A 144,179-nucleotide genomic window follows, 5' to 3' on the forward strand; every position below is an offset into this window, starting at 1 on the left:
GCCTACATCTCCATTTTAAATACTAGGTTGGGGCTACATATGGATAAACAGGAAACCATATCTCTCTCAGATTTTTTCTCTCCTAGGTACAACACAGGCGGACAAACTGATGCACAGTCAGAGCGTAGCCAGTGTTGCCCACGTTGACTTGCACAGAAGGTACTTGCTGTCTGCCCTGCAAGAAACACCTGTAATTCTCCCAAAGACTTGTGCGCTACTGATACTATGGTTAAAGACATTATCAATTGTGTTGAGTCTGACTGACGCCCACAGCAGCCCTTATAGTGCCGTGCTTGTACTGGTATGATAACGCACCGGGGTTTGGCTACAGCTGAGCAGGGCTCGCACAGCACCCAGGCTGTCTCTGCAACATTCCTGCTCCCACCTCACCAGTAGGCTGGGGGTGGGCAAGATCTTTGGAGGGGACACAGCCAGGACAGCTGACCCAAGGTGACCAGTGGGATATTCCATACCATATGACGTCTGCTCAGGTATAAAAGCTAAGAGAAAGGAGGAGGAAGGGGGGGCATTTGTTATTTATGACATCTGTCTTCCAGAGCAACTGCTACATGTACCAAAGCCCTGCTTCCCGGGAAGTGGCCGAACATTGCCTGCTGATGGGAACTAGAGAAGAGCATCTTTTCTTTTCCTTTGCTTCTACCCACACGACTTCTGCTATTGTTTCATTAAACTGCCTTTATCTTGACCCACAAGTTTTTTTCCATCTTGTTTTCTCCCCTGCGATTCTGTTGAGGAGGGGAGTGATAGAGCAGCTTGATGGGCACCTGGTATCCAGCCAAGGTCAGCCCACCACACCGATATACAGACAGCTTCTCTTTCAGCACTTTGTGACTTTGCAGCTTGTAGTTTAAGGGCCCTTAGCGCAGCCTTCCTGTGGGGACAGACCAGATGAGAGAGCACAAAGCTGGGATGGAAATCCTTTGCTAGATGCCAACAAATAGCCAGGATTTGGTAGAAGATTTTTAATTTTTTTTACATTATATTTCGTCTGTATTGGCAGAAAAAGATTGTGGCTTTAACACCATCAAATGCGTGCAGGCACATTTACCTATAAACAGATCAGAAGGCTCAGCTAAATATTCCTTCCTTCCTTCCTAGATGAGGTTGGGATGCAGAGGCAAGACAAGCGGCTGGAACATGCTGTTAGGCTGAAGGTCTGCAGGAAAGAGCATTTTCTCTCTTTTTATCATCCCTATTTATCTGTTTTAATCTCGGAGACAGAACAAAACAATGTAAGTTTCACAGGCATCCCTAGCCTATCCTGCACTTGCTGCATGTTTCTCTTTAGCATACTGAATGATTTTACACATTCACATCCTAAAATATGTAGGGAACAGCTCCCTCCCCTGCAAAATAGAAGGCACTGCTGCAAGGCATAGCTTGTACCTATTCCTTACGTGTTAAAGGGAAAATAAGCCTGTTTAATTGGATTACAGTAAATTGCACTTGCTGATCCACTTGTACACTATTTCCTGTATTTAGAGCATGAAATTTTGAATTATAGTCAGACATCTAGGTTGTAAATTCGTTTACAAATATAGTAAGATTCTTCAAGAAACACAATAGAAACAGCTCGTTAAGGAAAATTTTTCCCTAAGAATAAACAAAATTTGCATTTCTCAGACTTCTCTTCTCTGATTGGAGGGCTTACACATTCTTCCAAATAAAAAGAAGGTAAAAGAAGCATCTGTTTCATAGTCAGCATGTAGACAGCATAATAGTGTAAGAATTCAAATACTGCGAGAACTGAAGATACTGGCTCTGTTCATCTATCATAATATCTTCTCTCAAAAACTATTTGGTATCCAAGGCTTTAAGAGCAATGTAAGGCTAGCATATACAGAGAGCAATTTTTTTCCTGAAAAAAACTCAAAAGCCAAACCCCCACACACACTTTCCTGCAAGATCAGGACTCGATGATTTAGAATTAATTTTCATGAATTCTAACACATCATGTGTTTGCAAGAAAATGCATGAAGTAGTTTAACAGATTATGCATCCTCTGTAAGAGTTATGGCCTAAGAAGTAAATTAATGGGTTTACCAGAGATGAGAAGTGTTTTAGGTAATATTTTCTCCTTGCATTTGCTTAACTGCTATTTGGAAATATCCGTACTAATTGGGACTCCTGGGTGCAACAGCAACACGAATAATAAACACAATGTAAGCATTGATCAAAGTCCCCCTCTTCCCCTAGTGCTAAGATTAAAAGTATAAAATTACAAGAAACACTAGAATGGAGGTAAAAAACCTGAAGTAATATCTACAATAATAAGTGTTGTTATCCAGCAAATTTGTAAAGGTATTTTAATGCTCAGCAAAAGATGCCAAGAAAGATTCAGATCAGCAGGTGAGAAGATGCTATTTCCAGAGATTTGCCAGTCAGAATACAGCAATTCTTTTTCTGTCTGTCCCTTTGGTCACAACATATTTCCCCATCTGTTTTTTTTAAGGTATATCTGATCTTGGACACTGGTTCTGATATTATTAAACATAGCATTAAGTGTCCCATTTCTCCTCCCACAGGCATTAGTTACACTATAACATCCCACAGCTAAATTCAGATCCCCAGTATGCAGTCTGGTATGGCCAAGAAAGTTTGTAAGGTTATTAGCAAAGCACTTACCTAAAACTACTCTAGTTCAGTTTTATTCTTGATCCAGGCTTAGTGCCTCATATTAGAGACCTTCCCGGAATGATGAAAACAAATGGGAAGACTATAATCTTGAGCATACTTCACTGATATCTAGGGAAGTTTTGCCATTAGCTTCAAATAACACCAGGAGTAAGATCTTAAACAGTCGGAGCCCTGGTGTAAATGGGCAAGTTGAGCTGTGTGGCATGAAAGCCTGCTCACGCCAGAAGCAAAATGGTCCCTTTCTGGTGCAGAGTGGGTGGAATGAGTGAGACACTTGGATTTTAAAACTTAACAAAGTTTATGTGTTGACCTTAGTTAAAATTGACATTATCTTGTAAGTTTACAACATCCTATGTATTTTGCAGGCCAACAGTTGTAGAACAGACTATTAACCTTAATAAATAACACCTACTGATGAGTCCATTGTTTTTACTCCCACTAACATATTTCTTTTGATTCCAAAAGCATGATTGTAAAGAGGCATTTCTTTAGAAATTTATACCTTGGCTCTCAAAACATCATCCTCAAGTTACACAAGTGGGAATTGAGTCTGCTTTATTGAAAACAGTTAATAAATGCCAATTTCAGACCCTTTTGCTTGATTTTCTAAAGAGAATCTTCACAGTGATTATATGCATCATTCTCAACATATGCTTAATAACAACTAATGTGCAACCCACTAGTACTAAAAAAGTAGATCCAATCATAACGCTATTTTAATAGAAGCCATTAAAACTGTCCGTCAAATAGGAATGACAATCATTTTCCAGCACGTGATCTGCAAAATATCAAGGCATGTTTAGAGCAAAAGCAAACTACTAAGCTTCTTTGTTTTGACCATGATATATGGCACAAGATTCCTTGTGAAATCCTCACTCTGCAATTTATGGAGAAGTTGGCAAAAGGAAACTGAATATTTTAAGAACAATAAAATGATGGCGATGAGCTAACTGGTTTCATCTCTATTCTCATTTCCATGAGAACTCGCTACTAGTCCGGGTGCAGGATACATCACTTTAGGTCTCCATCTGTCACTGCTGACATGTAACATTTTCTGACTTTTCTTTGCTTCCTGATGAATCGTCCCAGATGACAAAGATGCAATAGGAATTAAGATTGGATCACAGTAATTACCAAATTATTACTGGAATAAGAGAAGTAAACCTGGCAGAATTAGTGACGTGGAGCTCTTGATGCACTTTCCTTTGTTTCCTTTTTGTTTTTTCGTCCAGCAGGTGTTTTAAAACCTATAATTACTCTTTGGTGTTGTTGGTACTATTTTGGGCTGCACATCATATTTCTGGAGTCTAATTTGTTGGCCACAGTAAGGGGCATAATCCTACTGAGGTTGATTATGTTGTCCCAATTTCTTTCAAATGGCACTCTGGCCCACAGCTGAGGAAAGTATGTAAATATATAAACATATATATATAACTTGCAGTGCTGCATATCTGATCTTCCAAAGATATCCCTTTAGCAAAGACAAAATGGTGAGAATAGTTATTGACACAAGAAGCCAAACCCATTTTATAATACATAGGAAGGCCTTTTTTAAGAAGATTGAATGGGTGGATGCACATTTGGTTTAATTACTGTTGAATAAATACGTTATAGTCCTGTAATAATAATAATAATAACAGTAATATCTCGTTAAGAGTATTATCTTCTTTTATGTTAGAAGACCCAATGGTAAATTATAATGGAGTACGCTGAGACTTATGAGAAGCAGCTGAGGTCGCTCGATTTGCTCACCTTGGAGAATAGAGGGCTGAGGGGTGACCCCATGGCAGTCTACAGCTTCCTCAAGGGGGGCAGCAGAGCGGGAGCTGCCGATCTCCTCTCTCTGGTGACCAGTGATAGGACAGAGCAAATGGAATGAAGCTAAGTCAGAGGAAGTTCACATTGGACATTAGGAGAAGTTTTTTCACTGAGAGGGTGGTTGGCTGCTGGAAGAGGCTCCCCAGGGAAGCGGTCACAGCACCAAACCTGCCAGAGTTCAAGGAGTGTCTGAACAATGATCTTAGTCATATGGTTTAGTGTTAAATAGTCCTGCGAGGAGCAGGGAGTTGGACTCAATCCTTACGGGTCCCTTCTATCTTGAGATATTCTATGGTTCTATGATTGTAAGAAATTTGAGCTAAAGGAACAGTTGGTACACTCATCACAAAGTTAAAAGGGGAATTGTAAACTCTCAAACTTTTTCAGTTTTCCTCCAGATATAATTCCAAGACAATTTTAAGTCAATTAACTGTAAAAATCTGGTAAGATATAACCCTGTGTCTTCCATCTGACAAAAGCTGAGAAGGACTATAAGAAACAGTGCTGATCAATAATGTCCTTTGATGTTCTTTAGTGGTTTAGGGATGCGCTATGCCAGAGTTCGTATTTCTAATTAGTCAAGAATAGCCTGGAAGTAGGAACTCTTAAGCCATTAACTGTGGGCACAAATCCCACCAGGAGTTAAGCACTGGCAAGCTTTTGGTGAAATCCAGCCCTTCTTGAAATTGAAAGCAAAACACATCTATTGATTTCAGCAGCATCAACAATGTATTGACTCATCATTTACCAGTTCATCAACCATTTTGTCCTCGACCTGTTTGCTTTTCTCATCCTTGATGCATCCAGTGTGAAATTCAGTTCCCATTTCATGCTAGAAAGGTGGCGTGACCAGCTGTTTTTTCAATATATAAGAGAAAAACGTTGAGAGTTTCAACTGATGGCCTGAAACCATGGCTAAATTCATCTAGTATCTCCTGCAATGAGGTGGTGTGGCTGCGGTGGGTTAACACCAGCCCTGGCTGTGAAGAAGTCTACATTGTTTGTGGTCTTTGGAACTGAAAAAAAGTTAAAAGCAAAAGCAAATGGGTGACTTTAAGAATGGTGTCACCTCTGGTGCATTGACTGAGAAATCATTCCCTGTGACACTGCACAGACTAAGGACCTTGTTGTACTGGGAATAAAATGACTGGTGTGTCTGTGTCATGGCTGCATTCAACTAAAAGTTGTTGTCTTCTAGTTGCTGTTTATAGCAACATCCAGAAAGTCCCTACATTTTTCAAGGAAGAAGAGTGAAATGTGTTATAGATTTTTCACGGTCTTTACGCTAGGAAGAGTTATGTGCAACATTAAGCTTAAATTGATTTTCAGTGTTTAAGAACCAGCCTGAACAGTGGCTTTAATTAGTATTTGCAGTTATTTAAATAGCAATATTGAATGCCTGGGTTGCAACGGTTCCCATCTTGGTTAAGAATTATGTTTTCTTACGGAAACTCTTCCTGTGTTATATAAATTTGGGTTTATTATTTAAGCTGTGATAGTTTTGCCCAAGTACTCAGAAACAAACGATGAAAACAGAAGCTTAGCCACAGAAAAACCCATCTGCCATAAAACACATCTCATGGGAACCATAGATCTATATTTATAGAGGGTTTAAATGTGCCATGATCCTTTGTTAATAAACTTGGTCTTTGGGTGCCTTTTCTATCAGGTTTGTGTAAAGCAGGCAGAAAACTAGCCTCAGTGGTACCTGTGGATCATCAGAAAATTCAAACCCACTCTAGTTTAAAACACAACTTCTTTCTCCATTGTCTGTAAAGAAGGTATTTTGAGACAGAAAAACTGCTGAGATGGTGCCTGGGAGGGCTGCGGGTCTCTATATTCACTCAAGAAAACACTCCCAGAGGATCTGGCACATGTTAAATGAACCAGTTGAACCAGAGAAGACAGACACCTGTCTCACACTGCGTTTCACTCTTAGCCACTACTTTTACTTTTAGAAAATAATTGAACATGGCTATTACCTGCTTACTGCCTTTCAGAGTGGGGAAACAAGACAGATTTATAAATACTTATGACAGACTTCTCACCTAACCCTTCAGCTTCTGAGTACTCAGTTTCCATTAAAGGCATGTGAAGTACAGGAGTGACAGCACCTTGCAAATGCACGTGAGAAAGAGTGTTCAGGGGCCGGGTACAGAGGAATAACACCAGGGATGTCACATGATTTCCTTATGTTGTGCTTACATTTATTTTCTGAATGAGTCATAGTTAGATTTTTTTTTTTTTCCTCTCCACAAATCATTATGGAATTATAATTGTAGAAAAGTGTAATTTCAGCCTCTGTGCTTTGAGTGATGGTACTCTAATTTGCGATCACTTAATTAAGGTCTGACATGGCTCAGCTATTCTTTACACTTAGAGTGGCTGGCCATCTGGGCTTCACTAATAAATAAGCACTTTAATGGCTGAACTACTTAATAAACTTTCCGTGAGAGAAGAGGGAAATTAAGTCAGTTCTTTCATTATGAAAATATGCTGTGCCATCTAATTGTTCAAAAGCAGATGTCACTCAAATTCAGTTAAGCTGTTTAATGACCTGTGTGCTCTTTACTAACTTGACTGAAAGTTTGACACAGTTAAAGTAAATACAAATGGCTGATAAGATTTCAGCTTCTCACGTTTCTGCTTTTTGCCACTTCCCCAAAATATCCACTTCAATCTGTGGGGTTTTCTTACGATACATGACAAATTTGCACTGTCTGGTTTGAAATCAGGGTTTATGCAAAATGTTAACAAACATATTTTTCTTATTTTCCCTTCCAAATATGTCATTTTGGTCTCATAAAGAATGTGCAATCATGAATGTTGTTGGTTAGATAGGCAGTAAAGCTCCTAAACAAGCCCTCTGTTTAGTGATTTAGCTTTTTTTTGTTTGTTGTTAGTGACAGATTGGGAGAGATATTAAGGCTACTTTTTCTCTGTAAACAATTTTTCTTGATATGCCAAGGTTTAGAACATGTTACTGAAATCTATATATAAGTTCCTCCTGGATTATTAATAAAAATACATGCAATATTCACTGATGATTAAAATGTTATTCATCACTTCAGTTTTTATAATGTGCTTTCTTCTTCTCTGTTTCCCTCATCCTCCTGACTTTTAATTAGCTAATTATTGCTTAGTACTTATTACTTACAGAAAATTCAGAGTGGATTATCTCTGTTACAAACTTTAATCCACGCTGCAGGTTTCATGACCACATACGCATTGTGGGGCTCACCCAGTCTTTCGCAACAGAAACATGAGGTTGTGTTGATCAGACATAGGTCATCCTGGCTATGCAGTGGTGGAGACTTAATGACATTCTACACATGCTGTGCCTCCCACAGCAACATGTACATGCTAACTGATGCTGTGCTGCATAACTTAACCTGACAGTATTCACTGTCAAAATCCTTTTCTTGACCTTGCCATGGGCAGTAAGATACTTACAGTCAAAGCAAACACTGATGGGAAAGGTCTAGGCATAGCTAGTCCCCCCTGGAGATGGGAGAAGGACTAGATGGCCTTTTAAAATCTGATTTTCCACTGGAGCCTATACAAGCATCTATGTATTATAAGCAAATCAAGTTTTTCAGATGTGCTGATAATTCCAAAACAGTGACTTAAAAACAAATAGAAACACTAAAGTAAACCTTAAAGCAGATGCTGTGGATGGATAGCTTCCTGCCAAGGAGCAAGAAGCCTGTCCTGCAGACATTCATCTCAGCTCAAGGTTCTCCTGATTTCCAGACTCCATGATGGGAAGCAGATAACCTGAGAGCCCTGGAGGCCCAGAGCTATCCACATGGTGATGCAGCCCTAGAGCAATAGACCCTGAAAAACAAGACTCTTCAGCATCTGGTGCTGGGAGGCAGCTGACAAGCCTCCAGCTGAGCATTGTCTACATTCCGGCAGAAGGGTTTGAAAAGGATGCATTTTTGCAAAACATTTGCATTTAGACTTAGTTGTCATTTTTCATTTTACAAAGCAATTTTTACCCTGCTTTTGCAACACCACAGCTCACTTTTTTGTTGGGTCAACAACCCACAGCAGCACTTTCTTTGTCCAGTTCTCTATCCTTGTGGGATTAAAGGGCTACCCGGAAAGCACTGCTTCACCCTCCAATTCTTAAATGCGTTTGTGTGTTTCAAAACATAGCCAAAGGTACTCTTTGAGTGAGGGCTTTGCCACATGGATTTTGAGGCCACTGTAACTGTATATTTTTTTTTAACTGGCTGTAAACAGTTTGGACTGGAACTCATTTAATTTGTGCTTTCCCATGTTCAGGAGTCATCCATTTGTGTTAGGAAGTAGGTACATTTATTTCTCTATCAATGTGTTAAAAGCAAACTTGTAATTGTGAGGGATTTACAGTTCAGACATGGCTAAAACCTGTGACGTGGAAAATGTTTTAAGTTACTCTGGAGGAAAATACAGAATTTTTTTTTAATTTGGCAACATGAAAGAGCATAGCCAAACACAACTCGCTTGACAATGAAGTACCAGAGATTTGCTAGAAACCCTTCTGTACTGCTAGAAAATGCAACAAAATCAAAAGCAAGAAATCCAGTGGCTCCATCACTGTATAATATTTTCCTTCACCTTCTCACCTCTGTGGCTATGGCCATCAGCTGCAATTCACACGGTTTTTTGGAGGTTGAATCACAAGCACATAAAATAGAGTGTTCTCTTTTCCTCCTTCACCAGTGCTTTCTTTATTTCATACAGTTAATAGTTCAGTGAGCTTCTCTGACATTTGGCTAATACAATCCTACTAGATTATTCTAGGGCAGAAATGCTTCTTAAGAAAGTTGCTTTTCTTTCCTTGGTTCTGTTCTTCTTACGTGGACTCGTCTGGGTGAAATCTCACTCTGCCTGCTTTGGAGTTCAGTGTAACAAGGGTCTTTTCCTAGGGCAAGGGTACCCACATCTTAAAAAAAGATTACGTTTTCTGCACTAAGTGCTGTAATTATTCAGCACAGGAATCAGTATTTTGCTTGGGGTATTTTATAGGAAAAGGTAAATGTGTCCTGCCAGTGCTCAGAGCTGAATTAAATCTATGTTGGCATGCTTTCTGAGCTTTGTCTGATAATTCGGTGTACTGACATATTCCTGTGGCTTTTGTCCAGCTCAGAGTAAGGGTGGTGTATAGCCTGTGAAGCACTGTAAAACACTGTGTTTTTTCAGTCTGAAGAGAAAGGCTGACATTACCAAAGAAAATTATTTTTGAAAACCACTCTGAATAGAGACAATTCTGAAACTTGAACAGCTCTCCAAACTTCCTCCAATGCAACAGATTTTATGAACTAACTACGAATTAAAACAGAAAATAAGTACAAATACTTTGTGGTACACTACCCAAGGATTGCTCTGCCTCCTTGGTCTTTTTAGCTGCGGTTAAATGTCACTATATGCTCATCAGCATATCCAGTTTAAGAAGTTACCTCCACCATTTCTATTACTTATTCCCACTCCTTCTAAATTCTGGTAACTCAACTTTTTGTGTGACTGGTTCCACAGCTGCACTTGTAGAATAACATAAACTAAAGTTATCACTTTCTAACATTTCTTTTTAAGGAAATATTGGTTTAGGCCAAGACATTTAAAAATTATTTGGAGAGCTGCCATGTTCAAATCCAGAGGAGATTATAAACTTTTGGAGAAGGGATGAACACAGCTGGGTACAAATATAAATCTGGAGTGGATTTGCTGCAAATAAAATCATAGCTTGTGTGAAGAAAAAGATGCTTTCCCCTAATTAGTAATACACTGTCATTTAAAAATCAAAATTTCTCAGTTAAGCTCTTTCTTTATCAGGTTTTGATAAGTAAGAGCTGCCAAGCTCTTAATGGCCTCTGGAAGCAAGAAATAATCCAGCAGGTTCTGCTGATGAATGAACCCAAGACCTATTAAAAGATGAAACCTCTTTCTCTGCATATTGTCAGGAGAGCCCTACCTAAATAAGAATAGGTAAGAAAAAAAAAAAAAAAAAGTGTCACATTTTTCATTCAGCAGTGAAGGAAAGTGCACAGATTTTCTAAGTGTTATTTTGTCTTCACTGTGAAGCAAAGGAGAGGAGAAGAAGAGGTAGAAAGAAAGAAGATTCAATATGAAGAAGCTGGAAGTCAGACAACAAGGACTAGACTCAAATAACTTCAGCCCCTCAAGATTAGCCCTGTATAAACACTTGCACTCCCACAATCTCAACTCAAAACGATTCATGGGGGGTGCAGCACTTGCATCCAGCCAACGAGAACCAGGTTACATGTGACCTCCTGCTCTCCTAGTGCAGAACCAAAAGCATCCTGATCTCTGCTCTCTGGACTGTTTCTGGTTTTTACGTAACACTTGTCAATATAGATGTGTGCTCAGTGCTAAACTCCTTAGTGAATTCAGCTGTAAAATATTTGTGTTCCTGTCTGCAGGTCAACTTTGAATACAAATGTTTTCTCTGAAATACAATATCAGGATGCTGATGAGTCTCTAGCACAGCTTTGCTTTTGGCCTACAAAAGGAGTCTTTGTATTAGCCAAATTTTCTCTTTATGTTGGTGATGATTTTCAGAAGGCTTTTCTTCAGGTGTATTGTATTTATGTAAAGACATTGTAGAAATTAATTCAACAATGTCAGTGCTGAACCTCTTGCAAACATCTCTCATCATTAGGAGAAACACCTTAGCTGGTTATGATGTCATGAATGAGCAGCTGGGATGGTAGTGAAAGGTTTGCTGTAGGTTGAAACTTTGATTTTGAAAAGCAAAAACTTGATTTGATTTTGAAAAGTAAAACTTGAAGCTGTGTGTGTACTGGGACAGGACTTCAAGAGCACAGATGGCTTAGCAGGTAGCTGCTAAAGACATCGCAGGACATGGAGTTGCTGTGCAATAGCAAGGACAACGCAAGCAGAGTCTTTTCCTGCCTGGCATGCTCCATAATTTACATCCTTCTCACTATCCCAAATCTAAATAGATCAATAGATAGATAGATAGATGTTGATGCTTTCACTGGTGACAGCTTATACATGAGTTTAGAAACAACTGATAGAAGAGCAGAAGACAACAACTTAAAAAAACGTGCTGTTCCTCACACTCTTCCCTCTATATAAGTATGTCTGTAGCTGGGAAGCAAAAGCAGGATGAATATAAAGCAGCACAGGAATTGTTCCCTCAGCCTGCAGGGAGACAACCCAAAATAACAGTCCCAAGACATGTAAGCTGCACTCATTCTTCATTATGACAAGTTAATGAAAGCAATTTATGGTCATCCTCTTAATGACTTTACTGTTGATCAAATCACCTAAAAGGAGAATCCATGTTGTGAAAGTTTGCAAAGGAAGGCTTGGGAGCTTATGACCAGAGTAAAATGCAGGACTCCTCTTTTTGATGGCACCATGGACTTGATGGGGCTTAAGTGACTTATGAAGTTGCATCTTCTGAAAAAGTTGTATCTATGCAAAGCCTGCTGGTGTACAGGACCTTCCGCGGAGATACTAGAAAAAGCAGCAAGTGTTTTCAGGATCCAGTGGCAACATTTCAGGATGTTAGTGGTTGTGTCTGAGAGCAAACCAGCAAGCTGGATTCACAGTACTCAGATGAAATTTAGAGGGCTTAGCATCTAACATTAACTAAGCACTGTCAGCGTAGGATCCTTGAACCCAAGGATCCCACACTATCCTTCCCAGACTGGGGAGTGACTGCTACACTTCTACAAAACGAGTTCCCAGAGTGGAGCAGCATTTCAGAATGCAAACAGATAAACCAGGCACAAGGCAGCTCCACGGAGCTTGGTATTAAGCCTGGGCTGCCAGCTCCTCTTGCGTTCAGGTGCACCAATTCCATCCATGTTCTTGTTACAGATGAAGAAGCAATTTTAAATGAATTCCTGCAGGAGCCCTAAACCTATTCAATATATACACACAACCTCCTTTTCCTCAAAGAGGTAGAATGTAATGGATGACTTAGCTGTCAAAGGAGTAATTCTGTTAGAAGAATTTTTTCTGTGTACCATATCAACACATAATAAACTAAAAGGTTTGAGATTTAATAATTGTTTCCTATATTGGAAAGACTTGAACTCTAGCCTTTTGCCAATGAAATAAGTTTCAAAGTTCTTTTGCCTGTATCAGTGTAATACCTATACTTTCCCGTGATAGTTTTGGTAACTGTGCGACTTTAACAATCACGAAAACTTTTCTGTGTGTTCACCTAAAGTTTTGTTTTTAAGGCCAAATGTCTAATTCGCAATCAGCAGGAGCACTCTGAAGCCAACAGTAAATCTTTGCTATGAAGTGCAATACGTTTAAGTCTTCATTCCATTATCTAGAAAGAGTCATATAATGTGGAATCTGATTCACATAGTTCAGCCTATCTGTTCAACCTAACTGCTTTGAAATTGCCTTAATTACACAAGGGATGAATAAGGCTCGTTGAGTTTAAGAAAGCAATAAGAAGACTCATCTCCATATTTCTAAAGATGAAATGTTAAAGATAGCGATCACTCATCAGCATTCAAAGAAGAGCTATGTCAATCTCAACTCAAACTCCAAGAGTTCTGGCATAAAAAAAGTGTTCAACTGGCTCAAGAATGAAAACCAACACTGGATACATTAGCTGAATTTTCAAAAATTGACTCCTGCCTCCCTTGGATGTGCAAAAAAAATGATCATGAAGTTGTAAAGATCCAGTTCCTACCCGTTGCAGCACTCTCCAGACTATCAAGCTGCAACAAGGTCTTTTACCCTCTCTTACCAGCATACTCTTCATGCCAGTCCCTCTGCTGCCTTCTCTTAGTCTCACCTCATCCAGGGCATGTGTTCTGTCTTCTCTTGATTCTTCCTCAGCTGCTCTCTCTTCATTGACTCTCAACCACTTAACTTCACCAGCCACAGCTGCACCTTATCTACATCGGCCAACCCGCCGCCCCTGAAGCCAGCCCACAGTTCTATATGATCAATGCTAATTAACCCAGCTTCGTTCCTCTAACCTTACCTACTTTTCATACTCACACAGCATTATGCACAATATAAAGACTGGTGTATAATCTCAGAAGGCAGGAGCTTTTTTTTAATTTCTTTTAGAAGTATTGTAATACACTTTAATCAGACCTGGTTTTTCTGCATATACAATAGTTTTCCTGCTATAGTTTTAATACAGAGGGAAGATCTATTTCATACTTCGTGCATGATGCTCTGTTGCTTTGAACAAGCAAGGAGTTTGTTTCTTCAAACATTTGTGTTTCCTTATGTCCTGGTTTTGGCTGGAATAGGGTTAATTTTCTTGGTGGCTGGTGCAGTGCGGTGTTTTGGATATGGTATGGGAACAGTGCGGCTGGGGACTTTTTGGTTTCTCAGGCCCTGCCAGCGAGAGGGCTGGAGGGGCACAGGGCCTGGGACCGAACACAGTCAGGGCAGCTGACCCAGACTAGCCAAAGGGATATTCCATACCATGGGACAACATGCTCGGTATATAAACTGGGGAGGTTTGCTGGGACCCGCCGATCATTGCTTGGGCACTGGCTGGGCATCAGTCAGCAGGCGGTGAGCAGCTGTATTGTGCGTTACTTGTTTTCTTTTCGCCCTTCTTTTTGGATTTCATTCCTCTCCCCCTTCTCCCTCCTTTTCATTATAACTGTTACTGTTACCATTACTATTATTCTTTTATTTTATTTGAATTATTAAATTGTTCTTATCTCAACCCTTGAGTTTTGCATTCCTTTCTGATTGTCCTTCCCACCCCTCTGAGGGAGGGGGGAGTGAGAGCAGCTGCATGGCACTTAGTTACTGGCTGGGGTTAAACTAAGATACCTTAGGAAAAGAAATAACTCGCCAGCGTTTCAGAGCTCTGAATGAAAGCCTCTAACAAAGTCATTGAACAAAACCCTTGCCAGCTTTTCAAAAGACAAGCTGAACAGCTTCTCAGAAAAGTGCTTTTGAAAAACTAGTTGCTTTCTCAAGTGGGGGATGAGCAGTGTTTGGAACCTTGGCTTGTAGCAAAGCTAGGAAAGGAAACTAAATGTCTTGTATTTGGTGGACTTCAAATGGGAAGACACCCCTTCTAATAAAACGGGCACAATAACTGGCCTGTAGCAGCTATGCAAGTTTAATTGCACTGTTATCCTGACACCCTTTCTTTCACATCCCCCCCACTCATCTGTTTCATTTCTGTGTTGCATCCGATCATAAATGTGCACAATCATCTACAAGGACTGTCTCCATATGCCTGCCTGTGCGGGGGTACACACATGATTCCCAAATCTGGCTGTGGTCCCTGGCTTGACTGGCTTAAAAATTATGGTCTCAGCTAAGTTTGAAGTATGACCACAGCCAATTCAAATAGTGCTCTATCACTAGGCTGATGCAGGTAAAAAAAAAAAAAAAGGGGGGGGGGGGGGGAAGTAAAAATCTTACTTCCCAAATAGTATTGTATCTAACACATTTTTCTTTCACAGCTGTGATTGTTTACTTCAGATAGCAGCAGTCACTTCAGATACTGGGGAATAGCTTCACCTACCCGCTTGCTTTATTCAGCCATCCTGAATGAATATCTGTACTCGTACACCTTGAAGCTTCTTCAGTTTCACAATGCTCTTTGTATATCAAATGACTGCAAAAGATAATACCTGAATAAATGTGCTGAACTGTCCACACGAAAGGCACTGCCCCAAGAAATACTGCATAGGTTTTGACTTTGGATTTTGCCTAGGTGGACACATGGGTAGACAAATTTATGAGCCTATGGTACAACTTTCAAAACAAAAATGATGTCATATTCTTGTTGGACAGTACTGTAAAAGGCTTACTAGGACTGTGTCTGTGCTTGTCTCTTTTCTTCTCTAAAGACAATTTTCAGTCATCATCCTCAATTTAGGTACCTTTACAGTGGGTTTCCCTTTGAAAGCATCTTGATGTGACCAGAACAATAAGGGTAAAGAAGAAAAGCTTAAACATCCTCCAGATACATGCTGAAGAGATTCCCATTACAGAATAAAGGGATGAGTAAAAAGCTCATGCTAGAGGGTTTGTCATGAAGATCTTACATGGAAAGCATTTATATAACATCTGAAAATAAGAATAAAATTCAGATTAAGAGAATTCTGTGAATAATTTCCCAATTCCTTCTTTTAGAATCATAGAATCATTTAAGTTTGAAAAGACCCTTAAGCTCATCAAGTCCAACCATTAACCTAGCACTGCCAAGTCCACCACTAAACCGTGTCCCTAAGCACCACATCTACACCTCTGTTTACTACCTCCAGGGATAGTGATTCCACCACCTCCCTGGTCAGCCTCTTCCAATGCTTGACCACCCTTTTCCATGAAGACATTTCTCCTAATATCCAATCTAAACCTCCCCTCAATCAACTTGCAGCCATTTCCTCTTATCCTGTCACTTGTTACTTGGGAGAAGAGACCGATGCCCACCTCACCATAACCTCCTTTCAGGCAGTTGTAGAGAGCAGTAAGGTCTCTTCTCGGCCTCGTTTTGGTTTGGGTTTTTTTTTCTTTTTTTTTTTTTCCTCCAGGCTAAACAACCCCAGTTCCCTCAGCTGCTCCCCATAACACTTGTGCTCCAGACCCTTCCCCAGCCCCGTTGCCCTTCTCTGGACACGCTGCAGCCCCTCTGCTCCCTCTTGCAGTGAGGGGCCCAGAGCTGAACACAGGGTTTGAGGTGCGGCATCACCAGTGCTAAGTGTGGGGGGACGGTCACTGCCCTGGTCCTGCTGGCCACACTATCTCTGACACAAGCCCGGATGCTGTTGGCCTTCTGGGCCACCTGGGCACACTGCTGGCTCATGTTCAGCCAGCTGTCGACTGACATCCCCAGGTCCTTTTCCTCCAGTCAGCTTTCTAGCCTTTTCACACATATTAAGTGAAACAACACTTTCTTTCAGTAAGTACATACACCTCTGGGGGCTGCAGTAGTTCCAGTACCATTAACAGAAGAGATGTGTTAATCATTTGCTCAATTATTTGAAGCCCTTTCCATCCACTTGTTTGTCACTTAAACTAGATGAGTTAATGGATAATAGTACCACTGCCTGGAGCTCAGCTGGGTAGAAGTGGCAACAGCTTGTCTAATTTCTAAGGTGTTGATTTAGCCTTAAAAATATTGCTCTGGTTCTGCACTATACAAGACAGATGGGTTATTTGTACAATCAGGTCTTAAGTGTTAAATTCTTCTCTTAAAATGCCCGAGTCCTCCCTCTGTTGCCAACTACCATTTAAACTGTGTGCATCTAGTTCAGGGAAGGTTACACTCTTAAGTATTTAATTATGTTTTTCAGATAGCTGGGTACAGAAGGGTGGAAGGAATACTGCACATTTCTGTTCCACATTATTTCTGCTCTTAACTTGGGAAATTGAGCCATTTGTGGATCATAACCAAACTTATTTGTGTTTACCAAAACCTCACATCTCATCAAGAGGCTGGCTCTGCTCCATCAGTGAACAGATTCAAATTTTTGGATTAACAGCTTTTCACATTATTTATTATGCTGTCAATTTTTATGCTGTTGTCTTTAACTAGAATCAAGACATCTCAGCCATCAAGGGCAAGACATCAGTGTCTTAGTGTGCGTGAGCCTGATCCTGTGCCTGCAAAATCAGGCCTCATACGGTGTGTCCATGCCCCGGTGCTAGCGGTGGGGCTGGGGTGGCCTATGTGAGGGGTGGCCGGGGCTGCCCCAGGCTGGGCACAGCTGGTTCCAGCCGGTTCCAGCCCACCCGCCACAGGGCACCGCTGGGCACCGCGGCCATGGCGCCTCGGGGAGAACCAAGTTAAGAAAGGGCAAAACACGGCATGGCAGTGAGGAGTGAGGGAAAAAAGTGTGAGGAACAGCCCTGCGACACCAGGTGAGATAAAGAAGGAGGGGAAGAAGGTGCTCCAGGCGCTGGAGCAGAGATTCCCCTGCAGCCGTTGGAGGAGACCATGGCAGAGAGATTATCCTCACTGCAGCCTACGTTGGACCCTACACCGCAGCAGGCAGATAGTTCCTGAAGGATCTGTGGCCTGTGGAGAGCCCACGCTGGAACAGGCTCCTAGTGGAAACTGCAACCCATGAGAAGGACCCGCATGGGAGCGGGTTTATCCCAAAGGTCTGCAGCCACGCCGGAGCAGGGGCAGAGTGTGAGAAGGAAGCAACAGCAGAGAGAATCTGCTATGGACTGACCACAGCTCCCATCCCTCATCTCCCTGTGCCACTCAGGAGGGGAGGGGGTTGAGGAGCCAGGAATGGAGGACTGAAGTTGAGCCTGGGAAGAAGAGGGTGGGATGAAGTTTTAGTTTTTGTCTTTGTTTCTCACCATCCAACTCTATTTTTAATTAGCAACAAATCAAATTATTTTTTCCCAAGTCAAGGCTGCTTTGCCCATAATAAGTAATGTCCCTGTCTTTACTTTGGCCCATGAGCTTTTCCATCTTTTTTTCTCCCCTGTTCTGCTGAGGAGGGGGAGTGAGAGAGCAGCTGGGGGGGGCCTCTTGCAGCCAGCCAAAGTCGAACCACCACAGCCAGGCAAGGGAATGGGACCTCCCCGCCCCTTCCACTGTGACAGCAGCACAGGTGTAAAGGTGTGGAAATTCATACAGGTGCAGATTTGGGTACTCTGTATGCAAAGGTGAATAATCTTCTTCTTTCCTAATCTGGTTAAAAAAAAAAAAAAAGCCTCATGTCATCAGAGCAGGGAGGCTGGGCCATCAGGAAATCTGTCTAAATCAAATAACTCTGTCTCTCATTTCCACCCACCTCTCCAATCTCCATCGAGCAACAGCGTCAGTCAGACTGCTGTGCTGTTTCCAGGTGCCTTTGCACTTGCTGTCAGTACTATGCCCCTACACCTCATGCACATCTACCACTCCAACTACAAGAAGCTTGAGAAGCTTTGATAGTTTTTTAGTTAAAAAGGGTAACTGCAGTGTAGTGTGAAACAGTGGGGAAACACTTGTTCTTTCAGCCAGGACAGTATGCTGGCAGAGAGGAAGCACTGGTCCGTTCCTGGCTTGAAATAAATTTGTTAAGAAAATACATCTAAGTCATAACATTGTTGGGCCTAAGTTTCACTTGTCTGCAGTGAGAATGCTGCCTGTAGCCCATGCCCCTACTCCAGTCTGCAACGACATATGGTGGGACACTGGGTGGGCTTATTGAAAATATATCTATTACCACTGATCCCATCTGTTACAGCACCTAGTTCTCTACAATCTTCTAAAAAAAAAGCGTATCAACATTCAAACAGTGCCAATTGGCAATTGTTTTCCTCTACTCTCTATGCGAAGATTAGAAAAGTAATTTTTTAACTAAGGAAATTGGTTAAAAGTAATTTTCTAACCAAGAAGAAATTTCTTTTACAACCAAATAAACGCTGGAAGTAAGCACAAATTATAAAGGAGGAATTAAAGGGCTGTTTTGCTACAGTACCACCTGGCATTATGCATACTCATCCATACGTGTTTTGCAACTGTGCAGACACAGCTATTGTAATCTGTGATTTAATCTGCTGCTTCTATTTTGAACTTGCCAGTGTTCTCTTTTTGATTAAGACCAACTGCTGCATTTTTTTAATATTCAAGATTCATGAAAGAATTTGAGGAAAAGCAGCAAAGTACTGGCATGTTTTATAAAAAACGGTGTTTTGCACTAAGGAGGTGCAAACATTCTTATCTTTTGATAAGAAAGGCACTGACACTCAAAGCTGGTTAGACGATTTATTTAGAATGGAAATCAGAGAAAAGGTGACAGTAATTTTATGTCCCTCTTGAAGCTGGGATGCAGCTAGCACACAGCACAGCTCTTTACACACTCCTGACGACTGTCTACAGTTATGCTTAGTCACAATTCTCACTGGTTCTTACACGTCTTGCCCCCATTTAAAGGTACGGTGTTCTTTTTTTTCACCACCATGTTCTGTGGGGAGGAGGCCTTGTTAGTAGGGGGCTCTCTTTGCTTGAGGATGGATCTTTTAGTACGACAATCATGATAGTTCACACGGAGTTCCAGTAATTTTCTGTTTAGTCTCATTAACAATTTGGTTCTCCTAGAGTGCACCTTGCTGTACCCCAGCTTAACATATTTATGGTGTCTGTTCCCTCTCCCAAGGCCATGTTTTGTTAACTGTTTGTAAGGATTTAACTAACATCCTCTGTGTGTAAAATTCTATGGTTTTCACTATAGATATTTACTTTATTTTTTCCCTCTTTTTCTTTTTTAAAGTAAATAATGCTTATATTAGAAGCATGCTGCACAGCGTTCTGGGCAATGGTGGGGTTCACCAGCTCTGTGTTCACTGGCACTTAGGAACAGATTCATCAGTCACTGACAGCTGTCAAGTTTGGAATCCGGATTCAGTTTTGATGAGAACCCTGGATAGTGTGTTCCAATACTCTTATCTCAATGAAGGTATGGTTCCCAAAGTACATACATTATTTGAAGGGCGCAAGCTAAGGCACTATACCTAGAATTATATGTATTGAATACATGCAAATTATTTATGCATTTATATATATATATACACACACACACCTTGATTAGTTATGCTATTCTATAAAGCAGTTGCATGGTATTCATGGTACTGATAAATACACATGAGTAAGCATGGACTACTCTGTTGGTAAGCACTCACAGGCTATTCGGAGTACACATGAGAAGGCAGCAAACACACAGATCTCTAACCCCTCAGTGATAGTCTTCCAGCTGCCTCACTACAGATAGGAAAGACTGCATGGAGGAGTTGTAAATGAATATTAGCGACATTTCTTATCACCTGATGTGTTCAGGATAGCCTCCTAGATCCCAAAGAAATGATAGCCTCTAAGTGATGGTGTTTTTATGCTGACATAAAGGCTTAGACTTCAGTTCCAGTAAAATAAGGTGGAAAATCCAAAGGCTGGTTGGACTGGATTGGGAACCTAAGTATACTGATTATGAAGAAAAATGCCTGAAGAATGAAACTCTCAAGGAAGTCAGGTTAATCTATCTGCAGTACAAAAAAAAAAAAAAAAAAAAAAAAAGCCTCTTCTGAGGTCTTTGCTTTATTTAAGCAAGTAGTTTTGCTATACTTTTTTATTTACTATTTGGTTTAAGTTCAGACCAGAATTCTTTACCAAAGCTGAATTACCAAAACTAGAATATACCACTGTCACACTTTTCCTTGTGTCAGTTTCAATTGGAATTGATTTCTAGTTCTGATTTGCTTTGCTGCACATGCTCTTGACAGTTTTTGGTACAGCTCTATGATTTCCTGACACATATTAGCCGATGACCTCAATATTTAAAATGAAGCTTGAGTACCTTTGCCGTAGCCACTAAGAAAAGAGTTAAGAATTCCCTGCTCCATCACATCAGATCTTTGCCCAGACCGAAAATTAGGTCAAACACATTCACATTTTTCCAGACCTTACAGAAGAGCTAAATGAGCTTTGAAAACTATGGCTATTTTTACAGTATCTTGGTGAGCTTGCTGTGAAAAGGTACACTTACACAGTATCATTTCATAATATTGTCATTGCCAGAACAAATAAAATAATAATCACAGAATTAATTAAGTTTGAAAATACCCATAAGATCAAGTCCAGCCATTAACCCAGCACTGCCAAGTCCACCACTAAACCATGTCCCTAAGCACCACATCTACACCTTTTTTTAATACCTCCAGGGATAGTGATTCCACCACCTCCCTGATCAGCCTCTTCCAATGCTTGACCACCCTTTTCCATGAAGACATTTCTCCTAAGATCCAGTCTAAACCTCCCCTCAATCAACTTGCAGTTGTTTCCTCTCATCCTAACGCTTCTTACTTGGGAAAAGAAACTGACACCTCGCTACAACCTCCTTTCAGGTATCAGTACAGAGTAGTAAGGTCCCCCCGAGACTCCTTTTTTCAGGCTAAACAACCCCAGTTCCCTCAGCTGCTCCTCACAAGACTTGTGCTCCAGACCCTTCCCCAGCCCCGTTGCCCGTCTCTGGACACGCTGCAGCCCCTCTGCTCCCTCTTGCAGTGAGGGGCCCAGAGCTGAACACAGGGTTTGAGGTGCGGCATCACCAGTGCTGAGTGTGGGGGGATGTCTGGTCACTTCCCCTGTCCTGCTGGCCACACTATCTCTGACACAAGCCCCGATGCTGTTGGCCTTCTGGGCCACCTGGGCACCCTGCTGGCTCATGTTCAGCCAGCTGTCAACCAGCACCCCCAGGTCCTTTTCCTCCAGGCAGCTTTCCAGCCACTCTGCCCCAAGCCTGTAGCGCTGCGTGGGGTTGGTGTGACCCAAGTGGAGGACTCGGCAGTGAACCTTGTCAAACCCTCTACAACTGACCAGAGCCCTTCGGTCCAGCCCGTCCAGATCCCTCTTGACATGCAGAATCGAACTCCACAACTCGAGGAGAGTTATAAAGCAGGTATGTTTATTGCAGCGCTGGGTGCAAGGGGGATCTCTCCTCCTAACTTGCACACCTTCTCAACAAGCTGACAGCTATTTATTGTACGAAGTCATGCATATACATAAGGTTTCCCAAAATTCAGAATGTCAAGATAATACATGCCCCCTGGGCTGGTTTTAATCTATATCTGCATGATCCCTGGGCGGGGTTCCACCCTTCTCGGGTGGGGGCCATTTGAGTAGAAGGTTGCTGATCTCCCACTACCACCATTACTCCACCCTGGCTTGTTTTCTTTTAGGAGTTAGCACATCCTTGTCAGAAGGCTCCTTATTTACATTCTTGTTGAGCTCATCTACATCATCGGTGCTAACGGTCCCTTCTGGAAGTGCTAAGCTCCCGCCCTTTGCTCTTTCTGGGGTGTTAATGTTCCTGTTACCTATGCAGCTTCTGTCTGCAGCGGAGTTTCAGGTTTTTCACTATATCGCTCCGCAGAGCCTTCCTGCCCTCAACTTGGTGTCATCTGCAAACTTACAGAGGGTACACTCCATCCCCTTGGCCAGATCACTGATAAAGATATTACAGTGAACTGGCCCCAATGATCTGATGTGAGCAGGCCCTGGCACTCAGTGGAGTGCAAGAGTGCATCTAATTAATGATGAATGTTGTCATCTTGCCAGGGGTTTTGGGTTTTTTTTTTCACAGTTTCAAACGCACAAACATACTGACCCCCCTCAGTTCAGATAGAAACAATTTCCAGTAACTGGATCCAGTGGAAGTAGACTTGTTTAGAATCAGAATTGTAAATTAGTGGTCTAGTTAATCTGTTATATACAGACGAATACTATTCAAAAGGTTATTAACTAGACTGGAAGACTATTCAAAAGGTTATTAACTATCAAATCATATAATCATGGCAGTCAACACATTTGAATCCAGATTTTTGAGTTACAATATCTGATTTTTAGAAGTGCAGTTAGATATTTAAGGGGCTTTCCTCATTCCTAACTGTCCTTTCATGTGTAACTTCTGACCTTTCCCATCTCTTCAGACAAAGCTTTTCCACCTTTCTTTTCTGCTGCTTTTTCCTACAAGGACCCAAGCAGCAGAAAATTGCTAACAAATGCATTTAATGACCTGCAGGGGAAAAGCAATTTTTCACCCTTCTCCTTACTTTTAATGCTAGTTGATTCACCCTCCACAAAACACAGCAAATAGTAGAAGCGCAAAGTAATTGTCTCCCTTTAAGATGACTGTAACTTTATGAGCAGTGAGACCTTACACACATCACTATACGTACTAGGATACCCATGCACAACGAGAAACCAAAGGGCAGCGTGTCAAGATGATCTGCGACTTCTCTTTATACTGTGGGTTTACGGCAGAGTCAATCAATGCAACTACTTTTTTTTTTTTTTTAATGCGATTTTGCACCTTTAGCATGGTAAACGGCGATAGAAGAAGAGTATCCTTCGAGATGGAACATCGTATCAACGTGTGCCAGAATAACAGCATTAAACACTGCTGCCAGGTGCAAGCCCCTTACCCATCCCCCTATTCAACACAATAAAACACCCCTCTGGTAATACACACCCCTCCTGTGACTGATTGTCATTTGAAACATTGCTTCAGAGGGGCTTTGAGTTGCTTAAGGGGTCATTTGCAGACCGAAGGAAGAAATAATGTCTGTACTTCATTGTGTCCAATCAACAGATTTCAGCGTTCATTTACGCCACTCTTTTAGTCACAAAATTCAAGCAGTATTTCTAAATTGCCGTCATTCAGAGAATTCCTTTCAGCAAGTAACACCTGCATAATTCAAAGCCACCTGACAGCCAGTCTTTGAAATAAATACAGACTCAATTGTAAAGGTGTAGGCTTGTACTCACAACTATTTTAACGGTGGTAGTCCACAGGCTGTATGCACACAGAAGGTAAGAACAAATTCATGCTCAAAGGTTTGCATGCAATAGAACAGTTTTGAGGCAAAAAAAGTATTTTTTCTTCTCTAATGCATATTTCTACATAAGACACGTTTACTCCTAGTTTACTTGCAAGACCTCAAATTATAGGAAGTATCTACTAAAGGCAGATTTATTCCTAGACTTTCAACTTGCTCAGTTTATGCAAATAGTAGCATTGCAGCAGTTTTATGGAGTTACCCCTGTGTGCATATATCATAGCTGTAGCAGGAAACAACAAAAATCCCCGCGTTGCAGCACTGTTCTGGCGTGAAGTCCATCTGTAGCTTTACCACAAATATAAACTCGTTAATTATAGCATAATTCTGCTCAACATTTTTCAAGCACTTTTGATGCAAACATCTGATGGATATTTCCACAAACCATCGTTCTCACTGGGAATTTCGTGTACAGAAAATGCCGTGAACAGGACCTGCAGCAAAATGTCTTGTAGACTCTCTACCATCGCATCCTGCCTTTGCTACTGTCCTCTGAAACTGTTCCTTCCTTCTTTCTTCATCTTCTGCTGAATTCCCTTGGTCTCAACTCTTAACATTCACTGTTCAGTACAGCTTGGAATAATGTGTATTTAAAGTTAATTCTTATTTCAATTTTTTTTGTCTCCTGCACTGAAGATTTTCTGCGGTGTCCCCACTCCATTTGAAGAACTTACTTGAACATACATGTTTGCTCAATATTTTCACAACTCCATTTCAATTGGCCTTGCCCCTTACTGCAGCTCTGGCCCGTTTCACATATTAATGGAATGGCTTTGGCCAAGAAGTGACCCAACGTGAATAAATTCCTGTAATATAAACCACTGTGGCACTGTTATCCGCTATCAACATAAACTCTCTTCCTTCTGTTGCAAACCTGAGCCTGTGGGCTCTGCTACTCTTCTTTGCCAATCCCAGGTCCTGCTGCTCAGTAACCAAAGGATTAGTATTAAGCAAAGCATGTCACACTGTAAATCTCTTCATGCTGTAACAGCAAAAGCTGATGAGAAAGTTCAATCACCACTGAACAGCAGGCCACCTATCAGGATTGCCTCCTTGTTTCTGCAGTGTATGTTATTTACATTGTGTCTTTTCAACTGGCGTTTCAAGAGCGTGAGGCATCCAAGAATTTAAATTCAACAGACTTTTGAGAAACCTCCGATCTTAAGTTTTTAAACACCCTTAAAAGAAGGGCTTCAATGAGCCCATTCATACAAGCACCCCTGAAAACACTATTCCACACTTATTTTTTCTCATTTTTTTTTCCCTGAAAACTTTTTTTTTATTACAGTTTTGCCACTTTTATGCACTTACCTGTGTTGTGTAACTGAAGGAGGGGGTTGGTGTGTTCATGTTCCCTTACTGTTCTTTTACAGTTTTATTTTCCCTCACCGCTCCTCCTTTACAATCAGACACAACTATTTGCCCTTGCCTGTGGTGAACGTTGCTGTGTGCTGTACACTTGCACACCTCACACTCCATGCATGTTTGCTATTTAGCCAACATTTCTAGTAAGAAGCTGATGTTTTGATGCAGTTACCCTGTATGCTGGGATGTATGTGGATGGAGGAAGATGAGACACCAGGAAAACATCCCTGGAGTTTTCATTGGACCTGGTCTACCATTGTTTCAAATTTTGAGTGTCTTTAAATACATTATGATCTAATTCAGTAATTTTTTAAACTATTAGAATAGACATTTGACCTTTTATTAATGTTTTAGAAACTTAAATCACATACTTGGTCAAGAAACTGACCGAGGAAAACATGACTTTTGTTTCTATTAAGGAAATTATTTCTATTACTACATAAATATTATTTCTAATTTCTTGTATCTTCTATATACTGTTTTAGCTTGTAATGGCTAAAAGTCATTGCCGCCTGGGATACTCAGCTTCCAGAAACTGGAGTCACTTGGTGCTGTAAGTTTAGGACACAGCAATCTTGAGTTTTCCATCCATCAGTCAGCTATTCCCAGGCCTCAGCATTTACCAGGGTAAGTAACTAAAGGTGTGATCCTGTCCCCATGACTTCCATTGCTCCATATAAAGGCTGCCAGTGAGACACAGACATTTTCGACTGTCTGTGCACTAATGCTTTCCTGTACAGTGATCGTTAGTATTGCCAAACACATAATCTTTAATTATTGATTTAAATTATTTCTATGAACTATATTCAGAAACAGAATCAAACATGGATGTTTCAATCCATCAAACTACACAAACATTCATTTGGAGCATATTATTGGATGAAGGTTACTGACAAAATTTTCAGTATCTTATGAACTAGGAACTAAAAGTCAAGTAGAAGAAAACCTCAGTATTTGGAAAAATCTTTACTAACAATTTTAATACAACATTCAATAATAAAAAAATAAAATCAAGTGACGCATACGCAGAGTTTTTTGACAGGGATCTCAGACAAGGGATGTGGTGAAATTGATCTAACTTACACGGAAGTTCAAAACAACAACTTACTTAGGAAATGTTTTTATTTTTGGATTTTTTTGTAACAACTCTGATATTGTACATTTTTTCTTCCAATGTTTTCATATACTACATACAAGAAATGCAAAAAAGATTGCCTTCAGCTTAATCCGTTTGTATATGGCCAGTGTCTGAAGTTTTATAATATTCATTCCATAACTTGTTCAACTGGTTTTTGTTTATGCATTTGTTCACAGATTCAGGCAAGCTTTCATAAGCCAGTACTGCTGATTCATAAACTGCTCATCCAATTCCAAAGTGTTCCCCCCCCCCTTTTTAAAAGGAAATATCCACTAACCACTTTTAATATTGATTCTCCCTATACATCAATCAATAAAGAACAATCTCCTGGTTTATGACATATAAACTCAGAATAACTTTTTAGAACACCAGAAAGTTATCAAAGATATTTAGAAGAAATTTTAAGTGACAGAATGCATAACATACTAAACAGCCCTGAGAAATTAAAAAATAAAATGTCATCTACTATCAAAATAATAATCTACTTGCAAGTATTCCATCTTGCTTCCGAGCTTCCTTAAAAAACAGCTGTTGTAAATATTAAGTAATTTTGCTCTGATGGAAAGCATTTGATTTGACAGGGATTTCTACATTAATTATCCTTGGAGAAACATGTCCTGAATTTGTCCTGTAGACTTCTGAATGAAGAATAAAATCGAGTAATTTTCCTACTCCAGCAGTATTTTCAAGCCATGGTATCACTAGATCAGTTTTGTATCTCTAAATTTAGTCACACAATCTGGTTACGTAAGACAGAAAAGGCAGATCTGGGCAGTGTAATCTGACAGCAATTGTAGCCAGATACATGAAAGCCCTTAAAAACAGAGACCCAGCTAATAAACGTGCTAACGACTTTGGTATCCAGTAAGTCCCCCCTAAAAATTATGATCTAGTGAATGTCAATATTAATTTTACAATTTTACGCTACCTTACTTTCATGGCTTGACTTTAATTTTAGTGATTATCATAACTCCATCAAAATCCACAGTAAATGGAACACATAGCAGTTACTTCGGTGTGATTAACAGGAAGGATTCTGTCTAAATGTACATATCGGTGCAAAATCAAAGAAGTCTCTAAACACAGACAACCCCCCTACCTGGCCAAGAACAAAGAGTAACATATGCTTGCACAAAGTAATCCAAGATGGAAGTTTACTAAAGAGCTCCTTTTTCCTACCTCTGCTGGCTGACGTTGTTTATTTTAATAAGGAAATGGACAAAGCAACATCATTCTGACTATTTTCTGAGTAAAAATCACCAGTTCAGAGTAACATTCACTGCCTTTTTGAAGGACAGATGGATACTAGATTGCTTCCACCTGCCTGAGCCAAGCAGCCTCCAGGGAAAAAGCTTAGCACCTCCACCCGCACTCAGATCATAAGGCTGTACGCCAGGAAAGCAGTAAATACATCAAAGCAACTAAAACTTCATACATACATGTTGAATTCCTAAGAAGGGAACAAAGATTTTTTTTAATACAGTCTGCTCCCCAAAACCTCTAAAATTGGTTTCTCACTGGGTCACTTCCGATACGCAACACATCACTATATAACATCTTCAGCAACTGTAGTGTCAAAAATTTGGTAATAAACTTTATGTCCCGTCGTATCTCTGACATTATAGGACTTGATGAAGCAATCCAGCCATGGCAAGTCATCTACAAACAAAACCCAAAATATTGTTTATATATAGGGGAGAAGTAGAACTTCACAACAGTTAGTAGCAAGAAAAATGAATTACTGATTTTGGAATTCCAATTTGTACCTTAAAATTTCCCACACAGTCTGAAATGGTGTTCAGTGACAATCTTCCAAGCCTCACCCTCCCTGCCCTAGCACTTCCCCCACCCCCCAAAACACCTGGTACCCATAGCTGTACCACAATAGCACATACAAGGACTTTCCAAAAAATAAACCCTCATCTCCATGTGTCTCAAGGAGACAATTTCATTGATCTCGAAGGAAACATCCTTTACACCCTTTACAATAGGTATAAGCATGGTAAAGACTCCAGCAGGGTTGCGGTGGTCACTGACAGCTGTGCACTTAGAGGGAGCATGCTCCAGAGATCAGAGCTGTAGCAGAGACACGTAGCTACTGTCTGCCACAACAGAAATACTGAACAAGCTTTTGCTCAATTTCCATGGATGTTTCCTGAAGCAAGGGATGCTCTAAATCCACATGTGCATTCAAAAGTAGAATCTCTCCCAAAGCATGTGCTACACCCCAAATTCCCTTCCAATTTTCCCCTAACGTGCTCTGGCATTCAGTACAAGGGCGTTGTGGTTAACTTCCCTATGAATACAAATGGCATGTTAGTGCCTGCATAGTGCAGACTGTATTCACATATCGCTGCGTGCTACGTGAGAATTTACTGAACCATTACTCTTCTTTCTCAAAAGGGAGTTCTGCTATTAAAGAAATGTATCAAAATACATATCAAAATTTGAACTCTCCTTACAGACTCCTGCATTTCTCTGTTCTGAGAAACATGCTGCCCATGTGTAAGTCGAACTCTAAGACTTTGCATATGCAATAGCAGATTAAAAGACCCTTTTCCCTTCCCACCCCCCCTTTTGAAATAACGGCAAGCTGACCTAATTTTCTTCCTGGAGGACAGAGCATATTCATAGTCATCTGCATCTTTTGCTGAAGAAAATTATTGGTTAAAATTTCAGAGGCGGGAATTTGGAAAAACTTTTCCTGGAAGAGAACAGAAAAGTATGAGCTGTTGGAAGAGGGGTAAAAAGAAGTCATTAGCCAGAACCCTGACTGCACGTTCTTTTATCGTTTAAGGAACTTAGAATTATCCAGATAGGTAATGAAAGAGAAGATTATTTCTAAAACCGTTCAGGTACGGAAAAAGCCCAAACTGTTGGAAAAAATTAAGTCTGTACTTCAGTACAGCTGAGTATTCAGGGACTACAGCCACCTGGAAAGCACACGTGTAGGCCTGTATAGATAACTGGCAGATATTCCTCATAAACCTCCAGAACCAGGCAATGTTATGGCTGGAGAGGATGGTCAGTCCTCCTCAACAATACCTATAAAACTTTTATATTTTTTCCCTTCATGACTTTTCCGATAAATAGGAGAGGAAAGAAAAAGAACTGAGCACTCCTACGAAAGTGCAACTGGAAGCTAGTGCAAAGCTGCACTTTAAAATAGCCCAGTTTCTTCTCAGGTGGTGCTGAAGGACCCGAGTTTAGGCTTGGAAGGTGTTGGCTCGTCTGTGAAGTACAACCAGCAGGAACACCAGCAGCTGGCACTTCAGATGAAATTGTGTTGCTTTTCCTGCAGCTAAGCTGTAGTACTAAGCAGTGTCTGATAGGAATCTGAGCTACCCTGAAGCAGAGATTTTTGGAATTCTGCATCAGGAGATGATTTAAAATCTTTTCCTCCACTTTCCCTTTGCAGTTTAATTTCTTGATATAAAAAGGAGAAAGGACAGTAGAAGGAGAAGATGACTAGGTGAAATGGGGATTGCAATCTTTGACCTCTTTTGCTGCTAATACACAATAAAAAAAGCACACTTACGTTTTTTCCAAAATAATTTTTACTTACAGTGTTGAAATCAAATGAGGAAAAGTATTCCCTTCTAAGTTTCATTCGAAGTCATTTAGTACAATGGTGGAAATATGCAGATATATACACATTAAATAGCACTGCTGTGGGGAAAAAATCCCACTAAATTGTTTCTCTGTCCCCTTTTGGACAAAGTTGCAACACATAAGTGCCACTACACTATTTTCCACTTGGATAGATAGATTATTCCAACTGTGTATTGTGAGATCCTGACATTCCAGCTGTGAACTGCTGGAATAACAAAACACATAAATGCACTTACAGCAGGACAAATGGTATAATGTAATAGTGATCTATTTTAGATTATAATTATCTTCTCTACCAAGTTCTCGCTTTTTTATTATTTTCCTGTTTTGAAATGATGGACATACCATCTCAAAATTTAGGCTAGTAACTAAAATGGATGTGTGCATGTGTGTAAAAGACAAAACAAAACTCCAAAAGGTAAAACAAGAGAAAAAAACCCATAAAGTACATCGCAACAGATATTTCTACTGCACACAGAAATACATGTAAAAGTAAATTTAATGAAGAGGGTGCTAAATATATACAATTAATCGCCAGCCCTACATTGGTGATGTAGGAAGCAATGACCAGTTCATCAGTCAGAAATCCTCCACCTTCATCATCACAAAAATTCTTAGTCAAACCATCTTTGTGTATCAAACTGCTAGTGTAATAATAAAGGAATGATTTAGAGTAAAAATGAAAGAAAAAAAATAATCCTTAAGAGTAGTTTACTGTTAAAATGGGAGATGTCCAAAGTGGATTCTGCAGGGGATTGTTCCAAGTCTGGTGATTTTGAGAACTTCTCGTTAATAACATGCTTTATGGAGTAGCAAATAGGCCCACTACATTTACAGATAAAACCAAGCTAGGAGAACTGAAACCATACAGAATTAAAGACTTAGAATGAATTTTTTATAAACTTGAAACTCACAGGACAAAACCACCCCAATACCCCCACTTTCCACCAGACACATGTATGAACACTGCTTTTAAGCAAGCCAAATCAACCGCTCAAACAAAGAATGAAGAGTAATTTCCTAAAGCCAAGGCTCTGCTCAGAGATGAAGGGATTATACCATGAATCAGTAAGCAAGAAATTAACGCTTCTATATGTAAATTAGTATGGTCATCGCTTATCTGCCAGTGCCTTGTGCTCGGGTACTGTTTTAGCATTTCAAGGAAGAAGTTCTTTTGGATTCTTCTCAGGTGGCCCACACCAGAGAGGATGGCCAGAGTTTTTGAAAAACTCTGGTATGGGAAAAAAAACAACTGGTATGAAAAAAACCTCTGATACAGAAGAAGATAGAACGAACAGTGTTTTCTTAGCCTTCAGAAGGCAAAAGCATTACACAGTGTGTAGTGACAGGAAAACCATCTGTTCTTCAGTGTCTCAGGTCGCAGGAATGCTCTTAAGCTGCTCCAGAGAAAACTGAAGATAGGTTAATTCTAAGGTTAGCAAAATAGTTGAATAAACTACTTCTGAAATCAAAGACAAATATCTATATAGCTGAGTCCTGCCTAGGTTCACGGGAAGGAAGGCCTCTTCTACCTTATGGTCATATAAAACAAAAATCAAGAATAACTGAATGGATGGATTCTACTGAGAGTTAAACAAACAGGTAATAAGATTTTGAATTAATTCAGAAGTTACCTGCATTAATCCTGAAACACTCCCATCATTCACACAGCATTCAGGCTGCCCAGTTTAACATTGCCAGTAAAAAAGAAATTCAGCCATGGCAACATATAGAAGTCTATAGAAATACCAAATAATCTATCTACAAGCTTCAGTTTTGTCTTTATGCTTTGATATTCTACACACCGATATTTTATTGAAAAATTACATTCTGTGCATCTTCATTTATGGACAGTATCAGTAACATTACAGCAGTTATCTGCAGTGTTTTGCTGGGACAGTTACACAGAATGAGTATTTCTGTACATACATTTGCTATTTTAAAAACAAATAAAATTAAACCCCACATAATCTGCAGAGTCTACCTTAACCTAGATTTACTTACATAATCAAATAGGTATGCGTTTAGTGCTCCTGTTCCATCAACCAGCGTAAACTTCATAATAAAAACATACTGGAGCAGTTTAATACCTAAAACTAAAGAAAAAAAAAATTGGTCTTTCGTAGAGTGAATATGCAAGACAAACCATAACAACTCAAGCTGACAATATCCTTCTTTTAACAGTAACTGACTTTGAATACTGTCATTAGGAGTATAAATTGAGAGTCCAAAAAACCAGAGGCTCTTAATAGCAAAACATGGTTTGTATTTTGAGTGTGTTGCAATTTCCCTACAAACATTTTAATAGATGAGTCTATAAAAATGCGGGAAGATTTTAAGTACTTATTCTCATCCTAGCAAAATAAATGCTAGCATTTGCTTAGATCTTTGATCCTATCTTTGTAGGATCCTCCTACTCCTTTTATCCATAGAAGATTAAAGCAGACTTGCTCTTAATCCAGTGATAATAAGATAGCATTCCACCTGAAAACATATCTTCTTAGGAATACAATTTGTTTCATATGATGTAGTAAAAGCTACCAGGCAAAGCCTTATTCAGAAACACTTTGCTGGCAGTTCTGAAAATATTTCAGCATAAGTACGTGACTACAGTAAATTCTTCTTGCTGGACGCAGTAACTGTTATGCTGCAAACATAAAATACCTTAGATATACAAAGTTACTGCAACTCTGCATCAGATGACAGAAAGCATTTAACAAGTATAATTTTCATTTTGAGAATTAATTGAAAAATAGATGTCACAGGTGCTGTATCACTGCCAGTTATGTATTACTTCAAATTTATTTAATAGAATTATGACCTTTTAAGAGAACCACTGTATTGCTCCAAGATTTTTCTTTTATAAAATCCTTACCAAGCTTAGAGATTACTAGATATTCCAATTTAGTATGCTAAACATGAACTGATAAACATGAAAATATTCTCTTTCCTTAATGTGTGATGAAGTTTTAAGCTCCATTTTAACTCCAGCATTTCAATGTGCTGACAACAAAGTAACTCAAGGAACACTCAAAGCATGGAACACATATGTATGCTACGGAATAATTCCTTTCATTTGAGTATTACTTCTTGCAGAGTCTCTGGAATATGCTGAGCATCGATAAGGCTTACAGAAGATAAAAGTTTAACTTGTTCTAGACACTACATAAGACACTCTTTAGTTCAGGTCAGAAAACCTGTACTTCTAAAAGGAAAAGGAAGATTAACTTCTAGGATTGCAACCATATACAGTTTTAAAATTGCATCTGCAATCAAAAATTCATAACATCTGTACTGCAATAGGTGTTACTAGTGATATGTACGGTAGAAAAAACTATTCAACATAAAATCGTTTAATTCATACTGCAATGGTTTCAAAAGTAAACGTTATCTCAGCTGGTAAAAGGTGAACTTACAGCTTTATACTCAAGCACAACCATGATTATGTGCTTTCTGTACAAAATTGCAACCCGGAAACTAAACTATCTCATATGAACACTTCAGAATCAAGGCACAACACTATTTCAGGACAATATCATGTCCGCTGACCTTGTGCTATTTCAGTTGGTTCCCACGACGGTTGTTGTTCCGCTGCAATGGAACTTAGATTCTTGATAGGCTTTGGACTTGAACACTGCTTGCACCTAGCATTTAAAACAAGAAACTTAGACTAATCAAACATTGATTTATTTATACTAGAAGCTTTCTGCACAGAAAAAAAATAATTCTGATTTTCTTACTCAGAGGGAGTGCAAAAGTATTTCTATTGCTGTTTAAAATAACTATTTTACCAGATACACAAGCTTTGGACCACAGCAAAACCCTTAAATGCTGCTTTTGAATTATCCCTGAGAAGAAATAATATCCTTTTGGTCTGGAAAAACCACCTCAGTGAATAGAAAGGAGGAAAACCCATACATCAAATCAAGGCTGAGAGTTGGGGTTGCCAGCCTGAAGAACAGAAGGCTCCGGGGAGACCTCACTGTGGGCTTTCAATATATATGAAAGGGGCTTATAAGAAAGATGGAGACTTTTTACCAGGGCCCACAGTGACATGACAAGAGGCAATGGTTTTAAACTGAAAGAGGGTCATTTAGATTGTATACAGAAGGCAGAAATTCTTCATGACTAGAGTGATAAGACACTAGAGCAGGTTGCCCAGCGAAGCTGTGGCTGCCCCATCCCTGGCAGTGTTCAAGGCCAGGCTGGATGGGGCTTTGAGCAACCTGGTCTAGTGGGAAGTGTCCCTGCCTATGGCTGGTGATCTTTAAGGTCCCTTCCAACCCAAACCATGATATGATTCCAAGATCACTACATTGCTAAACTTACATTCATATGCCACTGCTAAACATATATTCATATGTTACTACTTTGTTGTTTAGCAATACAACATTCCACTTTGTAAAAGCAGGAATGAATCTGAACTTTCAGCACACTAAAACCTCAATAGGGTTAGAAGAGAAATTTGGCTTTATCTATGTTAGCAAATTATTAACTATGAGTTATTAAAACAATCTCTTTCATTACTGGTGGATATACACCAGTAATTATAAATCTTGCATGTGACAGTAAGAAAATGCTGCAAGTAGATGAAAATCAGTACTGAAGAATTGTTTTCAAAGTTGTTCTCGTTTGCCTCAAGGAATACAATTACAGAACAACTATCTTTTCCAAACTAGGCTTCTGTGCTAGTTAAAGTTAAAAATTAAAATACACATTTATTATCTTTTAGAATTACATGCAAAATGTGTAATAAAAATCAATAGCACTAGCTGCTCAAGTGATACAAAGCCAAGTTCAATGAAGTTACTGTCTGTCTTTAAAAAAAAAAAAAACCACACAAACTCCAGTAAAGTAACTTAGCTGTGAATTTTGGTTTTTATATGCAAATATGTGTGTGTTTAGTTTTTTATCTATATATACGAATACACATGCATATGCACACACATATGAATATCTATACTGGTATTCAGGTTCATTCCTATACCAAAATTACTTTGCTTTTCATTCTACTAGACAATCTTTTTTAGACTTTGCTATGTATATGCTATTGATTAAAAAGCACATGTAACAAAGCTCTGAAATGTCAACATCCTTGTAAGGTTCCTTCCTAAATATCCTATAAACAATCATGGAATATCTTCTAGAGCATTGGCTTTTACAATACAGCCATTTAAACAGAGAATGATATCAGAAGGTGAGTTGTATGTAGCAGGAGAAATATATGGATTATGAAAGTGCAAGGGGAAATACTTTGTACTGGTTAAGATCTAATCCCAGTAGGAATACCCATATATTGCCTTTATTTAAAAAAGCTGTGGATAACCAGATCTGGAATGGTCAAAACAACGTATGACAAAGAGAAATCATTATCTGTATTCATCTTATCAGGTCTTTACAGGAAACTTTAAGGGTCATGTGAAACGAGGTATTTCTGCACAGAAATTTTTTTACTGCCTCCAGGACTGAAGCAGTGCAACACAGTGCTCTGCTTGAACTTACCAGGACTGCTGAGAGGGCAGACCCAGTAAGCTTGCATGAAGTAGACTGACATTTCTGAGCTTAGTTAACTGCATGCTGCTGTACAGTACTGGGAGAACATACCGCTGCTAGCTCTCACTAAGCAGGAAGAGTGTATTGCATAGAATAGCACATATAGTACACCTATACACACACACAAAAAGTGTGTACCGTATTCTGCAGCCTTGGAACTGTGGAATTCAGAAACCTGTTCAAGTTTTCTCTATAGTGACTGACATTCACAAATAGGTAAGGCACTTTGTAGTGTGGCGGAGCCCAATAAATGGCAAATTGTGAGGAAAGGCTGTCCAAAATCCCTTACTGTTCCAAAACCCAAGCTTTCCCAACACTAGGAATGATTTCCCAATACTAGGAATAGAGAGAATGAGATGTGGATTGACAGCTTGAAATTATTTTCTGGGTCTCTATTTAAATATTATCTGCGTACAAAAAAATGCAGCGTACAGTTTTAACAGGTGTTTTGACTGTAGTCTAATAAGACAGACCAGAAAATGGAAGATCTGGACTAAAAGAGGAAGATTTAGGCATTCTGCAGACTAAAGAGACTCATATGTACACTTCTGTCTCTGTAGTATATTGCCCTACCCACACACAGGCAAGATGGAACCTGGGGTGCTGTGTAATTAAGGGTGTAAGATTTACAGAGCAAGATAAAGCCCAGATGTGGTTGAGTCCTTTCATATGAGGCAGCAGTATGGCATTTCATCCCTGATCTCAGTGCCGCGATCACGTTATGTGTCTTGCATCAAACTATCTTTGGGTAAGTTATCCCTTGAGTAGTGCGATTTGAATTACTGAAGAAAATGGTATCTATTTATTACTGCAACTACTAAAATATCAAAAATTAGTCTTAACCTACCCATAATAACTTATGTTCCCTTGTAAAAGAAAAGGGGCTGAAAGATCTAATAATTCAAGATCATCTTCTGTGGATCTCACAGGAATGACACATTTAAATCTTTTTGTAAGCTTCCAGACTTCTTTTAGTTTTCCACCTATTTAAAACAGAAAAACATGGGTTTTTTCCAACTGTCAACAAGAATAAATTGAACAACTTGCATTTCTTGGCTGATTAGATGATGATTTCAGGATCTTCAAAAAAATATTGAGACCCACTATTTAAAACTGAAAAAATGGTCCACAACCTTCTCACTCTTACTCAACGACAGACTTAATAAAGAATCAAAGATGGACATTTAACAGAGCAGATGCTTTGGTATCTTCCTCATAACCATGAAGTTGTATTCAGTTAGCATCACTTTCACTCAATTTTTCCTATGATATTACTAGCAATTTTCTTGGGGGTGGGGGGAGAGAAAATAAACTGCATTCTTGCAGTTGCTCCTAAGTGTTTTTTCAGCTTATAGGTGGCAAAAATCTATGCAACTTGTGTTGCAGAGGTAACTAGAGAAGAAAATAAATTCTATGAAATTGGATTATTACTGGTGATGAAAAAGTACACAACAGCATGAAACCTTCTCAATGAACTTGCAGTAAAAAAAACCCCAACACCAAACAAAAGACCAAGAACAGAGGCACAGATACTTGAAATGGCTTCCCTAAGGGTTAGAAAACAAAGGTCCTCCAAGCACAGTGACACAGATAAAGCTTCTCATATACATTTGAGCTCTCATTCAAGAGATTTACACATAAAATTCAGGATAGTTTTAACAAACATTGCTAAAAGGTCTCTAGAATTTAAACTTTGCTGTAATATGGAGTTATACTGAACAAATGTATTCTGGCTTCTAAGAAACTGGGGTAAACCACAGAGAATTATCAGGGGCTGACAATTATATGAATCCCAGTGATTTCATGTACAAGTGATGAGGATATGCAAGGAGCATTAATCTACTTGTTAACCGTAACATTTCGCTCTTCAGTTCAACTAATCTATAGCAATGGTTATAGAGTCCCGTCACTCCCTGTAGAGAGTCACTTACAATTCTGTCTGTTACCCAAGTATTTCCTCAATTCCACCCGAACAGATGCCAAACACCCGAAAAGAAGTCCTTGTTTCAGCATAATGATTATGGGGAAGAATAAAGTATTGTGTTGTGGAAGAGCAAATTGCTTGTGGTTAACAAACACTTAGAATCCAGACCATGTCTAATAAATAATGGGTTTGGCCTTTGAGGGTTGTCTGTATCTGGAAAAGCACTCTGAAGATTTCTAGGGAGACTTCAAAATCTCCACCTCCAAAACTTAAAGATAAAAATTAAACCAGCATGTAGCTTTGGCAAGGTCCATGATCAATATTCTGGGAACAAAGTGCTAAAACACTCAGCAAGTCTCTTCCTTGTGCACCAACATAAAGCACATATATCCACATACACACATAACTTAGCTGCTGGCACTTCAGTATCTGAAAAAAGATTTACCAAGATATATTGTTCAGTTATTTTAGGGAAATAGATTATTTTGTCTTTTGTTTTCATAAAGCTAAGGTTAGATTGAAAAACAAACAATCCAGTTTGGAACATGTCAGAAATAAAGCAGCTATCAGAACTAGCTGAATATAAAACAAAGCAGAAAACAGAAGGGGTTTTGTCATTGATCCTAGCATGAAGGACCACATGACTTACATTTGCTTATTCACATCACTACTTGAGCACAATTGAAGATTTTGGTTTAAACTCAGGAAGTACTAGATGCATTTATTGATTTTATTTAAAATATTCTTTATTAGTAGTCTTGCTATATTACTTTGTTTAAAGTTCAGTGGCTACTCCTCTTCCCTGAGGAAACGTGATAAAAACCAAACCAAAAACCCCTCATACTCCAAGAAGCTCTATTAATATGATACAACACTGACATCCAGAGGCTGACAAAATTAATTGTAGGTTTCTGTTATCAGAAGCCTTCCAAAACTCTTCCACATCCACGCCAATACTAAAACAAGTGCTTTTAGAAGACTCAAAGTTTCAAAACAGAACTGAAAAATCAGTAAGCATAACTAGAAAAAACAAAACATATTCAGATGCTAACTTTAGCAGACTCAACAATAAACTTATTGGTATATTTTTAAAATAGACAGAGGCATCTTACAAGACCTTCAGAGATAACTTTTTCATGTTTCCATGCTTCAGTTCCAGCTGAGTTGTTCTTTTCTTTCAAGATGCCTTTATGATCATCACAACTTACACTGAATATAACCATTGCATATCTTAAAATTGTAGATACTCAGAGAGGACACTGCACCATAAGAAGTGGTAATATTTGCAATTTATCTTACCTTCTATCATAAGCAAGGTGTCTTCAGGATGCTGAAGCATTTCATCATGCCTTACAAAATGCATAGTTATTTTCCTTTGGTTTTGGTCTTGTGTAGTCCACGTTACAGAATCATACCAGGATGTATTGTGTAATTCCGGGTTTGAGGGAGTAACAGCAGAGTCTTGTAAAATAAAGTCAAAGCTATCTCCATCTGGAACTTCTTGCCTAAAACCATTTCCAAAATGAGCAAGTAAATTCTCACAGTTTCTCCTTAGGCAATCTAGCAACTAGGACAACAGTACTCCCAATAAATATTAAAATATCACGAGAGTTAAAGTGTATACAGGAAAAAGTAACTTTGTTGTTGTATCAGTTTAAACATTTAGAGTTGTATAGCGAATTATGAAAAGATTCATTAATTTCCATGTAAATAAATATGCTAAGTAATCTAATCTCACCTAGGAGCAGAGGCAGCCCAATGGCTTCATCCACACATAATGTAAATTAACGGAAAAACAAATACATCGGCTTTATGTGATTTCAGTTGGATTTCAATTGGGCCTTAAAAGGGCTACACAACTGTACACCATGTCAGTAGAGCAAAAAGACCATGTAAGCTCATATAATTTCAAGTTTTATGTCCTAGCCTATTCTACTTCACATATTGAGGGGGGTGGGGGGGTGGGGAGGGGGAAGAAGGAAGGGTAGGAGCAGAATAGCTTCACATATATACTGTAAAGGGAAAATCTGGAACTCTGCACCATGCGGCTTCTCTTCTGTCCTGCTCTCCTAAGCAAGACAGAATTTGCTGCCTTCAGGTGGAATATGAACCATGACAAAAAGGCTAATGAAAAAAAAAAAGGCAAAAGCCTGGGCTTTCGTAAAACACTGAAAGAAAGTAGGTGCCAAGCTTCAGAGTGGAATTGAAGAATGAACATCATCAACTCCTGCAGATTATTCTGACGGTTTCACTTCCAAACGCACGAGCAGCTGCTTCCACCAGCGAATAGAACAATTCCTGTTTATGAAACCCAACTTTGATATTCTTCTGCCATGACTGTAGAACTGGCACACAAGAAGTCTTCCTCAACCAGAACTCTGACTTCATGAACACAGTGCTGTTCATATGAACTCTTTCCACATGTGTTCCTGCTGGATTTCTAAGTTAAATGCAAACACAATGGACCTAACATAACAGGTTGACTTTCCAGATATAGCCATTAAACTCTTCCAGCCTCTACAGCCTGCCTGTAGGTTTTCTGCAGAGGCAGGAATGGAACTAATTGGTTTTGAACTAAGCTACACACAAGGGCTAAAACTTCTGTAATGTGGGTATATGAATAAAACTACATTCATGTATATCAATATGTTGCTACTCACAGAGAAGCTTCCAGGCAAAGTCTAAAAACCAAAAACACTTTTCTCACAAGGATTTTATACCCCAAGCATTATATGGATCTTACTGCATGAAGTGTTAAAGCAGCAAAACTTGCACGAACTTTGTTCAGTCAGGCTCTTCAGCATACGCTAAAACTTTGAACAACTTTGTCTGCCACAGCAGGAAATGTAGGAGAGAAGGATGCCCCTAACTCACTGTTTCCTTTATGGGCCTCTTCACTCACCCAATCTAGGCTGCAGTACAGCTTTACTGATTCCTTTCACCTGATACGCACAGTTGAGAAAAGAGAAGCTAAAGTTCTGGGAAAGCACTACAAGTACTCCCACCATTGCAGCAGGACAGTGGTAGTAGTAGTAGTAAACTACTAACTAAAGCCCCTAATTCTGTGGTAAAGAGAAGGCAGCAACGTGTGAAACAGGAAGAGACTCAAATGAACAGAAATAAAAACATTAATAAGTCAAGTATACATAAAAAGGCTATAGTACTCATGGAAAACTGTTGGAATAAAAATAAAGTCCATAAGGGAACAAACACAATTCTATCAATTGTATCTGCTTATTACTATACAGGATTGGCAGATATATCAAAATGACAAAAAAGGCCAAAACAGTTGGTAATTATCTCCTTTTTATACTTGGTTATAAAACCCATGTTCTTTTATTTTGTGAAGATGATGAAGCACTTCCTCTTACACTGGCAACCAAAAGAATGTTATAACATCTGATAAGGACCAATACGGTTAATGCTGCAAGAGTGGCACTTTGCATGCAAAAGCTGTAAGGGAAACAGAGTAGGGGCATTTTCTTCTGTCATGTTTGTATCTATTAAATCTTGATTGTGCAAACAATTTCAAAAGGCTAGGAGAATGCTAACTTGCCATCATTTAAAGAAAGCAATAAAGCTGTTTGCTTGGGACAGATGATAGGCTAAGTCAGACCAAAAAAAGTGATACAGGATTCCAATGATCATGAATAGCACTGTGGGGCATGTCACTCTAGTTTAATCAAGAATAGGCCATTTCAAGCAAACCTTCCTTCATGTTTGGATTAATATCCATCAGAAGTGGTATACAATTATTTGACTAAGCATTATTTGATACAATGACAAAAGGCATTAAAGGGGAAATAACAATGATATAAAGATCAGTGAACCAACTCAGGTTAAAAAAAATATATATCAAAAATACCAAGATGAATGGTGTTTCCCTGATGTTTCTGGATCGAGAAAAGATGCCTTCTCTGGAAGATACAATTTAGTCAAAGATATTTCACTCATTTACTTGGAGACTATCACATCTTTTTGCATATTCTATTTTTAAACTGCAATACAGAAACAGGTACTTAAATGCAAACAACAAATGGGAAAAACTGCACTGATAAATTTGAAAATAAAGTAAAATTATTGTTTAGAAAGCACTCAAATGATTCTGTAAATCAAACTGATTTGATGATTTAAAATTTTCCTACTATAGCCAGTGATTTTCAAATCTCTGCTTAAAACTAAATATGTTTACATTCAGCTCATTTTACACAAAAAAAGATGAAAATACACTGACAATCAAGGCATGCCAAAACTTATAGAACAATTCCTAGTTTCTTTAATTGTGTGAAACACTTACAATGAGTTGCAATTGGAACAATGAAGTTTAAGAGACTGATGGAGCTCCTGGGGTTTGTAATTTTTCAGCTTTGCTCTAATACGGTACTGTTGAGGAGCCGTGCTGTTCAGAATAGTTTTCAGTTCTGTGTTACTAAAATGCTGATGATCTGTTAATACTGCAAAGTAACAACAGAAAAAAAATATCCATGCATACCTATTAAACACCATAGTATCTGGAATACAGGAAGCAGTCACTGCAGTTATACATTCTCCCTTAATTCCTAGCTCCTCTTCCCTTCCCAGTTGCAGCCTCAATTTTATGAATACATATTAGTACAGCCTTTAAGATAAACCACAATGGGCTGTGGAAGCATGGTGTACCTCAGGGTACAGAAATTCAATGTGTAGAGAAAACCCAAATGAAAGTAGAATATATAGATATGCTTGATTCCTTTAAAAACAGAACAAACCCAATGCCCATTTATAAACTTATACTTTCACCACGAGGTCAAAATGTTTCCTACCTGTAACAGGTAACTGCTGATATATCTGTAAATGTGATTCAAGATCTAAAATCAAGAAGAATTTCCTGATTATTTTCCTTCTTTTATCATGTGGACACAAAAAAAACAGATAGATACGCATATAGATAAACACATAAAACCAAAACCTGAACAAAAGGAAAATGGAAATCCCAATAACACATGAAAACAATATAGCAAAAGGAAAAAGCAAAGTAAGCGGGGAGACAAACATTAGATAGATATCAAGACAGATAGATAAATATCAAGAGTTAATACATTTGAGGAGAAATTAGCGTATAATTAAATAGCAGTGCTCATAAAAATTAACACTTTTCAAATGTATTCTGTGAATGACACTGCTGACAAACTGTATCCATACCCCTGTAATCCTTCTGGACAAGAGCAAAAATACGTTATTCTAAAACCAATATTGACTGCCTGGTCCCTCCTCTAAACTGCTTCTACTACACATACACAGTTCAAAAATTATGTGCAAACTTCTTTCTAAACTTGCAGTGTTATGGTCTAGATATGAAGTATTTATTTATTCTTGACTTTTGCACCCTTTTAGAAATATCCTGTCACACTATATTAATAATGGCTAAAAAGATCTTAAGAGCTAGAAGCAGAGTACATCCAACCAGCTTTAGACTTCAATTCACCTTTAGTTATTGTTATTCTGGGCTAAAAATACCTTTCAAAGAATAGTATGGGATCTGTAGAACTGTTTATATGACTATTTTTCCATGTGCTGCATCTTGCAACTCTGCCACTGACACAACTTTCCATTTAACTGCTTTAGAAAGGCTCCTCAGCAGCAGCTGTTAAGTACTGTTTCAAGTGCCTGTCTCAAAGGAATCCCCCCTTAGATGGAGGAAGTTACATTACTCTGCTTTATGATCCAATATAGTATGCTTAAGAACACCATCTCTGTTTAATAATTTATTCACTACCTCCTATGAAAGTATTTTTCCATGTATATGAAAGGCTTCTGCCTGTGAAACAGAAGGATAAGGTAATGTCAATTTCCAGTAGAATAATCCAAAAGAATTCTCCAAGGCTTTGCATGTGAAAGTAACATTCTACACTTAAAGAAGCAGTAACTTCACCTTACCTTGACCATGTACGTTGGAAGAAAAAACGAATCACAATTGCTCTTACCTATAGTGTCGTTAGAAGTGCTGTCCGATTCCACTGAAGACACGCTTTCCGTATTCTGACTGTCTGACAGATGCACAGATTCTAAGAATCTAAAGATAAATTACTAAGTATTTTATAACCTAGAGAAATCCTTCATATATACACACACATATACATGAGACTATACATACAGTTATGATAAACAGTAGGTTCATAATACGCAGATATAATGTTCAGATGTAGATTTTCCAGCAGAAACATAAAACTCAAATTGAGCCAGAAGTTGAAGGAGCATATAGTATCAATGCAGATGACACATTCCTTTCCAAATCACTTCTGGAACTTTAAACACAATATAGTGCCAAAAAACCCCTGTACTACTGCAAACAGAACTCCTGATGAACATGCACTTTGGTTACTTAACCTTTCCCAAATGAAAAGAAGGGAGAATTTCTGATCTTCAGAAGGAGGGGCACACAACTCAGAAGGACTATAAGGATATTGTGAGGTTATGCAGGAAGAAAATTAGAACTTAATATATTAATTTATTAGTAATTAATTAGTAATAAGAAATTAATTAGAACCAACTAGAACTTAATCTGGCTACTGCTGTACAAGATGATAAAAAATGTTTTACAAATACATTAACAACAAAAGGAGGGCTAAGGAGAATCTCCATCCTTTACTGGACGTGGAGGGAAACCCAGTGACAAGGGATGAGGAAAAGGCTGAGGTACTTAATGCCTTCTTTGCCTCAGTCTTTAATAGTAAGACCAGTTTCCTCTGGGTACCCAGACACCTGAGCTGGAAGACAGGGATGGGGAGTAGAACGAAACCCCCATAATCCAAGGGGAAATGGTCAGTGACCTGCCACACCACCTAGACACACACAAGTCTATGGAGCCAGACAGGATCCACCCAATAGTACTGATGGAGCTGGCAGGAGCGCTCACCAAGCCACATCCCAGTCATCTGCCAGCAGCCCCGGCTAACCAGGGAGATCCCAGTTGGCTGGAGGTTAGCCAATGTGATGCCCATCTACAAGAAGGACCAGAAGGAGGATCTGGGGAACTACAGGCCTGTCAGCCTGACCTCAGTGCAAAGGAAGGTTATGGAGCAGGTCATCCTGAGCGCCATCATGTAGCACGTGCAGGGCAACCAGGGGATCAGGCCCAGCCAGCATGGGGTCGTGAAAGGCAGGTCCTGACTGACAAACCTGATCTCCTTCTATGGCAAGGTGACCCACTCAGCGGATGAGGGAAAGGCTGTGGATGCTATCTACTTTTAGCACAGCTTAGCCTTTGACACCATTTCCCACAGCATTCTCCTGGAGAAACTGGCTGCTCGTGGCTTGGATGGGCATATGCTTCACTGGGTAAAAAACTGGTAAAAAACTGAGTTAAATCCAGTTGGAAGATGGTCATAAGTGGTATTCCCCAGGGCTCAGTGTTGGGGCCAGTCCTGCCTGAACTCTTTATCCATGGTCTGGACGAGGGGATTGAGTGCACACTCAGTAAGTTTGCAGATGACACTAAACTGGATGGGAGTGTTGATGTGCTTGAGGGCAGGAAGGTATTGCAGAGGGATCTGGGCAGGCTGCATCGATGGGCCAAGGCCCAGCGTACGAGGTTCAACAAGGAGAAGTGCCGAGTCCTGCACATGGGTCACAACAGTGCCATGCAACAATACAGGCTTGGGGCAGAGTGGCTGGAGAGCTGCCTGGTGGAAAAGGACCTGGGGGTGTCAGTTGACAACTGGTTGAATATTGAGCCAGCAGTGTGCCCAGGTGGCCAAGAAGGCAAATAGTATCTGGGCTTGTATCAGAGATAGTGTGGCCAGCAGGACGGGGGAAGTGATTGTCCCCCTGTACTTGTCACTGGTGAGGCTGCACTTCAAATACTGTGTTCAGTTCTGGGCCCCTCACTACAATGAAGACACTGAGGAGCTGGAGCGTGTCCACAGAAGGGCAACAAAGCTGGGGAAGGGTCTGGAGCACAAGTCTTATGTGGAGCGGCTGAGGGAACTGGGGTTGTTTAGTCTGGAGTAAAAAAAACCAGAAGGCTGAGAAGATACTGTACCATGCTCTACAACTGCCTGAAAGAGGAGCTTATAGTGAGGTGGACCATCAGTGTCTCTCAAGTAAGACACAACAGGATAAGAGGAAATGGCCTCGAGTTGTGTTAGGGGAGGTTTAGACTGGATCTTAGGAGAAATGTCTTCATGGAAAAGGGTGGTCAAGCATTGGAAGAGGCTGACCAGGGAGGTGGTGGAATCACTATCCCTGGAGGTAGTAAACAGAGGTGTAGATGTGGTGCTTAGGGACATGGTTTAGTGGACGACTTGGTAGTGCTGGGTTAATGGCTGGACTTGAAGATCTTATAGGTCCTTTCCAACCTAAATCATTCTGTGATTCCTTATGTATATAATGCAGTTCAGTGAAGCATTTATACTGTATGGTTCATTTTGAACACCCTTAAGTCTCACCATTTCCAAGTAACGTATAAGCACATGCTCAGAATTTGCTCAATTTGCTTAACCATAGCTTTTATCTTTAAAAGGTCACATGCACTATAAAAAAGAATAAGGATGTTAATGTGTCCTAGCCTTATTATTACAGCACTTTAAAACAGAACTCTTAATCCCTACTGAATTTTAAATTGAAAAAAATTAGCCTTTGTTTATTTATCCTCTGGAATACTTAGTCTTCATCTGGTACTAAAGACATTATGTTCCAGAGTTTCTGGTTCTTACATATGTTTGTAATTCTAAACTGTACAGGTGTTACAAATAACTGTTAAATTTAGCCTAGAGTTCCTCTAGGAAAGAACTCTACATATAAAACTTACTCTTTTAGTTCCTTAACGTCAGGGTTACTTTCTGGCAAGACTCCTATTCCTCGACCATAACAGGTGCCACCATGAAGATGAAATTCTATATGAGAGACATCAGCAGCAGCACTTGCTTGTTTCGTATGAATACTGTAAATTCTCAGAAAATTTCCAATCTTAAAGAAAAAAAAAAAAGAAATAACACGAAGTTAGCTATTTACCTGGAAAATGCTAGGCCTTGTAAAACTTCACTCCTGTTTTCACTGAATCACAGAATAGATGAAGTTGTCAGGGATATCTGGAGATTGCCTAGTGCAACCCTCATATGCACAGTAGTCACCTAGAAAAAAATTTATTAGGGCTGTCTCCAGGTGAGTTTTGAATATTTTCAAAGATACTCCAAAACCTCTCGGCATGATCTTTATCAGACAACATTACTGGCAGTGAAGGCCGATTCAGAACCAGCATAAGCCTTCTCAGTAAATCTGATTCTCAAGCAGTCCTCAGAAGACAGATCAAACAAGGCAATTATTCCTTTCCTGAGGGTACAATTTGTCTTCTATATTTACAATACAGCCCTCCAGAGACTGACATGCTGTGATTTGTCCATGTATGATCGCACTCAGCAATTGACCTCATGACCATCATCATGCATAACATGTTATCTATTTATTTATACACGCAAACACATCTGCTTACCCAGATTTTTTTATCATATCTTAGTCTTACATTGCAGATAAAATTTTTTTCAGCACCAGGACAAAAGGCAAGAAATGTTAGAAATTCAAAGATTTTGGCACTGTTCCTAACTTAGATTTTCTCCTCAGGTACATTGAGAACATGCTTCTTGTTCTGCTTCGAATTATTTTGTGTTCTTTGGAATGGTTTTATGAAGGTACATGAATAGACTTAGGCTAACTTATAGAAGTACCTGTTAAGAAAGCAGTTATTGAGTGCTGAACATCAAACACATCTTTGTAACTTTGCTTTTATTTCAAAATACCACTCCCATTATTCCTCATCCCCTCCAAAAAAACAAAACCAAGGTTCTAAAAGTAGATCATCTGGAGACTTAATTATATAGTTAATTTTCCTATGTGTTTTAATGGCCTTTAAACCAAATTAAAAAAGTATATATTTGGGTGACAGTTAAAGTATAACCTAAGATCCAACTGACAGATGGCAAGCTACACATTCATTAACCTAGATTTATGTTCACTTTGAGTGTCTTTTTAAAAGCCCTATGTAAAAGTTGAAAGTATTTTAAATTGACTTCAATTAATATTAATATTACAGTAGCCAATCAGTTAAGTCTTATTTCAGCTTCAGCTCCTGCTTTAACCAGTAAAAACCTAACAAGTATTCCTATTAGACTGTATTGTCCAGGTCTTAGTATGACACTTATAAATGTATGCATAAATGCAGATAGAGCAGCATCCCACTTCTAGAATCTTCCTACATATCAAGGAACAGACTATGACTATACAGTACTGGTATCGAACTGCTTTTTTAAACAATAATCACACATTAAAAAAGTGTATTTTCAGATTCAGGCACCAGGGACATAAAAAGCACACTTCAGTTTGCACCTGTTTTGATTGTGGCATGTGGCTTTTACCAGATCTTTAATTGATCTGCACCATTAGGGGGCTGCTCATTTTGTCCATTCAAAGAATATTAACAGGACAGCTTGTGCATTTAGATAGCAGATAAGAGGCTTATCTGGAGGCTTTTTTTTTTTTTTTTTTTTGCTTTTTTTCCTTTTCTTTTTTCTTTCCAGATGCTAAATTTCACTTACGTTAAATATCCAAAAATGCAAGGGACAGATATTATATAACTAATTTAATGACTACGACAAATGCTTTTGGAGAACTTTTTTTGTGAAAGATTTAGTTCTAAGTTCTGCTTATCTAAAAATCTTATGTCAATATAGTAGTGCCAAGTGACTTTTTTTAACTTTCAAGAGTGACTTGTTTATAAGCAGGAAAAAAAATTATAATTGAAGAATTTCTTTCTTTAAAAAAAAAGTATGAGAAAAAGTATTTACTAACTGTACAAACACAAAACATTAAATGTAAGAGAGGAGAGCCCAGAAACCAAGAATAGAAAATGCTGGGTTTGCCTTCTAAACTTCTGTCCTAAAATTCATGCAGAAGTCAACCAATTTACGTATTTTAGCACAACACTAAACTTCCCCAAGATTTACAATCACCGTAAAAATGCTATATATGCATTTTTTTAGATCCTTTTTCTGAAAATGTTAGTATTTTATATATTTTAATATAAATGAGAACTATACAAAAGGGATGTATTATCATCATCATCGCCAAACACTGAAAAAGTCTGGAAGGTTGTGAGTGTCAACACAGACCACCAGACCTGACCGTGCACACAAAGTGCAATTTCCGTGAAGTCCTTTGGGGGGCAGCATTGCTTACAGTTAACAGTGGCAAGCAAAGGTAGGTGTTGCTGCTAAAAATGTTACTGTGTTTCTGTTGCTTACAGCATGCCTGCAGATCCAGCACACTTTATATACCTGACTGAGAGGAAATGATAATCTACATTAACGTAAACACCATGATTTACAGAGCCATCACTAAAATTAGTACAAAACCAACTCCTTACTTGACTTTACAGCAGTTCTGGTTATGAACTACCCTACCTCATTTAGAGCAAGTTCGTTTAAAATGAAATTAAAGCACTAAGAAAACATTTCTTGCAGTAAAATACACTAATACCCTATTTGCAATCTAATTAAAATACAACTATTTTAAAAATACATATTGAGGCTAAAAGGAATTAAAATTAAGTCATGTACGCAGTTCTCTGTAACACTGGCCTACTAAAACAACATTTTAATGTAGCAAATTCTCGTGTTTATTTCAAAACAAAGTCACATTTAAGATGCTGATAAATTTGGAATGGTCACTTATCATGGCAGTTAAATATTCATGTTCGGCCAGAAAGACACTCATGACAAGAGGCTGTTAGCTACAGCTATCACTTAAAATAATCAGTACTAATTTTTATGCCTATTTTATGGTTGACTGTATTCAGCGAGATCTTTGTCATTTTATCGTATCAATGGTCTAATTTTACTGAGAAGTTGTGCACAACTTTTTGCAAATGAGAGGAAGCATATACACAGCATTTGGGTGTGGTCCCTTGCAATAAAAAAAATACTAACTTAAATCCACTGAAAGGTTTGGAGGACTTGGGGGTGGGATGGGTGGGTGGGGATTCCTCCTTCCCCCCCCCCCCCCCCCCCCCCTTTTTTTTAATGAGTAAAGACAGAAGTGGGGAAAATGCCACTGACAAGTCAAAGGAATGCCATCCAGGCCTGAAGAACATGATGCTAGATATTACAGCTATGTAACTCAAGTTGCAGGTTGGAAATGTGACTCAGACACTAGAAAAGCAGGCAAGGCTTCCTAGTCCAAAATACTACCAAAAAAGACATGACACTGTATACAGCATGCGGAACAGCTGAAAATATTCAAAATCTGCATCTGAAGATGCATAACACAAAGCGAATACTGTGAAACTACAGACTAGGTAGGGCTTGTATGTATGCTCAAGGTTAATTGTTTCAGTTGTGCTATCCAGAAAACACATGACAACAAGGTTTAATATGATCAGTTTTGTAAGAGGAACGCACAGTTCTGTATATGCAATGAATGACAGTACATAAGGAAATTGGACAGCCAGACTCCTACTGTGCACTGACTGGCTCACTCACCTTGATGGTTACCATCTACCAAAATGCCCCAGACGGAGAAACGCATGTCACAGACCTATTCCCAAGTCGCACGACAAGGTCAGTGAATCCTGAGAATCTCTGGAAAAACTGTACTAAGAAATGCTGAAGAATAATGAACTACAATGGAAATCTACTTCCGAGATGAGATTTCTGAAAACTGTGTTCTGTTAAGGCAGCAAATGCTGAAAAGCCACTATCTTGCCCAGCAGGAAAGGGAGGCCAGTAAATACAGGGGACAAAAATTCTACTTACAATATCAACTGCAGTGTACCTCCAATATTACTGAAGTTCTTTCCATTGAAAACTGTAAGTATTATTTGACTGTATCAGAAAACGGGATAAAATGCTCATATCTTCCAGCGTTCTCTGGACAGACAAACCAAACAAGGAGGTTTAAAAACTCTTGTGGGAATATCCCCAACATTGTACTTGAGGATTTGCTAAAAATTCACTGTAAGACATTACCCACATTCTCTAGACTGTAGTGCTTACTCAGAGCTTCCTTGACGGAACATGTGCCTACAGGTATGATTTTAAAGTAAGAACAAATATTTCAGTTTTATTTTCAATAAGCCCTTCCTGGTATCAAGGCTGTGTAAAACAAATTGTTCCCACATAAAACATCATTTCAGAGCTGCAAATGTCGTTGCAAATGGTACACAACAATGGAGAGTGTAACCTAAAAAATTCCATAATAATTTCCAACAAAAAAGGCAATTCTAAGCTACTGTGAAATGCAGAAGAGATAGCTGAAAAATACTGCACTTTTATTGTTTCCGAAACCATGACCTGGCAAAACATCTAGTCTGGTTTCTGTCCACACTGTCGTCATGTTCGCCCTTGGGAAGGTACACATGCATACACTACACGCTCTCCAGCTTCGCACTTCTACATAAATGATTTAAAAAAAAAATATCTTTGCATAACAAGACCCTGAACTAAATCAAATATTATACAGAATAATAGAGTACTTTAATTATATTTTCTTATGACATGACACAATTTCCAACAGTATTTAAAGACAAACTTTTTATTAAACCTTTCATTTTAGGAAAAGTCCCTCAAAATTCTATCATCCTTATTCTATGAAATAAAATTAATTGCACGTATCGTAACCTGAACTTTCTAAATTTTCCTGAAGTTTAATTGTTAGGGTATCAGCACTTTTTCTTCAATATCTCAGCTAAAAAGCTGTTTTCAAAAATGATCGACCTTAAAACTTTTACAGCTTTCATGAGTGTAACTAACTGCAATTTTGGACATGGCCAGAAGGACAAAAAACACTTCGTGTTGCTATGTAAGTCAAACCTGGTTTCTTAACACATTTCTTTGACATTAGATCTTCTGTTACATGAGTGCAGTATCCAACAGATGCTTTACAGGTAAGAAAGAAAGGGCTTATAGGAAGGCAAAAAAACCTGGTAACTGATGAAGGCATTCTCACATATACACACATGTTCACTAGGAATTCCTGAATCAAAGTGGGAGAGTAATAAAAGGAGTATCATCAGCTACTCAAGGAAATATGTTTTGTTATTATTAGTGTTATAATATCTAATATTAAAATATTTCCCCCTTGATTTTCAAAACATATTGCTTCATTGGAACATCCTCAGTTATTTATGTCAACAGACTTTACCAGTTAACAAAAGAAAAATTCTGGAAGAGAACCTGTAAGTAATGAAATACTTCTGTAAGTTTTCTTATGATTTCTTACACAAAGGCAAGTTATTTTGCTATCTGTCATTTACTTATGGACAGGTATTAATATATCAAATTGATTTCATGTCTGCTGATAGCTTCAGCCTGACAAATGGCTATCACTTATCTTTATTTTCTGGTAAACACCTTCTTAAAAATGATGCTTGGTTATAGGGGGCAAGGCATAAACCGAAAGAAATAATCTTCGCTCATTTACTGTATTCAGAAGCAAGATGGCAGTATTGCTGAAGATCAAATGTTTAATTATGTTGTTTTCTCTAAGCATAATCAACATTACTGACCCACTAAATGAAGACTGCACTTCAAATTGCAGGAGTTTATAGAACAGAAAATCTTTTATTGACTTCAGAATTACGATCCTTTAACGGGACTACAAGTTTAACCCCAATTTATACAATTTAATTAATTCTAAACTACATTTTTTGTGCATTATTTTCACATGATTATATATATTACAGTGTCTGGAAATAACTTAATTGAAATAATTTTTTTTCATGGCAATTTTAGGGTAATGAGGCCTGTTTGTTGAAGGATTTTTGCATTCAGATTAAAGGTATGGGGAAATACAGGGAAAGATAAAGAGGAATATTTGAAACTAGTTAACAGCAGAACCAAACTTATACCTTCTCTAAAATAAGTTCTAAGCAGAAAATAGGCCACAAAAGTCAGAAATACCAAATTGTGCATTACCTTGAGTGATTTTGCCAGTTGTACATGGTTATCATAGACTAGAATGTCCACTGTTAGATTTCGCAGCTGTTGAAGAAGAACTTTATCTCCTTCCAGGTCTTTTGCTTCCACAGGCACCTTCCATGTTGGATAGGGGCATTTTGTGCCATCCCATACCTGAAATGCAAATAAACTATTTCAATACATTCAGAATACTTTAGATTGAGATTTTAAATAATGTTTATTTTTTTAACAGATTTGTTGTTTGATTAAAAACTGGTAACAATAAGAAATGTTAATTGGAGTCTCAGTCTTAAAGTCCTTGAATTACTTATATTAATTTTATGGAATTTTTAAAAATTATTATTCCTCAAAAAAATAATAATAAAAAATCAGCACTAGCAAAACCTCAGCTGTTTATTCAGCTGTTACAACTATTAGGTATCACCATATGCAGAACTGTCTACATTAAATATTTTAATCCTGCTATAGGCTTTTTTTAACTATTCCAGCCATAGTGTATGAACACTGAGTACACAGCATGTACTCCCTTAATTATTGATGATTTGCTGTATGCTGATATACTGCTAGTTACCCAGAATGTACTAAAAAACATCAGTAAACATACTTAATAATGAGGATTTAAAGAACTGTTTGCCTAAAGCTAAGTTCTTGATACACTTAAGTACTGAAATATCAGTAGTCATTTTTGAGCCATCAAAGTTACTGTGAAAAATTAACATTACCAACAGACTCAGCACTTCAGAACCGATGTCTTACTACTGAAACCAAACATTAAGATTTCAGTGATAACTGCTTAAGACATATTCTGTAAACTATGGTGTCCTGTGTTCATGAAAACACACTCTTCTCAAAGACAACAAAAATAATGATCTAAAATACTGGCCACAGAAAAAGAAAAATCCAGAGCTATTTGGGCTGTAAGACTAAAATGGTGCATTTCATAGGATTTCAAGCTGTTGTGGTTTAACCCCAGCCAGCAACGAAGTACCACGCAGCCACTTGTTCACTCCCTGCCTCCCCCATTGGGACAGGGACGAGAATCAGGCAAAAAAAGATAAAAGCCATGGATGGAGATAAGAACAGTTTAATAACTGAAATAAAATAATATACTACTAATAATAATTAATAATTGTAATGGAAAGGGACATAAAAAGAGAAAGAAATAAAACTCAAGGGGGAAAAAAAACCCAAACAAGGAAGTGATGCACAATACAACTGGGAGCAATACCCTGCCCCCCCGGTTAACTAACCCCAGTATATATATATACTGATAATGACATCATACGGTATGGAATATGGCTTTGGTCAGTTTGGGTCAGCTGTCCTGGCAGTGTCCCCTTCCCAAATTCTCGTGCCCCTTCAGCCCTCTTGCTGGCAAGGCATGAGAAGCTGGAAAGTCCTTGACTTACTAGAAGCACTCAGCAACAACTAGAAACTTCAATGGGTTAGCAATATTCTTCTCATCCTAAATCCAAAACACAGCACTGTACCAGCTATTAGGAGGAAAATTAACTCTGTCCCAGCCAAAACCAGGACACATGCATACAGGTTCAATAGAAGCCAATTTTCAGATAGTTTGTGATATCAAGGCATTTTGTCCCATGAGTTAGGTATTGCAGAAAGGGAATAAAAAAAGACACCAAAGCTTAATTTTTTAAAGGGTTTCTACTCCTTATGCTTAACTGCTGTGGATCAAAGGACCCACAGGAAAAGATCTAAGAATCAAAGCCATGTGTAAATACACTGAGAATAACTCATGGCTGAAACACTCATCCCAAATCAAGAGATAAAAGGGAAAACTGTCCATAGTGAAAAATCACCCATAACATCAAATTAATGTTCCCAAGTAAGTGTGTATTCTGAAGGACCCAGATAATGAGGCGGTACATGCTGTCAAAGATTAAAAAAAAGAAAACCTATTATCTTCTGATCCTGTACCATGAAATACTTATAACCACCTTTCAGAGAGAGGTTGCCCATTGCTTGAATTATCAAACCTTTTCCAGAACTGAGCTTGAGAAACATAGTTTTAGTGCATATTATGAATTTAGTCACTTTGACAAAATAAAGAACCTTAAGTGTGTCAAATTTCTCATTATTTTTCAACTGGCTTTACCTAGGACACTTTGGAAGTTCTACACTGAAGAGATGGATCTGACAAATGGACCAAAAGAAACCTGAATGCTCCCTCCCAGATACAAGGATGACTACATAGCTTTAAAACATCCTTCACCAGAAGAACTAATGGGGTTTGCGTCAGGGCACCTTTTGGAGGAATCTGTAAGCCAGTAAGCTTTATTTACAAAAAAAATTAAAAACTCCCCCACAAAGAGTAGTTTGTTTTATTTTTTACTTGCACAAATATGAAAACAGATCAAGCTCTCTACCTCAGGAGCTTGCCAGCTTCACTTTAATTAAATTACTGATGAAAACAGAAGCCCTGGTTTACAAAACCAACATGATTAAATTAATTCTGGGTAAGAAACAGCAAATCACTCCATTACTAGTCATGAACAGACTGGAGCTAAGGAATAGTTAGGGGCAACCTTTCATTGCCATGGTCGGCAAAACTCTGAAAGGGAAGAGACACAATGAACGCTGTTTCTCTCTCCAGCAGAGTATGCTAATTGTATGAAATAGCTTAACACAGACAACATAGAAGGAAAGAAAAGAATAATAGCAGAAGTCTTATGAAAATAAATGACAGACTAGTTTCTAGTAAGAATTATTTAGTCTCCATCAGTTTCAGTAACAAAATTCTCAGAAAATGGTAAGTGATACTATCTTTAAGCCATGTCAGCCTTAGGTGCTGTGCATATCACAATTAATTTATCAGGTATATTATTAAAAGTTATGCTATGGGTGAAGCACAAAATCACCAAAATTAATTTCAGTTGTCTTTGAAGCAAAGCCCACTGATCTCAACACTTAAAATATTCATTATATTTTAAAGTATAATCAGCCATTAATATAACTTGATATACTTGGAATGACATAATAAATTATTGTGAAACATAACCAATCTAATATAATAATAATATTTAATGTTCACTCAATTGAACTGGTATTGAATTTAGGCTTTTTTTGGTTTGTTTAGTGAATCAACCAAACAGATATGTCTACAATTTTTTAAATTCTCTCTTCTATGAAGACCAACATTTGATATAAGAAAGGGATTTTACCATGCTTGAAAAAAGGGAAAAAATTAGCAACAGCACACCAATATAATCTGCCATTTTTAAGCTTGTCTGATATATTTTAATACAGATTTGAGAGTATATTGGGTTTTAGTAGTATAAGATATTAATTAATTAAAAGAATTGCGTATCAGAAAAACTGAGCTACTGGTATTTGATTCCAAACTTTTACCTTCCTAAGTCTATCCTAGGTCTTCCTCTTCTGAAGTCATTATCTTTACTGTACAAAACTGAAAAAATTGACTTCAGATCTTCCAACACAGAAAAGAATGTAAAGAAATATTAACAATTTAAGAAAGCAGTTGTCTGTCATTGCAAAGGGTCCTTCGATGCTCAACATATACTTATTAGTGAACAATGTAATTAGACTCCACAGAGTTCTGAAATTTTACTGGGTCTCATTTGACATCTATTTCACAAAGGGTAGTTTAATGAAAATATTTGTAAAAGCTGCAAAGCATATTACAGGATGATACAAGGTTTGTTTCTGTGTAGTGCATGTATCGTTTTGCACAAGAAAAATCTTTGCTGTGTTAGTGAAGGATTAATGCAGCGTGCTCTTTCTAAAACTGTTGTAACAATATAGCTTAATACAGTAGAACCAATAAATAATTTTATGAAGTCATAAAATGGAAAGTAACAGGCTGTTCATCACTCACATTTTAACAATCACCTTATAAAAGGAAGAAAAAGAAATACAGAGGATGTCAGAATAACACCAGACTGATACATTCCAAGCCAAAACCAGGAAAATTATTCAGACCTTTTCATTTAGCAGACGTTAAGTATCACCCTTGGAAAGTACTCCCCTGTTGCATGGCTCTTTGCATTTTGTACTTTCACTGAGCACTGATTCCCGAAGTGCTTATATATAACTAAAAGAAGCTACCTAAAAATCCATCAGGATAGACAACATAATCCATTCATTACTTTTCTAGGTAGTGCTACTTACTACATTAATTATACCCAGCAGATCTAGAAAAAAAGAGCAATACTTGGTGCTAACTATAAAACAAGGTTAGTATTTAAAACAGTATTTTTCAACTTCAAGAAGTCTTGCGATATTTTTGTACAAATGTTTGTGAATTGATGATCCATACCAATGCCATCTTACAAGAAATTAAACAGATGAACAACTAAACTTGTTTTCATAAAAATAAAATGGTCAAAGATCATAAATTTACTTAACCATTAAATATATATCTATGTAACATTATTTAAATAAATGAATAGGTCTGTTTTACTGAAAACACAATCACAATGTCTTAATAAATAAATCTAAGATTTTTTTTAAAAATAAATCTACCTTTAGAAGAAAGGAAGATCCATCTACTTGTGCTTTTCCTACCAGCTGGCAAGTGAGATCAAAGAACAGCATTGGCTGAACACCAGACAATTTTGCTGCTGGTCCAGAGATGGAAAGATTACTGGCTGCCCAGACACGTAGTTCTTCTATTATTTTCAGATCTTCATCCATGAAAGTGTAAGCTTTGCTAGAGGCTCGAGGAACTACTGGAGCTCCTACATTTCCATCAAATGTCAAGGATGAAAATCCCACACTGGTAATTCCCTGCATCTGTCCGTTGTATTCCCTGATCTGTAACAAAATATGAAGAAAAAAATAGTTGCACTGTATCAAAACGTACATACACTTTTGCTTTATCACGTGCATGAAGAATGGACCATTGAGCACTTGTTCCTAGTCCTATTAGAAAGGCAAAGTCAAAATATATATATAAAAAAAATTAACAAGAAAACAAAGTGAATGAGCAGAAAACATAATCACAGAATGGTTTGGGTTGGAAAGGATCTTAAAGATCACCTAGTTTCAACCCCCCTGCCAGGGGCAGGGACATCTTCCACTAGACCAGGTTGCTCAAAGCCCCATCCAGCCTGGCCTTGAACACTCCCAGGGATGGGGCAGCCACAGCTTCTCTGGGCAACCTGTGCCAGTGTCTCACCAGCCTCACAGTAAAGAATTTCTTCCTTTCACCCAAACTAAATCTACCCTCTCTCAGTTTCAAGCCATTACCCCTTGTCCTCTCACTGCATGCCCTTGCCAAAAGTCCCTCCCCAGCTTTCTTGTAGGTTCCCTTTAGGTACTGGAAAGCTGCTAGGAGGTCTCCTTGGAGCCTTCTCCAGGCTGAACAACTGTCTCAGCCTGTCTTCACAAGAGAGGTGCTCCAGCCCTCTTATCTTCATGGCCCTCCTCTGGGCTCACTCCAACAGGTCCCTGTCCTCCTTCTGTTGGGGGCCCCACAGCTGAAGGCAGTACTCCAGGTGGGGTCTCATGAGAGTGGAGTAGAGGGGGAGAATCGCCTCCCTCCATGTGCTGGTCATGTTTGTTTTGATGCAGCCCAGCATTCAGCTGGCTTTCTGGGCCGTGAGTGCACATCACCGGGCCATGTTGACCTTCATGTCAACCTACACCCCCAGGTCTTTCTCCCCAGGGCTGCTCTCAATCCATTCTCTGCCCAGCCTGTGTTTGTGCTTGGGGTTGCCCCGATCCAGGTGCAGGACCTTGCACTTGGCCTGGCTGAACTTCGTAACATTCACATGGGCCCACCTTTTTAGCCTATCAAGGCCCTTCTGGATGGCATCCCTTCCCCCCAGCATGGCAACTACACCACACAGCTTGGTGTCATCTGTAAACTTGCTAAGGGTGCTCTCAGTCCCACTGTCCATGTTGCCAACAAAGATGTTGAACAGCACTGGTCCCCAGTACAGACCCCTGAGGAATGCTACCTGTCACTAGCCTCCACTTGGACATTGAGCCATTGATCACAGCTCTTTGAGTGCAATCATCCAGCCAATTGCTTGTGCAAAAGACCATCCACTGGTCCACCTGTGAAATCCAGTTTTGACACAAGGATGTCATGTGGGACAACACTGAATGCTTTTCACAAGACCAGGTAGATGGCAGCAGTTGCTATTCTCTCATTGACCAACACTGTAGCCCTGTCACAGAAGGCCACCAAATCTGCCAGGCACAATTTGCCCTTAGTGGAGCTGGGCTGGCTATCACCTATCACATCCTTATTTTCCATGTGCCTCAGCATAGCTTCCAGGAGGATCTGCCCCATGATCTTGCCAGGTACCAAGGTGAGACTGACTGGGCTGTAGTTCCCTGGGTCTACCTTATTTCCGTTTTAAAAATGGGCATTATGTTTCCGCTTTACCAGTCAGTGGGAATTCACTGGATGGCCGCTTCTCAAATATGATGTATAGTGGCTTCGCCACTTCATCTGCCAATTCCCTCACAACCAGCAGATGCATCTCATCAGGTCCCATGGACTTGGCCAGCTTCAGGCTCCTACCACTTTTTTTTTTTTGAAGAGGCAGACTAATACCTACCTGTAACTATAAAGCATCACTGCAGAATATTAAGAGTATTTTATTCACAAATTTCAAAATGTTCATGCGGGGTACACATCAGGATTGCTTTTACAGATTGGGAAACTGAGGCATGAGAGAAATTAATTTTTAAGGATCATGCAGCAGATCGACTGCAGAGCAGAGTTATGGATCCCTGTTTCTGACTCTCACAATAGCCCTACTTCCAAGTATTACGGAATTCAAAAAGAAAATATCAGTTCTAGGAGGTATTTTTTTTTCTATAAAGCAAACAGTCACCAGCTTTCATCCTTTGAATTATGAATACAGCTTTCACTATTACTCTTACGTCTACTGCCCTGCACATTGCAGGTCCCCTGTATCAATCTGATTTAGCTTTGTATCTGCTACTATATAAAGCAGTGTTCAGTCTGAAGCATTCCTTCAAGGATCTAGTCTAGTTTTACTGTTCCCTGCATTCCATATATGTATACCAAAACCTTGCATGACTCGTTATCCAGAAATCTCAAACCAGCTGCTTCGATTCATCTCTTTTTTTAATTAAAATTTGTTTACCAAAAAAAGCAACAGGACTTGTGAATATAGCATTTGTGAGAGAATCTAGTTTAGGATTCCCAGGTGCTCAATTTTCAAATGGTTGAAAATCTTAATGATATACAAACACAGAATCTGAAAGACGTGACAGAAGTTCTAAACAGCAGCGATTTTTACCAAAATAATGCCAATGATTTAGGCCTACATTTTATAAACACACTGAAATTTAAAAAGCAAATTTAAAAAGCAAATTAAATATTCCTTGGAAATTCATAAACAAGCAGTTCAATCTTGATGACAGGAACTCCTTTAATCCTACTTTGACATAACACATAAATGTATCAATTCACAATGTACTTTTTCTTCACTTGTAACACTGAAAAGCTTTAGTCTTTTAACCTTTAGGTTTAAACATAAAAATACAAGAAAAGCCAATGGGAAAAATCAGGAAAAGACAGAGTTTCTTAATTAACTGTGCCCATTACCCATAAACTGGAAAAAAAATATTCCGCTATAAGACGTTATCCAATATAACCACACAGATTGACTTTAGTTGCTGCCACTGGCATTATATTCCATAGTTTCTCAAATAGTTAACAACCAGAGGGAAGGAAAACTCTCATCACTTTTACTCATTCATCCACTATCAACTCCAAGCATATTTTAAAGTATCATCTGACATGTCAAATGTTTCTCAAAGCATTTTGATTTCCATTTTACCTACTTATTTCTTCACTAATTCTTTTAAGTAATCATCAAAATCTTTTTACTTTTTTTTTTTTTTTTTTTTAGTAAAAATTCTGTCCTAGATCTCTAGCCTGCTCAGGAAACCAGTTCAAGAAACTACTTTGTCTCCCTGGGTTTCCACTAATATTTCATCAGACTGTTTTCCCTCTTTCCCTTTATGTCATGTTTTGGGCATTCATGAAGCTGTGTTTGAACATACTGTACTTTCGGCATCTCCTAGTACCTCATTTACAGTATCTGAAATCAGCCTTACTGTAGGGAAAGGCAGTTATAAAATAACAAAAGAAATAAGTAAGAAGGTAAACCTGAAACATCAAGATGAGAAAATTACCAGTGATCTTGAAGGAAACCTATATGTATAGGTAAGTGGAGAAGCCACTGAGTGGTCTCCCAGGTAAACAGCATTCAACAATATTATTTAGTGAAGGACAGAACAGGACAGGACAAGTAAATATAGAGGAATGTAAAACAGAACAACATATTTCATAGCTGGAAAATTACTTATGTCAGACCCATAGAACAGATGACAGTTGACAGAAATTCTCCAGGCTTGTCCTTTGAAAACAAATCATTGCTAAAGCGATAAGGAATCACTAGAGTATAAAATGAACAAAACCTATGGGCAAATGTTTCATTATTGCACTGTAAGTAGATCTGACCAAGTTAAGCGCTGATACTGTAAACTAGTTATATTTTCCACACACAAATGATTTTGAAATTGAATTAAACTTAGGGAAAAGAGGAATTGAGACTTTTGTATATGACAATTCCCCTTCAGTAGTTTTTTTGTGTCATTTCTAAAGGCATTGGGGACTTTATAAAAAAATGGGGGTGGTGGGAGGAGGGGAAACAGGGAAGGGGGGCAGATGGTTATCACTTTAAGAATTCCCTGAGAATTTTAAATAAATTCAATAAATAATGGTTGCTAAACAAAAATATCTTTCTGGAACAAAAGTCAAGCAGACACCACGTATCTGGCTTGTTCTAAGCAGGCAAGTTAATTCCAATACATACTGTGGGAGTCTTTGGCATAGTTTTTATACACTAAAGAACAAAAGCTGAAATATCACCTCAACAAACTACCTGGACAATAAACTGTTTTCTGTAGGGTACAAGTCCATCCTGAATGTGCTTATTGAAAATAAGCTAATCTTGAAATATTTATAAATAGATGTACAGCAATCTAAACCACCTGAATTTTATTTTATTTTTTTTAACTGAAGGTAGTGTTATTCACCTCACTCAATGGAAAAGTGCAACAGTAAGTAGTGTATAAAGCTGAAATAATAGCATCTCCCAGGTAGTTTTCCACCAAAACTGACTGTTGTATTGCAGAAGCAAAGGATTTACAAAACAACTGCAGTCACAGATCGCCTTAGAATATATATCTAAAAAAAAGCCTTGATACTAAACTAATGTACATGTTCTTATAAGGCAGAATTCCCAAAATAAATTTAACCATTGATTTGTGGAAGTATCAGGAATTTAAGATAATATTTTGAAACATGAGTACATTTAGCTTAAACTCCATTATTATTTATACATATAAAATTATTTTAAGACATCAAGTTGTGTTGTTTGGTTTTTGTTTGTTTTGTGGTTTTGTTTTTTTTAAGTTGATTTATTGCATCATCTGAAATGCACTTCTATTCCAATTTGGGTTTAAATTCAGCTGAAGACCTCTTGTAAAGTATCTTTTACCTAAGCAGATGTCCAAAACTTATGATCCCTGTGATTCATGGCTGCCAACAAAGTAAGAGAAGATCAATGTTCACATAAGCCTTGAAAAATTCCAAGCACAGAGGTTCCAGAGCCTCCCCCCCCCCAGGTAACCTGTTTCAATAACGCATTGCTCTCTGAGTCCACAACCATCCTTGGAAACATTCCTTTTGCGATACTAAGTCTTACCACCTCTAGATCTATAAGGTTCCCTAGCAGTGATTACTAAACATTTTTACTGTACTGAATGTTTAAAAAGATCTGTAGGAACTTGGGGAAAATACCTACACATGGTTTATATTTCCAGTGAAACTCCATCAAAAACCTAGGCAGTAACTTGGTATAGTGGGGAAAAAAACCCCAAAAAACTCACGAACAGAATATACTAGATGCCACACACTCCTCCAATTTGTTCTTATAAATGATAGCTATGAAAAAGCATATTTCTAGGAGACTGAAAAAAAAATTCCTTATGCTAGGGGATGGGCGTTCCAAGTCATAAATGGATGTCCTTCAATTCTCCCCACTCACGACCTTACAGAAAGTTTTAGAGACAGATCGCTGCACTTTAACTTGAAAAATGGTCCAGAATAGCTGGAGCAGATACTTGACGGAAAAACACATACACATAAAACACAGATTTTTCCATTGTGTCAAGACAAAAGATTACACAGGTATTTAATTTCCTTGGATTCATTCTTTTCTATTTTTGGCTGCACAGGTAGCCAACACAACTATATGGTATCTAAGAGCCACTGGTCCAAGACAGCACAGGTTTCAAACTTGTCTGAAGTGAACCACAGAGCATTGAAAACTTGGAAACACTCCGTAAGTATTCAAGCAGTGATGGCTTATAAACAAAAGCTGCTTTTCCTTTTAACGTATTAGTTAATCAGTGGTTCTGACCTTTTAAATAAGAAACAAAGCAGAAGCAGCTTGATAAGGTGTCTTGTAAAGAAGTTATGTGTATATGCCTCAAACTAGCTGAAAAAAATCCCAAAAGAATTGTCCTGAAGTCTTTTAGGCTATGAATGGCCTCAACAACTTCATTTCTAAATGGCCTTTCTATTAAATGGGAGTTTCGACTTTGTGTTATGGACTTCCTAGAGAAAAATTAAAGTCCTAATTTATGATGATTTGTCTATCTCTGAGACTGTAGCCACTGAATACAATACTCTGTATGCTCACATCACCTACAAGGATGTCAATAAGTAATCCCCTTAATTTGTCCCTGTTCCACTGCTGCTGAAACTTTTGAGCTTTATTAGGAATTGCACAGGGCTAAAAGAAGAGGCTAAAAGTTACAGTAAGACCTTTGGAGATGCTTTTCACCAGCCCTGTCCAGACTTGACAACATGAGAATCATTTCAGCCCTACAATCTGGAAACCTACATTTTTAAAACTAACCTGAAAACAGGAAATGCTTGCTTTCCGTTCTGAGTGTCATGCAGTGCATGAGGGTGGGATGGGAGGCTAAAAGAAACCCCATCATGAACACTGAAGACCTACTTCAAGCTAAAACAAAGCTACAAATCAAGCACTGGAATGATATACACATCCCATGCAAACACGCGAACAAATACTCCAATATAAAAAAATATTAATATGAGTCATTACAATTGTTACTAATTTAATAACTTATTACTCAAAAATATGCTAGGCAACTGACCCTGAGCCTTACCACCATATCAGATCCAGAAATTAATTTCTTTGTAAAAAGTTTGATGATTGTCACTGATGCTATTTATATGAAAAAAAGTTTCCTGTCAAAAAGCACATGAATGCATTTGGTATATTTCCTTATATTTTGTAAATGTTTTCTGACATAAAGTAAAACAGTCTAAACAAGTTTGGCTAATACAGTATTCCGATTATGTTTTCCTGTATTTTAATAATGTAATCCTAGTGTACATGTACCTCCAGCTCCATGAACAGCGAGGTAATAATGAAAGAGAAGCAGTTTGAAGTAACTTAGTTTTAATTTATATAAGGAGAGAGATTATGTACTATTTTGAGCACATTTTAATGTAACAAAAAGAAAACTGAACTACAAAAACTATCTGCAGGCACATTCCAAAAGAACGTTAACAAGGCTAGTCATATGAAAGTTAAATGAATTTTTATGAAGATATGAAAGATACACCTAGATACTAGGACCATAAGTTAGAGCTTATCCTCTACTGTTCTTGAGAACTACTGTCTCTGAAAAATAAGATTGTCAGAAAAGTCTGCAGCAATGGAAATACAGGCTAAAGAAGGAAATGAGCAATACATTGTACATTTCATTTACCAGTTCACCTGAACATATTATAACTATTTTGCGGGAAAAAATTGTACGCAAAAAGTGTATTTACTTAAACCAGCTGCAATAATGTCGGGTTTGACAATAATTTAAAAAAAACAGCAGGCACTGTGATACTATTTTAGAAACATTCCTCAGAGGAAGTGGCACAGTATATTTGAGACAATTCCAGTAAAGTAAAAAAATACTATTTTGGAGTATTTCCTACATATTTAAGACATGACCAGGCAACTTGACCAAAAGTACTCAAATGAAAATTTTAGAAAACATATGTGCAAAACTCTAAGACTTCACATTATTGACTGTAGGTAGTGATATTTTACTCCGTATTTTTTTACATTATCTACTATAGGAGAAATAATTGGGTTTTGAATTCCATCAAAACTTCTAAATGAGTTCCACGCCTTACGTGATTTTTGAAGGGAAGCTAAAAGCTATAGCAATGATATTTCCAAGAAAAACGCTGGTTTCTCTGTGTTAAAAAGAATCTTGTTTCTGAAACTTCTGCAACTGTTTACAAAAAAAAATTGCTTCCACTCTTCAGAACAAGAACTTGAGAACACAGCTGCAGCGCCGCAGACAATATGTTCTTTGACATCCTTTGTAGTAAAAAGTCTCAAACTAACTTTGGCCAAGTTTACTTATTTGGACCACATTTACTTAGAGGACACAGAGTCTGGCAGCTAAATTCTGCTGAAGTTTGATGTTCACTCAGCACGTTCTATATCTAAGTTCCAGGCTTTCCCCTCTCATCCTTATCAACGTGACAGCTATGGCCAGAGCTGCCCAGGAGTAAAGTGAGCAGATGCTCCTGTGTGTCTCTCTCAATGCCTTCCATATTGCACCAAGTAGAAAGAAAAGAGAAAGAATCCACTTTCATGGGTCAAACTGGATCAAACTAAAGGAGGGAATACACAGAGACAAGGAAACCACTGCGAACTGCTCCTAGAAACAATGGCAGGCTGGTTTAAACGTCAGAATAAGTAACCTAGTGGAACAAATGCTCTGTTAAGTATTACAAGGTTAAGGAGAGTGATGCACAAGTGAGACAGGACAGAACTAGTAAGGATAACAAAAAAAAGGACTGTAATTGATCCTTCTATGTTTTTATGAAGCCATGTTCCATATGCTTAATATTCAGATTCCCATTCCTCTGTGGACAGGCAAACAGCTTAGAAACTCATTAGCAAAACATACGTCTTATACTTGTCAACTGACGGACCTATGGAGGGAATAACCATCTATACCATGGCTATAAAGTATATATAAAGTACTTTTGCTCAAAGAAGCAACATGTTTATATTGAAATCTAAAGAGTTTGAACCAGATGAGTATGCATGGAATTTGTTGTTTCTTGCTGGTTTTCTCCATTTTGTTATTCTAGAGACGTAGGATGCCACATCTAATTGCAAAGCCTAACCACTAGACTTATAAACCATAATTATTCCAAAGTTAGTAGATGACACAGTTACTGTTGTCTGTGCAAACAGTTCAATTAATGGTGTATTTATGATACCCTATTCTGTTACTCTATTTTTCTACAGGACATCTTCCTATGCAGTATATGACTTTAGTAGTACAGTGGTGATGAATTGGTGCTGTGTAACAAAGAAGCTGTCATCTTGAAGACTCCTGCTTCATTTGTTACAGTGACTGGAGCCTGTGCACGGAAAAAGTTGAGGGACAAAGGTAAGAGAAGAGAATAGTATCAAGTTTACGATGACAAAAAGCTACAGAATTAAGACTTTGCTACAGAGATTGCATTATGCTGAGTAAGTTATACAAGTAAAGATTATACTGAGAGGTCACTCCTTTGGTCTTCACTCTCCAAGTGTTTTCTACAAGAGTCACACAGCTCTATAAAGCTGTGCATTTGGGAGACAGACCCATCAAAATACATCCTAGACAGTGATTATACCACACAACTCAAGTATGCTGAACAAGATGAACACCTAAATCAGAATGTGCTTCACTTTTCTCCAATTCTCAAACATGAAAATGGAAATCAAATACCCATTCACTTCACTAGGAGTGAATAAATTCTTGTTTGTGAACCACTCAGTGGTAATAAGGAATACTTGAGAAAAGCCAACAAGAAAATTAACAATTCCGTCATCATGACAGCATCTGAATAATAGACAAAAGGCAGAACACATGCCAAAACTCCCAAGTCAAGTGAGGATAAAACACTGCAGATTTAGTCAGTACAGCAGGTTGTCTCTTCTCTCTTTTTAACAGCTTAAACATTAGGCATTAAGTCTAAGATATTAAGAGCATCCACAGTGAATAAAAAAAAGTTCCAAGTAAACTCTATTTGAGATAACTCCTTCTTTGCCACGAAGATAGAGGGATGCTAGACAGATCACAAGTCTAGCTTTTATACTGGGGAGTGGTGGGATCCCCCCCCAATGTCACCTCTGCAGAGCACTGACTGTGGTTGAAGGCCCAAATACAGTACTGCAAATCACTAAGTACTATTCATTCATGAGAAATCATTATAAGAAGTCATAAAAATGCAATTCAAGAAATATTAATAGAAATTTAATTAAAACTGGATAATCCTTCAGTTCTGTTACTAAGACACTTAAAATTTTCATTCTTTGCAACAAATACTGACTGAATAAAATTATTCTCTATCCAGAGTAAGCCCAAGAGAATCCTTTCCATTATGTTATTAGCTCTGAACCACTGGACCTTGCCAACACCTGTGTTACTATGAAGTTATTCATTAGCAGCTGAGGACATAGCTGGGAGTAGTCATTTTTAAAATGCATTTGCTATCAATATCAACTTCTTGGAAGTCTCTCAAAAGCATATCTGGGACAGGGAAATGTGAATATATGCTGTTAAGGACTGTGTATATCTGTCCTCACTGGTAAGCACATGTGAGACTATGGCCTCTGCTACCCTCAATTGCTTTCCATTCAGCAACCTAAGAGAAGGTGCTAAGGCCTGAAGACAAAATAGAGTGAAGGAATAACTGCAGACAGTGTAATTAGAACTCTAACTAGAGTTGTTTTTTTTCTTTTAATTGAAAATCACGTTGCACAGGATTCCCACATGCTATGCTGGTTGTAAGTGAAAGGAAGAGATCACCTCCCTCCCAGTTTACTCCCAGCAGTTGGCACCAGGCTTCTATGTCAGATCTTTACCTGCTCAGATCAGATACGGGAACGTGCAAAGTAACTTTGTTAGCCTAGGGTAGTCAAAACATTCCCATCCAGAAAAAGACAGTTTAGTGACTCTAGATCATTCTAACTTTTAAAGTAATTAAACAAGCTGTCAGCTTATGCATCTGAGGAGATATCGACCATGAGCAACTGAAGGTCAGTTAGGGCTAGAAACCACTTAAAACAGCTCAGCTGTGATGAAAAAAACTTAAGTGTATGTGCAGAGGGAATTAACAGACCGTCCTTGAAACTGAAACATCATCTTGGAGAACAATGAGGTACCAATTAACAAGAATTTTAGAATGATCTCCTGAAAAATGATGCCAAGTCAGAAGAATGGTGAGGTTCCTTCCATGTGCTATATCAATAGCTTTCCTGAGTAAATTTAAATTAAAGACTGTCTCAGCTTCACTCTTTATATTATGTTTGCATAGAAGAGGGTACACGCAGAACTTCCCTAACAGTGGTCTCATTTGGTTTTTTAACCTGTACTTCCCACACCTTAGAAAAAAATCTAGTATTAACCTATCACAGACATGCAATTTTTCAATTATTTTCTTTCATTCAGGCTCCTTTCTACTGTCTCCTTTTCACACATGTATTATAAAGTATGTAGTTTTGCTTCAGAAGCAATAAACATGTTTCTATCTCCATATATTTTCAGAAATGAATATATCTGTGTAATGCTCATCCTGCTGTTTTCAGACAGATTTAAGATTTAGTAAAAGACTTTCACATCTGAAGTCAAATCAATGAACTTCCAAGCCTAACACAACCATATCTCAGGTACTGATTAGCAACACAAGCTTCAAAGTCTAAATATAGTTTAATTCCACTCTAATTATAAAGATGACCTTACAGAAGCTTTATACTAACCTGGAATAGGTTATCTAAGTTCTCTCTGAACTGTAAATACCTATAAGAATAGCTGAAGACTGTTTCTGAATCTTAATAAGTTCTTTCTTAATTATCTCAGTGGTACCAATCTCAATTACTGGATAAATCTTACCCCTTTTGCATTTATTGTCATAGGGTTTTTTTCTTTGTTCTCCTGCTACAGAGTATCAAAGTGTACATGCTCAGTACCTCCTGATCTTTATCATTTCATCACCCTTTTGTACAATCCTAAATTTCCTAGATGTCTCAAGAGTGTTTAAATGGGCAAACTGTTGGGTTTTTTTCAACTGTCCTCTTTCTGGACATTCACTCATTTCTGCTATAATTGTTTTAAGCAAAACAAAAATATGTAATTGTGTTATCTTGCAAATTAATATATAACATGGTAAAATCATGTCTTTGGTTCTATTCTGCACATTTCAAGTATGGTCCAGCATTACAAGACTTGCATTCAGTCTCTGTAGTGTGGCTCCTCTTCCCTATACAGTTGCAACAGGCACAAGACAAAACATCCTATCTATCTATATCTCACCAAAGCTATATGCACTATTTCCTTCACGACCTTTGATAGAGATAAATATGGGGTAAGGCAGGGAAACGTGAAAGCGGCATCTAGAGCATACTGCATACTAACAACCCCAGACAGATTACATTTACTTGAGTAACTCTTGATCCAGCTGCTCCACAATGACAGCTCTAAAGTAATCCTTCAATTCTATTAGTTTGAAGAGGAATAAATTGTACACATTTATGTCAGTTAAATTCTGTTTATCTAGCAGTATTACCATGTGATTTCTGTCACCTACTTTAAAAAATAGAGTTGTCATAGCCACATCTAACACTTTTAAAGCGATGTATCAGCTTAGCACTCTGTTGTTTAAAAATATTTGATTGTTTACTTCCACTTTTGGAAATAAACCACAACCATAGCCATCTTATCAACCAACTGCTTTATCCAATGTCGCCATATGTTAATTTCAGTACATGAAGAATTAAATTATTCCTACATTTCTCTCACTGCCAAAAAGCAAGCATAGAAACCCTCCACATCCTAGTACCTACCTTTATTCTATGAAATCGAACAATATCTCCAACTTTGTAAATTTTTGGTAGTGAATCTAGATTTCCATTAAAAAGAGTGCACGTTAACTTCACATTTGATGGGTCCACAAGTGTTACAACTGAGCAATAATCTGTAAAATATAAAAGTGTTTGAATGAATAATAGGCATTATGGTATTATTAATACACAGGTATTAAACTTGGCATGAACAACGACATGGCCTATTTTTTTCTGCTACAAACTATGTAACTCCTCCAAAGTCAATTTAGTTACAGGACCAAAACAACTGAAGTGTGGCCCATCTTGCTGATAATTAGCCCAAATAACGGAAAATGAAATGGGTGATTAAGCACAGGTCTGTGATCCAGGAACACACAAAACTACTTCTTCTATCTGCAACAGGAATACTACTTTTTCACGTTTCAATTACTTCCTTTATGAAATGAGGAGCACATGTACTATCTTGTACAATCCTTTTCTAAGATTTACTTTTGCACTGTCTTCTGAAGAGGTAATGAGTTCTGTAACTACTAAAAGCAAATTAAAGAATAAATTACTTCTCTTTCACTTCAACAAAATGTGCAAGATTATATACTGCAGGCATACACAGTCCCACAGTGGTAGTTAAAAAGTATAGTAAGAATCTGAATGTCCTTTTGAAATTAAACTTCATTAATAGAATTTCACTTCTATTAATGATCTAAAAAGTAAACTCAAAGATACAAGTATGACAAAGCAAACCAGCTCAGAATAGAGCAGTATTTGCAGATGACAGAAATGAAACCTGTAATTTTCCATTTCAGCTTACAGAAGCATGTGTGCTCAGATACCTTACAAACATAAAAAGGAATGAGTACAATTGCTCTTTCACAGGGTGCTAGGTGGTTAACCTGCCTGAGAGCTATACAAATACACAGTATCAGCATGGCTGTACATTTAGAACCTCAGGCATCCACATCTTGTCCTACTTGCTTTTAATCAAGACTACAGTGTTTATTTTTTTGGCTACTTACTGTGCTAGATTTACTGAAACTTACAGCTCAGGCCTGGACTACAACTTTTTCAGCAGATGAGTAGAGCAATAACTTTTATAACCTTTTATTTTTACCTTGATGACAGCCTTTATACATTTACGAACACAACATTTTGGCTTTTCAAAAGAGTTAGCAAGATCCTCAAGCAAAACCCACAATTTTTAAGCATTAACTGTTGAATACTGTTAATTTAAAGTTTGAACTCTTGCAATGGTGAACTCTGTTGGTTTTCAGTTTGAGCATACCACTCAAAATGTCAGAATGAGAAAACACAAAACCAGTATTCGTAAGAGTGGCAAAATTATTTTGTACTTTTCCATACTGGTGTAACACTGATTTACTATCTCTCTTAGCATTTTCCTGTACTCTGAAAAGAGTGGAAATATCTAAACTGTTTGCAGTGCGCACAGTGCTTTCAGACCAGAATAATGAATAAAATAGTTTTGTTACTATTCATTCTGACTGAAAAAAGCATAAAAGACTACATCTGAATTACCCAAAGCACTTGGGCAATTCTCCAGCCTTACAATGCCATTTACTTTTAACTCACACTTTTACTGTCACAGTCCTATCTTAAGAATGTAAGTTTTCACTGTAAAAGTCTGTTTATTCATACTGCTGACCTGCATATAAAATACAGACACACCGTTTAGAAGCAGGAACAGTTCCTCTGTGTACAGAAACCATTTACACCTGCTATAATCTTAGTATTATGGACCCTTATTTGAATTAAAAGTTCTTTGCCAATTTTGGTTACATTTGGTAACAGCCAACAACAGAATCTCAGCAATGTAAAAAGAAAGTAGTTGTAACTCTTACAAAGACTTGCACGAAGACTTAGACCCATTCTCTTTATGTATCAAAAATGATAACACTCTTCAAGATAGAAAACTCTCTAAACAGAGTAACACACAAAGACATCATAATTCAGCAGGCATCAAGTCAACACTAAAGAACATGAATGAATAAGCCCATTTATGAATTCTATTGCTAATATTCAAACAAACTACAGAAACTACCTGTACAAAAATGAAATCTGAACAACTGACCAGAAGCTTCTTGTTTGGCAGTGTGAGCTTTCTCAATTTCTATAATGATGAAATTAAACACTGGAAGACTACAAATGAAATCCAAGGTTAAAGGAACTGTGGCTTGTGGGTAAGCCCATGCCAGCCACAGCAGATATGCACACATAAGGATGGAGGAACACACATCAGAGCAGAGGACAACACTAAGAACAAGGGTACGGGGCTGGGGGAAGAGTAAGAAAGAAGGAGCAATAGCAAGAAACTGCTATGCACTAAACCCAATCCCCTGCACCCCCAAAAAGACACAACAACAACAACAACGGGAGTGGAGACTAGGAAGGGGGAAGGAAAAGTGTCTGGAGTAAAGCTGAGCCTGGGAAAAGTGGACAAAAGGTGTTTTCCCTAGGTGTTTAGATGTTTCTCTTCATTGTTTCTTAATACCTGAACCAGTTATTAAGTGTTTATGTTAACCGGCAAGGAATTAAATTCCCCAAGTCAAATCTGTTTTGTCCATGACAGACACCTTTTCAACTCTCAAAAATAAAACCCCAAACAAAAAAGCAACAAATCCAAACAAATCAAACCCCCCAACTTCCCTTAGCTATAATTCTGTGAGGCAGTCAGTGACAATGACACTAAACCAGAGTTTACATATCTGGGAAGTGAACAAAGGTTTCATAGTGCTAAGACAAAGTTAGTAAAATCTCCATCATGCATTTTATAAAGATACAGACAAATTTTTGCCACACAGCTTTGAAAGAGAATACTATCAGTCTACAACTGACAGTTTTACTTTATATAAAAACTACAGGAATGCAGTCAAAAGAAGACAATCTATGAACAGACTCCCCAAACATGAAGACACATAGATTAACATACATAATTGTATGTGCACTGCCTATTCCTTCAAAAAAAAAAAACTGTTCTGCCATTTTCAGCAAATACACCTTTGATTTTCACTATCACTTAAACTTCAAAGTTTAAATTCTCTACTCTTTTCAGTGGCTGAAGTATTGAAAGAAGAAATGCAATAAATGCTTCCTAAGAAAAAGAAAACTACTTTGCCTACAGATACAGAAGTATTTCTAGAAAACCCCTACTCTTCCTCCTCCAAGACTTTTACACAGACTCAATAATGATAAATTCTCATCTATTGCACTCAGAAGTTGCTAAGCATCACTCTTTGCATGCTCCCACCAAAGGCACATGGTCAAGTACCATATAGCACCTATCCTAACATTCTATGCTAGGATAAGCAGATATAAAGAAAGTTGCATCAGTGGCTGACAAAACTGCAAGTATTTATACTGTAATATGAGGATGGATTGTTGTATTTCTTTGAATAAGAAATATGAAATATTTTTGGTTAGAGGTTAACTTAACAGTTCAGCTGCAAAATGACATGAGCAAAATGAGCAATTAAGAAGAAAAACCCATATGGCTCAAAGATTTACAATCCTTTGAGGACACAGGGTAACATGTTACAGTGCATTGATAAAATCCAACATAGGAATGAAGTGAATAATGAAAATGATCCACAGTAAAATTGTGGTTACTCTTTGATGCTGTGCTCATCACCTTCACACGTGCAGCTGCCTGCTAAGGGAGAAAAAGAGAACACACTCCCTCCATTTGCTGTGCAATCAGCATACTCAAATGACTAATAATCATCCTACTCAAAAGTAATATAAATTATACTTGCTTTATACAGTTCGATAACACCTACGTAAGTTCAGTTTCTGCGATTTTAGACTTCCATTCTTAACTATCATCTCAAAACATCACTTCTACATTAAAATTAATTAAAATAGAGTTCTTCAAGAACAAAGCATAAAGACCAGTTTTCTTCCAAAGAAATCCTTAACCAGCAAGTCCTTTTTGAAGGTTAAAACCAAAAAGCCATGCATCTTTCCTTCTCCAGCTGGAATGTGAAAATTGCCTTCTGCTTTCCATAGCAGCATAGCAGTTCAGTGATCAAATTCACTTTTCTGCACAAATAATGAATTCAACTCTAAACAGTATTGCTGAATTTAAATAATATCCCAGTGTTATAGGAAATGATATAATAAATGCCATTGGTCAAGCTTTTGATTTTTCATAAAATACTTTCCAATGAAGCAAAATCCCTCAAGCAAAAAAAAAAGTTTACATATTGTAGTCAATCAATTTTCCTTTACTAGGTAAGTTTACTTCACTGATTAACTTTTCTTAAAGAAGGAAAACTTTACCACTAGCAATTTTTACTTGTAATAATCTGTCTTAAAAATATTACATTTACACACTGGATTTACAGTTGAACTTTATTACTATGAAAGAATGTTTTCACTTTCATACTAGACTGACTCAGTAAAAGCATTGGGTTTAGGCTTATACTACACAGAACTCCAAACTATACCTATGGGTTTTTTTAATATATGGATTATTATGAAGGGGTATTCCCACTCAGGCTTAACATCATGTTAAGGACTGCCAGCAATGGACACCTGTCTAATTATGCTTGTAACACCTCAGAACTGGTGTTTATGCTAAAAAAAAAAAGCAGAGAAAAGCAATGTTTGGTTTAACGAAAGTACAGTGATGCAACTGTCCACACGCTTCTTGCATCTTTCAGACTAGTTCTTAACTGTTCTTTAGAAATACAATTACCTTACCTTGTTACTTAGTTTTTTATTTCATCTCATATAAACCCCACAACTATTTGATGAAGCAGCTTTTAGAAAATAAATTTATGCAACAAAGGGAAATCATTAATATTGCACAGACTATCTTAAACCTAGTCAAATTCCAGATCAGTGCAAGGTTACATTAACTACATGGAGAACACTGATCTCCTCCAAGCTTCTAGGTCTTGACTTTAAATAGTCTGAAATACGAATGTTTTGTAGCCCTGCAACAGTCATTGAAAAGCTGAAGTTTCCTCCAGTGTGATGACGGTTTAGGTTCATTTTTCAGGTTATAGCTTTCTTTTTATAAATGCCATAGCATTTCCACTCTTTTATGGACTGTTACATCACTCATTAGCATGCTCAGAAAGTCAGCATCTCTCCACAGTGTACAGATGTATTAAAAAAAACAAACCCATACACAAACCCCACAGATTCTTACTTTTTATTTCAGTCACTGTAAGAAAACCTGAACTGCTACAAAAGCTTTCCAGATTAGTAGTTACTGATGTTGTAGGAAGCCATTTAGCACTTACTGATAAAACATTTATTTTAGTTTTATTGAGGACTTCAGCAGTTCCTAACAAATGCGTTTGCTTTCTACCTTAAAAATTTATACATCGATTTAATTATGAATCTCCTTTTGGGCAATCATATATGCACTCCTGACTAACATTTCAGTAGAAAACCCACTATCCTGAATCAATAACTTCCTCCTGCAAAGAGAGAAAAATGTTTTTGGCAATGTTGTTGGCAATAAGGGATGCTAATTAGACATTGCCTTCTGTTTCTTATATTTCAATACACACACAAAAACAGAGGGAGATTATTGTAGGAAATTCTCTCTTCAAAACTACACCAAACACCAATGTTTTCAAGAATTACTGAGGCCATTCAATACACAGGTGTCTTTGTACTAAACCCAAGCAGTTGAACCAGCTAATTTACCAAATATGTTCAACAAAACACAGGAAGGAAAATAATGCAAATATACACACACTCCTATACAAACACATATACTGCCAAAACCTAAAACAAAACCTTTAAGAATCAAACTGAAGATGCTTTACTACAGCTTGTTATTTCTAACATGCAATACACCTAAGAGATACATTGAGTAACTACCAGAAGCATCTGGCTGAACAGATGCTTTAATGCTATTATTTGTAACTTGTAGATCAAAGTGACTGTCCTAAGATTTCTTTCTGTTAACTATTTATTCAACTGTATTTTTTTAAAACTTTTATTTATCTTCATTATTAAATGATAGGAAACAGCAATTATTTTAAAAAAAGAAACACAAACTCCACTATGAACAGAAGGGAAAGAACATTAATCTCATTTTTAGGCTCCAGAAACAAAATCACTATCTTTACCTCTGCAAACCTTTATTCTGTTCTGCAAAATTTAAATTCATCCTCAAAAAACCAAAATGGAACTCAATACTTCAAAGACCAAAACTACTGCAGATTTAACTATAAGCCTGCTTCCTCACAATTAGACCATCAGTTACCACAACAGTCTGGTTTGTTTTGCACTCTAAAGTTGGTTTGCTATTACTTAAGAAAATTTGACTATTTTAATCAAAGTTGCCCACATGCTATAGTTTAAAGTAATTTTTTTTTTCAGCTACATAGTTTTAAAAAAATTCTGGACTGAGAATTTTGATGAACTTGGCTCAAGATCAAATAAAAACTGAAAATAAAAATAAAATTTAGGGCTTAAAAATATCTTGAGGAATCTGATTGTTGGTTCTTAAACTGTGTTTTGGGCATGTAGAACTGCAGACCTGGAAATGTTCAAGTTTTTAGAAGTGTACTTTCTGAAAATGCTACCCTTTATTAATTTGATTCTAAGAAGTATTTCAATAGTTGTCATTCACATGCATGTCTAGGTAAGCTGAAATGAGACTTTAATTCAACATCTGACATTACTATACTGCATATATCTAAGGGAACAAGCTAGGTGGAGGCTTCCCCAGGAGAACAGGATTTTACTCTCATGACATCTTGTGAACTAGCAGCAAGGATTCTTCATGCCATAATTCTTCCCTGCACTATGGAAAACAGTGACTAATATCTGCAGGGGAAAAAAAAAAAAAAAAAAAAAAAAAAAAAGGCAGACTTGGGGAAGCAGCAGCATCACACTGTAATGTCCCAAAACCTTCATGGTCAAGCACATAACGTCTGTAATTGGACACTATAAAGACAGATGCATTTACTGTTTTTACTCAGGCTAAATACTTGAGATGTCCTTGTTGGGCTTAAGGGAGGGGAGGAGGAGGTGAGAATCACCTTTGCTAAATATAATATAAAATACCTAAGACTCTTAAATTATTCAGGAAGGAAACTTACAATATAATTCTGAACACCTGCAAGAGACCTTCCAGCAGACAGAAACCCATCTGTCTGTTGTACCAAGCAGGACCTGAAGTACTTCCTTGGATGGTTTTCAGAACACATGAAATTCTCATGTATAGATATTCCAAACTACACACCCTGAGCTGAAGCATGCTTAGTTAAAACAACTTTATCTGGAATAAATAATAATTTATGATCATACTGAAAACTCGTTTCATGCATTAGTGTTTTAACATTTGTCTAATGCAATAATTGTCATCAAAATTATGAACGTTTATAGATTATATAAACTGACAAGGATAACTTGGGTACCACTTGCTTTCACGGGAACACAGTGCAAAGCTTTAGCCTTAAGCTTTAATACATGTAACAATGAGTAATATCCCCTATCTAGGGGCATATCTATACAGCGAATAGACACCCATACAGATTAAGTACAGTGGCTCCACTGCCCATGCTTCCACCAGGTACCAGTTTAAAGCTGTATGATTCTATTAACACAGTGTCAGAAAGAGAATGTAATAGTGCAGGATTGTGCCAGATCTAATGCGACTACAGAATCTCCTCACGACCCGTTTCATGCCCTAGCATTTCAGAGCAATCATTAAGTATTTTGCACCCTCTCAAGCAGACATAACTCTGGATTGTGTAAAAAAAACAAAAACCTAACACTGAAATATTTAACTGAGTGTGAATATTTTTATGTCAATCAACTTTACCATATCAATGATATCTGTTTAGGAGATTTTCATGATACAGTAGCAAGTGAATCATAACTATCCTCATAAAAAAGAAACTTTTCAAAATTGTGTCCATTATCTTCATTGATAAATTGTTGTGCTTGGGGTTTTTTTTTATATTACCAAAGGAAAAAAATATATGGAAGATATATTAGAAAATTAATGATATTTAGGCAAGGACTAGTTGTTAAGTAAATGATCCTCTATTTAATTTCTACTACTTATGAAACTGAAGTCATCTGTCAAATAACTCAGTTGCAAAAATCTGTCCTAGTTGTTTCAGAGACATATTATCCTGACAGTTTATTTAACATTTTTGGTTTTACACATCTGGAAAGAATGGCTGTCTTGATAATTTCCAGCAATTGGTGCTTATCTAAGTAAGATGTTCAAAGTCCACAGGTCCCCAGAGTCTTGTTAAAGCAGCTGGACAAATCACAAATCTAGACCATGCGATCCTTCAAGAATGTCCTGCCGTGATTTACTCAAAGAGTAAAAATAGTACTTTCTACATTTTATTAACTTCCTTCCTACCCTTTTAGTGGTCAGCAGTGTGAACAAAGGAAACAAAAGCTGTAAAAGATTTGTGGGGTTTGTTTTGTTTATTTCTTTTAAGCCTGAGTTTTGAACCTGCAATATTTTTCAAGGGGAAAGTACCTCCATTCACAGCTGGCAATATTCTGAAGTATTATAGACAAAGCTAATCTTTTCAGTTCCTTACAAACACAGCTAAGAAATCTATTACAATTGCAGGCTGAGAGTATCAGTGAGAGCTCAACTTTTCAAATAAATATATGTATGTATTTATGTATCTATATATTATATAGATATTGTAAGACTGATAGCATTTGAACAGGTCTAGCATAAGCAATCACCATACAGCAACACAAAATGAAGATTTTGAGAAGCTCACTACAGTGGACAGATGTTGTTTGGCAGATTGACTTTTTGATGTTTTCTGCACAATCAAAATTAAAATAATTTAACTTTTTAATGTTAAAAACAAAACACTTATCTGCTCTGTATAATGACCTTTATAACAAAGTCTTTAGCAGATTTAGTGGCGTGTCAAGCAGGAAAGAATATCACTAATGAGAACTCCCACCCAAAAGAAGTGTTTTGTAAACTTTTAAATTTACTCATTCTATTTGAGAAACCATGAAGACTGTTACTATTGTTTGTCTTTTTAAGATAAAGAGATTTTTCATTCCCCTGAGATTTTTATCTTCAAAGGAAATTTGCTTCTCAAGATCCTTTCTGCAGATTTATACTCATTTCATTATAACCCAAAGAACAGGAATGTTTGAAAAACCCAGAGAGTCCTAGCATATATGCTGGGGTGGCCTTGGTGGGTTGTGTGGTGCCCATCCAGCTGCTCTCTCACTCTGCCTCCTCAACAGGACAGGGGAGAAAATAAGGTGGAAAAGCTTGTGGGTTGAGATAAAGACAGGGAGATCCCTCACCAGTTACCATCGCAGGCAAAACAGACTCAACTTGGGGAAGATTTAATTTACTACCAGTAAATATAGGGTAGAATGGTGTAAAAGACTAAAAAACCTTTCCCCCCAAACTCCTTCCTCCCAGGCTCAACTTCACTTCTTCATTCCTAACATCTCTACCTCCCCTCTTCCCTAGAACAGTGCAGGGGGGATGAGGAATGGGGAGTTGTGGTCAGTCCATAACAGATCGTCTTCTTTCACGCTCCTTCCGTCCTTACACGCTTTTTCTGTAGAACAATCTGCTCATCTGAGGTCTGCTCCAGCACCTGGATGACTTCCTCCCCTCCTGCTTCCCTGACCTTGGTGTCACAGGGTTGTTGCGCACATTTTTCCTCCTCACTTCTCAGTGCCATGCCGTGTTTTGCCCCTTCTTCACTTGGTTTTCCCAGAGGCACTGCTACCTTGACCAAGGGGCTCAGCCAGGCCCTGTGACAGGTGGGCTGGAACCAGCTGTGCTGGGCCCAGGGCAGCCCCAGCCACTCCTCCTGGAGGCCAATCCCCAGGGCACCCACAGACAGCACAGTTTGCTTCTTTCCCATTTTCAAACCTTTTTCATGCCTGGCAGCCCCAAATCCTTCTCCTTAAGCCCCCAGCAACCTGACACTACCCATTCACTAGTATCTGGGAATCTATCTCTGACCTTTGAAAAGCTCCTTCTGGAATCTTTCCTTCAATTAATATGTTATAAATATTAAGTATTGCCTAAGTATTAACTGTAGCTAAATCACATGACAGTTCCAAAAGTATTCAGTTCTAGGGGTAGAATAAATTTTGTTACTATTACTTGTAAGCTAGCACTGTAACTTGATTTGCTATACACAGAGGAAACATGCACACACTTAATTTAGTATTTTATGAATGGCTGCATTTCTAACTAGAGAGCAGAACACTTTTCTGTTTCCACACTAAATGCATTGAGTTCCTGCAAACACTTTCATTTACTGTTATTCCTCATTTACTTCTAGGAATATCTGTTGTGTTGTAACATTTCTAATGAAAAACAACTGGAAAACTGTAGTCTTCCACTTTTACTGGGTTACAGTATTAAAAATCAATTATTTTCTGAAAAAAGTGACAACCAACTTTGACACAGCCTTCTCTTAACAACTACCATTTGCTTTTTCCTATATAAAACACTCAATATATAATCTTAAAGATTTGCAGTTTATTGTTTAGAAAAATAACTTTAGTGTACTGATGACTAAATTAACATTAATTTTATCCTACTCTACACAGTCTCAAAAGGAAAAAAAAACCCGACCAAACATGCTATATTTGCTATAAAAACAGATGGACCATTACTGGCTTAGTTCCCAACTTAATGACTACATCTATTTTTCAAATGTTTATGTTTAAATTAGATTATCCCATATTCTTCAGACTTGTTTTTTGTTTATGTTTTAGAGTTATTTTGGGAACACTACTGCCTTTTCAACACTAAGAATGCACAGCAGAAAGGTTTTCTAGGAACAAGCCTTGTCACCTTCTATAACAAACAAAAACAGGAACATACATTTTGACAACTAACTGTATGGGAAGCACAGAACTGCTCTCCTGCAGACATCAGGGCACTGAGCCCTAACGCTGCAGATATATGCTTTCTTCTGTTGACAGGGCCAACAGTATGTAAAAACACTGCTGAACTCCCTGCTGCAAGGAATTCATTAGCTGCAAGCTATTCATTAGCTTGTGGACCTAGTTAATTTCATATATTCTTGAAAATTCCTATGTTACTATGACTACTGACGGGGCTGGTGGCTGCCTTTAGTACAGCTGACACCTGGTGTACTACAGCCCAGAGAGCAGCACACACGTCTTGTCTTTTCTGTAGGCAAGCGTTAGACCACACTTTAGCTACAAGCGAGAGCAAAGATTTCCTGTCAATAGGATCTTTCAAACCAGTATACCTGCTTATCTAGAAGAATACTATGTGCACCAAACAGAAGTAATTAGCATAGCCACAATACAGATTATATCAGTACAGTTCATTTGAACATACTGAAAGTAGTATACATGTATTTGTACAGACCTCCCAGACGTTTCTCCTACACTCTAAACTGATTCAAACGAAGGGTGAAGATTGCTTGGTATTCAAAAGTGAAGCCATTAGTTGAATCTTAGCTGGACTTGGAACTTTTTTCAAGTGTGCCACCAAGTTTGCACACCTTTTGGCTATTTCATTTTTGTTTCAAGCTACCCAACAGTAAGCAAAGCTCATTCTGGAAGCCATGGTACTGCAGCTATAGTACTGTGCTCTCACAAAGGCATTTAATGCCTTGCGTGCATCACCTTTCAGACTGCTGCTGGCAAGTTTTTGAGCAAGTAAGATCACACAGATCTGTTTGAAAAGATTTTGCAAACAAGCCACTAATTCTTAGTTCTGATTTAACGTTCACTTAAATTTTGGTATTTAGAAGCCAAATTCATGGCTATTGACATTGTTCAAGAAACTTGCATGCATAACTAACACCATAAAAATCAGTCACCATCCTAATTATTCTTTTTTGTTTGATTAGAAATACATATAGAAGAGGAAACCCTCCCTGAACTTTAAAATGCACAGTAACTTTATAACAAGCATAAAATACTTTGATTAATTCTGAATCAAATAAGAAACTACTGCTTAATTGAATTTAGCAGGGATATCACCTAGCTGTATACTTACTGAGCACCTAGTGAAATGGTATGATCTTCTAGCAAAACCAACACAATCATTAAGTGTTCATCTCTCAGAAAAAATTCAGTTGTTGCACAGCTTCTCCAAATAACAAATATACTGGCACTGCATAAGCAGTTCATAAAACTCATTGTCAAAATCTCAAGGAAGAATTGCACATACTTACACAATAAACCTTTCCCACAAGGACAGGTGCAGGGCTTTTGCACTTTTTTTTTTTGCACAGGTCACTTTCTCTGTTTTCTACTGATAGTATTAGCTTCATAAACACTTTCTTCATTTACTATGTCCACCAGTCTGCCTAAAGTGACTGATATCCCTTACCTATTTGTTGTTCTGTTTTGTTGAGGTTAACTGAGAACTGTGGTCAAAGGATCACCTGAACTTTTTGTTCTGGCTGATTTTTAATAAACATCGTAAGAACAGTTCTGTTTGAAGGAGGAGTTTTATATTTCTTGAATATAGTACGTACCAGTTCCTTTGCTTACATATGGAGGCTTGAAGAATTTCACAATGCCATACAAATTCACTATAGTTCCATCTTTAAGATGATTCAGAGGAGTATACACATATTTTGGTGCAACAGACTGGAAAGGCATGATAAAATTAGGGAAGAGAAGAAAAAATTGTTGAAATATTCATCCATAATTTTGTCTTTTAACATTATATACCCTCAGATATGATTTAATCCTAAAAAGAAAAAAGGTTATCTATTTCTTCCTTATTCACTTTAGACTCTCTAAAGATACATACATATGTATTTTCACACCTAATAAAGCACACAAGACTTACTTTCATTTTTTTGAGAAATCTTCCTTAAAATAATGTCCATATAAGTTTCAATACATGAAATAGGTGAATAAAAGTAATTATAAGAAAGAATGATGGAAAGTGATTTTTTACTGATTGATTTTAACATGTCCATGCAAAGGGTTTTTCAGAGTATATGCATAAATAATTTTATAAGTACTATTGACAGTGTCACTGCACAGATCACTGTCTCAGGGGCTGGTGGTTTACCTCTCACAGCCATTGTGTAATTCTTCTCATTAAAACAGCATTTCTTGGAGGATTAAAGAAATTGAGGACTACCTTCTACTGTTTAAGGGCTACTATCCTTTCACCTTAAGGTTACATTATATGCTGATTGGTCTCTTTTAAAGAATACAAATTCTGCAAAACAGGCTGAAAACTGGTTTCCTATTACTATACTGGGGGGTGGGGAGAAAAAAGAAGTGTCTTCCCAAATTAATACAAAGCCAAGCTGTAGCATCTTTAGTACTAAACCTTTAACCTTATGAAAGAATAATAAAATTTCATACACCAGTTTCTATGCCTTTAATATACTATCTCCTGTAAATTTTTAATTTAGACACATAAAGGTTTGTTCTAAATGTTAATCAAAAGATAAGACCAGTACATGAAGTCTGATTATAAATCAAAGGAAGATTCATATTTACATTTTTGTAAAGCGCATGATCTTTAGAATGACCATTACCTTTCTAGTTTATCTCTCAAACCAACATACAGCCTAGTTTGAGATCAAAATAACTACACTGCAAGTACAGAAAAGTATTACTTTTTCATATTTTCTTCTGTTTTCCAGACATATTTGCAAAATTTAAAACTAAATAAAATAACTGCTGTGATGAGAGTATGGAAGTGTAATAGGCAGGAAAGAAAAAGAATTCCATCCAGACATTCTTATTTACATGTAGTTAGTCTCTCACAGTTTAAAAACATCCCAAATATAAACTCACCACAGATGCAGTTTCTGAAGCAGCGTATTTTTTTTGTTTAGGATAAATCTGAGGAGAAAAAATAACAAACTTGCTGATTACAAAATTGAAGACACTGCATTTGATAACTCTAAAGCAAATATAACACCATAAGCAAATATAAAACAGCATTACAGGCTCTTTTGCTATGTGAATCACTTCTGAAACTAGTACAATTTTATCCTACAAAGAAAACAGTATTTACTCTGATTACACTCAGACAAAAGCTACTTTAAGTAACACATATTTTCTAAAGCAGAAGTGCAGTATAACTCAGGTCACATTAACTCAGGGCACAGTTTTGCTATTATCTTCAGTGAAACATACTTCTATCTGTATGTCATTGTTATCAATAAAAAATGTCATGAAACAGTCTGCACTACAATTTTAATTGATTTTGTTTCTCATTGAGCTGCATGCCAAACTTTAATTATCTATAGAGGTAAATTCTGGGGGGGGAAAGAAGTGCCTTTCTGAAATAAAATATTTTCTTAAATTTAAAATTATTTTCAGACAATTTTACAGAAAAAAGTTCACACCTTAATAATGGCACAGAATGCATTTTAGAAAGACACTTTTCTATATGCTTTTGATTTTAATTTTTCATAATTATTTCTAAGTTTGTTTCAAAATCTGATGGATGGGCTCAAAGGAATCACCATACAGTATAATGCTTTATTGTTCTCCAGTGAAGGTGCCCTTTCCTTTTCACTGACTACAGAATAGTTTACAGCATTGTCACTGAGAGTTCAGTTCAATACTATCATCCTCCTTCTTAACAGTAGTAAACAATTACAGTCATCAAAAACATGCAACACTCTCTCACCAGATGCCCATAACTATTGTAATAACTTTCGTAACAAATATTAGAAATATCTCCCACTGAGGCATCCAACAAAGTTTTTGAAAACTTAAGCTTCATTCCACACCCAGACACTCTCACTGCTCCCCATGGAGGGGCTATGACAGTTTTCCAAATGCAAAATATCCTAAATACTTTGGTATTTAAACTTTTGTAATTTTAAAGTCCTATAACTTTTAAAATACCTAGTTAGGCTTAAAAAGATTAGCAAATGTTTCTTGAAGCAAAGACACAGTGCCTACAACAGCCATGCACTGCTGATGCATTACCACACATAGAAGCAGCAGAGGAAGAACAGGGTACCTCCACTCTCATATCTCAAAGATGGAAGCATGTAAGATGAACTGTACTGATGCAAGAGTAGCACAAAAGAACAAATATTTTCCTCAGAAAAAAGGCTGTAACTCTTTCAAAAATTAACAATCTAGGAATTCCTATATTTCAAAGGCAAAGTATAATGATGTGAGTTAAAGCAATACAAACTCATAGACCAGAAAAAAACCTAAGAATTATAAACTCAAGACCACTCCTGCTCCCTCTACCTTGTCTGCATTTCCGCACTGTGTCATGCATGAGAATGATTTAAACCATTCTCCAGGTTTCAATAGTCCTCTAGGGATCTATGTAAAGCCAACTAAGGTCAAGTTTCTGCGCTCAACAAGTAGAAATTTACTGGGGATGTCCAAGATAATTTGGATCTTGCATGGTTTGGGTTATCACAAAACTGTATGAAGACACACAGAGATGTGTCCTGACAAACATGCTAAAATAATCTAATGTATCAGATCCTAATAGATCTTATTGCTTTTTCTACTGTAAAGGTATTTGGAAAAAAAAAATTTTGGGTACTCACGTACATAAATGGCTGATCCATCTTCTTCAGATGCCTCCAGGTGGCAATGATGTCTACCATCCTCTGCTGCTGTAGGTGATTTTGCCAACTTAAATCCTGCTACTACAACTGTGTCCTATGGGAACAGGGTGATAAACAGATTATTACATAGGCTGTACCACATACTTTTAAGAGCATGTGACGTGAAATTTCACCCTAAAGTCTCAAGAAATTCAAGAAACAGAAAGCCTGAACAAATTCTCAACACTGCCTTCAAGTTTCTCTATTTAGGTTTCCATCCACAGAATTCATATTTCCAACCAATGCCAGTGAGCATTTTTTTTTTTCAATTTCTGCTAAATTTTTTTGTGCTTTCAATGCTACTGTGACTGAATGCTAATTTTGAAAAGGGCTAGAGGGGAAGAGTCACACTGAATAAAAAAGCATAATTCCCCTTCCAAAATACTGAAGACTGACTCCTTTCTGAGTTAAGTGTAACTAAGCTAGAAAAGGAATCAGACATCAGATCAGTAGTGACAAAACACTCTTTCCTCAGAACTTAGTTCTTACTGAGCTACAACTACATTTTGAAGAGATTCTACTTGTAGATATTTTCTGTTTTGGTCTTCCAAATTTCCTTCTTAAGGGTCAAACAGGTAGGTCAATCAATAGGTAGGTTTCTGGTAGCAAAAGAGACATTACAAACTTGTGTGGTGTCACTCCTGCGATTCTGGCACAGAAAGTAATTGCATTTGCAACTGTATTTTCACTTTGGTATAAAGTTCCTCAGACACCAACAAGAAAAGGATGATTTAAGGGGTAAATGATTTAAGCCCCTGAAGCAACTCACTGTTTTAGCAGCAAACTTACATATTTATTTTTTTTTTTTTAAGGGGAGGAAATAGAAAACATATTTAGGACACAGAGATAGTAAGAAAGGTATCTGACCAAACAAAGATAATGCTGGAAAGTCTGATACAACGTAAAGCTCGTTTAAAATCAGTTCCTTTGGTACAAGAACTGTATAGCAGGGCTATACCAGTGTGATCCATTCCAATAAACATGTTAGACTCGGAACCCTATTTCTATTTGACCTTCTACCAAAAGCACTTCCATAAGCTTTTACTGAATGACTTTCATTCACGTGTTTATTTGATTACAAGATATAAAAGGGTTTTCTGATTAAAGTTGACAGTTTTAACTAAATATTGCACTATGATGGCTATTTTTTGCTATTTCAGCAATCTGACAATGCTACTCTAAATGATTTAAGATCCAAAACCTTAATGTTTTGTGCAATAAAGGCTACTAGCTTAAGTGACAGTGATATATTTAGTTATTAAAGGATTTATATAATTACTGCAGAAAAAAAGTTTAATCACACAGTTTAATACAAAAGGAAACTATTTAGGGCATGGTGATTTTCCGGTAGTGCTGTAAATGGGAGTACAATGTATATTTTGACTAAAAGACAACATGTAAGTCACCTTAGTGTAACCCATACTCAGAGCTACATAAGTTAAAATAGGTCAAATCAATTAGACCGCTCAATATTTCTTGCGCCTGGAACACACCGCCCTACTAACGTATGTGACAGTCATTTCATTCTTTCCACACACAAACACAAGCTTCAGGAAACTCAGCTACTTTGCAGAAACCAGGTGTTAACATGTGTCCTTCCTTTCACTGTTGCTGATGCTACTCATGCAAATGTTCCTTCAACAGTGAAATCAACCTTCTGCTAAAAAGCTTGCCCTTCTATACATTATTCCCATTTCAGCATTTTATTAGATTGCAGGCTGAACAAGATTCTAGGACTTGGTTGCTGAGTCAGGATTGGAGCTCTGTACAGCTGACTTGCCTTGTTCTCCTGTGTCAGAAGGAACTTTAAAATTACAGACTCAAGCCTTTACACAAGTTGCTAATAATGGAAACTTTTTTGTGAATAGTAATAGATCACTGGTGACTACTTTCAAGTAATATGCAGTGCATTACATTTCATTCAAAAATCACCTGTGAAAGGACCGTGCAATTTCAATGAGGAAAAGACAACAGCACTAGCCTCAAAATCTAGTTTTATAGATAGAACAAGTATATTCTCCAGTCTGTTACAAATTCATGGTCAACTCTGACAGGCTGTGACTTGCAGATTTTTAACACGAAAAAACTTTACACAAGGTTTGCACACTGCTTTGAAATTTAATGCTATATTAGTCTTCAAAATAGATTAGTTTCAATTTGACCTTTAGCTACAAAATTCTCTGATAAGTGGCTTGGGAATCAAAGTCATTTACATAAATTGGTGGATTTTCTTACCAACAGAAGAATATTACACTGCACACATATATACATATATAAAAACTCTAAGATTCAACCAACATTTTGAAACAATAAAACCAAATCCTACTCCCCTCATTCAAATAAAAGTAAGAAATAAAGGAAAGACAGTATTTCCCCTGACACTTAATCTGTTACAAAACCAAAAGCCTCTCAGGAGACAAGAACAACATGGTTATTCACATTTTTTGGGAATAGCCTGCTCCTCCCTCCAAGCTCATTAGCTAAAGCTGTAACAGTATGGGAATTACAATATGAAAATCTACAAAACTGAGGTTTGAAACAGTAAGAGGCAAACAAAAATACTGGACCTTACTGAAGTAATTCTTTAATGGCTAAAACTTTGCCTTTTTTAAAAACATTAAATCTATTTCATAACTGCCAAATTGCAACTCTGCTAGTTTCAGAAATCACTGCGTTCCCTCACATTCAGATTCTTCCACAATTAAAACCTTGCTTGAGACACACGGAAAGTACTACAAAGGTTCTACTGGGGAAGACTGAACACTGGTTTTAGTGTACTCTGGCTGTCTAAGGGTTGTCCTCTGTGCGCTGTGGTTTCCTACCCAGCTCTTTAGTACTGATCTTTATCTTCTAATTGCCACTCAGAGCCTTGCTCAATATTCTTATTATTATCAGGACAATACAGCCAATTTGTTCTTCAAATTTAAAATTGATTCTCCGGTTTGTATATTTAGAAATAAGTTCAGGAACTACCCATTCTGGGCTCACTGTCAAAATTCTGTGGAACCAAAAAATTTGTATAAAGACTGTCACTCTTATTTTATACATATTTGATGGATGTAGAAGATTTTTCTGCCCTAAGCAGACTGGTTTTGCTGATCTTCCAGGCATGTTTCTCTCTTTAGCATGGTATATGACAAACACTGAAATAAGGCTTTGATTCATAGCAGAATCCAATGTAAAACTGACCTGCACACCTTACCACTCAGTCCAAAACCCCCGTGTTGTTCCCTCAAGTTCACACGTATCAAAGGGCTGAAAAGGGCCACGCACCAATTTTGACATAAATTAAAAGCACAATCTCTAAAGGGGTTCTACTAAAAGGATCTAGGTAATTTTTATTCTTGATAGCTAAATCAATTTGAAAGAATTCAATCTGTGAAATCCTTCATTCACAACCATGAGGTGTTGCTGACTTTTCCTTCATATAACCTATGCTCGTTGGAGAAGATACTTGATGTAAATAGAAAAAGATGCCCTATAGAATTTTCTTTTTTGCTCTCAAAGATGTATTTAATAGATCACATACTACAGAAAATGTATACTTCCCAAGACCTACCACCATGCCATCTGTCAGAGCAAGCACCTTTTGCTGGAAAATATTTCTTAGACTCAGTGATTTCTCCAAAATCAAAGTTTTAACCCATTCTGTTTGTGGCACAAGGTTGACCAACTGCTGATGGAAGCCATACAGTAAATTATGCCAGAAAAAATTCCCCAAAGTACAAGGAATCACATTGCTAAGCAAGACTTCTGAAGTATTTTACTGATTCATAAAAAATACAGCAAGCTATTTAAATATATATTTAATATTAATTACTGTTAATATTATTTCTCATTATTAATATTAATTTAATAAAATACATTATGTGACAGGAAATAAGGCAAAGTAAGAGTAACAAAGAGAGAAGGGTCTACAAAGATATATGCCAGAATCCTTCATTTCCACGGGAAGTTTTCACCAATACATGATCTTGCAATTTTTTTTTTTTTTTAAATGCTGCACTAGGTCACAACTATAACTTCAGAAAACTTTCTTCAACTATTCACTAAACATTTATTAAACTGGTTTTTTAGCCTTGCTTTTTAGAGAGATAAATGTCACTGTCATGTCAGTCTGCCCTACATGTTCTGTACTTTCCAAACCTCTTACTGACTTCACCTAAAATGTGAAAAATGATAAAAATCTCAGAGTTACACCTCTGTTGGGAAAAACATAAGGATAAACAACTTTTTCTTAGCTGAGATACTCTTCTTCACCCATTTGAAGAGGCAGCCAGTGTATGTCACCTGCTCTTTGAGGATTGTCTACATGACAAAAGTAATATTTAAACATTTAGTTCCTTCTATCTGCATATATTCATGAAATCCATGTTAATTTAGTCAGATTAACAATGCCGAAAACATAGGGATTCAAAAGTTATCATGTGAATATTTCTAAGCACATAGTTATAGAAAAACTGTAATATAGGTCACTGTACATTATATAAATACCTCAGCTCTAATTTTAGGTGTAATTCTTGAAATTAGCAGCTTTGGTCCCATTTATTTCATGAACTGATTCATGCATCCTTAAAAATCAGTAAGATTCAGGGTGCAAGCTACTATCCAGAAACAGAAAGATCCCTCTCAAGGAATATAAATAGATTTTTTTTTTTTCCCCTCTCTCTCTCCCCCCATCCCACACCCCACCCCTCTCTCAAAGCTGGGAAATAAGCAAGTCATTATTTAATCTTAGGTAGAATTACATAAAAAGCATACACAAGTCTCTGAACTGAAAGTAAAATGTTCCACAGATTCAGAGCAACTTGAACTTTAAGTGGTATTTGCCCTAAGGTCTGCTATAATTTTTACCCTTTTTCAATACACAGATCACCAGAGCTGAGGTGTACTAGTTTGAGCTGAAAAACCCTGACAGAATCCTAAGCCATTGTTTTTCCATACTTGACAAAGCCCTTAACCTTTGTGCATAACAAATATTTCCAAGAATGTCAAAACAAAGCTCTATTTTCTTCACTAAATAACTTCCCATCTTTTTGATGAAGAAAGACTTTTTACCAAGGCTTGTAAATGGCTTTAAACTGAAAGAGGCTAGGTTTAGATTGGACATAAGGTAGAAATTCTTTACATTAAGGGTGGTAAGACACTGAGACACTGGAACAAGTCGCCCAGAGAAGTTGTGGATGCCCTGTCATTGGAAGTGTTCAAAATCAGGTTGGATGGGGTTTTGGAGAACCTGATGTTGTGAAAGATGTCCCTGGCTATGACAGGTGGGTTGGAACTGAACGATCTTTAAAGGTTCCTTCCAGCCCAAAACATAGTATGATTTAGTATGAATTTATATTGCAAATGAAAAAGCACTAACACAAGCTAATAACGTATTGTATAGTAATTTTAATTTTATATCTGGCTAATATTGAAGTGTCAGCAAACTGACAGGCAATCTCATAAAAAATACTGAAGTAACTGTTTGCAGCTTGTTCTCCTTTAGTTGCAACACTGTCTCACAAACTCGTAGGCTGACTTGCCAATGTCCTTTACCCAGAAGCTAAAAAAAACCCCAAGCTTTTATCTCTGCCAAAGGAAGACACCAGCACCCAGCCAATAAAAAAAACATGTACATAGTTTTGATTATTTTTTAAAAGCTTTTAGTATAACTGAATCAATTTAATCCTACAATCTATCTTACCTAATGGCAATAAACATTCAAATTATGAACATAAATATCATCCATATTCATGATCCTTTACTTGCTACGTAAAGAGCATTGACAAAAAGAATTGCTTTGTTTCAATATTATTGTTAGAAAGAATTTACATAAGCAAATACTTTTTGGGTGGGTTTTTTTCTAGTTCATATTTATAGATTTCAGTTGACTGAATAGACTATTTCTGATTTTCACATATAAATACAAGAAGTCAACATACATCTGTGGAAAACAATTCCTAAGGCAAGAAAAAAAAATCTTACCCCAGAGTGTATCATTTTCACACAATCCACTGCCATTTTTCCATATATTAAAATATTGATGCTGTTGATCCGTGAACACAAGTTATTCAAATCTAGAGAAAGAAAAGCAGAAGCAATTCCAGTCACCATACCTTCTCCAAGACAAAACAGCAATGGAAAGGGATTTCCAAAATAAGTTACTCTACAGCATAACACTTTCCATTCCGATTAATCTACAAATAGAAAATCCTTTCAAATAGTTATCCAACTTCTTTTATGTGATAACTATAGGTATATCAAGCAGAATATTCTTCATTAAGAGGACCTATTAAAATGTGTACATTAAACAGAACTGACAAAGACTTCCACTTGGCCAATTCAGTGTATAGTGTGAGAGAGGAAATACTATCCAGTCACATTTGATTTTTTACATGAACACAAATCATATTTTAGAACTATATAAACTGGAGATGTTCCAGGACACAGACAAATAAAGAGCCTTCCACGAGGACTGAAGCAGAAATTACATTATTATTCTAAGAGTTTTCTACTTTTTACTGTTTCAAAAGCAACACTGATTATTTAGATGTGCAAACCTAGTTTTTGAGGCTGTGGAAAATGTGCAGGAAATCTCATCCCTCCTGAACAGTCACATGAAATTTGGAAGACTCAAAGAAGGTTTGCCTCCCTCTTTGGGAATCCTGAAGCCAGTAGGGAAACTGACTCAGGTCCCATCAATTTCATTCAGCTCTGCTAACACCAGTTACAAGCAACATCACCAGGTAGGATCTGCAGCCCCCAGGCTGGTGTTCAGACACAGTCACAGAATTTGTAGAATTAGGAAAGCTCAGAGGGAGCAAGTGATGTTTCTCTAATTAGTGTAAGGAAGCAGCTGAGAAGAAAATAGAAAAGAACAGAAATCTTGAATTCAGCTGACTCCTGACTAATGACGTCCTCCTCCCTCCTGACTGGAAGGGTGATGAACTTTTGGACTTAAAAGGGACTACTGTTTTTTACTATAATTTATTACATGATGAACAACTTAAGAAATGGAATTTCACCTGATCAGTCAGGTATTCTAATATAAGCAGACACATTGAAAGACTTATGTGCTTACATTAAAACAGAATGAAATACAAATATTTTGCTGCTAATCAACATACCAACCTATATTAAATGCGCACTTACATAGTAAGCGTGCATTTTTCTTATTCCTTCCTTATGATAAGCAGTTTAAAGATACACTATTAAAGCTGTACATATAGCTAATGCGTTTCCAGGGCAGTATGTTAAAACATTCTGCAACGAGAACTCTACTGAAATATAAAGACTCTATTCTTCCCATTAACTTAACTGGCATAAGTTTAAAGTAATCTTGTTTCTGTAGAAAATGAACACTTTTAAAGTTTTTTTAAATATAACATTTTACTGAACACAAAAATAAGCAGGTACTAGTGATGTAATAGCATGAGGTCAAAAAAAGTGTCAAGTAGTTCAACAAAATAAATCTAAAATGTATACTTAAATATAGTACCTTGAAGAACAATCTTCAAAAAGTCAGTCCCATCTCCAAGTTTCACTAATGGGTGGGAAAGAACAACTATTCCCTAAAAAGTAAAATAAAAAACAACAAACAAAACCAAGTGTGAATTGTGAACTAAGACTACACACTTACTGGAACAGTGATAATAGCCGAAACAGCAGTAAGCTAAAAAAAGGTAGAACTAAAGTGCAAATTACCATCTGAATTCTTTAAAAAAACATGAATAAAACCTGATAAAGACAGCACTGAAGAGCAATATTCTTGAGCTTTAACAAAGGAAATATGACATGTCGACACTACTTAGATGCTATGACTAGATGACAAGCTTAGACTAAACAATGGAATAGTAGCTATGGAAGTACCTTTACTAGTTACAATAACAGCACAAAGGCTACAGTTTTAGCACAAAACCTGAAAGACAGCTAAAATGGTAGGGTGATCAAAATCTTAAAAGATACAGTACTTTCTCAAAAAATGTTGGCAAAGGATTACAACAAGTATCAAAACAAAATCACAGTCAAGGAATAAAAGATGTATATGAAGTTGAATAATCTTCTGTGAAAAAAACTGTACAGCTAAGAGAACAGTATTACAAAGTTTTGAAACTGTAGTGACTCATTAGTCAGCAATACAAACACTCTAAAAGCTGCAAAGTTTCTGTTAATTAGGTAAAAATACTCTATAGTGAAGTTGAAGTTACAAGAAGCAAAAATCACAGACCAGCAACTTCAGTGATGTTAACATCCCTTTGGAATAAATGTGTTTTGAAAGAAAGACCTCTCATCTAAAAAAGGTTCTCCTTTTAACAGTAGCAAAAACATTAGTCAATTGTACTCTTCCAAAGCATGGCAGGTAAAGCACTGTATCCTTCTCAAGGATAAAACCACAGAAACTTCTTCAATAAAGAAAAACTAAAAAAAAATTAAAACAGACTATATAAAGTGTTTAGAGAACTACACGAACAGCACAGGAAATAAAGTCAAAGGTTTCTTGTAATGAGATAAGCAGGGGCAATCTTTCTATAAATGCACAAAAGCAACTTTAAGAGGACAGTCAGGTAAATCATAATGATTTCAGAGTACATACTCAGTGGGTAGCTTGTTTAATATAGTCGTAAACATTTCTTAAGCCAAAGTAGGATTACACACACAGTAGCAAATTGTTACTGTAGAGAATTTTTACAGTAAATTTAGTTCTACAACATGTTAGTTGAGGAGAAATCCAAATCAAATTCAACATTTTTACTGTTTTATAAAGAAATACTAAAACTTCACAAAACAACCTTTTTCAACCCAAAGTATATTTTATTACACTAAAAAATCGCCATGTTGAATTACATTTAACATGTACCATATTATTTTATTGCTTTTGAGACAGCAGTGCTTCAAGACCAAACCAAAAGTCAAAAATCTATGACCATATGTTTTTAACAGGTAAAGTTCCTACTTTTCACAGGAAAGAGTAATGAGTTCTGTAAGGAGACTAAAGTATCAAGTACTTACTTTAACAATTAGCATCTGCAAAATTATGCCAAAACAGCACAGAGTTAACTGCTCAGAGACAAATTTTGTCTTTAAGCAGCAAAGGTATTTATTTCGTGCAATGTTGGGGAGCTAGCTGATTCGCACCGGACAAAGTAGCTCCAAAGTTTTCAGTGAAAAGTTAGGTATTTCACACAGTTTTCGTGAGAGGTTACATCTTTACATACATATTCATTTGATTTTGACATCCAATCATTCTATTCATAATAGGTGGGATCTAGGTGGAGAAAACCTTTCAACTTTCTTTGTTCAACGATTTCCTGACTCCTGGTCTCCTTATCTCCTTCAGGTGCCCACCTTATCTTTTCTAAGTATTCAGAGTACATTCCTTTAACATCCAGTCAGTGGAACCTTTTCTTATTATTCAGAGTACATTCCCTTCTCAATACAAACAGACCATCACCTAGAGCGTTGTACCAAACATCCTGACTAATCTTTTTAAGACCTTGCTCTGTTTCAAAAATAACATCTGAGATCTGTCTATGAATACTTGCAGAAAGATCTGCCACTTGTTTTCCATATTACAACTTTGTTTAATATTTCAAATATTATATATAATTGCTCTTGATGAGATTGTATGCCCTGAACTGTACTCACAGATAAATAAAATACTACAGAATTTTTCTTGTAATAACGTCCTTGTAACGAAACAAAGTCACCTCAGGAACAGTCTGTATTTATACATACATTTTTTTCTTACTAAAGAAATTTCAGTCTGTCCAAGCCTGCTATTTAAAGGCAGAATACATTGATGAGACTGCTTTCTGACCTTTTTTACTCATTATTTTTCCTTTTACCTTCCAGTACCCTTCCAACGAGTTTTCAAATTCTGGGACCACATTCTCTGTTATAATAGTCTGGCCCCACTACTTTCTTCTGTATCCCAAATGACATACGGAATTAAACTCTATAACTCAAAAGTTATAAAGTAGGTATGTTTATTGCGCGCACATGCACGGGGGATCACTCTTCCACAAGCGTGCATGCCCAAAGTGACGAACCATCTCACATTTATACAATAAAACAAATGAATATTCAATTAATGCCTATACATATTCGTTACCTTACTCTCGCTTCGTATGTTAATTAGCTTATCAGTCCTTTGCCTGGAATGTGGTGGTCTTGCAGGTTTGTAGGTGATTCATGCCCTTGTGACCATCTGATCTTCTCCAGCAAGAAGACTTAGCACTCCCTTCCTCTAGATAACATTGGGATGTCTCTCATCCTTTTCTCATCCTTTTTATAAATAGCCCCTCTGTTAGAGGAAGAAGGGTAGGTGTCTCCTCAAAGCTGTGTGACTATGTGACCAGACACCATACCCACATTCCTTGAGCAGACATATACAATCACAATCGATGTCCATTGTCCCTATTTCACACTATTTCTCCATATCACAAAGGCGTATGCTCTAGGTCTCTTTCTCAGCAGAAATACTACCCACTGCTTTCTCAACATGCCTGAAACTCTCGGGCTCCAAATTCCAACAAAATCTACTTTAGCAAAACCTGCTCAAATTCACTTTTCCCCCACAAATCCTGCACTGTTTATTGAGCCCATAGAGAAACCAACCCCTCCCCATTCATTATGCCACTTAGACAGTCTCAGACTGACCACGTGCAATTCCTTTATTGAATCTGACTCTTTCCTTGCTGCAGCCTCATTCCTCAGTCTGGTCTAACAGCTGACTTGGCAGCTGATTTTCAGGTTTGGTTCAGCTTTGCCACAGCAAAAGCCAGAGGATGATGAAGTAATGGGAGAAGGTATCAAGTTCAGTTAATGGTCATCGTGACTAAGGATGTATAGATGTTGCTCATGCTGTGTTCCCACAAATTTAAATTAAATTTTGTATTGTTCAGAGAGATGCCAGGAAACAAAACAGTTTCAGAATAACCAAAGGACTGAGGCACACAAGCCAGACAGCAGCATCCTAGATGCTTTTTGTTGTTTTTTCCCGTAACACACTTCATGAAAATCCTCCTCTCCCCTTCCTCCCTCCTCAAAGCAGGACCTGATCCCTATTTTGGCAGGTCTACTGACAGTGTGCTGTGCCACTGCTAAGATAACCTAACATCAGTGCATTCTAAGGTTTGCTTCAAGCTCAGCCTGCAGAACTGGATTTTCCTACACATTTAATGATGCATTAGCACAGCTTTATCAGCTGTCCCATTGCACTGAGCACATATCAAGCCGTTTTAGTCACCTACTAATCTGTGTCAGCAGCAGCATGATGTTCTTTCAATACAAGGCAGAAGTCTGAGAAAGATTCCATACACCTTCTCTTTCCACAATTGGCTATAACACCATGTATGCTTTAAAACATAGTCTGGTAACAATTGTTCCGCTTTCCTAATGGAAACATTTATTTTCGCAGAAACATCTTCTAATATATAATACATTTTTGTCTACTTCATCATTTCCTTTGTGAACAAGAACCCCTGTTTTCCCATGTCAGGGGTGCTTGCAGACACAGCTTTTAAAAGCAGGAAAACCTGTATGTCCTACAGGTGAATGGGGACAGAAAACTACACCCTGAGAAATAGAACCCTCATTTACTAGCAGCATTGGTTTATTGATGTTTCCATTTTGTTCTCTTACAAGACCTAAGGTAAGCTGGATCATTCTCAATCAAATCACCTCCTATCACACCCTGCTTCCAAAAAGGGCAGCTTTGTTTTTTGTTTTACCTGATTATGCTACTCCTGGCATCTCTTTGACACCGTAACAAACCAGTTCAGAGAGGAGAGCAGCAGCAAACTACCCTCTCTTCATCAATATGGACAGCCTTCTGCCACTTCATTTCTCATGAATGGACTCAATCACAGGGTCAGGTAAGCACTAGAACTGGAACTGCAAATATACAGCTGGGGAAGCAAAAAAGTTTTTTTGATACAGAAAATGACTAGGCCAGTTCAGCTCATATTATTTAAAATATTTGTGCCATTTTTTAAGGATGCAAACCACCTAAGGTTTTATACTGAATGTTTGCTTTATTTTTTTATTTGTTTTCTCTTTTTTTTTTTTCCTGTAACAGCCTGAAGGCAAGCCTGGGATGATGTGGATTTCCTGCCACTTAAGCACCAGAGATGATTAAAAGTATTTCAGAACCATTCACAGAAAAAATTGAACAGGTTAAAAAAGAAAACTCTCAAGAAGTGACACCACATTTTACAGAGTATATTTGTTTTAGGGATGAAAAAATATTTCTGCACTTCACTAGTACCCTAGGTTTGTACTTCTAATCTTAAATATATGTGGGACTACTGTGAAGTATAAATGCACACTTGGTAATGGCAAAGAAACTAACTGTGTCTTGGTGCAGGTAGCTGCCACAGAGTCCTCTTCATAACACCGGATATTGCATTCCTTCACACAAGAAAGGAAAACTGCTTTAGAAGTCATTATCTGAAATCTGATCTTTAAGTCTGATCAGGATGGTAGTGTTTATTACTACTTATTTAATATCAAAATACCACCCCTACAATCCCTCCATTTTCAGCACAGCTTTCTGTATATTAATGTGGTTTTAAACAGGTCCACAGTTTAGAAAACAAGAAAAAACCCATTCTTCTAAAATTTAAAGTGTGCCAGTTTAAAAGGAAGGGGCAGAACTATGAATCAACGAAGTCAATAGCAACATGCAATGAAGTACAACAGGGTCATAGTTTTGCATTGCTTAAAGATATGCAACAGATGCACACAAAGAAACACAACTGCAGCAAATCACCAACCAGGCTGGAATATGGAGCTCCCTTATAATTATAGCAGGAGCTATTTCAAAGCCAAAACTCTTTTATTACTAACTTACCTGAAAGTATTTGTTTGTATGATCAAAGCCTTCTTGCAAATGTTCCCAATCCTCCTCCTGCAGATGGCTTGGCAGTGAGGTTTCAGATTCTCCTTTAACAGTCCTCAGCAACTGAACAGGCATAGCTGCTTTATCTAAACAAAAGTGATAAATAGACTCCTGAAGCTACACCTCTTGTTCAAGTTAAGAGTTACCAGAAGTTGCAATTTCCTCAGAAAGGGGAGTATTTATCTAATTCATAATAAGAAAGCTTAATTACGTAGGACAAAAAAAATCTTCAGAGGGACTGTCCTCATCTCTTATTACCATGAATAGCAGGAACAGAGAAAGTAACATTTCCTTGGCAATAGACAGCCATCCAAATTATTCTGCAAACATTCCAAATGCTGCAAATGGTAACAAAATGTTACTTTATATACAAATGCAAAGGGTAAACAATGTGAATACTTCACATACAGAAATGTACACTAAAAACCAAGCAGGGACTTCGAATGACCCAGTCCCAGCACAGGTCATGGATAAACAGTCTCTATATTCAGGTGTTTGCCTGTAAGATAATTTGATTGCATCAAAGTAAAACATCTGTCATTTTAACTTACAATGAACAAAATACACCTATGTACAGATTAAAAAACTGATCAATGTATCAGGTAGAGAAAAAATAATAAAGAACAGAAGATGGGCATCAGCTTTTTTTCTTAACATTTAAAAGCAGTAATAGCAAAACCACCTCTGGTTCCTTAAGCTACTGTACCTAGGCAAGAAAGTATTCATTTAAAAGCAAAATACATTCTATCAAGTCTGATAAATATCATATCTCAAATAGGAAAAAATTAGCACCTGACTTGTGGGTCTTATTTTAGATTGTAACTTAGCCTTTGAAAACCAGTCCTCCTCTACTCCAAAACGCAAAGCAGCCCCAAGAATTCAGGAGAATAACAAGGCCATGCATCTTCACTGCTTACATTATAAAGTAGGGGATTATATATTGTAAGCCAACGAGCAACTTGTTTCTCTGTAACTTCCTCTCCAGCGTACATGAAATAAGGAGGCCTTATTATAATATTCAGAAGACACAGCGGCTCCAGGAGGCACCTTTACTTAAAATGCCATAGATTCTGAGCAACAAGCATAGCTTACTAAGAGAAAAAAATCCTACAATATGTTTGAAGGACTTTATTTATACTTGTCCTTCTCACTTGCAGTTCCACAGTTTAAACACACACAGACACGAATTAGGCTGCCAGGTATGATCTGGAGTGTATGTACAAGAAATAAGGAAAGCTTTCAGGTTCACAGTGTTTTGCTTTCTGTGTGAACTGATTAAAATAATTAGCATTTCCTTTTAGGTGTAGCAGAACCCAGATACAAGCTCTGAGAGCCCAGCAATTTCAGTGTTTAAGACAAAGCATACATCCAAAGGCTTGTGCACTTACAGAATCAGACAATGGCTCTGCAAAGAGGTTTAAAGACTAATTTTTGACCTTTGCACTGCAAAATAGACATGACAAACGGATCAAGTCGACCTCCTGTTAGAACTGGGAATCACTTCACTGTACATTCTGAATATACAAGTTACTGAATTCTTTCGAGCAAGGAGAATCTCTAGGATTCAGTGATAACCAACTGAACTTTGACAGATGGTAACAAATCAGAAGAAAACTCATTTCACTAGTAATGGAACGATGTTCTATAAACCTCATAGATCTGAGGACACATAGGAACAAGTAATACAAGGAAAATAGGGTAATGACAGTCAGAATTAACATCTCTGGGTTTTGTCTCCCAGATCAAGATAAACAAGCATTCTTCTGGAAGAGGACAAAGAGATCACAAAGCAAGACTTCTCCCTATTGTCTTTTTCTGATTAAAAACTCCATCATACTAGTCTTCCATGTCCAGATGCCTAAAATATTAAATTGTTATTTTTTTCAGTAAAAATTAATCAAGATACATTTAAAAGAAAAAAATAACAAAAAATATCAAACTGAGTCCCTAATAGCACCCTAAATTATAAATAAGATGCAAGACATGCTTTACCACTTTTAGTTCATACTGCCAAAATTCCAAAATATAAGTGATTATTAACAATGGAACTCAATTGTAACAGCTGCAAGCCCTTAATCTTGTAAAAACACAAGGCTAAAAAAAATCAGCATATTCATATTCTACATCTTGACTCCTGAACTGATTTCACGAAGGAGGAAGTCAAAATTAGATCTGCTTTTGTTATAGTTTGATGTCATCGTAGTACATCCATCCAGTGTGCAGCACAGCAAATAATTAACACCCCTTTGCCTGAATTACTCAGATCCACCCAACAATTGAGCCTTTGCTCAAACGCAGGACACACACTACTGGGTCCTGTCTCTAGCTCTTGCTACAACAAATGAACTGTTCCTCTGTACCCTCCTCTAGAACACAACTTTTCTTCAAGCCCTAATGAGAGATTAGCTTTGAGGCAGAGAAGCAAAGAAAACATTAGTAAGGTGTAAATTGGAAAGATTACTCCCATCTCTACAACCAAGAAATACTTCAGTGACACATCAAAATTATATAAAGAGGATTAATGTCACGTCAGGAAAAGCAAGGTGTAGTGGTCAGAGGCATGAGGAGATTCCTCATCTATCAAAGCAGATGTGACTTGCAGAGAAATGTGTAAATTAATTCTCCAAATCAGAGAATAAAACACACTATTGTGTGGAGCTCTGGAGGAAACCTCACCAAAGTTTCATAAAGAATAAGGAATAGCCAAAAGCATCAGCTTCTTATTGATGTGATTAGTCAAAATGGTATCTTTAGATATCAGTAGATATCTGAAGCCCCTGTAAACACAAATACTAGTCAGCTCAGTATTTGGGCCAATTGTGCAGAAGTTAAAACAATTATGAAATAGATAATGGCTCACTCTAAATGTGCACACATATAGAGATACAGCCATACGCTCTTTATATAGTTTATGTGAAATTCTCATTAAAATGAACATTTACACCATTGAACAACACACAAAGTACAAAACTACAATAAACTCAATCTGCGATCTTTGGTCGTACTGATTTAAAGAATCACTTTACCTATATACAAGTGAGTGGAGGTTATCTTTATTCGGCAGCGCTGGGAGCATGGGGGATTGCTCCACCAAAGTCACGCACACCGAGGGAATCTTTCAGCCCTCTCTTTATACAAGTCACTCATGTCTATTAATTAACTTTCCGGGAAGTCATTAACATATCTCGCACAACATTCCCTATGTCACCCATTCAAGGCTTTAGTACATCCTCAAGTTAACAATAAGGGTCTCCTCAGACAAACATGAGCACATCGTTCTTTAAATAGATTGTATATGGCCCATTATTCAGTACAGCAGTCTTAATGAAATCCAGACTACTCGTGAAGACCAAAAGTCTGTAGTCTAGATTTTTTGTAATAGTCTAAACTTGTAACTTGTCATTTCCTTGAGAATTCTTAGGAGAAAACGCCATGCCAGATAACTAAAACAGGAGGGAAAAACCAAGTCAGCAGTGTAACACATCTTATTCTCTTAGCTGCAAGGCTTTAGCTTGCTGTTGCTGCAGATCTTCAGGCACTTATCTTCTGGAAATAAGTCCTAAGTTATTCTAATTCTTAATACACAGCTGGTACTTCTTTCACTAGAAATTTTAGTTTTAAAACAAGCCAACAAAAAACAAAGAACCGAAACAAAATATCTTTTATTAGTTTCAGATTAAAATTCAGTAATCTGATAGCGTGCTAAAGCGGCCACAATTAAATGTTACCTGAGGAAACCCGATTCTTACGCTGCCGTTACCTCTGCAACATTTCCCCTCTAGAAAGCGGCGACCGCGCGCAAGCCGCGCGGAGCTGAGGGAGGCAGGGCTGCGGCGCGCACGCGAACCGAGACCGCCTCAGCGCGCCAACCCCGCCACTGCCACGGGCCAGGCCCTTAAAACTAGGAGTTTCTATGTATTATCACAAGCGTATTGACAGCAATTGATTTTCAGTACACTCAGCGTCAACGAAGAAGAAGCGAAAAAGAATTTTTAACTCTTAAAGCACCGTGCTTTTCAAAGCGGGGATTCGAGGGCCGCAGCAAAGCGGCGCGAAAGGCAGCGCGGGGGGGGGCGGAGGCGCCCGGCAGCCGCAGGTCTCACAGCGGAAAGCAAAGCCCAGCAAAGCACCGGGACGGCACAGGGCAACGGGGTCCCCTCTTCCGCCGCCACCCGCCCGCTCCCCTCTGCCCTACGGAAGGGGCAGAGCACCCCACCGCGCCCTGCCCGCCGGCACCGCGGAGGGCGGCCCGCGACCTCGCCGGTACCTGTCTCACGGCGCGGGCGGAGAACGCACAGCCCGGCAGCCGCCTCCACGCTTTTACGCCTGCGCTTACGCCCGCGCCGCGCGGCCGCGGCCCACCGCGCATGCCCAGCCGTGCTCGCTCATGCGCGCGGCGGCGCCGCCCGCCCGCCTCGGGTGGGCTCCGCCAGGGGGCGGGGCGAGCGCGCGCGCTGCCCTCAGCGGGGGCGGCAGAGGGGGAGGCGGGGGGAGCGCAGTGTCATGTCCGGCCTGGCCGTGGGCGCTGCGGCGGGGTGGCGAGGCTCGCCAGCGGTCGTGTCGGTGCGGGCCTGCTTGCAGGAGCTGTGCCGGCCCTGGGGGCGGCTTTCTCCCCTCCCGCCCTTCGCCGGGCCTTCCCTCGCCTCCGGGCGGGCTGCGGGCGGGCTGGGCAAGCGCCGAGGCGGTGCCGCCTCTCAGGCCTCTGCGGGGGGGGGGGGGGGGGGGGCGCCGTCGGTAGCCGGGAAAATGTGGATGCTGGGAGCCGGTTCAGGCACGCTTAAAAGCTGTCGCCTGCAGAAAGTTAAAAAACATGGCGGGGAGGGAAGCCCAGCTGCTTGCTGGTATTTGTTTGCTGTGTAAATGGCAGGAGGCATCAGGCCAGGCTTTGAGCACGAGCAATTGTCATTGTCAAAGACAAGGGGTACCTTCATGCTTGCTGATGTTTGGGTGCTGCAAGTTCACACGTGCAAAGATCCCGTTTGCAGTGCTTGAGGATCCAACATTACAGCATAACGCGTGGCTGAACATCGCTGCAACAAGGCAGCTTCTTTAGATCCTGCAGGTTTCTCTCTCCTAGGTACCTAAGAGACACATCATCTGCCAGACTCTGCTCGCTCTCTCCCCTTTCTCATCTCTGCAGTCCTGAATATCTGGGACAGCTTTCCTTTTCTTCTTTCTCATCACTCAGTAACTTTTAAAAAAAAGTCCCACTGGAAATAATTTTCTCCTTTCTCTCCTTTAAAGCTTTTCGTTCACAACCCTCTCCCTATTTTGGAGCTGTTTTAGTTAAGTCTCTGAAGTGTTTTAGTTACACTTGAATTCAAATTCAGTTCAAAAATTGGAACTTAAATCTGTCCATGTTCAGAAAGCCTCTGGAGCGGGATTCACTGACATTTATGTATTGTACTCATTTTCATTGTTGACAACCTTTTCTGGAACAGGTTTCTTTTCTTTGGTCATCACTGTTCTCAATAAATTTTAACCCTATACCTTCTATTGAGTATTAATGTAGCAGACTTTTTTTATAAACAAAAATACTAAGTTGTTGGGTTGTTTTTTTTTTTATACAGGTGTGGTAAAAATAGCCCACAGTCAGAGCTAAGGTGGAACTGGGAATTTAAGCACACATGGTTATCTGGAGGTCTAATGATCTGGTCATCTGAAGCAAAGTAGATGGGCTGAGAAAGTTGGTGTCACTTGCCCATGTCCTTAGTGTCCATCAAAAGGTTGGGTGAAATCAGCCCTATTTTTAGACTAAGTTCTGTCAAGTAAGCATTTCTGGCGGAACATTGTCTGTCCTTTCTTATGAGCTCTATTTTTAAACCTGTATTTTGAAAACTACAGTTTTGATCACAATTAAAAAATTATCAGCAAAAATAGTTGATAAAGCAGTGAAGGATACAGTCAGGAGTGAAACACTTTTAGAGCTCCTTATCATTGAATAATAATAATTAAAAAAACCCTAAAAATCAAAACTCTGGAAAATTTGAAAGAGTGCAAAGTGAGGGAATTCTGCTTTAACCCACTGATGCACTTCTCTTTTCTGTTCTATTTCCTTTGTCCTGTCTGTAAAAGATCTGCTTAACAATTATAGTTATGTTGAAGTGAAATAATGAAAAGCTTGTACGTTATAGAAGAATTCAATTAAAATCATTTGGTAACAGCAAGTTATGCTCCTGAGTAATTTAAATGAGTACTTGATCTCATCTTCTATCTTTTACTGCTTCTGTTCCCAGCTACCTTTTCTAAATTTACTATTAAATTCTTTTATAAAGTCATCTCAAACCTAGAGGAATTTGAGTTTTGTATGGACTGTCCTTTATATAATCAAAAGAGAATATTGAAGTAGAAGCTGTATATAAGCAGAATTTTGATAAAATAAAATCCCAGTTTTATGTGTTGACAGAGCAATCATTGGGTCTGTCAGAAATTGAGTCTGAAATGTGGTTTTCTTTGCTTTCTAATACTGGTTTTTGTTTTGTTTTGTTCTGTTTTTTTTAAATTATACTCAGCTTCCTCTTCAGCGATTTTTTTTTTCTGAGAAATTATCCAGTTTCTGCCAGTAGAATTTTACAGTCAATATGAGAAGTTAAATGAGCAATGTATTGAATTACATCACATCAGAAGGTGTTTTTTAATATTCCAGTAAGTGTGTACTGTATGTGCTCATGCTACTTGCAGTAATCTTGAAATGTGCTGCAATTTATATGTATCATAGTAGAATATAATACCTTGGCAGACGAAAAAACAAAAATTAACCCCCCACCCCCCCCACCCCTCCCAAAACAGAATTCTTTTCTTAACATTGGTTTGCTGTTAGGCTATCAATAAATAATTTTTAAAGTTCTCACTATTAAGTGAAAGTACATTAAAAAAAAAAACCAAATATGACAGCCTTATTTCTTTAACTTTTGTTTTGAAATCGGAGGATTGCAAAAAGGGTCCACAGGTAACAGTTGCCCATGTTCCTAGCCCATGTAAGAATTCTTGAAAGCCCCAAATACAACTGAAATTCTGATCCCACTGAAAATAATGAATATTTTCCATTCACTTCAGCCAGACCAAAATTTCCCCCTATATATGACGTGCGGAATTAGACTCTATAACTCGAAAGTTATAAAGTAGGTATGTTTATTGCGCGCAGATGCACGGGGGATCGCTCCTCCACAAGCGTGCATACCCGAAGTGACGAACCATCTCACATTTATACAATGAACAAATGAATATTCACTTAACGCCTATACATATTCGTTACCTAAACCCCGCTTCGTATGTTAATTAGCTTATCAGTCCGCTTCCTGGAATGTGGTGGTCTTGCAGGTTTGTAGGTGATTCATGTTCTTGTCACCATCCGATCTTCTTCAGGTGATTGTGACCACCCAATCTTTTCCAGCAAGGAGACTTAGCACTCCCTCCCTCTAGATAGCATTTGAATGTCTCTCATCGTTTCTTATTCTCTTTTAAATAGCCCCTTTGTTAGAGGAAGAAGGGCAGGCTTCTCCCCTTTGTTAGAGGAAGAGGGGCAGGCGTCTCCCCGTCTCCTCAAAACTGTAGTTGTCACCGCACCCATGACTAGTCACCATACCCACATTCCTTAAGCAGACACATACAATCACAATCCATGTCCATTATCCCCATTTCACATTATTTCTCCATATCATATACATCAAAAATATATGTAACATAAGACATTGAATCAAAGCTTTCAGAAACAGAAACCTTATATATTAAATCAATACCTAGTTACAGGGGCTCCTGAAGACTGTCCTTCTAATGAGGCAGGAAACTAAATAGGGACTCAGGAAACTAACCTCAAGCTCATGTTTGGTTTTACTTTTTTTTTCCCCAAATTTTTGGAGCCATTTGAAAATACCGGGCAAGATTTTCACATGTGTTTTGACAAACACATTGAAATTGCAGTTGAGTCCATAAGCAATATTGAAAATTCTGTCTCTCCAACCTTATTTTTCTCTGGAATCTTAGTAAACAATAGCAAGAGAATTGTCCTATAGGAATACAGTCTTTCTCTATGAGCAGCTCTATCAGTATGATGTTTTACAAGATCAGCATGAGACATTCCACAAGCTGCTGATATAACGTTAAGTGTGAACTACACACTTAGATTCTAAATAATACAGCTCTCAAAAATGATCAGCTTTGATTGCATTTGAGAGCTATTTGTAAAACTATTTCCAAATACCTCCTCAGCTAAAGGCAGCCCTTTTCTACTTCTTTAATCTTGCTTTGATGACAGTACTTGCTTTTTTAGTAGACTTTTATGGATACAGGCCAAATTCAGTCAGTTATGGGCAGAGATCCTTTGTGGCACACCTGAAATGATGTGTTGTTGTTAGAGTTGATAAGCTGATAAAACCTAAAAATTTACTAAAATTACTGAAATTGTTACACTATAAATTTTTAATAATTTTCTAGATTATTTCCATGAGGTTTTTCTATCACTGGTGGCAAACTTGAAATGCAGAGGACAGAATTAGTCTTTTGAAATCAGTATATATGAAATACTAAAGTAATTCTTCATTATTTGTATTATATTTGTGGTTTATGTAATTGAAGCTCACTTACGTGGATATAGCTTTTATGGATGTAAAAATAAATAGAACATACATTTAATAAGTATTTAACTATGATAATTTAAGAAGAAAGATTTTAACCTTTTATTAGACCAAACTGTATCGGTTATAAGTTGTACAAGTTATATGATAGCAGTGGAACACTTTCATGGACTATTGCTGGTATTTCAGTCGCTCACTCACAGACCAGATTCATGACTGGCTCCGTGACCAGAAGCCATCAAGTTTAAATAGCAGTGGGTGAAGAAAGACTTATTCTGGGCAGAAATCTTCTCCTCTGTTTAGGGGTTAATGAAAAGAAATGGGAGAGGATCCAGGGAAAAGTAAGAGAGGGAGTGTAGGTAAGGGAGTGAAGAACGTCCCCGCTATTCTAGCGACATCTCTGCTTGTGGCAATACTGTGGTTCAGCAACTGTAAAATATGTCTGAAAATCTCCCAAGTTTTCTTGTAAAAGGTGGTGATATAAGATACATGGAATCTCTCACAAAAGAACAGTTCTTGTGTCTGCTGGTTGCTTCAAAAGTTGGTGGGGTTTTGAGCATAAGGCAGATGTTAATAGAATATAAAGAGTTATTACTGTCAGTGTAAATTTTGGAACTTGACTCAAAGGTGGTTGAAGTCAATGCTAATCTTTCAATTGGTTTCAAGTGTTTCCTGTTAATTGAATCATCACAGATACTGCAGATTAGATTTTTGTTTGCCAGTACTAGGTCTGCTTCTTTGTTTAAAATGAGACTTTTTTTTCTAAATTTAATACCCTCATTAACTATGCTTGCTCTGTGGTTGCGGTCTTAGCTAATTTGCTTAGCAATAGGATTTTATTTTCTAATAAGGCAGCTACTCAAAAGCCTTCTGTAGAAATGAACAATAATGGATATTTGTTATCTCCTTGTGTAATAGTTTTTCTGTATTTTAAATGAAATGCTTCATAGCTCTAAAAATGTTGACATATTGGTCTTGCTTCATAGCTCTAAGAATGATTAAATATTGTTCTTTATTTTAAAATCTCAACTGCCTGAGTAGCTATAGGAGTTTGTGCTTCCTTCACTGATGCTTATAAGCTTATACCAGCTAAGAAGGCTACTGCAAAAATGAATCAAACTTATATAATTTCCCAAGGAGTTGATGTGTTACTGTGGCACATATTTTGGGAGTAAGATAATGAAAAGAAACCCCAACACTTCAGAAGTGCTGGATCTTTTGTCGCAAACATAGGAATAAAAACGGGAATATCTTAAGATACTTGTACAAGAGTAGTACAGCATTCATAGGTACAAAGTAATTAAAAACAAAATGGCATCACTGAGGTGCTTAGTCTTTTAAGTGCTTGCACTTAACGTGGGAGCATTTGTTTGTATGTCCATTCACTGCATGTGAATTTTGCTAAATGTGCTTTAGTTGTAGACAACTGCAGACAGGAACCTAGGCACGTATTTTAAAGGAAGTCATTAAAAGAGCTTATTAAAGGGTGCAGTTGTGTGAGGACAGATAAATAGAACTATTTCTACAACAGCTATTTAAGTATTACTTGTAAGACAGTAATTTTTTCTTACTCTTTTATTTTCATTAACTGAAGCAATTACTTTTCTATGATATGTACTAAAACCTGAGAAATTTTCTTTCTGATTTTTTAAATAGGATTATTTATGAACCAGTTTACTTGGAAAATTCAAGTTCTTCAGTTTCAGGAGTGAAAGTCTAACTGGTTGTTTTCACAGGCATCATTGTCCTCCCTGTGGAAATCTACAGGTGCCAGTATTAAATGGAATCCTTTTGTGTTTAGCAGTGTGATGGCAAACAAAAACCAGCCCACTAGGCTTACAGTCGAAATACACTGAGACAATTAGAACTGGAGTTAATTTATAATGTAGCGAGATATTTACTTCGAAACCAAAAAATACATCAGGAAGCAAGAGACTGGGGAGGAGATGTTACTGGGAGGCGTATTAAGTTACTTATCTTTCACAAGCGTGATAATGGTGCCAGTTTTCTAGACATTACTGCATTCTCCAGCCTGGAGAAAACTTCAATACATAACATGAATTATACTTTAAGAAAAAACTGACTTTTTGTATATATCAAATACCCCAAAAGCAGAAAAAAACATTTGTTCTTTTTCTTGAAAAATCTTTAGCTCTTGGAGCTCAATTCTGATAATTCTATTTTCATGGACTGTAGTGGGATTATTCAAAATACCTATTTTTTTTGGTTGTTTTGTTTGGGTTTTTTACATTTAATTCTCACTTTAGCTTTGCATTAATTTTTTTTTTTAATTACATATTTCTTTTGGCTTTCAGTAAGATAAAGGGAAAATTAAATGACAATCAAAACTAAGTAAAAAAAGGAGGTGAAAGACCTGTGGCTTAAACAGAATGACTTTATCACTGGACACGTTCATCTCCTAACCTGTGATATCCTGAATGTTTCCTAAGAGGTCCTTAATTCAGGTTTTAACGCAAAGGGCATTAAGTGTTTTTTGGTGCCCTGAAGCTGAAGCATCTGGCATCCAGTGCTCTTAAGCTCTTCAGCTTCAATGTCCTGTGAAAAATTGAACAGAAGTTGTTCTACCATGAATGACAGACCACCTTATTACAAAACTTGTAGAACTTTGAAGATGTTTGTCTTTAGTCTTCCAAATATTTTCATCTGTTTATTTTCTTAGGCTAGGTGATTACTTTTGAAGCTTCTGTATAGCAGAAAAAGCATTTTCCAAGACATGGTGAACATAAACAACTTTTTGTATTGGGAAACAGCTAAAATATTCGAACTGAGGCAAAATATGCCATTTGTGTTTTGATCATGACTGAATTGAAGAAGTGTCCTTCAGCAACTAAATAAAGGAAAAGCTTCTGACCTCTGTGATAGTACCTGGTATAACAGTTTAGTGATGATTTTGCACTCATCTTTGCTTCTAGAGTTTGCTTAACTGAAGAGTGCTTTTGATTTCATCTGTTACTGGCCACTTTTTTTGAGTGCACCTGTGTGGTATTCAATGTCTTACATTTTTGTGGACTTCAATGAGACTTAAATGGGAATTTTGTGGAAATAAAGATTCTTCAGCTGTGTTAAGACCTTAACAGACTGTTGAGCTCCTGGAAGGGACTGCATGAGCTCAATTTCCATAAAAGGGCCAGAAGAGATATTCAGGGCCTCCAGAACTATAAGAATATGGTGATATGTTCTTACAGGCTTGGCAACGGTGGTGTTGCCATGGTCTCTAAAATACAGCACACCTGGGACACATGCTAATCTGAAGAAAGACTCTAAATAAATAGTATCATATACTGGAGGATGTTGATTCTTTGTTGTACTACAAAAGTATTTTGTCAAATTGAAGAAAATGGTTTTAAAAAATAAGATGCAGTGAACAGGAACAAGCAAAAGATACGGCACTTAAGCACAAATAGTCAACTGCATAGCATAAGGGTAAACAACAGGCTAAGCGGCAGTTCTTTAGAAAAAAAAAATGAATCACAAGCTGATTGTGAGTCAGCCATGCCATTCTGTTCTGAAAAAGAACAAATGACATAAGTAACCTGTAAGATACATAAAATAACCTTTCTGATCAAGAGCTCTGATAAGCTGAAGTAATGTATTCAGTTTCTGTGATAAAACTTCAAGAAAAGCATAGGTCAGTTGGAGGGGTTCTGGAAGGACACCAGCAAGAATGATGAAAGGCTTAGGAAACGTGACCTCCAAAGATGGATTGAAAAACCCAGGGTTATTTAGCCTAAAGCCAAGAGTATGTTTTTCTCATGTGGAGTCATGTGGTATATAAAAAATAGACGCAAAGAAGAAATAATTGCTTCTGTATGTCCGTGATACATAGGATAATAAGCTTAAACTTCAAAATGAATTATTCTTACTTTTCTTCTGAAATCTGCATTACTGAATGGATTTTTTTGAACCAGGGTAATAGAATATTTAGTTTAACTATCTGATCTGTCTCAGAGTAGATGGATGGATAAGATAACATCTGAAGGTCACTTCAACTCTGTTTTCCTATGGTTTTATAAGATCTGCTATGAAACTTTTACTTTAAATTTATTCACTTTTTAAAGCCGTATTATTCTCAGACAGCATTATTCTAAGCTGTTGACATGAACCCAAAGCGATCACTAGCCAAGGATGGAAGTCTGTTCATATACAGACTGTGGAATAAATATTTACAACTTGTTGGTTTTTTGTGGCTTACTATATGTTCATTGTATTTGATTGGATGTGGTTAATACATGCTTTGAAGCTGTCATTCTGTTTTATTTTACACAATCTTGCATGATTGTTTACTGTCATATTTTCATGCCACATTAATTCTTCGGGGTTTTTTATATTGACAGTGTCTTTCAGCTTTGTGGTTTGTGTGTTTTAATATTTTTTTGTTTAGTTGTTGTCTTTTAGACAACTTGTAAAATCTAAGAAGTGCTAAGTGGTTTCAAAATAAACTTTAACATTTATGTGTTAATGTGATTAGTAGCAAAAAGGAATAAACATTGTAAACACTTCTCTGATATATCATAATTACATGCGCGTTCAACTGAATTGACTAAAATTAGGTGCTCAACCAAGCATCTAATTATTTTGAAAAATTGCAATTGCATGCTGCATTTGCACTGAATAGAGTCAAGGGTTCCTGATACTGATTTCTGCCTCTCTCAGAAAGCAGTCAAGCGTGGAAGAGCGTAATAGCACACCAAATTTGGAGCTTGTACCTCTTGCTAGTACAATAGTCTTTTCTTAGAGGAGAGGGTCAGTTCAGTTGCATATGATTATTAACATTGATATAATTTGTAGCTGTCAGGAAGATGTCCAAGATGGCATTTTCTAAGAAAACAGGACATTTTTCCAAGACACATTAGGAAAAGTCATGTAGATCTTGTTTGTTTCAACCTTGGTGAATATGAGTATTTCTTTGCTAGTTCCACATGAATCTTTTGTGTGATTCTGTTCACAGGACATTACAATTGATCAAACACTACGTATATGAATATGTCTTCTCAAATGTGAAGCTGTCTCTGAAGAATGTACAACAGTGAGAACTGCAGGAGTTTTAGCTTCTCTGTAGCTTAAACAGGTGGCTTCTTCTAAACAAGGCTGATTTCTTTTGAAGAGTGGGCACTATTTGAAGAGGTCAGCAACATTACCAAAAAGGTAATTACCGAAGAAATCTGTGGTGGGTTGGCCCTGCTGGCAGCCAAGCAGCCACCCAGCAGCTCATGCACTGTCCCCAACCTCACCATGACAGGGGGAAAAGTAGAACTGGAGCAAAATATCTCATGGGTCAAGATAAAGACAAGGAGGTCACTTACCAATTACTGTGGCAGGCAGGACAGACTTGACTTGGGGAAATTAATTCATTGCAAATTAATTTAAATATTTAATTACTCTTTCAGCTATTAAAAACCAAAACAAGAAAAAAGCTTTAAAAGATTTAGAAAAAACACACCACTCCTTTTCCCAGGCTTAACTTTACATCAGGCACCTCTTCTCCCACTTTGTAATGGCTGCAGGTTATGCTCGGTGCCTTCAGTGAGGCAAGGAATGGCCATGGTTGAGGGGTGGTGGCGTTGCAGTCCGGACATAGTGGTTCTTTTTGTTGCTTCCTCTGTGCCCTGTCCCTCTACTGTTGCATGGGTCTTCCATGAGCTCTGTCCCTTTGGAAATACCTGCTCTGCCATGGAGCTCCTCCTGCCCTTCTGATCTCAGTGTTCTCTTGCTGTTTCCCTCTGATTCCTTACTCCTATCCCTGTTCCCTCATTCTCTCCATGTTCCCTCCTCCTCTCCCTGGAGTTTTCTGTCCTTTCTTAAATACGTTTTCAAGAGACAGTACCGGCTTCACTGATAGTCTCAACTCTGGCTTGCAATGGGTCCAGAGCCATCTGGAACTGTCTGCATCCAGCACAGTACAGTCTCTGACCTTCTTCCACAGAGGCCACTTCTGCAGCTCCTCACTTACCAAAACCTTGACACACCAACACGGAAACTTTTATCTACATTGCTTTTTCAGACAGAAAATCCATATCCCATCATCACTTTTTAAGAACTTAATAGAATCATCAGAAATTTATGCTTTCATCACCTTTCATCATTCCTTTCTTATCAGCCTGCCTCACAGCTTTTAATTTAAACAAATAATATATTAAATGTGTATTTTATAGCTATTAGTCTGACTTATGTGTTCAACAGATATTGCTACGCATTGATAAAGATAATTTACCATTTGTATTGACATCCAGCTATAAATTTCTCTCAGGATGGGCAAATTTTATTGTTATTTATTAGGTTTATTACTGTAACAAGTAGGAGCTTTATCAGAAACTAGCACCACATGGTCCTGAAGAGAACAACAGCCACTGACAGTGCTTTCAACTGGCAGAAGACAAGAGAAGGCCAGTGAGATAGTAAGGCCAGGCTGATGAGAGGCAGTTTTAGCACAGCAGCAAATTATGCATTGCCAAAGTCAGCAGTCCGGTTTCTTAGTGAGTCATCTGTCCATTTTCCTGTTGGTCTGACAGAAGCCAGTCTCCATGTGTGAGAAAAATATCGAGGGAAAATAAGCCAGAAGGCATGAACCGTGGTGGACAAGATTTTTTTAAAAAAATGGTTCATAATGAACTGTGTAGGTCATTATCTTCATTGGAGAAATATCTAATAACCGTTCTAGAGGATTCAAATATCCCATAGCTAGTGTATTTGGCTAAGTGATATAGAAATAACAGAAATATTTTTTTTTAAAAAAAAAGGTAACAAAGGACTGCAGTAGTGATTAAAGATAATTTCTTTGTACATCTCTTAAACTCTGAAAATGCCATCACTACCTAGTAACTCTGCCTTTTTTGTCATCTACCCTTCTTCATAGTAGATTCATTAAACTCTTGGGATCAGAATAAGAAAACAAGATGAGGGTTTCTCTCTGGCCATATAGAGAAGGCTTTCTACAGAGTTTTCTTAGGACAGTGGTGCTGCAGTTTGGCACACCTCACAAGTGGAAAGATGCAGAGATGACAATCATGAAGTTCATAGACAAGATAATAGCAAGACTGATTATTTGGTAGCCTGTTTACTACCACAATCTCACTTTAAACTTAATCACTGAAATATAGAGTGACTTCCCACATGATGTGCTGGCAAAACAAAATATAACGCGCTGCTCAGAATATTAAAAATCTTCCTTTCTTATATTGATGTCAGGAATCAGATTGTTCTGGAAATGTTTATCAGGTGGTGCTGGTAAAATAGAAATTTTATCAGTAGCTCCTCAAATGATAACAGAGCACAGCTTCCACTGATACCAACAGGTGCTGCGTGTAACCATCTGAGAATTGATGCAGACTCTCTCTGTAGAGTGGGATTGAAAAAATTAGTGGTATTTATAGAAAGTAATGAACAGTCCTTTTATGCATTATTTAACTGTCAGGCATATCTACATAGAAAACCAGAGAAAGATGGTATGAAGAACTGAAATGGAAAACGAGATAGAAAAGGAACAGGATAAGAAAAAAGAAGGCTATAAAAGCAATAAAAGACACATTTAACATTTTACTACCTCTCTAGACATCTATAACTTGCTGTAAATGTATACCCTCTGCCTTAGGGCATGAACTAGGATGATTTAGAACTCTAAGAAAGGGGAGACTAACAATTAGGTCTTAGGTGTATTGGTAACTAAGGAGAACTATCCCTACAGTAGACTAGGAAGTGGTGAATGAATTCCTTGGTTTGCTTTGCTTGCTTCTCATGCTTCTCAGAGGGGAGTTTAGGTGTGGCTAGATCCAGACTTAGTCTCAGACATGGTCAACAATTTATATCTAAAGGATTGTATGTGCACCTTTATACCACCTAGCTAAGAATGTGAAGTTTAGCATGCTATTAATCACTTACCGAGAATCTGTTGTGGCAAGGTATCTCTTAGCCTTGAGGAGTGACCTTGAGAGGTGTCCCTGCTCAAGGGGAGATCCTGGCGTGCAGCCCTCTGCCATGCAGGGCTGGGCTGTCCACTGTTTCTGGAGTAAGGTGATTGACTTACAGGCATATTTGCACACCAACTACAGAGGTTAGTTTCTTTCAAACTTGGTTTGAGTCACACCTTACCAAGCAGGTTGGTTTGGTGGGCTCATTGTTCAAATTAGCCCTTGGCTATCACGTTGTTATGTGTCTCCCCTGAACCCACCTTGAGTTGGATACAGCCATCGCAAACAGATGCAGGCATTGCGGCTGCCACTGGTGGTTATCACTTCAGTATTGTTGTGGGAAATAAAGGCCAGGATGGGGGGGGGGGGGGGCGGGGGGGAGGAAGCACACCGCCACAAAACCTGGGAGGAGCGGCCTGCTAGTGCTACCTTCAGAGACCCTCAACAGGCTAGAGCAGTGGGCCAACAAGAACCGAGGAGACAAGCCATTTTAGAGTAAATTCATACAAGGAGCCTCACTTGTGATCTCTGAAGGAGTCTGTGGAAGAGCCTGTCTCTCATCACTGGAGGAACCTGCATAATTTAGGCTCTTGCACCTGAAGTTACACTTCGTGAATATGCACCTTTTAAGAGGCCAGCTTGTAGAGCTGTAGTACATAAAATCAATGTGACAGGAAGGATATTTTCTGTCGTATGACAACCAGTTTTCAAGAAGTGGAACACAGAGCTGAAATGACATAGGTTTCCTCACTATTGTCACTGTTTCATTCCTGAGTAGTGCTACCTGGTGCTTGTCCAAATAACATCCTGACAGCTTGTCAAAAGGCTCCTTGGAAATAGCTTTCACATGATTTACTACATCAAACAAGCTGTCTTTACATTCCAATTCAGGCTTGACAAATTTGTCAGTTTCTCCGGTTTTTTCACAGTTTGTAAAGTCAACATTTCTGTGAAGCAACCAATTCTGAGAGACCTGCAAGGAAGCCCCTGGTGATTGTTTCAAGTGTGACTAATTTAGAAAAAGTGTAAGATATTTTTAAATCTCAACAAAAGAAAGGAGCTCAGAAGGTAGCAGGAGGGCTTCATTAAAAATTATCTAACAACATCTGAGAGTTTGCTGTGCAGCAAAGATTTATTTTAGAAAATTCTCACTGGTTTAGGAAAACTCAGTGCTTCCCTTGAGGAAGTATTTGATCCATATTTGTAAGCTCTTAGAATGTGTGTTATAAAAATGATGAGGATACAACCTTTAAGCACTTGGATGAGCAAAAAAACCCTGCTTATTTTGCTGGCTGGATAAACAACTTGAGTCCTGCATTCCTCAAATATCGTCATCCTTTTGAAGTTGTGCTTGCAAAGAAGTTTTCCACTTACTAGTTTTTGCTGGTTTTATTTCCTTATTGCAGAGAAGAGCAGGATATTAAGATGTTACAATACATATGACAGTAAAACAGGAAAAGGTACGTTAGATCTTAATAGTTCTCTCTGCTGCTTCCTTTTCTTGTGATTTGTTATTTTAGTGAAATTGATTTTGTTTTGTTAAAACAGATGCCACAAGTTAAAAGAAGCAAAACTATCTAAATTACTAGGAGAAAAAAAAAGTGAAGAGGAAAAATAAAAATGCAAACATATAAAAGAATTCTGACTGTATGGAGTTCTAAGATGGAATTATGTTTAATTCATGTCACTGTACATTATCAAATAATGTAGCCTATTCGTAGTAGCAATTGCATGATGTGATGCAGAACATTTTTTTACTGTTTTCTGTACTGATTAAATCTCTTGCATGAAGTGGAGAGATTAGTTCAGCTTTTACAAAACTTCAAATTGGCTTTTTCTGAATAAAAATAGCAGGCTTTGAACAAAGACAATGCAGATCTGTTGCTTAGCAGAGCAACCTAATATGGCGTTGCTTCAGAGGACAAGAAGTGGTCTTTCGGTGCTGGCCAAAGCAGCAGGACTCTTTCATTTATTGGCAGAAGTATGAGCCTGAGATTAGTTGAATGTGTGGGCAGAGAAGTGTAACTGATATTCACAAAATCACAAAAGTTCTTGGAGGATTTATGGCACAAACAGGACTAGAAATGTGACTTCAATGTTTTATACAATTGCTTCTGCCTCACAGTCTCAGCACTAACCAGTGTGCTTGGCTCTGCTGTGGCAATTATATATCTAAGAACCCAGGGTAATACCAACCCCCTTTTGTTCTCGCTGCATGCATGCAAACATTACTTGAGGTAGTCTGGTTTGTGCTACTGCACCAGACATTTTCTCTGTCAGCAGAGAGAACTACCAAATTTGACAGATCAAACCACTCTTGCTCAATACACTTTTCTGGAAATCAATTTGACTCTTTCACCTTGCAGGTCTGTAAATTCCCTGAACCTGATATTCCATCCTTGAAAAGTGCTTCAGAATATGAGGGTGGTTTTTTACTTTCTTTGGGTCCAAGACATTTGTCCCACCTACAATTTGTGAAGCAGTTCCTCCACAAAGCCTTCAATAATTTCTTGTGCCTTGAGACAGTGTTCACTGTGTTAATCATCTGGAAACAGCTACAGGAGATGGTCATGTGTGAGTTTGGCCAACAAAAGTCATAATGTTCTCCTTAGAAGGAGTGTTTGGTAGTCTCCTGCAACAAGTTTCCTCAGCCTGAGGTCATGATCTGTGCACTCAAAATACCTTCCAGAGGCTGGGCGTAATAGAACAGGTCAGCTGCAAGTCGCCGGTGCAGCTGCATAGTTCAAGGCAGTTTGGATTTGGTTGGAGCTGCATGGGAAGTTTAATTCGTCTAGTCCAGCTGTGCTCCTTGCATACATCTATTTGCTCAGTTTACACCAACAGGCTTTACCTAGACAGGAGAAATATCCTGTTGCTGTTTGTTATTGTAGCTTGTACTTATCGTGGAGCCTGTTAATAACTACTGGTCATCAGTTCCATGTAGTCCAGCCTTGTCCTTGTAAGGTTATGTTCTCCTGAACGGTGGAAAGTCTGCTGAAACAGCTTGAGAGTGCTCTGTCATCATGACACACTGTGTTATTCTTGAAGAATGGCAGAGCTATAGACAATGTCAGAAATACATGACAAAAGGAACTTGTGCACTTCAGACATCTTGTGTTTCACCTCTGTGCTGTGCTCTGTGGGTTGTTTCAATGAAAATACAGCAGGTTCCCTTGCCAGGGGACTGTTAGCTGTAACTTGGGGCAGAAGAGCAATGTGTGAGATTAAGAGTGAGTAAGTAGACTTCGCATTAGATTAACCCAATGTAAAGACATGATGTAAAATTGAATCAGGATGAATAGACATAATGTTTGAAACTATAATGTATGCAGGAAGCCACAGGAACTGTTGTCACATATCATAGCTGTTACAACATCTATTATTTGTAAGTTTATTTTATATATATCTAAAATTATATATATATATATATATATATATAAATCCTGATACTGGACAGAAGCTACTAGCTCTTTATGCAATGTGTAGTGCTGTTTCTGGGTGTTGGAACACAGCTGCCTATGCTAGTAAGCTTCCCACTTCTTAGCTAGTGTTTTCGGCATGATTTTTTCATGTGCCATAAGTAACTTACCCAAAGAATTCCTGAGCATGATGCTGGGCTTGGGAAGTTCCAGTGAGGGCTACCAATAGACAGTTTGTGTGAAACGACACAATTTCCCAGGATAACAGCAATTACTAGTGTAGACACAGGCTTTTCTGTGCCAACTGATTTCAAGGCCCAGGAATACCCTCGGTAAATTTAATTTACAAGCATAATTCTCAGGTGTCTCATCATTCTTTTCTCTTCATTATGGAAATTCTTGATCTCCATAAAACTTCCTCTGATCTCTTACAACCCAGAGTTACTGAGACTGCATTCAGAAAAAAATAAGTTGGGTCTTTCATACTTAGGAAACTGGCTGAAATGTTGATTAAGAAAATAACTCAAGGTTTGTTTTATTGCTTCAAGCTACCATAAGTGTTATATGTCAGATGTTCAGACTTTTCTCTGCAACTACCTAGGAATTTAATATTTTTCCACCTTCTAAATCACAAGAATCCATACACTGAAGCTTTGGAAGAAAAATTGTCAATAGGTCTTCCTGTAAATGCAGTATGCAACAAAACATCATAAAATCTACAAAGGGCATAAAATTAACTGCAGAAGTGCTTAAATGCATGCAATAATTGATGTACTATATTATTTTAAACTTTCTGTTGTCATAGATGCAAGCATTTAATATTACTGACATAACTAATCCTTGTGAAATCAGTAGGACATCTCACAATGACTGATACTGAGAACCAACATTGGTAATTGCAACATCACATATCGCTAAAATAAAGCTTTTTTTTTTTTTTATAAAACCTCCATAGTTAGATGGAGCACAATTATCAAAAAAATTCAGACATGTTCAGGTCCAAAAAATAAATTAAAAAACCCATAAAGTCAACTGTCTTAAAAGGAAGTAGTGAATTTGGCTTCTCTTGTTCAGTAAAAGTTCATATAAGAAAGAAAAAACTGTCACTTCAGAATTTTACCTGAGGTTTTTAACATGTAATTTATGGATTCTCATGCTCTAGAATTGTGATTTCCCTCAAGGGAAAACATCAGGATTTTATTAAGGATCAGAGAGATAAGTTATTATGAGTCCTTCTGGCTAGCCTTGTGTTTTCTTCTTTTTTTTTTTTTTTTTTTTTTTTTTAATTATACCAGATTTACTGATGTGAAAGTAATTCACAGGTGTTCAGACATATATGGATCCAGCTCACAACATCCAAAGATAAAGTTGACAACTAAAATAGAACCTATCTTTTTTCCATGGGATGTTTAATTTTTAAAAAATCTGTATAGCTGTATTAAATAATACTCAGACACTAAGCTAAGACCATGAGTAACTATTTGAGCCCAAATAGCTTTCTTTGAGTTCTGGTGAATTATGCTTAAAGTCAGATTTCTGTTTCTGCTGTCCTGGTAAGCCTAGAGCCAGTTCAACTTGTCTTATGAATAAGAGCAGCTTGAGGTTCTCCAAATTTGCACAGTAAATGCACTATTCCAGCACTCAAGCTGTTTTGCCAATACTAAGAATGCTGTAGTGACCTTCTTTCACTGTTGGTAATATTGTTGTAGCCACAGCAGTATAACGATAAATGAAATGTAAGGTAAATGTAGAGTGGCAATAGTCAGATAGTTGAAAAAAGCGGCAGAGCTGGAGGAAAGAGGATTCCTTTAAATGCTATTCCATTATTGGGCATTATTGGGCAAGTATTAGCATGTCTCTGCCATAGACTCAGGATGAGTTGAGGGAAGGGATAGAGAATGAAGAAAACCTGATAAACATGAAAATCTCACTATATAGCTTGAACTGTCTTGAATTTTTGTCAGGTGGAGATTCCCTCTACCACAGTTATTTGCAGCGCTTCAGTGCTGTATGGATTTCAAGTGAAGCTGTTTATTCTGATCAGACCATTTTTTCAACTTGATAATCACCTTTGAGAGAGGCTCAGTGATATTTCTGAGAAAACTGCAATGAAAAATGATGATCCATCCCTGCCCTGATAATTCATCCCTGGATGGGACCCTGTTACTTATCAATTGTGTAATGGTCTTTCCTCTTCCATTAATGAATTCAGTGAAGAATAAGAATCGATCAATTTTTGTTGATAAAATAACTTGATACTGCCAGTCATAAAATTATCCATTTCTTTTTAAAATCTGTCAAGAACATTTGATGCTATGACCTACTAGTGTTGACAGCTGCACATCCTGACTACACAGGGTATGCAAAGAAATAGCTTGGTGCAGCCTTCAAAAAAACCAAAAAACCACAGTGATTGCAAAAACATCAGTTACTTGAAATACCAAGTACTTTTTAATATACTATAATATATAATAAAATAATATTAGTAATTTATTAGTTGTATTACAGATCAGAAAGCAAGGAGCTAGAATCAGAGAGCAAGAAGGTCTCTTTAATCTATACTTCCAGGGTTTTATTACTTTAACTAACACTAATCATGGGTGAAACAGGCAGGATGGGCAATGCTGTTGCATCAGCATGGAAATGTGAAATATATGGCTTCTGTACTTTCTACCTTCCCAGGAACCAGTTGGCACCATAATCCAAGCACTATTTTTCACAATACCAGGATCAATATTGAAAATGAGAGAAGTAATAAGCAGTTTTAATTCTTCCCATAAAGTCAGAACACCATATACCAAACAATAGATAGGCTCAACCATTGCCCTGTTTTCTGGAATGCTACTTATCCACAAGGACCTATTTAATTATTTCTTTGGTTTTATGGGTCTGTCTACAGTCATTTACTTTTCCTTCACAGTCGGTTACCCAAGGTAATTCTGACTCTAATGAGACTGGAATGTTTTGCTACAGAAGTAGGAGGATGGCTTAGAGGTCCTGCTGAGAGCATTTTCCTCTCACTAATAGCAAAAACCTCCTCTGCTGAGGCTCCTGAATTCTTCTGTGAAATAACCTTAGTGGCCTGACAAACCCCACCTGGGACCCCCACCCACCGTTTCCATGTCCAGGAGCCCTGCTTCAGCTCAAGCCTGGCCCCTAGTCTTTACCTACTGTGCCTTTCTCCAACCCTGTCTACTGCTATTCCTGAGCTGTTGATTAGATTTCCTGGACTGATATTAGATGTGAGTTGTTACCTCTGCTTTATTTGGACTGTGAGTGGGACCCATTGTAACAGCCATCCCTGCCATGCTCACCCTGCTCAGATACTGTGGATCTTTGCCCTGCTGGTGAGGACATGGTGATGCCTGTGCCGTGCATAACCTCAGTTGTGCTTTGCCCTCTCTGTGGAGCAGCCTGCCTCTTGCTGCTCTCCAGCAATAGTTTTGGCAAGGAACCATAGTCTTGGGGACCTTTGTCAATTCAGTGGCTGTTCCAGTTTTGCAAAGCTAAATTCAACAGGTTACATGCCCTACAGCACCCTGGAAGATCTGCTCATACCTGTAGAGCATCTGGGTTCCCAGCACACAGCTCAAACACATCATGAGGGCTGAGGGATCTGGACTGGGACACCTCCCAGATCCCACTTCTGTCATTTCATTTTAAGATGAAAACCCTTAAGATGAATTCTCTTCCAATGGCCTATTATCCTGTGATTTATCATTACAAAATTATTTATGTTAGCCGCCAAACACCTCAAAAAGAGATATCTGTATCAAGTTAGCACCCACTAATATCCATGATAAATACCCATCTCTTCAATGGGAACATGAGCTAAAGTTTTGTGTGGCTTTGAAGACTTCATCTGTACTAGCAGTCATGTCATCTGTTAGTTTAGATGATCAACCAGATGTTAGTGGTAGCACAGAAAGGGCTGAAACAGAGTTTTCTGAATAATCTACCCTGGATCTGAAGAAGAACCTTAATTTAAATAAGTACAAGGGTGAATGTGTAAGTGTATCCTTTAACCAGACTGTCTTATGTGCAGCAATTTCTGTAGGATGACAAGCAAATTGCTTAGCATAAAATCTAAGCATGGAATCATCCTTCAACAGACCTATTTTTAAAAGATAAAATCAAACAGGCAAAGCTAATGGAAGGAGCTAGCAGACTTTAAGACAGGTGTTATTTTGCATTTATTTGTTGAAAGGCAAGAACAAATATGTCAATTTTGCACATCATCCTTTTGCTTTGATTATATTTTTGTATTTCAGCCCTTTTTGGTTTAAATACTTCAGCATCACTTCCATGTCATCATCATTCCTGTTTGCTGTTAGCTTAAATATCCTCCTTTGAGACAACGAACTGATAAGAAGTTCTGAAGTGAACCAATGATCCTAACCAGGCTGTATGGGAGAATGATTAATCATAATTAATAATTATATTTTGAGAGAAGTAGCTGTCCTCAGACTAAGGGCTGGAAATGTTGCACGACACTAATGTTGCTTGATTGTTGCTTTGTTTCTTAATTACCTCCGAAAAAATAGGCAAATCTTTCTTGTCAGGAAGCTCTCTCTCAGTGTAAGCAAATCGCACATGGGGGCCCACTTCACACAAAGCATGAGAATACAAAATTAGCATTTTAAACTCCATTCTTTAACCATTTTGTTATCATCTGTGCCTATTACACAGTAAATTATTGCAGCTTCTGTTTAGAAATGTAGTAGTAACATTTAGGAATAAAATAAGTTAAAGCTTCCATCATCTGGCTTATGAGGTCTAGCTAAAGCTTTAAATGTTATTTAAAGATACATTTTTATGACTTAATTTGGTTTTAAATGTTATATTTTAGAACATTACCAATAATGCTGTCAGCCATTTTTATATGAGTAAATTACATAGGCTTGTGGTTTTTTCCTTTATTTTGTTCCTGATTCTTTTCTGTGAGTTTCAGCAATCAGCCTAAAATTCTCAGTCCAGATTTTCAGAGGGATCATGTTAAAAGAAGGCACTGTTAGATTATAGGGTTTTTTTATTGTAAGAAATAGAAACTCTGACTCTGAACCTGATAGCATTGACTGAAAGCATCTGAAAAAATCAAACCACTGCAGTCCATTCCTTTCTTCTTGGTTGTTGTAAAGGAAAAAAAAACCCACAAACAGATGCACAAGAATTTACATCTGCACAGGGAGGATATTTGAACAAGGAGAAATGTCTCAGCCGTGCCCTAATCCAATTAAGAAGTTTCAGTTTCCTGAAACTGTTGTTTCAGTTCCTGTTGCTCCTTAAAAATCTTTCCCAACCCATCTCATCCCAGCCCTATGGGGATGAGGATGGCTAGCTAGAAGGATTAGATTGCTTAAGTTTTTATTGTTGTGTGTCAGCATAGTTTTTCCTTTAGTAATGATGGAAGTTATTTTCTTAATTAAAATAATTAGAAAAAGAGAAGATTTTTACATGACAATAATTTTAAATGTTTTGTTATTAACCAGTTATAATTGCCCAGTTTGGGTACTTCAGTACAAGGGAAACACCAACAATCTGGAGAGAATCCAGTGGAGGGCCGCTAAGGTGTTTGTGGACATAGGAAAAGGGGCTACAAAGCTGAATTTTAGACTAAGGGGATCTTCCCTTACTGAAATGGGGTTAGAGATGATGGAGTTAGACTATTCCTGGAGGTGCACAAAAAAGTCTTCACAGTGAGGGCAGTTAAGCACAGGAACAATTTGCACAGGGAGGCTGCGGAATCTCAACTGGACAAGTCATTGAGCAACTTGCTCCAACCCTGGTAGTTAGCTCTGTGCCAGGGAGCAGCATGAGTGGGCTGCTCTGCAGAAGTTGCTCTCTGATCGTCCAGGGAGGGGGTTAAGAAACCCAAGGCTGACCTGGAATTGAATCTAGCAAGGGATACGAAGGGCAAAAATAAAGGTTATGCAAGTTACAGGAAAAGCAATACTAGGGAAAACTAGGTCCCAGTGCTGAACAGGGAAGACGAACTGCTGAAAAAGGGCGTGGAAAAGACCAAGGTGTTCAGTGACTTCTTTGCTTCAGTCTTTACTGGTAAGACCAGCCTTCGGGAATCACAAGCCCCTAAGACCAGAGGAAAGTCTGGAACAAGGAAGATTTATTTCCCTTGGTGGAGGAAGGCTGTGTTAGGGAAAACTTAAACAAACTGAACATACAGAAATCCATGCAGCCTGATGGGCTGCAACCTCAAGTGCAGAGTCACTAGAAGCACAAGAAGATAAAGCATAAAAATGTCATCAGTTGTAGTCAGCATGGATTTATGAAAGGGAAATCATGCTTAACCAACCTGATGGCATTATACAATGAGGTGACTAGGCTGGTGAATAAGGGGAGAATGGTGGGTATTTTTTACCTTGACTTTAGTAAGGCTTTTGGCACTGTCTTCCATAACATCCTCATAGATTGGCTGACAAAACAGTTGTTATATAAATGGATTAAAAACTAGCCAAGCAGCCGGGCCCAGAGCATTGCACTCAGTGGCACAAAGTCCATTTGGAGGAAAGTCACTTGTGGTGCACCTCAGGGGCTTACCCTGAGGCCAACATTACTTAACCTCTTCATTATGGCTTGGATGATGGGACAGAGTTAGCAAGTTTATATATGACACAAACCTAGGAGAAATGGCTGATACACGAGATGGTTGTGTGGCCATTCAGGGGGACCTGGACTTGCTGGGCAATTGGGCTGAGAGAGTTCTTATAAAGTTCAATGAAGGGAAGTGCAAGGACCTGCATCTTAAGCGGAATAAACCCATGTACCAACCAGTACAAACAGGGGCTGGCAAGCTGGAAAACAGCTCTGCAGAGGAAGACATTGGGGTCCTGGTGAACAGCAACAAGCTGCCCGTGAGCCAGCAGTGCACGCTGGTAACAAAAGTGGCCGACTGCATCCTGTACTGCATTAGTGTGGTGGGTTGGCCCCAGCTAGCAGCCAGGCTGCTTGCTCGTTCCTCCCATACACACACAGTGAGACCGGGGAGAAAAATAGGAAAAAAAAGAGTGAGAAACTCAAATAAAAATAAAGACAGGGAAACACTCACCCACTACTGTCATAGACAAAATGGACTTGACTTGGGAAATTTAAGTCAAAACATTTAATTACTGTATTGGGAAGTAAAGAAGACAAACGTTTAAACGCTTAAAGGAAACATCTTTTCTCCCTCTTTCCCACGTTCAACTTCACTCCAGACACCTCTCCTTCCCTTTTGCTAGTGTCCCACTCCCCTCAGTCCCTTCATTGAGGCAACAGGCATTAGAGGAGGTTGGGGTCCCTACATAGTGGTTTCTTTCTGCAGCTACTTGTTTGTTACTTTTTTCCACTGTATTTTCCTTCTTAGTGGCTTCCTCTATGCTGGTAGTGGTCCTCCATGGGCTGCAGTCCCTTCAGAGGCACCAACAGCTTCACTGATGACCTCAGGTATGTCCTGTGGTGGGTCTGGTGTGGAGCCAGCTGGAACCAGCTGCAAGTGACACAGAGGAGCCCCTTACCTCCTCCCACAGAGAGTACCCATGCAGCTCCCAAAACCTTTGGCATTTATACCCCAATACAGTTATGTAGTTAGGAAGAGTGTTGCCAGAAGGTGTCTAGTTCTGTGATCCCACGTATAAGACAGAGGTGGACATAGTGGAGCAAGTACAGCACAGAGCCATGAAGATGGCTAAGGAACTGGAGCACCTCTCATATGAAGGAAGGCTGAAAGAGCTGGGACTATTCAGCCTGGACAATATAAATCACAGGGTGAATCTTATAAATGTCTGTAAATACCTGATGGGAGAGAAACAAAGACAGAGCCGGACTCTTCTTGGTGGTGCCCACTGACAGGACAAAAGGCAATGTGCACAGATTGCTTCTTGCAGACCAATTTTTCCCTTGCAGACAGGGATCATAGTTCCACAGAACCCAAATGAGAAAAGGAGAGCATATCTGGTGATGGTAACCAAGTTCATCAAGAAGTCTGTAGTGACAAAACATATTTGAGGTCAAGGCAGAAGGTCAAGCCAACAAGGCCAGGATCATCACGATACAAGGCCATGCAGAGTGTGCCTACATTATAGCCTAAGGAAGGATGGAAAGCAAGGGCTTGAGGTTAAATGCAGCTTATGAGCCAATGTGCACGAAGTGCATGGTTTGAAAAGCTAGATGAGGCCTCTCAGTGCTCTTTTTAACCATTTAGTTGTCTTCATAGAAGTCTGAACCAGAGGTTCACAGCTGTGCTATATCACAGCTGACTTTGACACAGGCAGCTGATCCCTGGGCAGAGATGTTACAGATAATGACAGGTACAGAGTGGTAAGGGCAATTAGAGCTTTCTGGTGCACATATGTACCTACTTGGAGGAGGCAATTGGACTAGATGATATCCAAAAATCCTTTCCAACCTGAATTATGTTATAATTCCATGACTGATAAGGGAAATCCTGTTAATTCTTCTTCAAATGGATTATGTATTTTTGTTAAAGTACATTCATAGTATGTCCTTGTTGATGACACTTTAGTTACTGGAAGACCAAAAGATGAAAAACAATGTGCCATTTCTGAGTGGTAAATTCTCCTCAGTTCTTGGAAGCGGAATCGGGGGTCTAGCAGATATGCCTTATAGACAATATACCTGAAAGGGCCAAGGCCATGTAATTAATTTGCTATTATCTTCAATGCAAGATCAATTAGAGCTAAAGCATTTTTAACAGTGGCTTGATTGACCGCTTAAAAACCTCTAGCGACGAAGACAACTGAGCTTACACTGGCAGTACTTCATCATCTTTATTATGAGGTGTTTCCTTACTGTCTACTTTAAATGTGTCTTGCTGCAGCTGAAGCCCATTGTTCCTATCCACTTTAGAAACAAAACAAATTACTTTCTCTTCTCAGCAGTGTTTTATGTATTTAAAAACTGCAAGTATGTCCGTTACTTCTTTTTTCTTTAGTTATTTTTAATCTGAGCAATCCTACATCCTTCAAACTCTTGCACATTTGGCATGTTTTGAGATATTCTTATTATTCTCCTCTCATCTTTTTTCTGGTCTGCATCTTTTTTTGAAGTGCAGTGCTCAAACTAGAACATCACACTATGGCTGAATTCTTTTCATGACTGAACAAACTGGAAAGCTTAATTCACATATTTTGGAAGTTTTACTTCTGTTTACTTGAAAAAGAGGTGCTAGAAATTGACAGTGAAGTAGCAGAAGCTTTCAAAAAACCACATTCATACTAAGTGGAATTGCAGAAAATAAGTCACTCAGCATGAACCAACGTTCGTGTGGTATATGTGTGTTCTTCCTAAAATAGCTATGTTTTCTATTTCTTGCTTTCTCACACATATATGTAGGATCATAGAATCATAGAGTTTTTTAGGTAGGAGGTGACCTTTAAGATCATCGAGTCCAACAGTTAATCCAGCACTGCCAAGTCCACCAGTAAACCATGCCCCTAAGTACCACATCTACACCTCTTTTTAATATCTCCAGGGATGGCAACTCAACCAGGTCCTTGGGCAGCCTCTTCCAATGCTTGACCACCCTTTTCCATGAAGTCATTTCTCCTAATATCCAGTCTAAACCTCCCCTAACACAACTCGAGGCCATTTCCTCTTATCCTGTCGCTTGTTACTTGGAAGAAGAGACCAATGCCCACCTCACTATAACCTCCTTTCAGGTAGTTGTAGACCGCGGTAAGGTGTCTTCTCAGCCTCGGGTTTTTGTTTTTTTTTTCTCCAGGCTAAACAACCCCAGTTCTCTCAGCCACTCCTCATAAGACTTGTGCTCCAGACCCTTCACAAGCTTCGTTGCCCTTCTCTGGACATGCTCCAGCTCCTCAGTGTCTTCATTGTAGTGACAGGCCCAGAACTGAACACAGAGTTTGAGGTGCGGCATCACCAGTGCCCCGTACAGGGGGATGGTCACTTCCCTGGTCCTGCTGGCCACACTGTGAACATAGGTCTCCAATACTGAAGACATACTCTAGACACTTTATCATCTCGACGAGACAGCTCAGTCTCTCCATTTTTTGTACAACTATTCACTGGGCAATACTCCCCATCCCTGTCTTCAGCTCAGGGGTCTGTGTACCCAGATGAAACTGGTCTTGCTATTAAAGACTGAGGCAAAGAAGGCATTAAGTACCTCAGCCTTTTCCTCATCCTTTGTCACTCTGTTTCCCTCCACGTCCAGTAAAGGATGGAGATTATTCTTAGCCCTCCTTTTGTTGCTAATGGATTTATCGAAACATTTTTTATCATCTTTTGCAGCAGTAGCCAGATTAAGTTCTAGTTGGGCTTTGACCCTTCTACTTTTCTTCCTGCATAACCTCACAATATCCTTGTAGTTCTTCTGAGTTGCCTGCCGCTCCTTCCAAAGGTCAGAAACTTTCATTTTCTCTGAGTTCCAGCCAAAGCTCTCTGTTCAGCCAGGTCAGCCATCTTCCGTGCCAGCTCGTCTTTTGGCACATGGGGACGGCCTGATCCTGTGCCTTAAAGATTTCTTTCTTGAATACTGTCCAGCCTTCCTGGACTCCTTGGCCCTTCAGGACCACCTCCCAAGGGACTCTGTCAAGGCGTCTCCTAAAGAGGCCAGAGTGTGCTTTCTGTAAGTCCAAGGCAGCAGTTCTGCTGACTCCCCTCCTTACTTCTCTGGGAATCAAAACCTCCATCATTCCATGATCACTATGCCCAACATGGCCTCCAACCATCATATCACCCACTGGTCCTTCTCTGTTCACAAAGAGCAGGTCCAGCAGGGCATCTCCCCTGGCTGGCCCACTGACCAGCTGTGTCAGAATATTATCTTCCACATACTTCAGAAACCTCCAAAACTGTTTCCTCTCTGTATGTGCACATACTACTAATTTATCTTGTATTTAGAGTTAGAATACATCATGTTCTCTTTAGTTATATTTATAATATAGATATCCACAGCAGGTATCCCATTGCCATCAAGGAAAAACACAAGAATAATTAATCTGATTTATTTTGAGATGCCTTTTCTAACATGAGACATACCACAATCTAGAACTCCCATTTTTTTCACCACTGTGTATAAAATGAATCTAAATTACTAGCTTACATATAAACAGTGAAGGAATTTACACATGGTCAGGTGCAGCCCATCTCCTATGCTTCTGATCATTTGCAGTACACAAGTAGCTAACTATAATACTTGTCCATAAAGATCAAGGAAATCAATAAGCTTCTTTGCCCTGAAAATAGTATTTATTTGACTCGCAGGCCATTTAGTAGCCATGCTACAATGCTGTTACTAGATGCTCTTTATTTTGAATGGCTTATGTAAGCTAGTATTGTTGCTGCTGTCTCGGGCCTCTTTCTCACATCTAAAATTCAAAAGACTTTTATGTGTACTGATTGATAGTTTCCTATTGATGCTGTAATATTTTTCATGTATACAAAAAGATGTAGGTCTAATTTTCTTTACATCCATATATTGCACAACATCATTCAGTCCTAAGATTTTTCTGTAAGATGTGAATAAGCAGTCCTAAGAACATGACATAATGTTCTGCTTTAAATACTTTTCCCCTGGTGTTAGAAATGTCTGGATAATTAGTGAAACATGTTTTGAGCTTAGGTTAGTTATTTCATGCTACTTTATTAAACAAAAAGGTATTTTTTGAAATGATGGACAGCTTTTCTGTTAACATTTCTGTCTCTGTCATTGCAATTCCAAAATGAAGAGGCTTTTAATTGGTAGCTTGCATCCTCTCACCCTCAGTACAGCCGTTGCTGTTTGCCATCTTGCTGCCTTTCTCAGTAGTTTTGTCAATACCTTCCCTACCAAGTCTGTTAACAACCAACTGACTCTAAACAGCACAAAGTCAGAGGGGTTAATATTCTCTTTTGCATTCAGTAACACGTACCTTACTATCTAGTACAACTGAAAGGCATAGAAACTGAACTATAAAGCATGGGCTATCAATAAAATACTGTCACCTTATACTTGCTATATATTCTTTCTCTTTGTAAGAGCTCATTTCTAAAACATTCTGCATGGGGGTTTGGTTTTTCTCAAACTTAATATCATTTCTGTCTTTTTAATTTAGTCCTCCTCAGTAACTACTGTATTTCATCATTTAACTTAGAAATTGGATGCCTTAGGGCTTGACTTTATCATGCACTAATAAAAAGAAAAGAAACAGACCTTTAAAAATAATTGCCAAAATAGAGTCTGTCAGCAAGCATTAGACTCAGCTGTGGCACTGTCTTGAAAAGGTTATTTTGCTTTAGAATACATTAAACTTTTATTAGCTTCACTTCAGGTAAACATGCAGTTGTTTACATATCTGCAAATTTGTATAGACACACTTGTAAATGTATTTAGAAAGGAGCATCGCATTCGTAAATGTATACCTTCCTTATCTATGGTTTGAAAAATAAATAAATTGGCCAGGGGTAGAAAGGTAAGGCTTATGGGGAGCAGGACCCGTTTCCTTAACCTGTTTAATAAAATGTGCTACTTCTCATTTGATTTGTTTTGTCTTCCTTCTGCCTCAAACTCTTCCTCTCCACAAGCAATGCAGATTGGCTTAGGGGAGCAGTGTATGAAAGTAAAATGAATTCTGTCTTTCTTCATTCTTGCAAGTAAGAAAGGATGACTTAAACCCATAAGAAGTGTCTCTGCTGTGATCAAAAGAGATTTGTGAAACTGAAGGTCTCAACAAACTCTGTTTTTAAAATCTTGCTAAGCCAATTCACAGGGCTTTCTTTGGCACCTAGGATGTTTTGTGGAATATGGACATTTGCTGGACCATGCAACAGAGTTATTAAGAAAGTTTATTTTCCAGAACTGGTCAATTAATTTGATGTCAACATTTTGAACTTCAGAGCTCTTCAAGTCTGTGAACTTAGACTCCTACTTATGCACAGAAGTAGTCCAGTCTGGGGAAAGTGTCCAACTCACATCCAAAGTCCCCAGATTAACCAGCGGACAGAGAGCCTCAGGGCATAGCAAACACACAAAAAAGTGAATGAGAAATAACTGAATGCTCAAATGCAGTATAAGAAATCTGGGTTCCAGCCTGAGTTCTCAGGACTATTTAAATCTTCTGCATAATGTAAATGAATAAATAGTCATAGGATTTGAGACAGCATCAGTATTTAAAGTTGATTTTGGACCTGGAAACACATTCCTTCATGCTATTTTCCAGTGCTTGACTCAGTTTTATCTGCACTGTCACTTCTCCCTGTAACATTATTTATGTAGTGTTTCCTCAGCACTTTTATTTCTAGCTATCTTTAATAATAGATATCTTTCAGAAACTATGTTTTATTATTCTTGTCTGTCTGCCGCTTGTAAAATATGTTTTTTATGTCCTGTGGCAGTAATTCAGATTCTTCTGTTTTGTTCCTTGCAACATTGCACAAACTTTCTGAGCTTTTACTGCCCTTACCAAATTTTCCAAGTAGATTAGGTTTCATTCTATCAATGATTGTGTTGCTAGCACCTTTTTCCTATAAATTTTACCATTTTCCTCCTCTTGCAGTTCTCTTTCCTGTGTGTGTGATTGTCTGATTTTTCTTTTCCTTTGTACTGAAATCAGGCATGGACACTACAGGACTTTTTACAAGTTTCTTCACTAATTTAACATTTATCTTAAAGTTTATCTTACCTATATATTTTCCCAGCTACTTACATAGATTTCATCAGTTGAGAGAGTTAATCCTTAAAAAAATACTCCCAGTCCTAAGACAACCCCGGCTTTTCACACGATTGAACCACCTTTTCATTTCCATTATCCTGTCCTTACTTCTCTAGAAAAAAACTCCTTGGTCTGTACTTCTGTAAGCCACTTGTGCAGATTTGTGTAATCCTCCATGCACCCTTCTCATGGGATACCTGGCAGTCATTCACTGCAGTGTAAAGGACAGTCAGGACACCTGTTGTACTTACCTTTCTCTTCAGCCCCTTCGTCTACAATACATATTCTCGGTCATGGCAAGCAACAAGTAATATTAGAGCTATTGCAGTGACAGGCTGAAAAATGTCTAAATACGAAGTTTCACTCATGTAGATATGCTTCTGCCAAGTGTCAGTGTTCTTTCCATTTACAGATCTCCAACGTTAAACCCTTTTGGTTCTTGTATCTTTGCTAAGTGACTTTTAAACTTGTTTTTTGTTTACCTTTTCCATAGATTAGTATAAATGTCATTTAAGACTGACAAGCTAAGCAACAGCTGTGGTTAAGTGCCAGGAGTTTCATATACATTCTCAGCTTTCAAGGCATGGTAATTCCCTGCAAAATTCCTAATCTTCAAATTGGAACAAGTCACTAATACTGTCACCTGTGACCAAACAAATCACCAGGAAACAGACAAGAATAATTATTTTGTGCCCAAGGAACAAAGCCTAAGTTCCTGTTCCCACTAGCAGATGTTTCATTTAAGCACTTTGATATCTTTAAGGAATGTCCAAATTAATGTGACTAATAGAATAATTAAAATATTAACAATATTTTACATCCACATCTGCATTTGTATCTCCTAAGTAGTGTTCTTTATTTTATTCTTTAAATAAAAAATACCTGGAAGGTACTTAAAGCTTACAGGGATTTCTTGAAATGAAATAGAAAAGCTATTTTTTGAATGATTTCTCTCTTTTAACATTAAGGTACATAGTGAAAATACCTCTGTGTCATAGCTTTACTTTTTCTTTAGTTTCTGTTATAATTTACTGCAAAAGGCTGGAGCGCACATGACATTATAAATGTACATGATCTGAGGCAGTGACAAACCCTTTCACATTCAGATGCTCATCATGTCTATGGACTAAAACGTATGCAGCATGTAAACACTGCAAAAAAGCATGCTTCTCTCCTTTAAATTATAATCTGTATTAAACTCATTGTGCCTGCATCACACGAGTACAAATAAACAATGCAACTTTGTAGAAAATACTAGTGCCAGAACTTTATAATAAGTACAGTCTCCTCTGCTAAAGCAGTTAAAAGTAGTGGCATTGTTCTAATTGCAGGACGCTTTAGCCATTAAAAAGACTTATGAAGTGTGCTCAGCCACCTCTGACCATTAGAGAGAAGGACTGCTGCTGGGGTGTCTGTCTGTTTGTATTTGTTAATACATAGCTATGCCATATCCACTGAAACCGTAGTAAGATCTCTCATGGCTCAGCAGGTAGAAGCTGACATTGATGTCACTTTGTTTACGTCAGCTGTATCCCTTTTAAAACTGTTGTGAATATGACCTAAGATAGGATTTTGAGTCAAACTGCAGGATTTTAGTTTGTTGAAGTGATTTACCCTATGCACACATAATTTGAGCAAATTAATGTTTTTGAAAGTGTACGTTGAGAAAAAGCTATTAATATAAGCGTTCACACTGTGCTCATCTGTGTGGTATGTCTGCTGCTTGCACAATGAGCAGGGAATAATAAAAAAAAAAAAAAACCAAAAAGGAAAGAACTGATCAAAGAAGCTTCTTTCAGCTTCAACAGTGTGCATGCTGTTGTGTGTCTATGCCATCTAGTTTGCTTCCACTATCCCATGTCAACAGAAAAATATTTACTGTGTGTGATTTTTCTATGAAAGGGAAGAATATATGAAATACGGTGCATGCCAGTTCTGCACTATATAGTATTATACCCCTTTGACACGCCTCAGACAAACTAAATGGAAACTGCACTTTTGTAGCTCAGGGCAGAATTTCAGAAGATAGGAGGCACCTCTTGACAACGTGAGGCTTGAAATACGCATGAACATTCTTCTGAGAGTCTTCAGTCTTGTGGAATTAACACAGTACATAGTTTAGTAGGTACATCAGGTTAAAAGAGTAAGAAAAGATTTTCAGCCCTTGGTGTAGTCCCTCGCAGCAGCAAGCCTTCTACACATAGTGTGCAAGTAGGCACAGAAGGGGATAATAATATTCTAACCAGTGGTTTTTGAAGTTCCAAAACATTAAAGAACACCCTTTCTTTGCAAATCTCATCCCAAACGTTTCAAAGCCTCAGTTCTTGGACCTCTTCTTCCTCACTGTTGCCATAGCCATGACTCTGACACACTAAAAACCAAACTGGGAATTTCCAGACATGTGATCATGAATCAATACAACTTGATCTTAACTGTCTGCTGTAACTACTCTAAATACTATGTAGATCAGGCGCAGAAAGCAATACCTAACATACACTATCCAGTGCGTAACAAGAAAACATAACAGAAAAAGAAATTAATCATCATGTGTCACCATCTTTGCAGAACTGTGTTGACTGGTGCATTCATGCCAATAACATGACAAACATTTCACATTTCGTAGCCAAGAAACAGGTTTGTGGCATAGCTGTCACGTTCAAAAAAGTACTGTATCTGCTGCCTTCCTTTTTGGCAACAGTGCAAATGATTTGGCAGAGGGACTGGCATAAAGATAGCATCAGGATATCTCTGGGATGGTTTTGGAAAACACTGTCCAAGATAATTTCAAAAAAACCTTTTGGCTTACAAGTTGCATCTTTAATCTTCTGGTATAAATGTAAATATGTCTCAGATAGTGTTAGTCCCGTTTAAGAGGATATTCTGTATAAAACTAGGTTAGAGAAAATGCAAGAAGCTTGTTTTGTGTTTGGCAGTAAGAACAAAGTACCTTGAACTACCATTACACACTGCTTGCTTACAGAAACGCGTGACACTTGAAAAAGATATCTGTTTTTTCTTAACAGCTAGAAATTGCTTGGAGGATTTAGTGGCAGAATATATTAATTTTCTTTAATGGACCGTCAATAGATTTTTATTATACTTTGTACTTGCACTAATACTGATGTGAACTAAAGGGGAAATTGCGAGTTTAATTTTGGCTGGCTTACATTCCTGGAAGCAAGCATTTTAGCTTTATCCATAATGATTATATAAAAGCTGGTACACCTTTAACAACAAAATATGCCACCTGCCCTCCTTCCAGAACCCAGATGCTGTTTAGCAGAATTCCTTACTGTAAAGGTTACATGTTAAGAATCCGGGGCAGTAATTTTTTAATGAATTTGCTATAGTGACAAAGCAATGGCTATTGTTGATGAAGGACTGAGCACTTCCAAAATGGATGCTAGCATGAAAGCAGGTGGTTTGATATTTCATCGACAGCTAGCAAAAACTTTAATTAAAAAACATGTTATTTGTTGTTAACAGATTTGTGCATGTGAATTTTGTGGATAACCATTTTCTATCAGCCTGGAAAATGGTATAAAGCTAATTTCATTGGCACTTTAATAGGTCATGTCTCAACTAACTTTAGTTACATGAAAATTACGTGTTTAGTTTAAGGTGGTTGTCTAGACGGCTCTTTAGTCAGTGGAGGTATTTTCAGAGTGTGGGTCATTATATCCAGAAATAGATTTCTAATACAGAATGGGATTAATTTTTCTCTGGGTGTGCTCATTTCTCTCCACAGGTCAGAGAACAATGACAAGCCCAAACTATGCACATAGTTAAGTGAAATAAATCCTACCACTAAATGAATGAAACTCACATTTGGTTACACTGAAGGACAGGACAACATTTTAACTTAATTAACTCACCTTCCAAAATTAATTTGAATGTATATTGCCCCAAGATATTTATTCACCACAACCCCATATTTAAATTATTTAATGAATATGTATATATTGACCACTGAAAACAAAATTCTGTCCTGTGTTAAACAGAAAGTAGGGTCCGCAACTGCTGTAAACTGACACTGCGTAATGATGGAGAAGAGATGCAGAACTTCTGCACTAGCACATAGCACATGCTGCGTAGTGTGCTCCCATTACTACTGTCAGGTGATGCAATCCAGTCCCATTAACTTCAAACCAGGTAATGTTTTAGCCATGGGAGACCATTCCATTATTCTCACTTTCCACCACAGAAGAAAAAAGTCCATCGAAGTATACCCTAAATGATGTCATATTATACTCAGTCCTTTCCCAGTGAGAAGCAAAACCTGAAAGAGCAGCAATGCTTTGAAACAGATGAGAACTGAGAAAAAATCTTGGCTAACAGCACACCACTTTGTTTCAGGTCTCTTGATCCTTTGTATCCAGGAGATAAGGAAGACGGAAGAATCCCATTTTCTCTCCCTGGTTCCCGAGCCTACTCTGTCTGTGTACCAGAATTCACATAGCTTAGTTTAACCTTGGTCCTTAAATAATCTGTCCTTGTTTATAATAGGCCTTAAGAGTTTAACAGTCAGAAATTATGCTAGCATTGTAGTCTTCCAACATCTCTCCATATAAAGCAGGTACCCTGCAGAAAAATTAAGTAAAAGATGGCTATACAGTTATATATCTACACGATACTGAGAAAATAGATGGAAAAGAATAGAAAATATGATCTTCTATAGCAACATCTATTGCAATTACCCTTAAATGAAACACTTCAAAATGCATTTATAACACACACGTGCTCCTGTATGGATTCTTTTATTCAAAATAACAACATGGAATGGGGAGGGCTGATCACACTCATGATATGCCATAGAACTTTAGAAGTTGTTACCTCATACAGGTAATAAGGGATGCATTTTTTTCTGCTATTACAAATGTTATATTCAGTCATGTTCTTTTCCTCTAACTGAATATAAATTGACCTCGTCAGTTGGAGGAAAGGATAAAAAAAGAGACAGCAACAAGGCATTTCCCCCCTGTTAGCACCTCAAATCCAAAGGAAGAGCACTCAGTGCCCTCTGGCTCATTGCTCTGATTCTTGTTTTCCCACAGAGAAACACTGCAAGTAATTTTTATGTTCTTCAAATAAGTATTTTGATTTTATGATGAAAATTACATAGCTCAGCATTTAGACGGCTCTTTCTTAAAAAATTTCCTAAAGCTAGATTTTGCAACCAGGGTTTATTGATTGCAGTACAGGTCATAAAGCTGAGACATTTGGACACACCAATCCATCCAAATCTATAGAATGAGCTTTGCAGGATTGCTCTAATTCTATCTGGGTTTTGCTTGCCTTTTTTGTTGTTGTTGTTGTTGTTGTTGTTTTGGGGTTTGTGTGTGTGTGTGTATCTTTTGGTTTGTTGGTTGGGTTTTTTTTCCTCAGTAGATCGTATTTTACAGACTCTTCTGCCTCTGCCTGATGTGTCAAAATCCAGACACTACGTACTAATTGCTGTGATTATGACATTAAAAATCAAATTTCTGACTGCTCAGCTGCAGTGGGGTTAGCTCAGCAATCTCTAGTGGATGAAGGATACATAAAAAGTTTGAATACAGTGTCATATTTATTTCGTAAGTGTCACAGTCTTTCCTCATAATTAAATCCATTGGGTATTCCTTTGTAAAAAATAGGCTTCACTTTCAGTTAATCTTTATACATTTTTTGAACCAAAAGTAACATTGTTGATTACCTCTGACAGGCAGAGGAGGAGCTTTAAAAGTAAAATGTGGTGCTCATACCACCCCTTCCCTCCCCTTCCTGATCTTTTAAGTGGAATTTCTTGATCCTCATTACAACACGGCCCCACAGGGATGTTGGTTTGCGCATAATAATGAGGTCCAAGCAGTACTGTAGATAAATCTTGGAACAGAAGGAAAACAGGCTATAGATGAAAAAGAGAAAACTCTGCTAGAAATGCATGTAGTGGGCCAGTTTTGCTGCTGTTTGAAACCAGTGTATTTAAACAGATAGTCTTAGGATGAATAATTAAAAATTATAGGAGAGAAAATGTATTGACACAAACATATCCATGGATACCCTATAAACGAGATCTGTAGTAAAGAGAGAACTTTCATATTTATTTCTTTATATTTGAAATTGTGACAAAAACGAATGAGCAGAGGAAAGAACTTCAAGAACGATCAGAGCTAAGAGCAGTGTTGCTGGAACTGATCCAGATTCTGGCCTGCAGCTTTCTTCTTTTGACCTGCTTTCTTTTGTACAACAACTATGTAATAATTTTATTCCTACTTGAACTTCCGTAGTAAGACCAGCCTGAAATAATGAGAGAAGTATTTGAAAGCCTTCAACATAAGAACATAACAGATAACAGGGGGAGTTCAAGCTGGCTTCTTGCAGGAGTCTTGTCATACACTTCAGTAGGCATCGGAGCTGGCATAACTTAACTGAAGATGAGAGCATGTTTTTAAACGTTATCAGAGCTACATTAATTATATCTGTACTGTAGAGACATGCTCTGCTCAATTATTATGGTATGTCCGGCTCCATATTGGAATCTTGTGGCAATGCGCTTACTCTTTTATTTCAAAGTCAGTGGAGTTATTTTGAGGGTTCCTCCTGGGTAGCAGAGCAGCGTTTGACCCCTCACCGTCATTCTTCTTCTGGCTGTCAGCTCTCCCAGCAGCATGCCACACGGGTTGCAAACGGAGTCTGGCTAATAACTGTCCTACCGAGTTAATCAGTGGATGGCAGTGTGGAAATGCATTTCCTCTGTATTGTTTCATATTCCAGTGAGGGGGAAAAAAAAAAAAAAAAAGGCATATACTGTTTGTATTACTGAAATGACAGGCATGGAGTGGAATTGTGTAAGTAACTATGATTCTGTTCTTTTCTTCTAGTTATTAGAATGGAAAATAATATATATATGTCTGTATATATATATACATATATTACATACTGAGGAGAGTCAGAAAGGACATGGAGAAAGGTCAGTGTAATTCAATTCCAGTAAGTTAAATTTAAGAAAAAAACGGAAGTGAACAAACATATGCATACACACACACTGCTGAATGTCATCCTCTTCTGCACAGGACTATGTGGTTGCACTATATAATCTGACGTCTGTATTTCTCCTTCCCCCAGCAAAGCCACCCTTGATAGGGCACACACAGAGAAATATACTGAAAGATGATCAGCTTAATATTTTGTTCTGTTTACACAAATCCACATGATTTCTGTGTTAGCTGTGTTAACCCTTTAACAACTGATTACACAAAAAGAAAAAAACTAAGGAAAGGTGATGAGGAAGCGGAGAAGGTTCTGTGAATGTGCTGCTGGCAATATATGGCTATACTGGCGCATGGGCACTGGGCTCCCCATCACTGCATTAAGGCCCAGCACATGACCATTTATCTATACCTCTTGGAAAAGAGGCCATATTTGGAAAATGACTTTTGGTAGCTAATGAACTAGATGGGTTTACTAAAGTGATTTTGCCAAACAAAAGCAATCCCTTGACCTCAATAGCCTGATTTATCTGGTAAGGTGAGTTCAGCAGAGGAACTCTATCTATTAGTTGTAGAATATCGTGTTGTTTGATGTATACCAGATGGACCAAAATACTGTAGCATGGATTTGATACCAGAGAAATAGCAAAGTGAAGAACCTAACAGGGATAGGAAAGGGAATAGGATTACTGAAGTAAAAGAAATTGTACTTTTATAGAATAAAGTGACATTTAAATCATTATCATGTTTGCAAATATCATCTATTGTGGTATAAAGGTAATGCAGTGCTCAGAAACATGTCCACTTCTTGCTTACCTACCGTATTAATTTCCCATTGTTGGCTTGCTTCGTGTGGATTTTTTTTTCTTCCAATTAGTTTAGATGGCCATAGTGTGCTGTAGCCCTGACAGTGATGACATCAGAGATGCCTAGCAGCCAGAATTGTTAAGGGTTTATTCTACAGTTATCCAACACTTGCTGCACCTTTTTTATACCAGTTTGCTACTCTTAAGCAGAACAAACAAGTTTTTCTCACTTGTCTTGGTTTAACCCTGACTGGTAGCTAAGTGCCATGCAGCTGCTCACTCACTCCCCCCTCACCCAGCGGGGTGGAAGGAGGATGTGAAAGGAATGTAAAACTTGAGGGTTGAGATAAGAATAGTTTAAACATTGAGATAAAATAAAACCAGCAACAATAGTAGTAACAACAATAACAGTTATAAGGAGGGAGAAGGGGAGAGCATGGAAATCCAAAGGGGAAGGAGAAAAGAAAACAAGTGATGCACAATGCAGCTGCTCACCACCCGATGACCCATGCCCAGCCAGTGCCCAGCAGTGATTGACCCACCCCAACCAACCAACCTCCCCCCAGTTTATATACCGAGCATGTTGTCCCATGGTATGGAATATCCCTTTGGCTAGTCTGGGTCAGCTGCCCTGACTGTGTTCGGTCCCAGGCCCTGTGCCCCTCCAGCCCTCTCGCTGGCAGGGCCTGAGAAACCAAAAAGTCCCCAGCCGCACTGTTCCCAGACCAAATCCAAAACACAGCACTGCACCAGCCACCAAGAAGAAAATTAACTCTATCCCAGTCAATACTAGCACATCAGTGAACCTGTTTTTCCTTGGAAGAAGGTAATTTGATGGAAGTGGAGATTTTGTAAAAAGTCAGGTTTTTAATGTACCTGTCCAATGATATATTTTAATCTGATATATCATTCCTGTTTCGACATTCACATTAATATTTTTGGAAGTACTTATTTTGATTTGAGAGACTGAGGTTTCCAGCTCAGCACAATTCAGTACTTCTTTTCTGAGTCTTATATCCCCACCCCAGTCCCCTGGCTTTCCTACAAAATGGAAAGGATTATCTGAAAACCAATACCAGCTGGGCAGCAGAGCAACTGAGACACAAAAGCTAATTGCAAAATGCCCTGATCATGCCAAAAGAGTAAAAGTTATATGAAATACACTGCCAAGAATTATAAAAAAGTTAATTCTAGGGCAAGAAAGTATCACATAACTTGTCAGGGCCTGTCCCTGTCCCCAGGGATGCCAGGGATGTGCCCGATCCGCAGGGCTGGGGCTGCCACATGCTGCCCCCTTGGTTCACGCTGCTCCTGGCTGGGGGCAGGCAGGGCAGGACCCCACAGGCAGAGCCCGTCCTACTGCCAAATGGACCCTGGCTGCCTTGTCCTGCCCTGCCCACCCCGGGGACAACCAAACATTATAAACTCCTGTAGATCCTATTTAATTTTTAGCAAAACAAAAAGCTCATGCATCATTATGATGCACCACTATGACATGAAGGAGCTTCATGTGCCGCTGGGCATGTCGCTTGACAAGCTGCAGGCACCTCTGATAGTGAAGAGTAGGATGATGCAGAGGAAAAGTCAGAAAATACAATGAGATTCAACAAGAATAATCCAGTCCAAGGATAAACATAGGGGAAACAACAACATTTTATAGTCAGGAAAGATAAGACTCAAGAGGAAAATCATCACAGTCTATAAACACCATCAAGGTAACAATAAAAATGAATGAAGGGAATTACGCTGTCTTAGAAGGTGGCATGACAAGAAGTGATGGCCTGAAGATAGGAAAGGAAAAGCTTAAGTTAGACATTAAGAAAAAGTCTTTAATGGCTAGAACAATTGGACAGTGTGTGAAATCACTGGGTGTGACAGTTAAGTCACCAGCACCATGGGGTATATTCGAGAAAAAAAAAAGTTGCTTTTAATGCTTCTGATAAAGAAGTGCAGCAGAAGGTGGAGTGACAGACCAGAAAATGAATTCACTTTTCTGAACTGAATTTGTGAGATTACGATTTTTTATAGATACCTCTCTCTGTATTTAGAAGAACTAGACTTGGGGATTGATTTTGAAAAAGAAATAACATTTTTATTTGCTATTGATTAAAGTCAGCTTTCATTTAGGACAAAGAATCTGATTTTATTGTTTTAAAACACATTTTGGAGAAAATATCTTTATATTAAGATTGCTGGCTCTAAATTCTTAGACTTAAGTAGCCAATTTCTTTAATAAGTCAAGGACCAGGCTATTGAATAGGAAGAAATGACAGACATGCTAATAAATGCCTGCATTCTGTTTCTGCTGATGTAAGAAATCAAAATACAGATCATAATCATCTAGAGTAAACCACAGGACTGCAAGTTATGGGAATGAACTGGTTTTTTAATAAAGAAAAGTTGATGACTGTTCATGATTCTGGAGATACATAAAATAAATTTCCTGTTGGTGAATTTGGAAAGGCATAAAGTGAAATAGTGTATGCTCCTCAGAAATAGCAGCTGAGGACTTAATCGATTAGAAAAAAAAAAGACTGGAAAAATCTTTTACAGAGCAGCTTGATTCCTACAATGTGGTGATGTTTGTGGCTGTTGCAGTGCCAATATTGCCAAAATTGCCTCTCGTTGTCTTAGCTTCTTTCCATGCAGGGAGTTCTAGGGTTACACAGCTTTGTTTTCCTTTGATAATAATGCCCAACATTCTCATAGTCCCCAGGAAGTATGTAGGTTTTTGGATTTTTTCTCTTTCATTCCAGTCTTTTTCCAGCAGCCCAGCAGAAATCTTGGAAATTATTCATAACCATTTCAGTGGCCTGTGAGATCTAGTGCTTGAGTGCTGGTAAATCTTTAGACCCAAAATCTAATCGCTAATCTTGGATTTTTTTTGTACCTTACTTGAGGTAAATTAGGATTTTCTTTTTGGAGTCCCCGCTGCAGCAATGTTTCAATATGAAAAATGAAATAAATAATGCAAATGCCTGTCTCCACTTTGTCAAGAGGCAAAATACAGTGATTCTGAAGTACTTTTACAGTCCATATGTAGACTTCATACAGAACACATGTTTTCTGTCAAAGACCTATTTTGATCTTGGTAACAGACTAGTATTATGAGGAACTGAATTCGTACTCTAAGGATGAGTGAATGCTCTGTATGAAACGAATGGTTCTGGAGTGTCAGGATGTGTTTGGAGTTGGCCTGATACATATTACTGTAATGGCTGAATTGACTGTTCTAGATGTTAAAAAAAAAAAAGAGAAGCAAGCAAGCGTAATGGTAACTTTTTCCTTTTTGTTTTGCATCTCTAGTCAGAGACAATGTACTACAGGACTTCGAATTGAAGATATTATTAGGAGCACTGTATTATGGAGCGTGTCCAGAGAAGGGCAATGAAGCTGGTGAAGGGTCTGGAGCACAAGTCTTATGAGGAGCAGCTGAGGGAACTGGGGTTGTTTAGCCTGGAGAAAAGGAGCCTCAGGGGGATCTTATTGCTCTCTACAGCTACCTGACAGGAGGTTGTAGACGAGTGTCTACGGAGAGGTCTCTTCTCCCAGATAACTAGTAATAGGACAAGAGGGAATGGCCTCAAGTTATGCCAGGGAAGGTTTAGATTGGATATTAGGAAAATTTTTTTCACTGAAAGGCTGTTGAAGCATTGGAACAGGCTGCCCAGGGAGGTGGTGGAATCACCGTCCCTGGAGGTGTTTAAAAAACGTGTAATGTGGTGCTTAGGGACGTGGTTAGTGATGGACTTGGCAGTCCTGGGTTAATGGCTGGCCTTGGTGATCTCAGAGGTCTTTTCTATTCTAAATGATTCTATGATTCTTGGGATGGCTGAAGGACTTTTTTTTAAAAATCAGTGATCTCACAGAGCTTTTCAGCAGTAATTAGATGTCACAGATCCATAGAGATGTAGGTAAATAGGACTTACTCACCCACCACAGGAATACAGCTGTATTCAGACTGGCATACAGCAGCTAAGAACAGACAGTAAAATAACATGCAGTTTTGCTCTAAACTAATATCAAGTAACAGTTATCAGGGTGACCAGACAGTATGAAAACTAAAAGACTACTATGAAATGAATAATGGTATTTATGTTTGAAACATTTAAGTAGACAGACTGTAAGCACCAGTAGATTCCAGCTAACTGCAAATCAGTAAAAACCCTTTCTTATACCAGTTCAAATGCATTACCCTTTCCTCTCCCAGTTCCCTTTTTATGTCATATGCTTGGTTTTTAATTTTCAGAATAAATAATGTACATTGAATACAAGCAGTATTTCTCCAATATTCAGCCTTTCTGGAATTCTGTCATTTAATGGTGACCCTGGTTAACTTACGACATTTTAATGGATCGCTGTACAATCTGCTAAGCATGCAATATTAAACAATAAAATGTAGCAGAAGGGCTTAAAACAGAGGCTGCTTAAAACTACTCCTGAGACCAATAAACACAATTAGTGTCCTGCAAGGGAATTTTAATGAACGAAAGATCAGTTCAAGATTTGGTGCACTAATGAATGAAGACTGGAAGCATTTTCTATGAAAAGAAGTTTGGCCATGACTGGATGAAAATGTTAACCATGAGTAGGCTGGGATATTGATAAATCAGGTGGGAAAGACAGGGGACATCAAGGGATGCTTGGAAGGGAAGGCTCTATGCTATGAATCAGTGCAACTGTGGGTGAGAAGTCTGTTTCTAAAAAATACTGCAGGGGCAGAATTTAGTCATTTTGCTTTTTCATGCATTAAGAACACAGAAAATTGCAAGCCAGATTCGGACAATGGCAGGCTGGTGAAAGTAGAAGCCAACCTGTGGGTCCCAGAGGGAAAAGAGGTGTTACAAAGAAGGACACTGCCCATACTGCCAGGAAAAAAAAAACTGGCCCAGAGCATCTGAGGATATTTCATACCGCTAGGGAGGGCAGCCTAGCAGAGGAACAAAGATACCCTTGTCCAGCACATCTCTCAGGGTTCTCAGGGCTAGAACTGAAAGCTAGTATCTGGCCCATATCGTTGCAGACGGGCACTGGAGCTTGGGTCACCCAAAGTATAAATCCTG

General features: G+C 38.1%; 1 protein-coding gene across 3 annotated transcripts; it reads right to left on the reverse strand.

The window, feature by feature from the left end:
- Positions 1 to 26,288: 26,288 nt before the first annotated feature.
- Positions 26,289 to 102,155, reverse strand: POT1 (protection of telomeres 1). 3 transcript variants are annotated; one of them, XM_055711515.1, is made up of 20 exons: positions 102,026 to 102,155; positions 97,711 to 97,844; positions 92,356 to 92,428; positions 90,843 to 90,934; positions 84,817 to 84,927; positions 83,080 to 83,127; positions 81,792 to 81,906; positions 69,319 to 69,449; positions 56,840 to 57,130; positions 52,334 to 52,489; positions 46,180 to 46,337; positions 43,355 to 43,443; positions 42,194 to 42,238; positions 41,689 to 41,845; positions 38,691 to 38,896; positions 36,315 to 36,450; positions 33,464 to 33,558; positions 31,919 to 32,010; positions 28,901 to 29,006; positions 26,289 to 27,961 (listed from the first exon to the last, which is right to left on the reverse strand). In XM_055711515.1, the coding sequence occupies exons 2-20, from the start codon at positions 97,831 to 97,833 to the stop codon at positions 27,849 to 27,851; spliced, it is 2,337 nt and encodes a 778-aa protein (XP_055567490.1). In that variant the 5' UTR covers positions 97,834 to 97,844; positions 102,026 to 102,155; the 3' UTR covers positions 26,289 to 27,848. The 3 variants fall into 3 exon arrangements, with proteins under 3 accessions (XP_055567490.1, XP_055567491.1, XP_014137504.1); XM_055711516.1 differs by lacking the exon at positions 56,840 to 57,130; XM_014282029.3 differs by lacking the exons at positions 92,356 to 92,428; positions 97,711 to 97,844; positions 102,026 to 102,155 and having other exon boundaries at positions 84,813 to 84,927; positions 90,843 to 90,933.
- Positions 102,156 to 144,179: the final 42,024 nt, after the last annotated feature.

This window comes from Falco cherrug, chromosome 5 (genome assembly GCF_023634085.1).
Source record: "Falco cherrug isolate bFalChe1 chromosome 5, bFalChe1.pri, whole genome shotgun sequence".
NCBI lineage: Eukaryota > Metazoa > Chordata > Aves > Falconiformes > Falconidae > Falco > Falco cherrug.

Bases quoted from the DNA above. Each gene is read 5' to 3' on its own strand.
- POT1 (XM_055711515.1), bottom strand. From the start codon at position 97,833: ATGCCTGTTCAGTTGCTGAGGACTGTTAAAGGAGAATCTGAAACCTCA. The intron at 41,846-42,193 runs GTAGGAAACATT...GTTACTTTGCAG, and splicing joins TCAGCAGTTACCTGTTACAG to TATTAACAGATCATCAGCAT. The intron at 33,559-36,314 runs GTAGGTTAAGAC...TTTAAATGCTAG, and splicing joins GGGAACATAAGTTATTATGG to GTGCAAGCAGTGTTCAAGTC.